Genomic DNA, 123,750 nt, shown 5'->3' with positions numbered 1-123,750 from the left:
TTATGAGACATACAGTATAAGTAGATGTAATACTTATGACAACTATAGCTTAAAATATGGTGGGAGAGGGTTAAGGATCCAATTGGGTGCAAGATTTCTATATTTTTACATAAAGTGGTACAATATTAACTTTACTAAACTGTGAAAAGTAAGGATGTATATTGTGAAACCTAGAGCAACTTCTAAGATATAATGCAAAAAGGTATATCTGAATGTTCAGCAGATACATTAAAATGGAATTCTAGAAAATATTCAAAAAATAAAGAAAGAGGGATAGAGAACAAGAAACATGTGGGCAAAGAAAACAAATAATAAAATGGTAGGCCTAATCTAACCACATCAATAATTACATTAAATATTAATGGGCTGAACACTGCAATTAAAGGAGATTATCAGAGTGAATAAGACAAGACCCAACCATATGCTATTTATAAAAGATATAGTTTAATTATGACACAAGTAGATTGAAAATGAATGGATGGAAAAAAATACCACACAATGGGAGCATAATAAGGTAAGAGTGACTATGTTAATATCAGTAAAATAGACTTCAAGGCCAAAAATATAAAAGAGAGAGACCTTTCATAAAGATAAAAGAATTGACTCATGAGGACGACATGACAGTCTTAAATGTGTATGTGCCCAATAATAGATCCCTTGATCACATAAAGCAAAATATACAGAACTGAAGGGGGAAATAGTTCCACACCACAGCTGGAATATTTCAAGACCCCTTTCTTAGCAGATGATGGGGGAAATATCAGTAAGACAAAGAGGACCTGGGGAATCCCCTGGCAGTCCAGTGGTCAGGACTCAGCACTTTCACAGCAGGGGGCACGAGTTCGATCCCTGTTCTGGGGACTAAGATCCCGCTAGACTCTCGATGCAAGGTGCGGCCAAAAAAAAAAAAAAAAAAAAAGACAGAGGATCTGACCAAGACCCTCGATCACCTTTACCAAATTGCTATATGTAAAACACTACATCCAACAAAGGAAGCAGGGTGGGGTGGGAGGCTGCCTCTGACCCAGGGCTGAACCTCTCAACAGACAGACCTGAGACCCTACTGCTGCTGAGGTGTCAAAACATATGAAGAAGAAATTAGGAAAGAATTTACTAGATCCCAAAGAAAGCATTAATATAACCATTGGGAATGATCGATATTTGATTTTCTTACGTTTAGTTTGTGATGCAGGATTAACCCTTGTACTGTCTTTATCTCTAGTGACATGGGATATGAGGCACCAAAATCTTGGCCCTGTTGCCTCTCTCTCGCTGTCATTCACACATTTGTTCATATAGGTCCCTCCAGGATGACACACGGTCCCCTGCCGGCTCTCATAGCCTCTGATTTTAAGAGGGAGCCTCTCCTTTTAGACTCAAGATCACAGTCAGGAGTGGAAACCCAGGTGGTAGTTTCAACCTTCTGTGTGCTGCAGAACTGAGAACTTCATGCCCGGAAACATCATCCGAGTGGACTGGAGAAAAAGCAGCAGCAGGTGACACTGAAATAGGCGGGAGACCTCAGCTCAACACAATACTCCAATTTCCCTTGAAACTCTGAGCTGGGCCAGACTAGCAAATGGTTATGGGAGAGGAGGCCATGCAGAGCTGTAGATGACCCACGGGGTGACCCAGAGGGGACTCTGCACTCTGGGAAGGCACCTTGGTTCCCTTGAAAGAAAGTGAGGCTGTTTAAAAGCACAGCTCTACATGCTGCCTGCAGGGGCTGGCACTTTCCATTCCCCCTGAAGGATGGGCTGAAAGAATATGAGGTCAAACTACAGTTATTATTTTAAACTGAGATAAAAATCACCATTTAAAAATGTACAATTCGGGCTTCCCTGGTGGCGCAGTGGTTGAGGGTCCGCCTGCCGATGCAGGGAACACGGGTTCGTGCCCCGGTCCAGGAAGATCCCACATGCCGCGGAGCGGCTGGGCCTGTGAGCCATGGCCACAGAGCCTGCGCGTCCAGAGCCTGTGCTCCGCAACGGGAGAGGTCACAGCAGTGAGAGGCCCACGTACCACAAAAAAAAAATAAAAAATAAAAAAATAAAAATGTACAATTCAATGGCATCTAGTCCGTCCGCAGCAACGTGCCACTATCCAGTTTCAGAACATTTTCGTCCCCCACAGAAGGGACCCCGGGACCCACGTGTAGTCACTCCCCGTTCCTCCCTCCCTCCTGCCCTAGGAAATCAATGTGTTCTGTCTCTGTAGATGTGCCCATTCTGGACATTTCAAATAAATGGAATCACACACTATGTGGCCTTTTGTGTGTGGCTGCTTTCACTGAAGAGAATGTTTTCGACATCAAACTGCAGTTTGAGAAACATGAAGTGGCCAAAAAGAAAATTTTTCAAGTAGCAGCCTGGATGCAGAGAAACACCAACACCATTTCTTTGTGTCCTTTGCAAGCCTGAGGCCTGCCTGTCCAAGAATCGGACGGTGGGAATTTAGCAAAATCACAGTAAGTCTCTCTCCTCTGTCCCAATTCTATTTTTAAAAGAGAAGTACATACAGTATTCAGGTGTTAAGAAATATGTCTAAAGTGTAGACTTTAATTGAAAAGGTTAAATTTTCACATCAGAGCCACTGACACAGTGTCAGATTGTTAAATAAGGTGAAATACTAATGACGGGGGAAAGAAGAAAACAGAAGAACGGGCTGCTAATGCCTGGGGCACTTCTCCTGTGCTTGTGACATTCTGTGTGTGCCGCGAAGCGGCCTCTGGTTCCCCTTCCCAGCAGAAAATTAAGACAGATGACAGGCGCTGTTTCTCTGTTTCTGTGGAGACATCTGTGATGTCACAGACTGCTCCCAGGACCCCTTAGGATGTGGAGCTTGGGAAGCTGGTCTTCTCCCGGCCTGTGCTTGGACCTGCACATCCACGACTGGGGCTGTGTTCCCCTCGACACCCTGCTCCAGTCCCGGAGGACAGGTCCAAGTCGTTATTCAGGCGCCCAAGCTTGGCCCTCTGCTCCGTGTTCCCGATGTCACCCATCAGAGCCAGCACGCCCAAGAAGAAAAGTCTGGGGCCCAGCTGGATGGAGAAGGGCCTGATCGTCCTACGGCAAGTGGCCAGCCGGAACGAACAGACCCCAGAAGGGAAACTTCGCCAAAAAGAGCGCTCTCTCAGCAAGTCAGCTCAGGCCAGCAACCGCTACTACGGGAAGACGGTACGGAGACTCGGGAGAAAGGATGGCCTGGCCACATGCAGGTCATCAGGAGATGAGCTGCTTCTCCCACTGGATGAAAGGCCTTGAGGGTGGTGGGCTAAGAGCATCCCGAATCAGCTTGGCTGATGGATTACAGCGGGTGGATTCTGGGAGTGGGTGCAGACTGGGGGAGAAGATGCAGTGTCTGCTCTGAGGCTTCCTTAGGGAAGTCTTGAGAAGGAGGGAATGGGGAGGAGAGGAAATAAGGAAGAGAAAGCGTGGGCGGGAAGGTTCAGGCAGGTACCCCGCGCTGGGAGAGACTCGAGCGCCACCGCGTTCCCCAGGGGCCTCCTAAGTGGACTTGGCTCCGGGCTCAGCCGACCGCAACTTCTAAAGCAAGGTCTCCATGGCCCTCATCGAGCAGCCAGTTTTCCGGGAGGGGCGGCCCACTGTGGCCAGCACACGCCTCCAGGCCCTGGTGCTCCGCCAGCAGATGGGAGAGGGGCTTCCCGGGTCCCTCTCCTCCTGCTGGTCTCACGTTCCTGCTCCTCAGAGAGATTTCAACAAGGACACCAGCCCCCAGGACAGCGGCTTCCTGTCTGAGATGGAGAAGCTTTGGCACCAGTTTCTCACGCGTCCGGGCTGTCCCCAGTTCAGCACCAGGTCCACGTCCATGACCCACCATGGTGAGCATGCCCAGTGGGGCCCCACGTGGGCACCCCCCCCCCACCCAACCCACCCATCGGAATCCGGGACCTGCACGGGGACCTGCGGGGGTGGCCAGAGGGGACGTGTGCAGTGGCCACAGCTGCTGCTTCTGAAATTGGCTCTCAGCTGAGGCCAGAGTAGGAGCGGGGGAGGGAGGGAAGGAAAGGCCTGTATTTTTGGTCTCCCAGCCCTCTTGCTTCTTCTATTGTCTCACTCACCAAGATTCAATAGGGTTGGGACAGGGGAGGAGAAGGCTGAAGATTCTGGAAGCTTCAGGAAAGAGGTCCACAGGGCCAAAGGCAGCTCATGAGGGACCAAGCCCTGAAAGGAGCCTTAGCAAGCCTCTCGTCTAAGCCTACGTTGCTCTGATATGGATAAGAGGCTCCGAGAGGGCAGCTAAGGCGCCCAGCTGGCACCCGAGTGGCACCAGTCAGGCCAGGTGTCGTCCCAGACCTCCAGCTCCAGGACCTAGGCTACTCCCATTTCCCCCCACACGGCATTCTCCCTAGTGGTGGTGACATCGAGGCCGAGTGCCTGCAGCCAGCAACTGGGGTCCTGTCCGTGGATCTCAGGCGGCAGTCAGGCAGAAGTAGGGCCCCGCCCACCCGTCCAGGCTCTAAGCTTCCCTTTCTCAGAGCCAGGGCCTCAGAGAGCAGCCAGCACTCCAGTACTTTGAGGAGGAGCCACTTTTACAGGAGGGAACGGGGCTGCCCTCCAGGGAAGGGAATGCACCAAACTGCAGAGATTAAGTTGCACCTGATCACTTTCAGGTAGGGGACACAGCTACGTTTCGATTCAGTGGCATAGTCCAATCCTGTGCATCCGCTGAGAAAACCACCTTGAACCCTACCCAACATTCAGAAGGAAAAGAAAGAGCAGTCTCTGTCCTGGAGGTCTTGGGAAGACTCGGCCTGAGCCGTCATCTGTTGGCACGTTTACCATCCTGCAGGTTCAGCCATGACTCTCGCTCTGTCCGAGGACACGTGCGTCAGCTCTGAGACCTGGAAGGCGACTGAGGACCTGCTCTCTGGTCAGGAGTGTGGACGGTGAGGGCAGGCCTGCTGGGCATTGGGGCGCGTGTGACCCATGGGGTTCTCTCCTCGGACCCCAGCCCTGAGGTCCTCTGCCTTCACCTGCAGGGACCCCTGCTCCCCGCAGAGCCACCCTATCATGCCCCAAGGAACTCCCTTCCTAGGACTGCCTGCCTGGCCCTATGTACCTTACACAGGCTCCTGGCATGCCTCCCTCCTTGATTAGAGGGACCCACATGCACTGTTTCCTACAGACAAACACTTTTGTTTATCCAGAGGTGAAATCCACCCCCAGACGTCTCCTTTGCCTGAATTCAAGGAAACTCCTCAAAAGTGTCCCCTGTGCACAGGGCAGAGTCAGGATGTCCCCTCTTGCCCTGACCCCCAGGCTCTGGGAATCTTGAAGGGTGCTTTGATGTCTCTCACACACACTGGGCTGGATGTAGGGGATGGACAAGGATGGAGAGGAGCCCAGCTGGGCAGGGAAAGGTTTCAGGGGGAATCTTGAAAGGGGGATGTTACAGAAGATCCGGGGCAACTCAGCTCGGGGAGAGACTCACCGACCCCCCACCCCCCGCCCCGCCTCTCGACCGGCTGCCGGCTTCCCTTTAGTAACAGCGCCTGCGAGTTCAATCACCTTCGGAAGAAGACGGAATCCCAGGTGTTGAGCCCGGCCCCCAGCAACCCGGTCCTAGGGCAGAGCTACCCGAGGCAGTGGGCACCTTGGTACATCTCTGTCATCCACGAGGAGGTACGGCCGAGCGCGGAGCCCGGGCACGGATCCTGGTCCTGGCGCCCTGGCTCCACATCCTGCCCGAGAGGATGTCCGACCCTGGGGGCTCTTGTTCTAGTATCTGGTTGGCTGTGTAAGCAGGTCCCAGACATGGCCTGAACTGACATCCAGACCCCCTCCCGTGGCTACTGCAAATCAGATGTTTTACAAGCCTAGCTCCCGCCCATCTGTATCCCTGTGGGGGGCAGTTTAGGCTGGCCTGCATGTCACCCACTCTTACACAGCTCCCCCCACGAGTCAAGACCTTCAACGTCCATATATTCTTTTTTTTTTTTTTTTGCGGTACACGGACCTCTCACTGTTGGGGCCTCTCCCGTTGCGGAGCACAGGCTCCGGACGCGCAGGCTCAGCGGCCACGGCTCACGGGCCCAGCCGCTCCGCAGCACGTGGGATCCTCCCGGACCAGGGCACGAACCCGTGTCCCCTGCATCGGCAGGCGGACTCCCAACCACTGTGCCACCAGGGAAGCCCTACAGAGTTGGTTTTTAAGATAACAAACTCAGTTCCTTTTAAGATATTCCGACTTCCTTTTCTCTCGTTTCAGTTTCGGTAAGCTATGTTTTCCTAGGAATGTGCCCATTTCATGTAAATTTTCAAATCTGTGAGCCTGACTCCGTGCACAAGAGTCTCTTAGTATTATTCTTCCAAAGTCTGGAGAAGATTCTGCAGAAGATTGCTGGTTTTCTTTTGTTCCTGACATCATTAACTTGTGCCTTCTCTCTTTTTCTCTCCACCAGTCTTATCAGTGTTAAAAGTCTTCTCCTAGAATCAGCTTCAAGGTTTTTTTTTGTTGTTGTTAACGTTTTTGTTTTTGTTTTAAGCTCGTGAAGCTCTAGGGACAATTACGGAAAAATGTCACACAAAATTCTGGGTAGTTGGTGGGCACACGGTGGGGCTCACGGGCCCCGATAGTGTGGGTCCATGAGTATTCATTTTATCTTTCTTCCCGAAACTCTAGTTTTATGATAGATTTCATAATTTGTTTTCTTTAGAGTTCACAATTGAAAAAGCATCGATGCCATTGGAACAAGCAGTTCCACTTCCGGAAAACAGCCTGAGGATACAATTAGATAGAGAGAGGCTCACAGGTGTATGTAAAAGGAGGCTCTTTGCAGTGCTGCTAGGAGAAGGAATTCCAGGGGAAGGGCTGCAGGCTGGGCTGCCACCAGGGGCTCACAGCATGTCCTCAGGGTCCTCTTTCCCTCACCTCTGTGTCGTCTGCCCTGTGGTAGGTATAGCAGCACCTGCAGCAGCGGGAGGTTGTGCTCTTGCAAAGTTAGCAGCCCCAGAGGAAAGGAGCATCGCTTTCCCAGGAAACCACGTCTGGTTTGGACACATGGTGTTTAAATCACCATGGCCTGGGTGAAGAAATGGGACTTCTCCATGACTATTTTAACATAATACTATAAATAATTCCCATATACCCTCCAGATTCCCCGAATGTTAAAATGTTGTCGATTTGCCCCGTCCTCCTCTCCCCGCAACCCATCTTCCCTATATCACCCGTTTTTGCTCTGATTTTTAAAAATTCTTCGAGCTATGTTCTTGAGGTTAAATTTCCAGTTCTTTTTCTCAATTCTTGAGATGGATACTTAGATCATTGATTTTCCATTGTTTCCCCTAATCGATGAATTCGAAGGCTATAAATCTGTCCTTAATCACAGCTTTTTATTCACCCGTCTTGACGTGTCCAAATGTTTGTTATCATTCAGTTTAAAATATTTTCTAGCTTCCTTTGTGACTTCCTCTTGGACTCGTGGGTGCCGTGGAAGCCTATCGCTTAATTCCTAGACATTTGGACGACTCCTAGTTATCTTTTCCTTCCAGAATTCTGTCTCTGACCCCCTCCCTCCTGCCTGGAGAATCGCCTTTAGTATTTCTCTCAGCTGTTCAGCTCTGCTGGCGACGAATTCTTCCAGTTACTGTTTGTCCGAAAACACCTTTATTTTGTCTTCAGTTGTGAACGATTGAGGGCACGGAGATTTTGAGAGTGGATGGCTGAGGTGCAGTGGGCCCAGCCCTGACAAGCCCCTTGGAGGTGGCCCTAGGAGGGGGTGCTGGTTAGGTGTCCTCGGTCACACCTGGGGGCTGACCGGGAGCCAGGCCTGGAGGGGAGGCTGCCAGGAGATCCCCGGGCAACAGTGACCCTTAAGCAGGGGGTGGCCGGGGATGGGGGTGGGTGGAGGGTCGGGGGGTGGTCCAGGGCAGCAGGCCTGCTCTTCCTGGGCCCGGAGCTGCTGCTCTGCTGGGGGCCGGCGGTGCTGGAGCCGCGTCTGAGTGGCCCGACCACGCCCGGGGCTGCCCTGTTTCTGCCCAGGACCGGTGCCTGTTTGCACTGGGGAAGGAAGTCCAGCGCCTCTCTGAGCTGGAGGTGCAGGTCCAGAAGAAAGATGAGGAGACCCTGGCTCTCCAGGAGGAGAGGGAGGCCTTGAGAAAGCAGCTGAAATGCTTCCTGAAGAGCGAAAGCCAGGAGGCCTCGCTGAGCGAGCTCATGGGGCTGAGCTGAGGCAGGCGCTCCGCGGGCGGGCGGCGGTAGCTTGGATTCGCCTGACCTGTTCTAGCTGCGGGGGTTCCATGTCCTTGCCTGTAAGGGTTGGGAGGGGGGGTGCTCTGCGCGGCCCAGGGAACCAGTCGCCGAGTCCGAGAGCTGACTTCTTTCACGTCTGGGGACACAGCCAGTGTTTATGCTGGGTCCTCGCGTGACCTGGGGGCTGGAGGCTTCCGCCCATCCCCGGACCCTCTGGCCGCTGCCAAAAATAGCTACCCAGGCGCCGAAGGTGGGGGACTGGTGGGTGGGGGCAGCAGGAGTCTGGAGAGGCCTGGAAGCGCCGTCCTGTGACCCGCGTTCCCCGGCCTCCTGGGGGCTGTCGGACAGGCATGAGCGGGCAGTGCGGGGCAGTGACCTGCGGGCACGTCTGAGGTCGGCCCCTGCCAAACTGCTCCAGACGAGCGTGCTCGTTACTGCCAGGCCACTCGCCAGGGCTGCTTCCGGGGGGGGGGGGGGCGGAGCCAGAAACCATACGGCCCCCCAGGGCTGCCACCTGCACACTATGGCCCCCTGCCCACCGACAGGGCACCCCTGGCAGGGGGACGGTGGGTCCCCCTTCCAGGAAGACAGGTCTCGGCGGCGCGGCCCCTGGGGGAGCTGAAGGTGCAGATTGAAACCCTGAGGCTCCCTCGGGCCTCTTGCAGGAGCGGCCGTCGGAGTCCGCGCCGAAGCTGCAGGGGAGGCTGAGCGCCCGTAGAACCTTCTTCAGAGCCGAGGAGGAGCCGGAGAACAGGCAGCAGGTGTGGGCCGGCCGGGGCCTCCTCCCCCAGGCTGCCCACGCCGGGCCTCCCTAACCCGGTGGCCCTCGCCCAGGCGAAACCCTCGGCCCGGCCCCTGCCCCCGGGGCTGTCGGCCAGGGGCCCTGAGGGGGTCCCCTTCGCAATGCGCCCTCCGCCCCGGGAATGGTCGAGCCCCTTTCCACGGGGCTGCCCACCGTCCTGCCCTGCATCCCCTTCCCTCCCCCAGCTGCAGGGAGAGCAGGCCGTGACCGCCAGAGGCAAGGACCTGGAAGGGGGCAGCTACGAGGAGGAAGAAGGCCTGGAAAGGGAGGCCGAGCAGGCGGCGGCCGCGGAGGAGGAGGGTGGGATGGAGCTGGAGGAGGAGGAGGAGGCCGCGGGCATGGGGAGGGCCGCCTCCGGGGGGGCCGACACCTTCGAGGAGGAGCTGGTAGCCCAGCTGGAGGGGTGCAAGCAGCTGGTCCAGGAGGTCCGCTTCCAGCTGGCGGTCACGAGGACCAGACACTGCCTGGCGACAGGTGGGAAGTCGGAGGATGAGGGGGCGGGGCCAGCAGCGAGCATGCCCAGCTCTGCCGGCTTTGTCCCGCGTCCCTCTCAGCTGGGACCATGTGGCGGCAGCGCTGGAGCCCCGGGGTGGGAGCCAGCAGCCCTCAGCCTGGAGTCTCAGCCTGGAGCCCTGGGGATGACGCAGTGACCGGCGCCCTCTCCTCCCCTCTCGCTCTCGCCTCACCCAGGAGCCACCACGTCTTTACAACGACAAGTGGAAATCCAAGAATCCCGACTGCAGAGCTTCAATACGGAGAACCAGGTGCTGCAGAAGGAGTTGTGGCAACGGAAGCAACAGCTGCAAGCCATGTCCGACAAGGTGGGGCTGTCCTCCGCCACGCCACAGGCATCCTCCGTCGGGGCTCTGGGGCCGGTGCCGCCCCTCCCACCCGCTGGATGGAGGCGCTTGACTAGGGAGCCGATAGTGGCGGAGCTGGGGTTCACACCCTGCCCCGCCGTGCTCTGCACGGGCCTCTGTCCCCAGCAGTCCTCTCTGCCTCCTGGGCCGCTGGGCTCCTGGCCATTTCTCAAGCACCTCCTGGCCCCTGGGTCCCAGGGCTGAGAGCCCCACGGACCTTAGGGAGATAGCCACTGCAGTGAGCCCAGTGCATTGGCGACCTTAGGGAAGTCGCCAATGCACTGAAGCATTTGTATTTTTATTTTTAAATTTTATTTTATTTTTTGGCCACGCTGAATGGCTTGCAGGATCTTAGTTCCCCGACAGGCATTGAACCCGGGCCCTCGGCAATGAAAGCATGCGTGGAGTCCTAGTCACTGGACCGCCAGGGGATTCCCTGAAGCATTTTTAGCTTGTATTTTTATACAAGTTTTTCATGCACAAAGCTACATAGCTTAAGGCACCAAACAGTTCCACAGGCTTATCATGCGAAACAGGAGTCTGACCCTTCTCTTTCTCATTTGCCCCCCCCCCCAAGACAACCGCTTTCAACTCTTCTAGCTGATTCTTGAAGGCTGGCTCTTCGTATCTCGAGATTGCATGCTTACAATGCCCATGCTAGACGTTTCTCCATCGTGGCATCATCTAACGCTTCCCTCTTTCCTCGCTTGCCTCCCCAGCCCGGGAACTCCTCCCCCTCCCCACACGATTCCATCACAGCGTCGGTGAGTGGACTCTGCATTTACACCACTGAGACAGTTATCAGGTGCACACGCACGTGACTGAAACACACGTTTTGTGAAACAGTATTAAGATCCATAAACCACATTTTAAAGCCGCTGCCATCCACATCTTTTCTCTCTCTTGACCTACTCCCATGTTTTTACTGGAGCACATCCTTCAGTAGTTTTTTGAGAAAGATGAGTGAAGGTAAAATTTGGGGGACATCGTAAGGACATTCTGCAAATGTCCTTCTTCTACACGTTAATAGAATTTGGTTGGAACAGAATTCCGGTATGGCGAGCACTTTCCCTCAGCGGTGCAAAGGCTCCACGTGTCCGAGCTTCTAGGGTTCCTGCTGGGAAGCCCAAACTCATCCTGACTCTTGTGCTTTCTTACAACCTGGTTTTTGGTGGTGCTTGGTTTCTCTCTGGAAAGTTGCAAGATCCTACCTTTGTCCCTTGTGTGCAGAAGCTTCCATAGTTGGGACTTATTAAGGGTCTGTTTTCATTTGTCCTGGGCGCTCAATGGCCAACTGGAAACTTGCGCCCTTCAGTTCTAGAATTTCTCTTTGTTTATATAGTTTTTATGTCGTTCTGTTTCCTCTGAACCCTCCTTCTGGCATCCCCATCAATCGGCCAGTGGGCCGCCCCTTCTGGTCTCTTTTTTCCTTCCTGTCTGTTCCCTCCTCCTACCTTTCATCGCTTTGTCTTTCTGTTCCACTTTTAAGAGATTTCCTTAGCGTTGGCAACAGCCCTCCTCCTGAGCTTTAATTTTGCTCATTTACAGCTCCCGAGATCTTGCTGATCTTGCTTTCGTTCTCTGAATGTTCCTCCCCAGCTTTTTGGGAAGCACACTCTCGTTTTGTTTCTCAGTTGCAGTATGTCTCTGACCTCGCTGAGAGCGTAAGTAAGCGATAATTATGGGGTTTGGCTTCTTGTGCCATTTCTATCTCCTATAAGCTCCTTTTGTAAGTCTGTTTTTGGTTTCTGTTATTCCTGCAAGAATCTTGCTCCAAGGTCAGAGCTGCCTGGAACCTCTGAGCCCTTGAGTGATAATTTTGCGCTTCACGGCAGAGAGCTGGTCTTGGGCGTCTCAGCGGAGAGTTAGTTCAGTGGTCATGTTGTTGGGTCTCTCCTCTTGGTTTGCCCAGATTCTCCTGGCATCTGGGAAACTGGGAAAATTCCTTTCCCGGAAAGTAAAGGCCCAGCTGCCGGGGTTTTAGGACCAAGTCGGGCAGAGGCTGCAGTCTCCACATTCAGCCCCCACAGCCTCTGCACCTGGAGCTGGGGGTCTCCACCAAGTAAGCCTGCCATCTCCCGGGCCAGAGACCCCCTGCGGCCCCCCGGCATCAAGTCTCCTGCCAGGTGCAAAAGGGGCGGGTTCTCGGCAGCTGCCGGTCAGGGACGAGTCTGCGGTTCCTGGTTTCTGAAGCGACGTTCCTCGTCGTGTTGGTTTCCACGTCCAGAACAGCCCAGCACCAACAGTTCCTGAGGTGTCCAGGCACTCTGACAGCTCTCCCCACTGCTGGCCCTGGAGCCAGCTTCCCAAGTGCGTTTGGTGCCGGCCCTCCTCCCCTCCCTGTCCAGCAGAAACCAACCGCGAAGATTTCGTCTTACTGAGTTTCAGGGAGGAGGCTGTCTGGTGTCTCGCACCCCCACCCACCGCCCCTGAGCGAAGCCCCCTCTGCCTTGCAGTTCTCCAACCTCCAGGAAGACAAGAAGCACGAGGAGATGATGGGACTGATCGAGAAGGACAACCTCCTCCTCCGACAGGTGCCCGCGGGGTGGTCAGGGGGCAGCCGCAGGCCCGGATGGTGACGGTGGGGGGAGAGGAAGCTGGCAGACCCCTCACCGCTGGGCAGCACCCCATATTCAGCAAATTCAGAAGCACAAACACCCACAGGGGTCCCCGCCACGGCCGGCCGGGGCCTGGCTGACTTGAAGGGCTCAGGGAGAGGTGGGCATCTTCAGGGGAAGGAGGGGGGGCAGGTGGGCCTACTGGTCCGTCTCTCCGCCCCCCAGCAAGTGTCAGAGCTGCAGAAAGAAGTGGGCAAGCGGGAACAGACCATCTCGGAGCTGGAGGCCAAGGTCAGCCAGCTGCAGGCCCAGGTGAACCAGAGCCAGGGCCAGCTGCAGAGACGGAAGCAGCCGCGGGAGGAGACGCAGAGCAAGAATGAGATGATCCGGCCCGCGGAACAGCAGGCCCGCGTCGCCCTGGAGAGCGCCCAGTCCAGGGTTCGTCCGGCTCCCCGCTCCTGAGGGCCTGCTCCGGGGCCCTCGCCCAGCGCCGCCCACCGCCCGCCCCGGGCACTGTGCACCGGTGCCCTGCAACCCCCCACCCCCGCCTTGTGTCCAGGAATGCTGGTGGAGGAGGGGGCAAGGGCGCAATGGGCGTGGCAGCCTTAGCCATAGGAGCCGGAGGGCGCCAGGTGTCGGGGCTTTGTCTATGGGCGAGCCCCTTGGGTTGTGCTGTGAAAGGGACCCAGGGGTGTGGGTGGCCAGCCAGGAAGGAGAAGGGCTCTGAGGTGGGAGAGAAGCAGTAATAATAATGCCATCCACGTATAACTTAGAGAGCACTTGCTGTGGGTCAGGGGCTGTTCTGAGCATTTATTAAGGCATTCAACCCTTTTAATAAAGCTGGGATGTGGCTTTCATGAGTGTCCTCACCTGATAGATAGGAACCTGCAGCAGAGAGGGTAAATGGTCTGTCTGAGGTCCCAGAGCTGCGTGGACGTGGTGCTAGGCTGTGAAGTGCAGGCTCCGCATTCTGAGCTCCCCATTAGCTGTGAGCAAAGACATGGGGCAGGGGATTTAGGAGGGACCCGTCAGAGAAAAGGTAAAGGCCCTGAGCCCACAGGCTTTTGAAATAACATTTTCCCCACTCACCCACCAGGAGCGCCACCTGTAACCAGGGGTGTTCTCCGTCCTGTTGGGGCCGGCCTCCTGCTGGCCCGCTGACGGCGTCTCTGAGCCCCTCCCCCTTGCCTGTTATCTTTTATAAAACTGTGTTTCCCATCCAGCAGCATTCCCAGCTAAATCGCTAGATGGGTGACTGTGTACAGATGGTTCCATTTCTAGTGGATTCGGTAAAGCCCAGAATGCTGTGTTGAGAAAGATTCTGAGGCTCAGTCTGGGGTCGGCAGGAAGTAGTGCCATGACCGGTGAGTGATGCCGGAGGCAGGCCCAGGTGTGGGGCACCGTGGATGGCTGCCCCAGGTGACTACCACCCCTTACCCAGCAGGAGCCGCCTCTGGTACAGAGGGCGAGCCCCCGTTTCCCTCGTGAGCCCTGTACCTAGCATGGTGCCTGGCACAGAGCTGGCATTAATCCATGTTGGAAAGAAGGAAAGGAAGCCCCCTGCCCCCTCAAGGTCCAGGGGCTTGTGGCATCCCTGTCCCTGAGGCGAAGTGGACCGACTTGCATGGTGTTAGGCAACGCCACATCTCTCCCGCGTGGCTTTCCCTCAGCCTCTCTACATCGGCAGGGCTCCCGGACACTGCGGGTGCGCAGCTGGAGCTGAGCTTGTCACCGTGACTTGGGGGACACTGCCTGAGGGCTTCTGGGGTGCAGATCGGAGGAGTTTATTCTGCAATTAGTGGGAGGCGTGATTCGCTCACCTCTGGGGAAGTGGGTTGGGGCCCTGAGCACCCACAAGGATGCTGATGGCAGAAAAAGACTCGACAGCCTCAGTGGTCCATTCTGCTTAACTCCTGCTTAACGCCTGGTTAACGCCTGGTTAATGCAGATGTGTCCACAGCGTGGACCGCCTCTCAGTCATTTAGAAAAGGAGGAAGGGCGGGAGTACTACGGCCAAAGGGGAGCTAACGGAGTCTGTGCGCCACTGACAGTCTCCTGGGGGTCAGCAGGGGACTGCGGCTGAAGCTCCTTCAGGGAAGCGGGGGAAGGTCTGCGGGTCATTTGGAGCTTCTGTTTTGTTTCGTTTCGACCACATGCAGGTTTTGCTTTTTCAGTTAAAAACAAACAAACAAAAATCACTTGGCGTGGCAGAAAGTCTTTGCGCTTTGGTGTTAAGCTTCCTGGGTCCAGGTGGTGATCTGGCACCTTCTAGCTCTAAGGCGACCACGCTGACCTCTCCCACCCTGATTCCAATTCCTAAAGCCAGGAAAAGCGAGGCCAGGTCTACCTTCCCTAGAAACTCAGGAAGGTGGCAGGGGTGGAGGATGCTGCCTTCCCCTGCTAAAGACGGGCTCGGTTACTTTCCCTGTGCTCACAGCTCGAAAGACTAAGGAACAAGATCATCCAGGCCACCTGCAACACCATGGGATTCGAGTCCTTGACCAACGAGATCTCTGACAATGACATCCTGGAAGCCTTGCAGGTATATCGAGCCTCCTTGTCCCCGGGGCCACGTCTCCATGCCAGAGCTCCAGGGTCTGCAGCTGGGGGCAGAGGGGAGAGACCTGGATGGGAGGCTAGGGACCCCCATTCTTGTCCTGGTGGTGTCACCCTTTTCCTGTGACCCCAGAACAGTCCTTTCTCTGTGCTTAGGCAGAGGGGACTAGGTCTCCCTTACAGGTGGCAACATCCCCGAGCTGCTCTCAGCATTCAGCACCCAGCAGCAGCTGCTGCAAACCCACCCAGTGCGGTAGGGAGGGGACCAAACTGCTGGGTCCTGGGCATTTTCCTGCAGCAGGAGCCCATCCCCAGGCTCTGCTCAGCTCAGCCTCCTCCAAGGATGCTACTTTGCACCTCAGCCTGGCCTCCGCTGGAATCCCTGCTGAGCCAGGAGTCTGGCACAGACCCTCTCCCCAGCCTTAGTCCATGCCAGCTCCTCACTGACAGGCAGAGGCCTCCGAGGGCCAGGGCGGTGTAGGGGAAATAGTGCAGCTTTGGGGCGGCAGGAGTGAGTCACCACCTCCTGGATCTTAGCTTCAAAGCTGTGGGCCGGTCACTTGACTTCGCTGAGCCGTGGAGCTTCCCTCTGTACCCGGGACAGCGTGCCTGCCTTCCAGGCATCACGGGGCCCTCAGCTCTGGGAGGAAAGCACCTGAAAGACAGGTGCCCCGTGCAGGGCCCCAAGCCTCCTTCGACAGCGCAGCCCTAGACCCCAGCAGCTACCCGTGACCTGCAGCCGGCCCACAATTCCCTGGGGCTTGGTTCCTCTCCTCTGTGGGGCGGGCCGGGCCCCTAGTTAACGGTGCTCTTGTGGGTGGCCACAGCCCTCAGGGCAGAGGGGGCCTCCGCATGGGTACCTGGGGACAGGTCGCTGTTGTTTGGGGCCTGGGGCCTGGTTACTGTTGTTTGTGGGAGGCGAAGAGGGAGGAAGGCGAGAGGGGGGAAGGAGAGAGAAGATGGGAGGGATGGGGGGTGGCAGGGAGGGAGGGGGGAGGGGGATAGGAGGAGTCATCACCATCAACCAGTAGCAGGGAAAACCCCCTTCCTTTGCCAATGCCCCACACAAACCAGCAATGGGCCAGACAGAAGGAGGCTGAGGAGGGGCGGGACAGCCTTCCGTGCACCCAGGACAGAAGGGACTTGAGGTTAAGACTTGACAGCCTCTGAGGTCTCCGGGAGTCTCGGCTCCCAGCAATTCCCAGAGGACTAAGAAGGGCGTTTGCGGCAGACTCCAGGGGTGAGCTGACCTGGAGCCGATGGTGGGCATCTCTCCTCAGCTCTGAGTTCTGCGGCTTTCACCCCTGTGGCTGGGTCAGCTGTGGTGGGAGGGCTTTGAGAACAGAAATTGGCAAATGCTACAAACCAGAGCTTTTTCTTTTCCCCTGGAGAACAGGCTGTAAATATTCACCAGCACACAGCACTGAGGCAGCGGGCTCTTCTCGGGGAGGGAGGGGTGGTGTCCCAGGAGCCAGCAGGGACTGGGCACAGGCTGCTGCCTGTCTTTTCTAGAGGATCATCTCAGAGAGGACTGACTACCACAACCAGTTGAAACAGAAGGGGGTCAAAGTGCCCCCCCTGCAGCGGTCGGAGATCTTACCCTCGCCCAGCAAGTCCAAGAAGATAGCCTCCAAGTAGGCCCAACTAGGACCCCAGGCACAGCCAGTCCAGTGGAGGCCAGGACCCAGCCCGGGTGTGCCCTGTGTGCCCCCCGTTCCCCTCCATCAGCCCCCCATGGCCTCACCCTTGTGCCCAGATTCAGAATTACACCTGCTGTTGGCCACCGTCTCACCTCCTCCTTTCATCTTCTCCTTCACTAGGACACACAGGGGAGCTTGGGCTACATGGACACCCCCCATTCCAAAACTCACTCGTTGGGGGTCAGCACAGCAGCCTGCACCCCTGGCTCCTTCCTGGGGAGACCCCACGCTGAGCAGGGTGCCCTCTGGTGGTCCCAGGTGTAGGAGGCCTGAGACTGGGCTCCTGGCCACCGCCTTCGGTTCAGACCCCACAGCGGTCCTTCTCTGCCGCACACACCTGCGGCGGTTCCCCTCGCAGGGGTTCCCCAGCCGGGGCAGTTTTGCTGGTGCGACCCCGTGGAAGAAGATGGGTCGGGCTGCGGCACTTCTGTTCACAACCATCGCTCCTGAGATGAAAGATCTGCGAGGACAGGCACGCTTGTCAGTGTCGTTCACAGAGACCTGTGCCCGGCACACAAACACGTGCTGAACCTACTCAGTCCTCGGCCTCTTCTCTTTGCTCTCCACCCTCACCTGTCCACGTATATCCCTTCATCCTTTCCTTCGCGCAGAGCCCGCTCGCTGAATGCGTCCAGTGCATGGCCGCCCCGCCCAGGCCTCTGGCCGCTCAGAGCGAGCGGAAGGCCGGCTGGCGGCTGGGGAACCCGATGACTGGGCGCCCCCGAGAACAGTCCGGTGTCTCGGTTCTGACCACGCGCGCTCGCCATCCCTCCTCCCCGCACTGAGCCCGCTTCTGCGCTCGAGCCCGGTTCCCGGCGGGAAAACTGCAACAGTGGGGAGGGGTCTAGGCCCTGGAGAGAGGCGCGCTCTGCGGCCCTTGCGGATCCTGCGGCCCCGGAGGCCTTGCTGCCCCTCGCCCCCTGCAGCACGCACCTCCTGGAAGGCCTGGGGACCTCCCTCTTGCTCCGCCCCTGCCACGCCCCGGGGAACGGCCCCGCCCCTCCACCAGGCCCCACCCCCGTTCCCGGAGTCTGGAGGCCGCCCACCCACAGCCCCAGGCCCCGCCCCGTTTGTGCCCCGCCCATCGAGCCCAGGCCGCGCCCCGCCCTACCTGCCCGGCCCCTTCTCCGGGCCCCACCACCCACCGCCTCGCCCCGCCCACCCCAGCCCTGCTCCGCCCCCGCTCAGGTCCCACCACCCATCAGGCCCCTCCCCCTACCAGGCCCCGCCCCCCTCAGGCCCGGGACACGTCTGCGGCGCGCGGAGCGGTCTGGGGCTGTCGAGCCGAGGTGAGACACGGGGTCGGGGTGCGCTTTCCTCGAGTAGAAGAAGGTGGTGGGCTTGGTTTTCGGCAGCCCCCCGCCCCTCTGGGCCGCGGCCTCCGCGAGCAGCCGGCCCGGGAGAGAGGAGTTGCTGGGGTGCGGGCGGGGTTGAGGCTGTCCCGGGCCTACAGACCCCGAGGCTAACTGCCTTCGCTGCTCCTGCTGGCCGCCCGGGACGCCCCAGGGCCCATTTCCCTTCCCTGCCCCTGGCAGCGCCGCTTGCTCTTCACCTTTTCTTTATTCTCTGTCTTTCTTTAAGGCTGGAGGCACCTGAGGCTCCTCACATCCCGAACTGCGGGCTGGGAGGAGGTGAGATCCACTGTCCGGGCTCTGACCATCTTCCTGGATCGCAGAGGCTTCGACCCCCAACGCCAGGACTCTCCCCTTGTAAGCTGTGGGCTCCTTGGAGGCGCATTGGGGGTGAAGGGGTCTAATGTATATGCAGCCCCTGTGTGCCAAGGACTCTGTCCCCACACACTCCCAGGAGGCGGTGGTACCCCTGAGGGTCCCAGGGCTTAGCAGGTGTCCCTGTCAGGCAGCACAAGCCCCAGGGTCCTGTGACACTGTGCCCATCGCGTGTGGGTTGGACAGACGGTTACAAGCAAGTGAATGAAGCCCTCAGAAGCTCAGCTCCAGCACCTCACCAGCTTCTGGTGGCTTTCTCCAACCAGGACTACTTGAGGGCCACTATCCACGTCAGTCAGGAGCTTGTTCTGCTGCAAAGAACAGGAACCCACTGTCCCAGTCTTGAACAGATTGAGCCTGACCCTCCTCAAATCAGGAAGCTCATGGGTGGGCAGTTGGTGTGGATTTGGAGACTCAGCACCATTGGGCTGGTGTGGCAGGATATCCAGATTGCAAAGTGGCTGCTCAGCTCCAGCCATCACTTCAAGGCAGGAAGAAGGAAGTGGTTGTTCTTCTGTTCATGAAAGCAAAAGCCTCCTACCCCCTGCTGCACCCCAGCACCTTGCTCACATCTGGGTGACATGGGAAAGCAGGGGTCAGAGTATTAAGCTTGTCTTAGCCCATGACTGTCACTTTGGGCTGGCACACTGCTGCCTGGAACAAGATGAGGACTCTGGCCACAGGAGGGAGGGGGTGAACATTAGGTAGGTAGCTAACAGAGTTGGCCCTTAGCCCCTTTCCTGGACACACCCTGGGAAAGCAGAACCCACACTCAACAAATGCTTGGCCTTCCCCAGGCCTGAGACCAGGCCTGCATCGCTGCCCCAGAGCACAGGATCCCAAGGAAGGACAGGCTTTGTGGCTTTGAGACAAGCTCCCTTCCTTTGTCCCATGGCCCTGGGATTTGGGAAAGGGCAAACGTGGAAGCATTTCGGGGGTTTAAGAACTGCCTGATTTCCTGAGTTTCTGGGTTGGCTTCTTGCTAAGGGGCTCACTGTGCCTTTAAGCCTCTGTGTCCCAGATTACCTGGACGAAAGGTCAGGTTTTCCCAGGCTGGCGGGAGCTGAGCAAAGTCTCAGCCCCTGGACTCCCAGCAGGGCACAGCAGTGTGTGAGGGAGGGGCTGCAACTCAGGCCAGAGGACACATCACAGCTGCTGCTGCTGCACAGGCCAGGCAGGCCTCCTCCCCCTACTGGACAGGCCGTACCAGCCGCCCCCAGTCTGGCTGCCCCGCTTGCCCCGTCCCCTTCCCAGCCTCCAGGGATGGCTCTGGGCCTTATCTGGCAGGAATGGGAGGAGGGAGGGAAGGCCGTTCGTTATCAGGCTTGGTGACCTGGCCTCAGCCAGGGGCCCTCCAGGGTGGCAGCAGCTGTTCCTGAAGGGCCCCCCCACCCCCACCCCCGAGGGAGCAGGCTGTGTGGAAAAGCAGCCTCTCGCATTCCTGAGGGCAGGGTTTGGCAGACTTTCGGACTCCCGGTTGGAATTCCCTCTTGCCTCCTCCCACGTGACCCTGGACACGTGGCCTAACCCCTCTGCATCCTGGTCACCTCCTAAGCTGGATGAGAGGATGCGGGCAAAGAGCCAGCCCACCTGGCCCGTCACGGCCCCCGGGCAGACCCTCACCCCAAAAGCAGTGCCACACGGAACCCTGCCCCTGGCCTCACCGGCTCCGGAACGGTGCGTCTTGGGAGGCTCAGCCCACCTTCTGCCCCTCCCGCCAGAGCCCCGTGGCCCCCGGGATGCAGCCCCAGGAGAGCAGCATCCAGTACAGTAGGTGGGAGGGCAGCAGCCGAGATGGAGTCAGCGTGGCCAGCGGGCCCGGCGCAGAGGAGGCCTCGGGCTGTAAGAGGTGAGGGGCTGGGGAGAAGGGGCCCCCCTGGCCCTACACAGGCCCCTGCCATCCTTCCTGCCAGCCTCTGCTCTGCGCCCACTGGGCGCCCACCCCAGGCAGTCTCGGCAGACCCGGGCCCCCCACCTTCCCCGGGGTCTCCGCCACTCCCCTCCCTCCCCGGGCTGCCCTCCTCCGCAGCCCACCTGCCTGGGGCCCGCTCCTCCTCCCCCCCCTGCCCCCCTGCCACCCCGCACTGGGGGCCGCCTGGGGGCTCATGTGCCTGCGGTTCTCACTCTAGGGTCTCCCGGAAGCTGTGCTCGGGCAAGCTGGGCATCTCCTTGAAGGTGCTGGGTGGAGTGGCCCTCTTCTGGGTCGTGTTCACCCTGGGCTACATCACTGGCTACTTCGTGCACAAGTGCAAATGAACGCTGCCCAGAGCATGTGCCCAGGGGCATGGGCTCGGAGGGACACCCCGTGTGCAAGAACCCCTCCGTGTACACGGACCCACCAGTCTACACAGCCTCCCCTATACACAGACCCTCCTCTCTATACACAGGCTCCCCTCTGTGTACGCAGCCCCTCACCATGCACACAGGCACTCTCCCCGCCACCAGTGCACAGACTCCAGGGGCACACGGGGCACACATATTGGCCTCAAGCTCACGGGGACACCACTGTGCACAGCTGTCTCAGGCACCCACAGGCGTACAGCCAAACAGGGACACGGGTACACAAGGACACACGCGTGCACGCCTGGCACACACAGCCACCCAGGGGCCCAGGTGGCTGGGAGACTGGGCCCAGCCTGAGCTGGGGCTGCAGGATACACCCAGGCTAGGCCCTCAGTCCAGGGCCCCGAGAGCTCCCCGTCTCCCCCCAGCCCAGGACACAGGCCTGGCAGCCCCAGGGTGGGGTCCTCCCTGGGTGGGCATCGTGCGGAGCTGTGTGGCCCTGGGCAGGGCCCTGCCCTCTCTGGCCCTTCTGACTCCCGTTGTGAAAGGATGGCTCTGAGGGGGTGCATGTGTGTCCGTCTGTCCATCCGCCCTCCCCGGGGGCTGAGTCATTTCCTGGGTAGAGTGGGGAGAGGGGCCTTTGCCCTCGTCCCAGACCCACCACCGCATCTTCCCTCCAGGAGGGTGGACACGTTCCCCGGGGCTGTCCACCCCACAGAGTGGGCCCTGCACGAGCCCGGCCCCTCCGCCGGCACCCTGTAGGAGGTCCAGACCCTGCACACGGAGGTCGTCATTAAAAGTCTGTTGAATGAAAACACGGATGCCGGTGTCTCCCGTGGGTCTCCCCGGCGAGGCGTGACTCACGGCCCCCGATATGGGGCCAGCTGGAGGGCATCTGGACAGTGGCCGGGAGGCCTGGGAAAGGGCCTGTGGGCCTCCCCTGGCTCTGGCCTTGGGCTGTGCCCAACCCTGGCCAGGCCCTCTGCCGGGAGGTGGGAGCACAGGGGCAGGCCTGCGGGCCCGCGTGTGGCTGGACCTGCTCCTGCCTCTCCTGGCCATGGACAGCGCCTTGCCGGCTCTGCTCCCGCTTGCTTGGCCCTCGTCTGCTGTGAACTCACGCCCCAGACCCCCCAGACTCCTTGCCAGAAACACCTTCTTAGGGAATTGGTCCTCACCCCAGAACCGCCCAGGACTGAGGGCAGGAGATGAGGGACAGTCAGGATCCCTATGGGCTCATAGCAAACCTGGTTGTCAGAGGCCGAGCTGGCAGGGAGGGCAGAGACCCCACGGGATGGGCCTAGGGCACAGCGGGCCCACTCCAAGTCTGCCCGGGCCGGGCGGGTGTGAGGTGGGGCTGCACCAGCGGGTGATCCCTGGCTCTGAGCATGCTGCTCACCGCTGCTTCAGCAGGGCCTGCTGCGGGGGGAAGCAGGTTACGGGGCAGTGGTGGAGGGTCTGTCCCAGCCGCCCTGGTCTCTGCGCCTCAGCACCTGTCTCCGGAGAGCCTCTGCCCCCACCTGCGTGGCCACAGTCAGCGAGGGGGCCCCAGCTGGCCCGCACCTGTCTGGCCTCAGCCTAGCGCCCCAGTTGGAGTCCCCTCTTGGCCATCGCAGGACGGGCACTGGGGTGGAGGGTGCGGGGAGGTGGGCAGGGCCCACTGGCCTGGCATGGCTCGGCGGCGTGGCCTCCGGGGGCTCTCAGCGGCCCGCGGTCCTCGCTGGAGGTGCAAGGGCTGGCCCTCCCCGAGGCCCAGAGCAGCCTCGGCCAGGAGTGGGGCGAGGGTGCGGTACGGAGGGAGGGGGGGGTGCCCCCGCTGCCCCCGCCCCCACTCCCTCCGAGGCCTCTTTGGCTCCAGGGCGCATTCGCCGAGTAGCCCCTGGGCAGGGGCAGGTCTGCGCATGCGCAGGTCAGATGCGACTGGCCTGGGGCAATGCAGGGAGGCGGAGCCTGTCCTGCTCGGTCCGGCACCGCTGGGTGGCGCCCAGGGTCCTCGTGAGGCCTGCTCCCCAGGGTCGGGGGGTACCTTACTGGCGGCCGTGGACCGTGGACGGCCACGTGGACGGTGCTGGGGTCTGGCCTGCATCTGGCTGGCCGCTCCCTGTGTGCCCCACGGCCAAGCGGGTCTCAGCATGCAGAGCTGGGTGCACCGGCCCAGAGCCTGGCGGGCGCGCAGCACCCCCTGCCCCCGGCTCTACTGGCACCAGGAGCCTGGCCCATGGAGGTGGGCGGCTACAGGCCGGGGCACGCGGGGCACACGCCTCCACGCGGGCCGCCTCAGAGACGTGCCCTGGGGTCCCAGCTGGACCCGAGTGGCCGGGACGGAGGTGGCGTCCCGACAGCCCTGGGAGGGTTGGGAGAGGACGGGGCAGGACCTTTGGGCTCCCCTCCCACAGGAGGTTCAGGATTGGGGTGGTCTGCTGGAGGCGGGTCCCAGGGACTTGACCCCTTTGGGAAAGCCCCGGGGTGGGCTCCACCTGGTGATGCTGCAGGAGCAGGTTCCCAGGACCCAGGGGTCAAGGGCAGCAGCTTCTCTGGGCCAGGCCCGAGTGACAGGAGATAACTGCCTCTCGCTCTTTGCTGGCAAGAGGGTCCCAGGCCCTCAGTTTCCCCACAGACACTTCCGACACGCACCTCCAGAAACCCCAGGAAGGACTCACGGGGAAGGAGCCGAGACGTTCTTTCTAAATGTTTTTATTAGAGGGTCGGACTGACAAAGAAAAAGAAACGTCAAAGGGGTTTTCTGCTGTAAGTTGAATACGTTTCCAAACCTCACACGGAATCAAACTGCACCAGAGAAGAGCAGCCGGGCCGGCGGCTTACCCAACATCAAGGAGGCCCCAGACCTGGTGCCACGCGGCCGCTGAAGCCACAGCCTGGTGCCAAGAGGGCAGCTCAGCTGCGGCCCCAACCGGAGCTCTGAGCAGGGCTTTGCCGTGACGCCCACGCCAGCCACGGCCTCTGCGGCCTTGACAGCAGGTGGCAACCCAGAGCCGCCGATGCACACGGATGTCAGGTAGGTTTGGGGAACGCCGTCACCGGGTGCCACTTCCGCCCAGTTAAGCACAGCTGCCCCAGGGCCAACAGAGGGCAGTCCTGGCAGTGACCTGGCAGGGGGTCCAGTGTCAAGGTGGCCCCGCCACGTCCTTCGAGGAAGGCTGGCCGGGCTCTGGGGAACCCACATGGCCATATGGCAGGCCCAGCGTGTGGGGTGTGGGCCTCACGCGGGTCTGGTCCTGACCGCTACGCGCCTGGGTCCAGGCGGGGCTCTCGCACACACCTGCCGACTGCCTGTCGTTTTGACAAAACACGTCAACTGTCCTTTGCAGGTCAAAGACCATGGAACGCGCGTCACTCAAGAAAAAGCTGGTGGGTCAGTTTTTCCTGTGCCGGCTGCTCCTGGAGCAGTGAGGTCAGTGAACTGCCGACGCAGAGCTGGAAATACCTAGACTGCCAGGTGCTGAGACCCCCTGTCCAGCACATGCCCCGTGACTCCTGGTGCCTCCTCCAGTCACCGCCACCCCCGTCCTGGAGCAAGCTGACGACGGCTGACCGTCCTGTCTGAGCGTGGAAGCCCGCTGTGCAGTGGGAAACCTGCACACTGACCTCCAGACGCAGGTGTGACACCTCACGGCCCTGGTGCTAGTTTACAGACGACTGACGCCCCCCCCCTCGCCAAGCCCGGCCAGTGCAGCAGGCGGGTTGGGCCGTCGCTCCTGGATGCCCTGCCTCCCTCCCCCAAAGCATCCTACAGCAGCAGTAAGAAAAATGATTTTGCCAATTCTAAGGTCACGTTAAAAAATGTTTTTTATAAAAAGATTAAGGTTTCCAACAACTGGAAACCATGACATCCCACATTTCTAAGCTGCAGTGCTGGAACTGTAGGACTTCAAAAGATATTGTATCGTAGAAAAATAACTGTGCAGCTCAGTAAAATGCATGTTGTTCAGCTTCCCAACTTAGAACTAAATATTCGCACCAATTACAATGTCCTTTCCCCCTGTGGATACAGTGATTTGCTGTGTGGCTACATGATTGCAGAACCCTTTGAGCAGTTAGTTCCAATACTCAAGTGATTTCATTAAAAGCACCGGCAGAGTCAAATCGGTGCTGTAAAGGTGAAATGACTTCAGCGTGTGTCAACGTGGCAACCCCTATGGCAGAATCGACTGGAAAACTGGAAAAAGAATGCATATATCTTAAAAACTACCGAGGCGAAGGAATAATTTAGTATCACCACACGAAAGCCCTGCGGAGCCGGCGCGGCTGACAGCGCTTCCCTGGGAGCCTGGGGCAGCGGCCCGGCCGTCAGCGGAGCACGGTCACGTGGGCGGCAGCGAGGTCCAGGTCCGTCTTGGACGGATACACCACCTTCAGGTGCCCCTCCTCATCCACCACCCGGACCTGCTCCACCACCAGCGGGGCGCTCCCGGCCTGGCCAGCACCAGGACTCGCCCTGGGATCCGAGACGTGTCCAGGAATGGCATCGACTTCGTGGTCGGAGAGGGAACCTTCGTCTTTATTCTCCAAAGTGTACTTGTTGATTTCTGCCATTTTCTGCAAATGAAAAATGTCTTTTTAACCGAGAGAGTAGAGGCAACCCAGGGAAGACAGGCTGCCGTCACGCAGCTGGCAAAGGGCAGCGGGCGCGCCGTCTGTCCGGCAGGGCCAGAGTGTGCTCACCAGGATGAGGGCGTCCATAATGTCCTTGCAAATCTGCAGGCTGGAGGCGCTTGTCACTTCCAGAAACAGGTCACTAGTGGTTTTCTTAATCTTAAACAGAAATTAGAAAGATTTCAGGGAAGAATCAAGTTATCACAAGCAGACACCAGCAACTGCAAGGTCTAATCTGCAGAAGATCCCGTTAAGACGGCGTCACACAAATCCAGAGGGGAGACAGACGCCGGGGTGGGGCATGCGCGGCGAGTCACGGGCGGCAGCGAGCGCACACAGCCGCGCGCGGGAACGCGGCACGTGACGCGGACTCAAAGGTGCCAGGCGCTGGCAGACACCGCCCACCTTCGTCTTCTCGCTGTTCGTTATGGGCGGGAAAGAAATCACGTCGCCGTTTGCATCCACGAGGCACGGGTAACGCTCCTTCCCGTCCAGCAGGTGAAGGTACCTGGGTGGGAAGAAATGCCGGTAACAGGCACAGCTGTGGAAACACACCTAAAGGTGAGTGGACGAATCGCAGTTCTCTGGACACAGCAGGTGTCGGGTCAAGGGCACGTGACACAGCCAACGCCGAGGAGACGTTCGCAGGGCCTCCTCAGTGCCCGAGCCAGCCAAGCCCGACCGGGACCAAGCGCAGCAGGCCTGGCTGCCCCCCCGCCACGGCGCGCTCTCCCTGCGCACCCGGTGGACGTGCTGAGGGCCCCCGCTGAGACAACACAAGGCCTGCGCTCCTGGCACCTGCTTCTCTGAAGCCACACAACACGGGGCTACGGTGGGTCCCCCCCGCCCCCCGCATGGAGTCCGAGAGGAGGGCGAGCAGAAGCGGGGTCCCGTGAGCTCGGGCAGCTTCGGGAGCGCCCTCGCTGCCACGGGCCGATGTGGGGGGGGGCCCACCTGTGCAGGCCCGACACGCTCTGCCTCTTCCTCTGCTTCCTGTGCTCCTCGGCCTCCAGCTGCAGCTGCCGCACCAGGTCCTGGGCCTTGACTTCCCGGCGCCCCAAGGGGACAATCTACAGGGTGGACACCGCATGTTGGCCTGTCGCTGGGGGTCCCAGCGGGAGGCTTCTGAGAGCTGACAGTCCTCCAGGCGGACGTCCTGCGGGCTGAGGATAGAGGCTGCGCCCACGTCACAGGCAGATATACTGCGCCTTCAGAGGTCACCCCGGGGGCTGAATCTGAAACCCGCCTACTGCACAGCCGCGGTCCCACACCTGTGGCTCTGAGGAGGCCGAGGGAAAAGATGGGGCCAGGGCCGGAGCCAGTCCCCTGGGAACCCTCCCCCGCCGGGGGCCCGAGGTGCCTCACGCGGAACCCGAGAGACCAGGAACGGGGCCTCGACAGAACACGCACCGCGGTCAACCCCAGATCAGGGGGTTTGCAACTGGGATATAAACCACAGTTTCTGGTTAAAAGTTAGTGAGCAGGTGAAGGAAACCACTTCCAAATCACCACCTCCTCTGATGAGTTCACTTTTGAAAGTAACTGTCAACACAACCTGTTTTATTTTATGTTCCTGCTGGGAGCAGCAAAGGGTCAGATTCTACCCCAAATGCTCTGACTCAACCACCTGCACGTGTATTTTTTGGAAAACACACAAGGAACACTCGAACTGCAAACACCGGGATGCGTGGCCTCACCCTGAGGTCTTGCGGGGGTCGGGCGGCATACAGCAGTGGCCCCCGGATGGCTCTGAGGTCGTGGGTTGCGATAGTGGCCGCAGTCCTCTTCTCACAAAGGTCCTCGTGCAGCTTTGTCTGCAATACAAGTTCAAGGGCAGGCAGAGCTCAGTGTGCCAAGGCCGGAGGGCAACCCCCCGCCACCCCAGGGCTCCCCCCTCCCGGGGGGGCAGTCTTCCCAGCCAAGTATTTATTTCGTGGAACCTCTGCTGGAAAGCTGGTATCTGCTTATCAGCAGAATTTCTTCTCGCCCTAACTCTACCGTGCAATGCTTGAGACTTCAAAGAACCCATCTCGAGCTAAAATTTATGACTGAATAAACAGAAGTGTGACTTAAAAAGAAAAACAACCCCAGCAAGCTTTTCCTCCAAAACACTGATCTTCGAGTTCTGAGCTCCTGGCTCGGCTTCCTCCCCGAACGTACAGCCTCAGCCCCCGCAGGCCACGCTCTTGCTCACGTGCAAGGATGTGCCTTTTGCTTTAAAAGCTGGGCAGACCTCACAGAACAACGAACTCTAAGTCTGCCTAGCCGAAACTTCACAAAAACTAAACGAGTCACCTGAGACCACGCTGGCAAGAGCTGACGATTTTAACCCTCTCTCGTGAAGCTGAACCTGTCACCTACTGCGGAAGTCAGAAACGCACTCGCACAGCAGAGCCTCAGGGACGCTGACTGCGCCGGGTCCCCTCCCCACCCCGCCCTGGCCGGGGCCGGAGCGGTGGTCGCCCCGCCCACGGCCCGTCCTCCCCGCCCCCGTCGCGGCCGCGGGCACCCACCTGGGAGGAGAGGAACCGCTTGAGCGCGTTCCCGGGCTGCAGGTCCATGCCCCGCACCACGGCGCCCACGATGAAGGGCCGCACGTCGCCGACCGCGGGGCTCACCCTGACCGTCAGCGGGGCCGGGCTCTCGGCCACGTGCAGGACGCGCAGCAGCAGCCGGCTGGCCTCGTCCACCCCAGCCTCCTCGGCCGCGCCGCACTCCCTCTTCCTCCGCTCCCGCCGCTTCCTCCGCGCCTCCTCCCGGTCGGGGCCCTCGGCCTTGCCCCGGCCCCGGCCGCCCCCGCGGCCCCCGGCGCGCAGGTACTCCAGGATGGACCTGGTCTGGCAGCCGCTGACCATCTTCTCCAGGCGCTTGTCCCGCAGCCTGTTCCCCCGGAAGTTGATGTCCTTGAGCTTGGGGCAGTCGGCCAGCTCTGCTGGGACCTCACTCAGCTGGTTGTTGGACAGGTCCAGCGTCTGCGAGGGAGCCGGCAACGCCTCAGAGCCCCGGGACCCGCCTCCTGCCCCGCCTCAGCCCCACGCGTCTGCCCCGGGCCAGCACGGATGCAGTGACCGGGCCCCTGGGGGGGGGGGGGAGGAGGCGTGAGCGCACCGCCCGCCGCCTCTGCGAAGTACTGGTCTTGCTTGTGCTGCTTGACCACCGTGTCCCGCAGTAACAACCGGGGCAGAACTTCCGACCGATGGTTAGCTTAGGGGGAACAAAAGACAACGAGGGCTGGGGGGGTGGTGGAGGGAGGCTCAAGAGGGAGGGGATATGGGGATATATGTATGCATATGGCTGATCCACTTTGTTGTACAGCAGAAACTTACACAGAATTGTGAAGCAATTATACTCCAATAAAGATCTATTAAAAAAAAGACGAGGAACGCGGGGAATGTCTGGTTATAAACAAATAAGGACTTTACATGAGAAACAGGTTCGCCACAAAGTAGCGCTGAGATGCCTTTAATTAAATGAGAAAAAAAGCAGGAACACAGCAAGAGGAGCACAGCGCCATGCTCTCCTGCTCTCCTGTCTCCTGTGTGCGACAGACAGCGAATCGGCGTCAGTGCTGGGTCGGCCCCGGGCCCTTGGCTGGAACGCGGGAGCGGGGAGCTGCTTCTGCGCCATGAGGAGGCTGGTGGAGCCCTGCGGCCCGTGACAAGGAACCTTCTATGTAGTATGACTACTACTGAGGCTGCCATCCGTGTCGCTGACGTGGGGTAAACGGGCCAAGTGACCACCTCACGTGGTGGGCAGGGGGCGGGGTCCTGTGCCGGGGGAGGGACTCGGCTGGTGGTAAGGAGGACAGGGCCTCTCCCAGGAGGCCCAGGCGGCACGCAGCCCTGCAAGTGAATGGCTTCTTCCTCGTTCTCCTCCAGGGCCCGTGGGAAGCTCTGGACAGCCCCGCTCGGCTTCGCGTGGACCTGACACAGGGCCTGGGGAGAAACCCTATAATCTGGTTTGGTGGGAGTAAGCACAGGGGACTGGCATTTGGACAGCGAGGCAGTGACGGGTGGCAGGGGCCTCCCAAGGGGCTGCAGATCCGGGAGTGCTCAGGCAGGCCCCTCCTCGCACTCAGGGAGCAGCGCCCACAGCAGCGTGGCCAGCGAGGAGTCCTGGTCCTGATGGGGACACCACGGCCCCGAATGACCACAGCTGGGCCACAGCGGGTGGTGGATTTGTCACCAACTGGGAAGGGGGGCAGGGGCCCTGACTGTCCACAAGATGCTTGCTGTCTGCTGTGGCTGGCACAGAGGGTGTTTTTTTTTTTTTTTTTTTTTTTTTTTTTTTGTGGTACACGGGCCTCTCACTGTTGTGGCCTCTCCCTTTGCGGAGCGCAGGCTCCGGGTGCACAGGCTCAGTGGCCATGGCTCACGGGCCCAGCCGCTCCGCGGTATGTGGGATTTTCCCAGACCGGGGCACGAACCCGTGTCCCCTGCATCGGCAGGCGGATTCTCAACCACTGCGCCACCAGGGAAGCCCCTACAGAGGGTGGTTTTAAGGGAGCTTCACAAACCCTGGCTATGAAGGAAACTGGCTCAGAACCAGGGTGGAGGAGGGGTGTGGCAGGTGGGTGCCCGACAGAAGGTGACAGAGGAGCCTCCGCACGGCAGGACCAGGACCGGAGGCTCGGGAGGGAGGGAGCAACTGCAGAGCAGACTTTGATCCTGCAGTCGGTCGACCCAGAAATGGAGCAGGAGAAGGTGAGCCTGACACGGTCTCCAGTCGCCAATGGGGACCAAGCGCTCAGTGGTCACGCGGGCTGTGGGTTAGCCGGACGGCACACACCTGTCACCGTTTGGTGCCTCTCCAGGCCTCTCCCCGCTCTCAGGCGAGACTGGACAGGTGGGTGGATGGGCTAAAGCGTGGCCCTTCCAGGCTTCTGTGTGCCCCCTGCGCCCCAGCCTGGGGTCCGCCGGCCTCCGCACTCACTGCTAACCGGCAGCCCCATCAACAGCCAGTGCTGAGCCCAGGGCCGCGGAGCTGCTCCCCAGGACACGCCCAGGTGTCAGAACGCACCTCGCCGGGAGGACGAGCCGCGGCCACCCAGGCCAGGTAACCCTGTGCGCGCACAGCCGGGCCTGGGCCAGAAGAGCCGGGTCCCCGCCCACTGGCAGGCTCTGAGCAGCAGACAAAGGCGTATTTCAAGGTCAGGTTTGGACCTGCACACCCAGCTCGGAGTCTCAAAAGCTTGAACTCCACTGGCAACTCTCACTGCAGCGTGAAAACACAGGCGCCGCGGGTGGAAGGTCTGTGCCTCCACGAGGAAGAGACCCACAAACAGCAGCAGAGGAAGGGCCGGCAAGAGTGGGGGAGGGTGGCCCCCAGCCCCGACCAGAGCAGTGCCAGGCCAGCAGCCTGCTGAGGTGGTCTCCTCGGAGGACAGGGGCAGGGGTACTGGGGCGGGGGTCTGTCAGGGGCAACAATCGCCAAACACTGGGCATTTCGGAGCAGAGGGCAGTGGCAGCAGCCAGTGCCACAGACAGCAGCCCAGGACGTGCCCCGGGGCCCTGCGGGAGACAAACAGGGAGCAGAGCAGGCAGCCGACAGGGCTCTGGGGGTGCCATGTCCGGCAGAGGCGGGGAGACCACCGATGAGGTCAAAGCGGCCCCCCACAGCAGGACACGCCACCCGACGCCAGGCACGCAGAGCCGCAGGTTCGATGGGGAGCGGAGTCCACGGGTTTCACGGTTGGAGCGTGAGTGCCGGAGGGAGAGCCTGCAGCTGAAGTGATGCCTGGATGGCGTAAAACTGCGCAGGGCAGGGGGTGGGGACGGGAAACCCACAATCGCGGAAGGGAGAATGAAGTGAACTGAGTGCATGTGGAGGGGCCTCCAGGCACCTGCCCAGAAGACACGCAGGCACTCCCTCCCTGTAGGTAACACAATAGTGACACCGGCCAGGCAGGGCCAGCCTCTGACCCTGGACTGTGACTCGACTGCTGGGCCGAGCTGCGGGCAAGGGACCCTAAATCCCTGGTTGTGAGACCCTACAGACACACACTCTGCCCCCGGGGGTGTGGAAGGACCCCTCTGTTCCAGTTGATGGAGGCCGAGGGGGCCTGAACCCACCATCTCCAACAGCAACTGAGAAAATGAAAAGTTGGAAGGGTTTTTTTTTAACTTCAGTTTTTGGTCACTGGACAAAGGTTTCAAGGTCAAAGTTCCACTTCTCCGTGAACTGTGATTACGGGAGGAGTCCCATAAATGAGCGACACCGAACGACACGAGTGGGCACGACCCCTGGCAGGACTGGGAGAAACCCCGAGTGCCGTGTGGCCCTTCAGCCGATGAACGTGCTGTCCCGCAACCGTTCATAAATCTGGGGGCACATCTGGCCTGCCCGGCCCTCCAGCGGTCTCCTCCAGTGGCAGTGCCATGGGCCTGGCTAACGGTCACTTACAATGAGGGCATCCCGGGAGCACCACAGCCCCGCGGCTGAGCCCGATGGGTGACAGAAGCCCAGCGGGGAGAAGCCCAGCTGAGTGGGTCCGAGGTCAGGACAGGGATGAAGCCGGCTCTCCAGGCAGAGTTAACTGGGGAGGGAAAGGACAGCTCTCCCTTCAGCTTCCCTGTCCCCGGCAGCTGCAGTGGGGAAAAGGGTCCGACCTTCACGGCTCCCGGGGGAGCCACGGCTCCGAGGAGCTCTCATTTGCTGTCTCCCGACTGGGAGGTGAGTGGGACAAGCCGGGGCCTGTGTGCCGTCACGCTGGTGGCCCCGGCAGAACCACGCCTCCAGGTATTCTCCTCCTTGTGTGGCAGCTCCCGCAACTCTGGACTGAGCTCTGCTTACTGAATCAGCAGGATGCAGTGGATGCGGCGGGCTGCTAGGTCCAGGTCTGTGCCTCAGGACGGCCTGGCAGCTCCTGCCCTTGTGCTCTAAGGAGCCCTGAGCCGCCATGTGAGAGGTCAGACTGCCCGGCGGGGACGGGAGGCGTCCCAAGATGACGTGGAGAGAGGAGTCGGCCACGCCAGCTGAGCCTGGCCCCGAGCCCACGGCAGCTGACCGCAGCCACACGAGTGATCAACGGCAAGGCAGCGGCTGTCCAGCTGGGCTGGCCCACAGCGGAGGGCCGTGCACAAATAAAACGACCGCTGTGTTAAGCCACAGCCTTGGCGCGGTGATGCGGCCACGGAGGACCCGCACCACTGCCATCACTGCGCTTCCTTCATGGCACCGTGGTCGTCCTCAGAGGGGACGAGATAGGCAGGAGCCCAGGGCGCCGCTACAAGACACTGAGCTGAGCTGAACCCACGCTTTCTGGTTCCGAGCGCAGCTGTCCGACTCCCGCTGTCCCCCCACCTCACGGGAAGGACAGAGAACACCTCGGAGAACACGTCTGTCCTCGGAGCGCCAGGGTGTGGAGCGATGCTGCTTCACCCAGTTCTAGCAGCCGCTCCTCGTGAAGGCAGCATTTTAGAAAAGGCCCCCGAAGGACATCTAAGTCCAAAAGGGATTCCAAGTAGCTCTTACATGACACCCTCCAAGAAACAGGCCTCTTCATGTGAAAGAGGTCGATGGAAGTCTAAACATGGGGAACAGGACGGACCGGGCGAGGGGGGACTGAGCAAGCAGGACGTTCTCTTTCACCGGAATGAGGGCGTTCTGGACACAATAAAGGCTACTTTACTGGGCGGGCACCCAGAGAACATTAACAAAAGAACAGAACATTAACAAAAGAAAACCCAAACTTGAAGACTGCTAAGACATTACAGATTTGAAGAAAAATAAAAAAACTGTGCACTCACATGACGCTATGTTAAGCTACACATTTGGTACATCTACCTTCTGGGAAACCAAGAGACGTATGAGATGGGTGATGGAGTAGAAAGGGCTTATCTCATGTGTCACACCACAGCCCTGAAGGGAAGCTACAGCCCTGGGACCAGCATCCCAGGAGTCGTCCCCCACAGCTTCTTCCTGGAAATGCCAGTTAGCACGTGTCACTCTGCAGGGTGGTCTCCCTGTTTCTCTTAACTATAAACACACACACATACACACGCACACAGATACATCCTGACATAAAGACATTTGTAAAATGAGTTGGCAATTACTCTTAAGAGTAATTCCTGCTGCAAAGAGGTCAGTTGCTAAACTGCGCACACGTTTTATTGTTTTAAAAAAGTCTGCACTGGGAACCTACCTCAACATCATAAAGGCCATATATGACAAACCCACAGCAAACATCATTCTCAATGGTGAAAAACTGAAAGTACTTCCTCTAAGATCAGGAACAAGACAAGGATGTCCACTCTCGCCACTATTATTCCACATAGCTTTGGAAGTCCTAGCTACGGCAATCAGAGAAGAAAGAGAAAAAAGGAATACAAATTGGAAAAGAAGAAGTAAAACTGTCACTGTTGCAGAAGACATACTATACATAGATAATCCTTAAGATGCCACCAAAAAACTACTAGAGCTCATCAGTGAATTTGGTAAAGCTGCAGGATACAAAATTAATGCACAGAAATCTCCTGCACTCCTATACACTAACAGTGAAAAACCAGAAAGAGAAATTAAGGAAACAATCCCATTCACCATTCCATCAAAAAGAATAATACACCCAGGAATAAACCTAGCTAAGGAGGTAAAACACCTGTACTCAGAAAACTATAAGACACTGATGAAAGAAATCAAAGAAGACACAAACAAATGGAGAGATATACCATGTTCTTGGATTGGAAGAAGCAATATTGTGAAAATGACTATACTACCCAAAGCAATCTACAGATTCAATGCAATCCCTATCAAACTACCAATGGCATTTTTTTTTTTTTTTTTTTTTTTTTTTTTTTTTACAGAACTAGAACAAAAAATCTTAAAATTTGTATGGAGACATAAAAGACCCAGAATAGCCAAAGGAATCTTGAGGGAAAAAAACAGAGCTGGAGGGATCAGGCTCCCTGACTTCAGACTATACTACAAAGCTACAGTAATCAAGACAGCATGGTACTGGCACAAAAACAGAAATACAGATCAATGGAACAGGACAGAAAGCCCAGAGATAAACCCACGCACCTATGGTCAACTAATCTATGCCAAAGGAGGCAAGACTGTAGAATGGGGAAAAGACAGTCTCTTCAGTAAGTGGTGCTGGGAAAACTGTACAGCGACATGTAAAAGAATGAAATTAGAACACTCCCTAACACCACACACAAAAATAAACTCAAAATGGATTTGAGACCTAAATTTAAGACCGGATACTATAAAACTCTTAGAGGAAAACAGGCAGAACACTCTTTGACACAAATCACAGCGAGATCTTTTATGATCTCCCAGAGTAATGGAAATAAAAACAAAAATAAACAAATGGGACCTAATGAAACTTAAAATCTTTTGCAAAGCAAAGGATACTACAAACAAGACGAAAAGGCAACCCTCAGAATGGGAAAAAATATTTGCAAACGAATCAACGGACAAAGGACTAATCTCCAAAATATATAAACAGCTCATGCAGCTCAATATTAAAAAAACAAACAACCCAATCAAAAAATGGGCAGAAGCCCTAAACAGACATTTCTCCAAAGAGGACATACAGATAACCAAGAAGTACATGAAAAGCTGTTCAATATCACTAATTATTAGAGAAATGCAAATCAAAACTACAATGAGGTATCACCTCACACCAGTTAGAATGGGCATCATCAGAAAATCTACAAACAACAAATGCTGGAGAGGGTGTGGAGAAAAGGGAAGCCTCTTGCACTGTTGGTGGGAATGTAAATTGGTACAGCCACTATGGAGAACAGTATGGAGGATCCTTAAAAAACGGAAACTAGAACTACCACATGACCCAGCAATCCCACTACTGGGCATGTACCCTGAGAAAACCATAATTCAAATAGACACACATACCCCAATGTTCACTGCAGCACTGTTTACAATAGCCAGGTCATAGAAGCAACCCAAATGCCCATCGACAAAGGAATGGATAAAGAAGATGTGGTACATATATACAATGGAATATTACTCAGCCATAAAAAGGAACGAAATTGGGTCATTTGTAGAGACGTGGATGGACCTAGAGACTGTCATACAGAGTGAAGTAAGTCAGAAAGAGAAAAACTAATATCGTATGTTAACGCATATATGTAGAAACTAGAAAAATGGTACAGATGAACCGATATGCAAGGCAGAAATAGACACAGATGCAGAGAACAAACGTATGGACACCAAGGGGGGAAAGCTAGGGGGAGCTGGGATGAACTGGGATATTGAGGATTGACATATATACACTAATATGTATGAAACAGATAATAAGAACCTGCTAAATTTAAAAAAAAAGTCTGCATAAAAGGATGGCAATGAGCAGGAAGAAACAGAGGCCTGCCTCTTTAAGGACAGGAGCCTCTAGACTGGATTTAGGCCACGGTCACGGCATCTCCTGCCCTCTGGCCTCTTCCTCAACAGGCTTACTGGGCCCTTGTTCCGAGTCGAGCATTCTGCTGGGACCTGGGGTCCCCGGATGAATAAAATAAACAAACAGTCCCTAATCAACAGAGCCTAGACGAAACCCCAACCTATTTGCTGTGTACTTGGGGCAACCCCTTCCGGCCTTATGTAAGACAGGAATAACCACCCCTGCCTTAGAAAGCCGTCGTTGGGGTCAAGTGAACTATCACATGTGAAATCACACGCGTGGCCTTAGGCAAATTCCAGTCATTTCACATCTCCACGCCCTGCCTGGGTGGCCCCCCACACAGGGCTCACCCAGTCCTTTCACAAACATTTGCAGATGCAGAAATTTGGACACCCGTCCCTGCTGTTGACCTGCTTCCGACCTGAGCGGGAAGCCCAGTTAGTCCACGATCACGAAACAGTGTGTTGCATGTTAAGGCCCAGCTGCGAGCAGAGTGTGGGGGGCGAGCCGAGAGGACCACCCGAGGACGGAGGCCAGGCTAGTGCGAGGGGACCCGGGGTTGGGCCGGCTTCCCAGAGATACCGACGCTGTGGTGGCCCTTCCCGGCCGACTTGGGACGGCTCGGCACCGGCAGGAGACCCCCGTCCGTGCGTACCACAGGGCCCGCCCCGCCCGCCCCGCTGACCGCTGACCTTGAGCGAGGCCAGGTGGGCGATTTCGGGGCTGAGCTCCCGGAGGCAGTTGTCGGCGGCCGCCAGTTCGCTGAGCAGCGGCAGCGCGCCGGGGCGGAAGAGTGCGGCGGGGAAGGCGTCCAGGCGGTTGCCGGTGAGGTTGAGGGTCTGCAGGCGCGGCGCGCAGCGCGCCAGGTCGGCGGGCAGCTCGCGCAGCCGGTTGCCACTGAGGTTGAGGCTCTGCAGCTGCGGGAGGCCCGGCGGCTCGGCGGGGCCTAGGCCCTGGCCCGGCGGCAGCGCTTCCAGCGCGTTGCCTGACAGGTCGAGCACGCGCAGCGCGGGCAGCGGGCCGAGCTCAGGGCTCAGGCCAGGCCCCAGTGCGTTGCGCCGCAGCACGAGGCTGTGCAGCTGAGGGAGGCCCTGAGCCAGGCCCGGGCCCGGCTCGCGCAGGCTGCCGCAGCCGCTCACCTCCAGGTAGTGCAGCAGCGGCAGCGTGAAGAGCCGCGGCGGCAGCCGCCCGCCCGCAGCGCGCACCCGCTGCTCCAGCCCGGGCCCGGTCAGCAGCAGCTCTCGCCGCCGCTCCCGCTCCGCCAGCTCCAGCTCCGGCCAGGCCTCCGACACCGCCGCAGCCGCCATCGCGCCACCACCCCCGCAGCCCCTGCCGGGGTGCTTCCGGGGCACGCGGCGCCACTTCCGGTCTGGGCCGGAAGGAGTCGTAGAGAGCTGCGCGGACGCTAGAGCGCCGCAGCGAGGGCCGTAGAGGAGCCCGGTGGGGCGTGGCTCGAGGCTGTCGCCGGCGGGGTCCGGCTCCTCACCGTGGGCATGTGGGTGGGCTCCCGGAGCGCCCAGGCCCGCGTAGGGCCGTGAGTGCTGGGCCTCCGGCCGAGTCTTCCTACCCGCGAGGATGTCGGGGAGCAGCGGGGACGGCCCCGCACGCCGTGCTCTGTGGGCTCGGCTGGGCCCCTAAGACAAGGCCGGAGAGCGAGTCTGCGGACGCGTCCGCCTCACGGACCTGAGGGAGACGCCCGGGAACGCGGTGACTCCCAGGTGGCCTAGAATTCAGGCTAAACGCCGTCTGAAGGGGAATGGGGAGGAGATGAGTGGTTCTTAGGGGAGATGAACGGTCCCTAAGAGGACAGACGGGCGGAAGGACCGTGTGACAACGGCTGTGTTATCACTTCTAGTCCCTCCGGGGATGAGCCCGTCTTCCCTGGACGGTGCGCTCCCGGGAGGGAGGGGGTCTCTGACGACTGAGTTCCTTTGGGAGGATGTGTTTAGGCAGAAGGGGAGTTCAGACAAACCTCTCCCTGCGTTTACTGATTTCCAAGAGCACACAGCTCAGAATAGTCAGTTTACCGAGGTGGTACATTTCGGGGTGGTATGATCTGAACTCCTAGTCATATTTCGGGGTGGCATCGTCTGCTGCCCTTCAAAAACCTAACCAAGTTCCTCTTCGTAATTTCCCATCCGCTGGCTCCCTCTCCCTGCCCTGTGGCTCTAACCCCCCAGCCGCCCTGTATTCAGAGTTGAGTTCACTGTCCCCTGCTGCAATCTTGCATTAAGTCTTCCTTGCTGGTTTTTAACAAGCATGCAGTGCACTTTTTTCTTTCTTTCTTTCTTTTAGAGGTTAGTGATTTGTGTATTGGAATCACCAGGAAGTTACAAGTGACTGATGCCCCAGTCCCTGGTCCAGAGACTCTGGCCCAACAGTCTGGGCTGCAGCACGGGCATGGGGGTTTTACAAGCTCCCCGGGTGTTCTGCGGGGTACGCACGGTTGAGAGGCTGCTAGGGATCAGATCGTTTCCGTGTGTTAGGACCCACTCATCAGGGCTGCTTGGAGGAGGAGGGTGGGAGGAATAGCGCTGAGGTCGGCTGTCCTGTTCTCTGCCCCTGTTTTTAACTCCTCACCCCAGCAGGATTTTCAGTTTTATTTTGTTCTGAAATTCCTGAACATTGTATTGAAGGGTGATGTACACCCAGAAAAGTGTGCACATAGCATGTGAGTTTTGTCCAGACCGAACACATCCGTGTAGCCATCATGCAGAACAAGAAACCAGTGATCACCAGTCCCCCCAGACCCCCCTTGTGCCCCGATATTGTAGTTTTGCCAGTTTTTGCACTTCGTGTATAGCGTGCAGGGCCGGCTCTTGGTGCCTGGCCTCTTTCGCCCCATGTCACGCCTCTGGGAGTCATCGTGTGTGGGAGGTACTTGTGGGTTGTATGTTGTGTGGCATTATAAGTGCGTTGTGACTGTACCATGTTTATTTCTAGCAGGGCCTTTGTGCTGCCCTGACTTCTCGCCTGTCGGCCCCAATGACCCCGCACAGGAAGGACAGATTTTTGTCTCGGTTGCTGTTGTGACCAATTCCATCCGTGAAGGGCAGGCAGTGACCGTCCCCAGGCAAGGCCGGGAGAGGTGAGAATGGGCCCCTAGGACCCCTTCCACCTGTGCCTTCAGAGCCGGCTTCCGCTGCCCTCTGCGCGCTGCTGTGTCTCCTCAGTGATTTCTTGTTAGGTTGTACACACACGCATGGTATCAGTGGCTTTCGGCTCCTGGGACCTGGGTGTTGTCTCGCTTGCTTCGTTTCTCCGGGCAGGTTTCTGGGCCGCCGTCCCGCAGCTCGTGCTGACACACATCCTCTTGACGGGCTGTGAGAGTAGTTATAGTTTTATAGAGCCAACACTGGAAACGAGCAATGGCCATCACCAGGAGAATGGACAAATAAATTGTGAGACGTCTCTTCAAGTGGACGGCCACACGGAGCGCGTGTCTGAGCTGCACACACAGCAGCACGGATGACGGGCGGTCGGGGTCCTGACGGGGAGGGAGGAAAGCACATCACACAGGGATACACACGGGATGATTCCACGTGCACAGCTTGAAGATATGTCAAACTCAAGATTCTTTAGTCTAGGGGTACGTGCCGCCGGTGTGGTGTCTGTGAAGGCAGCCACGGTTGATACTGCAGACGGTGCGGCCAGAGTCCAGTGCCACGCCGTCTCTTCTCCAGCTGCGCCCGAGCTGCTTGGTCGGCCTGCAGGGTGCAGCCGGTCCATGCAGACCCCCTCTCCACCCCCTTCCGTCGCCGTCCCCGCCCTGGTCCCCGACCGTGTCTCCACCCCGGCTGAGGCTGGGAGCTGGAGGCCCGGACACCTGGCAGTGCTTGCCCTCCTGCCGCTGTCCCAGCCTCCGGGGTAATTTGATTCAGGATCCCTGAATTTGGGAAACAGCATTCCCAAGCGTTGTCTCCTTACCCCGTGGGGGGAGAGGGATCTCCATCTAGAACCCTAGCAGCGGTTCCAGCAATGCCTCCCACCTTCAGCAGGACACTGCTCCCCTCCCTTGCCAGGACTGGGCCGGGACACCGGGAGGCACCAAGAAGGGGTGGCCAGGTGACCGGTGTGGAGGCGGCGCTAGGACACTCCTGGGGAGTCCTCAACCCTCAGGACGAGGGCCATGAAAGGGGGCGTTAGGGATGAGCTAGGCCCCGGGACGCCTGCCCACAAGGGCTCCCCCCTGCTGCTGAGTCTGACCTCACCCTCTTCCCCGCTTTCCCTGCTGGGACATCTCATGATGGGGAGGGGGCTGCACGCCTCCCCTGCACTTGAGAGCTCAGAGACTGGGGGTGGGGAGGGGGGTGGTGGTGGCCTTCCTCCTGAGGCTGGCTCCCCTCCCCCCCACCACTGGGAGGCACCCCTGGGGACCTCAGAGGCCAGAAGGAAGCTCGGGGAGATTTTGAGGCCAGCCAGGCAAGTGGCGGCGCCACACCTTCGTCTCCCCCGACCCCTGCAGGCTCATCACCTTCCCCGCCTGAGATGAAGGGGTGGAGGCTGCCTGGCGGAACTGCTCTGTGCTTGGGCGCAGGCGCGCAGAGGGCGTGTTCTGGGAACCAGGCTCAGCACCTCCCCCTCAGCTCCATTCCGGGGTGTGGGGGGGAAACCGAGGCAGAGACAAGCGGATCTTGCCTCCAGTACCCCGAACCTGCTCCCGGCAACCTTCAGCGCAGGGTGGACAGAGGCGCAGAGCACGGCGTTCACATCTGGGCACCTGCCTTCTGGTGGTGAGGGCTTGGGCTCTGAGCCAGTTTCCCTGCCCGCAGTGGAGGGTAGGACCAGCTGCCCTGCAGGTCCTCTGACCCTTCCAGAACACGCACGTGGGGGCGTGGGGCGCTCCACTGAATTGCTCCCGTCCGCCCTGCGGCAGCGGCTCCGGGGGTCACCGCCCGGCTCCGCCCCCGCTCAGGGCTTTCCTGCCCATGGTGGCAGCAGGCTGGGCGGAGACCCCAGCGCTCCGAGAATTCGGGGCACACGCTGCTCCAGCAGGCTCTTGTTTTTTAGCACTGAGCTAGTCTTTAAGAGCAAACAAGCAATGGCACGAACGAACACCTAGTTGAAAGCAGCACACTGAAATCTCTCCGGGTGTCTGACACTAGCAGGTGGAATCACACTCTTCCCTTTGGACAGCGAGCTCTTTCCTCCCACGTTCTCCAGAGCACACACTCACGCACGCACCCCACCTACCGAAGTAAGATACGTAATTTTGCTGTTTCAACTGTAATGCTAAGTTTTAAGTTTATATATGTGTGTATGTATACATATATAAAGGAAAAAACTATAACTTCAAAATGGAAACTTACAAAACCATCAAAGGTAATAAAAGCTTAAAACCACTCTACAAGTCAACAGAGAAAATACTGTATTTTTACTTACTTGAAAAGCAAAATAGCTTTGTTGGCTGGTAAAAATGCCCTCTTTCAAAAGGGATAAAAAACACAGGAAGAGACTATAAAGTATAAACCTCTGATGGGCACAAGTGGAGCAATTATAAAATATTCTCATTTTATTCCATGGGATAAAATTGGTAAAGAAGTTTCTCTAATTCATATGTAGCGTAAAGTCGCTTAGCTTCTTCAGGAGTAAACCCACAAACAACTTATTTTAGGAACCACACTCTCTCCTGGCAACTTAATACCCACTGCCCTTTTCTAAGAAAATCTCAGCAATTCCCTGGCATTTCAGGGCTGAGCTACACCTGCATGTTTACGAAAGGAAATGTAACTTACCGATTGCTTTTTAATTATAATTTTAAAATAAAAGTGACAAAACATTTAGTAATCTTTTTATTATATTCATATACTCAGGGTGAATTAACGCCTAAGCCCTCAAACAACAACAAAAATATATTACTTAGATATTTTATAATTTTGGTACCTGAAATAAAGACAAATAGAAAACTATGTCAAAACATTCAAAAGTTGCAAATTTTCATTAAAAGTATTTACACTTGTACTCTAATGCCAAATTTATAGATACAATGCTTTTAAATTAGAATACTTTCAAATATGAAAATAATAGAAATAAATATTGTTAAGTATCCCACAACACATTCATGAGTGAAATTTCAGTTAATTACGGTTCCAAGTTTAGATATTTATGAATGGCCAAGGGAACTTACAGTTCCTTTTAGTTTTTATCCTTTATTCTTAGTTCCTTAGTAGAGGATATAACTCTGTAACGATTTTAATAGCCACTGACCACTGCCAGGAATCTTCTGAACAGAAACACATGATTCTTCTGTAACCAGCAAGACTGATCTGCTTTAAATGCACTCAATTTTGTTTGTCAATCACTAAAAATTAAGTAATTTTACAAATATCTTCTTTATGTTACAATACATAGAAAACATTAACTGTATATGGAGAGAAAAGAATAATTTCTTGGTTAACTTTTCTCATTGTTCTGTTTAAAGAAGTGTTTTAGCTGTACTTCACTCTCCTGGGTGAGAGACCATGGCAACACCTTTTTGAAACCAGGAAGGATCATTGTATAATTATCTTGGCATCTGTACTCTGCTCTCTCTAATAAAGTTTTCTGTTATTTCTCCCCCCATGCTTTTACATGTTTTTATAGAGTATATTTTTGAAGGTAATTCTCTTGGTCATTCTTATTCCGGCTCAGTATTTTCAGTCAACCGTATGAGAAAGCATTAGCCTACCAGAAATGGAAATTGATCGACTCGTACAACAAATTCATGGTCACTAACATACCCAGGGAGCACATTGCTCAAATGGCGATTAGTTTTTAAATATATATTTTGTTGTTTTACATGGTTGGGAATGAATATTCTTACACTAACGGTGTAGCACACGTCTTCAATCCCGCGCATTTGTAGCCGTCATCCTGGAAGCCTGCGTGTATCGTGCTCAGGAGGAAAGCACACCCTGGGCACGGGGCCGGGGGGGGCGGGCAGGGACATCTTCTTTCGGTCTCTAGTGGGCTGGGCACCTGGGGACCACAGGCGCGGATGAGAAGGCGGCCTTTCCAAGCACATTCGGGACGGACGCTGGCTCCCCCACAGCTACCTGGCTCTGAAGCCAGGTGAGCCACTGCCATGGGCCGGGAGGGTTGGTTGGCGGCTGGTCAGGAGACTGGATTCTGAGGTTTGGTTTCATCATCTTAAGTGGTTTTGGGTGTTGAAAGTTATCATACAAAGTGTTTGAGAAAAGTGAACATACAGTTGTAATTCCCACGCGGATCCAAGCGGGACAGGATGACGGGCTGAGCAGAGGCTCAGAGGCTCCTCTGAATGTTACACAGAGTGGGGGTCGCTCTGCCGGCCCCAGGGAAACCCCTGGAAAGGGCTGTTTCGACGGACACACTGCTCAGGTGAGCGCAGGATCATCGGGGAACGTCGTGTCATATTTTTCTAGGGCTTCATGCGTGTAAAGAACTTGAAGCCCCCCGAGGAAGGGGGCCTGACGTGGAGCCGCCAGCATTAACCTCCACTCCGCCTGGTGTGGACGCCGATGGGGGGGGTCAGGTGGGCCACGCTCCGAGCGTCTGGCAGGTGAGAGCCAAAGGGGCCGGGCCGGGACCTTAACTTCTTGACCTTGACCTTACTTCTTGCTGCTGTGGACGTGCAGGCTTTGCAGGCCGACGGCCCCCCTACCCGGGGGAGGAGGGGCACAGGGTGACTGGCCCCCCGATCCCGCGGCCTGGTGAGCCCTGAAGACCTTCCACCACGGCTGAGAGAGACCCACATGCAAGGGGTTTAGAGCAAGGGCTTTATGGGAATCACTCCAAGCAGCTGCGGAGAGGGGGCTGTGCCCAGCCAGTCCCTCCGCACTGGCTGCCCGGTGCCGCTCTCCCAACAGAACCATCTCCCATGGACTCCGGGCCCTGGAGGGTGGAGACCTGCGAGCCGGAGCCACGGGGAGATCAGGGCCTCGCTCCGGACGCAGGGGCCACGGTCAGGACGGGCGCAGCAGGAGCCTGGGGGCAGCAGGGGTGGAGCGGGGGTTGCCACGTCTAGAGATGCTTTGAGGTGACACGTCCATGGCTGGGGAAGCTGCTCGGTCCCTTTGGAGACGAGGGACCAGATGGTGTGTTGTCACCGCTTTGTGTACGTCCTGCCCGAGCTTTTACTCAGGCCCCCCTTGGGGGTGGGGATCTTGCTTCCGAACTTGGATCCCGAGGTCCCTGGCTTGGTTGCGGCTGGGCCTTTACCTGCAGTGGACACACAGACACACAGAGCGTCGGAGACAAACGTGAGCCAGGGTGCAAAGCTGCGGTGACAGTACGAGTGGCCCGGGGTCGCCAGACACGGGGAGGGTCCGAGCACGAGGGGCTGGGACGCTCCCGGTCACCCAGCCCGCAGGTGGCCGCGCGGGGCCGGCAGATGTGAGGGGGGCTGGGCAGGCCACCCTCGAGGATGCACATGCGATGGCAGGACAGGAAGAAGAAGAGGAGAGCACTGAGCCGCTTACCTAATTTTTAGTTTCACACAGTTAGCTCCCCAAATGAAAGACCAGCAGCCATGTGATCAGGGCCGGTTACCTGGCTAGGAGGCGGGGCGGCTCCCCCAGCACGTCTGGTCCTCGCACACGTGCCTGCCCGTGTGCGTGCGTGTGTGCGAGCGCGTGCGCGCGCGCGTGTGTGTGTGTGAGGGGCGCAGCCCCTGCCCGTGCCTGGTGCTGAATGAGCACGAGAAACATTTCCTCATGTTCTTGTTGATCACAGGGCCCCCAAATAAAGTCGCGTATCCAAGGTCAAGAATAATTTTCTAATGAAGAAGAACACTTTTCTGTAAGGCATTCTAAATCCTACAGCAAGTAGCCAAAACTGTGATTCAGAAGTCAGGTCGTGGCGCCATCTATGGGTCTCCCACTGAACCTCCTGTTTCTGGACACCGGCATCCACGGCATCCACGGCGCGGAGGGACACCGAGACCCCGGGTGCGCCTGCGAACACCCGCGGTTCGGTTTGTCAACTCTGTGAGTGCCACCGCGGAGCCCGGGGAAGCAGGGCCACGAGGAGGGGCTCGGCCAGAGCTGGCGCTGACGACATGATCGCCCTAATGTTTGGGACGCAGGGACAGGGCCGAGGCCGGGGCGGATGCTTACCTGGCGGCAGCGCGGGCGCCTTGCGCAGCAGGTGCGTCCGGCGCAGGTTCACTGTGCAGCCTGCGGGGCCCATGAGGTGGGCCTTCCACGCCTGAAACGAGAGGCACGTGGAGTGGGAACCAGGCCACCAGAGGGGCCACTGAGACGACCGAGCCAGAGGTGGCGACGCGCTGCGGCTGCGGCAGCGGGTCCTGAGTGCTTGTGTCCCGCCTCGGAACCCCCTGTGCCGAGCGCAGCGCCGGGGCGCCCACGTATCTCGAGATGCTGCCCGCACTTCACACCCCTCCCAGTTCTCATCACTGCTGGGCGAACACGCCAAGACCGCTGTCACGCAGGGTGCGCAAACGTGCGACGGTCCGGGGCACAGGGTGCAGGGGCTGAGGGTGGCCCTGCTGGACAGCCAGCAAGGAAGCAGGGCCCTCGGTCCTACAATGACGAAGGAAAGAATTCTGCCAGCACCTGTGATGGGCCAGGAAGTGGCTCCTTTCCCTGCCGAGCCACAGATGAGAGCGCAGCCCTGGGAGACGGCAAGCAGAGGACCCGGCCAGGTCGTGCCTGGACGTCCGACCCACAGAAGCTGTGACAGAATAAGGGGTGTTGAAGCTGCTTGGCGGGCGGTGACTCGGTAAGAAGGCACGGAGAAAGCAGAGGAAAAGCAGCACAAGCCTGCCAACGCCTCTCTGCAGTTGACCGAGAGTCAGGTGCCACCCCCTCAAGGCACACGCTGGGGGGCTTGGGGGCGGGGCAGGAAGGGAAGGAGGCCACTGCCAACGTGGGCGCTGCCCAGAGCAGGGAGGCGACTGGCCTCCAGGAGGAGGGGCTGGTCACGGACGACAGCCAATAGTGTAAAGGTGACAACGACAACAAAAGCTCAAAGGCTCCTACATTCTAAAAATACACAGGGAGAGAGAGAAAGTGTGGGCATTTGAGAGCAGTTCATATTGAAGACTAAAATGGATAAACCATGAAAAGCCCCTTGTTCTGTAAGAGGAGGGATGGTGGGCAGGGCAGCAGCTTCTGTCGGCTCTTCCCTGAGTAAGTCTCATCTGACAGACTTTGGAACCATCTCACGTAATTGTAGAGCCTGATTTTGAAAACCCCTAGGACTTGAACACAGACTGCAACAATGAGGCTGAACTGTTAACAACTGGTGACACCAGCACGTGGCCAGAGCCATGTGGCGCAGAGACGCTTTTGCCCCACGTCTCCAGAGGGAGGCACGGGGGGGACACGAAGGGCTGGGACGGCGCAACGACCGGCAGCATCTCCCTGCCCGCGGCGCCCCCCCCACGGGGAACGTGGGTCCGAGCAGCGCACCCTCTGTGACGGTCCGACGGGCATCTCCGGGGGCTGTGGGCACTGATTCTTGGGAGGGAAGGAAGGACACACAGACGTGCGACGCAAGAGGTGCGAAACCCTCACAGCTCAGACTCCGAATCAGGAACGTCACCATGAACTTCTGATGGATTTATCTCAACGCTTTCCCCGGCCCTGTCCGCAAAGAGGCCCAGAATGGTACCAAACCAGGAGCGAGGAGCACCCGAGGCACCCAGGGGTCCTGGAACGTCATTTCCACTGCAGGGAACCAGGAACGGAAGGCTCAGTGGGGCACCTTGCGGCGACGGCCAGGAGGCTCTGAGCCCCCTGGGCCCCCGGCAGCGCCAGGAGCCCGTCTGCAGAGGCTCTGCTGGCCAGAGATCGGCTCGTCCGCGCACCACGAAGCACAGCGACGCCAACAGCTGAACACGGCAGACGGTTTGAGGCCGTGAGTTCCTGGTGGCGCTAAGATCCAACAAGCAAGTAAGCCACCACTGGGAGATGCTGGGGACCCAACCTGCCGTTCTGAAAAGCAGTCAGCGATGCAGGAGACCTAACCTTCCCCGTGCCTTCCCCACACACAGCCCGTGAGCGGGCACGCGGTTCCCGTGCTTGTCTTTGCTACGTGTGTGACGTTTTCTGAGAGGGAGAGAGGGTGAGCCCTGGACGGCCGCATGGCCGGGGCGCTGAGGCAGCAGCCGGGCCGCCGGGCCCACCGCCCGGCACGGTGGGGCGTCGCTGGGTCTGAGCCATCCTGTCGGCACCACAGCCCCAGGGCTGGGACAAGGGACCCCGCAGTGGACACAGGGGTGGACCGCGGGTGTCCGCGGCTGCGGGGCTCAGGGCAGGAGAGGCTGGGCCTGCTGGGCCCCGCGGCAGCTCAGCACGCAGGGCGGCGCCGGAGCGAGCGGGCCGGCACCACAGGACGGGGTGCGTGGAGGAGGGGGTGGGAGACCCTGGCGCCCCCCAACTAGGCCGCTGTGTCACCCGCGTGGCTCACGCTGGGGGCGGGCGGAGCGCTGGGCACCGGACACGAGGTAGGATTTCCAACCTGGACGGGGCTCGGCTTTATTCATCACAAGGGACCAGAGCGTTACAGAATCCGGCCCGGAGGCCAGTCTAGGTCCCAAAGTGGAGATGAAAGCCAAGCCTGGAAAAAGTGAAACCACTTCACGCTTCCGTCCCAAGGAGCCGAGACGCTCCCCCTTCCCGGGAGACGCCCCAGGCGTGCCGGGCAGGGAGCGCAGGAACCGAGACAGAGCCTCACCCCACCCCAGGGGCCAGCCTCCGCCCGACACCCCCCGTCTCCGCGGCTGGTCCCGCGGCGACACAGCCGCGTCGTTGTCCCTCCATGCGGCCAGGTCAGCCCCTCACCTCTTCTCCGGGGGTGAAATTCTCGTGGCACAGAGGACACCGGTTCGCCGGCTTCTCCGTGTTGGCAGCTGAAACGGTTTCAACGAGACAAGATCTAGGTGCTCCTGTGGGGCGTGAATGGGGGCGCACGGGCACCGCCAGACGCGGGATCTGCCCCCCGGCCCCCCAGCCGGGCCTCCCGGGGACGGCACGAGGGTCTCGGGGGGCCGCAGGGGCACTCACGGTTGCAGTCTCTCGTTTTTATGTGTCTGGGCAGCTCTTCCTTTAAAATGGCCTCGCTGCAGCGGTAACACTCCCCAAAGCCGTCCTTTTTGTCACACTCCGTCAGCAGGTGCTCCGTCAGGCTGGAAATCTCCACCACCTGGAAGCCACGACGGGACACGTCACATGGCTGAGCGCCCCGAGGCGCGTGTGGCCCCGGCCCCTGCACGAGCGCGCGCCTCCTGTCCCGCCAGCGCCACTCGGGAAGGGAGGCGCACACCTGTTACCTCCGCAGGCACGTACACGTGGCTGGAGACCGCCCATCCTGCCTGCCACGCTACCTCAGGAGCATCCAGAGGCCATGGCTAAGCGCGGAGGGGCAGCGACAGGTCACCCAGAACACTAACCCTGACCTGTACTCCGAAGAGCTCAGGGGTCTACGTGGCCTTGGGTTCGATCCCGGCTCCCGGCCATTTCTAAGAACATGCCCGGAAACGGGTCACAAGAAGAGACCCTTTCACCGCTGTGACCTCTTTGCCAGGAGGGGCTTGTACACACCCTAGAGCTTCACGCCGTGGACCCGCGCTTGCTGCCAGAGGAGCCAGGCCACGCCGTGTGGAGGCGTCCGCACCGCCAGCCGGGGGGGAGCTGCTCAGAGGGTGGGGCCTGCCCACCCCGCCCCTGCAGGCCTGAGAACCCCCAGGACAGGAGAGAAGGTCACTCCGCTTCTGGTTCCCCGCCTGTGTCTAAAGGAGGGCTGGCTGCATAGAGCAAAGATGAACAACTGGGGTGCGCGAGGACCCCTTCAGCAGGATGCCCAAGCATTAACCCTAGAACGGATCGGTGGGGTGGACAACTTTAAAATGGAAAGCTCCTGCTCGTCAGTGAACGGGCCGGACACGGAGTGGACAGCACACATGCGGGTGGCGAAGGACGCACATCCGGCTGTGTCAGCAATAGTGGGACTGGCGGCCAATTCAGAAGACGGGCAAGAACCAGGAAGTGCTTCTCGCAAAAGAGGGCGGCGAGAGGCCGGCGTCATCAGGAGAGCGTGACGGGTGTGTGGCAGGTGGCAACCGCGCGGCCGGTGAGGACGGGGAGTGGCTCCCACCTGGACGCTAGGAGCGCTGCTCACGCTGGCCCTGCAGCCGGACGCGGGCCCACCCAGCCATCCTGCGGCGAGGTGTGCACCCAAAAAAGTGCGTCCGCTCGCGTGGAAGGTTTCACAAGGGTGTCTGTAGCAACGCTATTCCTCACAGTCTCAGCCCAAACCCAGACGCAGGAGAAAGGACTGGTAAATTGCGGTTCGTTCAAACAATGGAAATACTGTAAAGCAAACCCCAAACGTGCGTATGATTCCACTTCGGTAAAACCCACAAAGCACGAAACAGAAATGAGGACGGTGGTGACCCTGGAGAGGAGGGTGGGGTGCCTTGGGGTACGTGGCCTGGTGGCGGTTACGTGGATTTGTTCACCTTGCGATAATTCAGGAGCTGTAACACCTATGACTTGTATACGTTTATATATATGTTACACTTTAATAATAAAGTAAGAAAAATCAACCCCGACAAAACTTTCCCCATAACTTTTCCTCTGAAAATGCTAAGATTTGGGGCGTTTTTGTGACTGGGCCTTCGGGAACTGCGTGTCCAGCCCGCCTGCCTGGGTCTGGCCGCCCGTGCCCAGCACCTGACCTGTCTGCAGTGGTCACATCTCGTCAGCATGAGACAGTGCTTCCAGTAATGGAGATCCAGGCCTTCTTCTGTGAAGGAGTCGCTCCTCTCCCCACAAAAAATGCATGAGCTGAAACAAAACAGAAAAAGGTAAGAAACGAAGCGCAGGCCCATCTTAGCCGTCCCCGTTCTGCTGGCTCCCCGGGAGCTCCGTGGCGCCCCCCGTGCCCAGCCGGCGGCCACCGTCCTGCACCCACTGAGTGCGCTTCAGCTTGACCTGGAGGCACGGCTACCCCTCACCGAGGGGCCTCAGGAGCGGCTGGGTAGCTCCTCTATCAAAGGGCGTAAAAAAGAGTCTTTACCACGTAGGGGTTTGAGATAAAGTAGCTTAAGATCCCTTAGAAGTCTAACTCTGTCAGCGTCACCAAGCAGAAAGGATATTTTAAATCACAAGAAAAGATTAGACCAAGACATTTCCCTTAACTTCCTTGCAGATTTGTCTCAGCCACGGCACAGGAGAAAGCATTCTGATGCTATAAAATTTGAGCCGGACCATATTCAATATCCTGTGATAAACCACAGTGGAAAAGAATATGAAAAAGAACATATATATGTATAACCGAGTCACTTTGCTGTACAGAAGAAACTAACACACTGTAAATCAACTATGCTTTCATAAAACATTAAAAAAAATTGTGGGCCTGTAACAGGACTTTTGACAAACAGCCTGCTCATTTCTGTCGGGGAAGAGAGGAAAGGTTATCTTGACTCACAGCTGATGCTGCCTGGTTTAGACGGCAATTTCCTAGCTTTCAAAATCACTGAAAAGAGCCAATTAGTTCACGTAATCCTAATGAACCAGGGAGAATATATGTATCTGACAGCATTTTTATGCGGTTAGTCCTCTACTTGTTCTACAGTGGGTTAGAGACAACTTTACTCACTTATCTAAATAGTGATTATCTGGAATTTCTGGAGCATTAGGTGGGGCCGCTTTCCTTCCTTGAGTGTCTAAAGAAATTAAAAAGAAAGCTATTTAAATAACTTTCCATAGAAAACTATTTTCAAAGTTTCAGTAACCAGTTTGATGGGAAATACAGTTTAAAAGCTACAAGTTAGTAAAGGTAGTATTTTGTATTCAGCCCTGAAGCGTTGGAGATGCAGACATTCACCGCGTGGATAGAAGTGGTTTCTACGCAGAGCTTTCACGATGTGCGTTCTACGTACCCTGATTCCTGGCCTTCGCAGCTTCACTCTCTTTTTCCTGAAACAGAAGAACAGAAAGATCAGGGACAAGTGGCTGCAGTGCGCGTGAGAGTCTACCCAGGGTCTATTGTGATCCTGGAGGCATGACCTTAGGCTGTGTGGTGGACTCTCCATCCGCAAACAACACACTTGCTCGAAAGAGTCGCCCTCTCAATCGTGGGCGGCAGTCTCCTCCGTCCTGCCCTCCACAGCCCCTCCCCCCCGTCTCCGTGGAAACCACTCTTCATCAAGGCCACCTGCACCCGCTGGGGGTCGCCTGCCCATCACAAGTGTCTGCCCGCCCGAAGGACACGCTATGGGCTGCCGGCGGCACGTGACTCTCCTCACCTGTCTCCGCCAGGCCCTTCTTAGTCGGGCTCCCAGGGCACCCCCCGCGCCCCCTCCAGGACTCAGCCCGCCCCCCGTTTGTCCATACAGACCCTGGCGGTGCTTCCGCCCAGGTCCCAGGCCGCACACCCATCTCTGTGCTCATGACCCAAACGTCTGTGCCATCACCTGGGCCTCTCTGCTACCCAGCATGTACTTGGGTCTTAACGTCACTTCAATGTGACTTAACCAGACCAACCCCCCCCCCGTCCCCCGCCCACAGGCTCCCCCTCACGTGCACCCCTCGCAGCCTCTGGCGCAGCGCCGAGAGCCGCCGGTCTTCCAGGTATTCAGGCCACGGAGCCTGGAGACCCCAGCGGCTCCCACCCCTCCCTCCCGTTCCAGGTGCGGCCTGTCCCCGACCCATCAGTGAGCCCCGCAGGCTCCGCTTCAGCGCCCCAGGAGCCTGCCCTTCCCACCACCTGCAAGCACAGTGGCCAGGGTGGCCCGTTACTGCCCCTGTAAAGGGACCCCCGGAGGCTCTACAGGCCACGGCACCGCTGCCCCGGGGCCCCGCCACGCAGTGTCACGCGGTGTCAGGCGGCGTCAGCCGGCCGCCTCCGTCCTCTGGCTTCCTCTTCCCCTGAGCGGGTACCACACCCCCACGCACCGCGTATCTGCCTCGCGGGTCTCGGCCGCTGGGCGCCCCCACTGCGGGAGGTGACAGCCGGGGGGCGCACACTGCTGACCGGAGGAAGGACGGGGAGGGGGGCCCTGGGTGTCCCCGGCGGGAAGCTGCCCCCTCCACCGCTCTCCTCCTCCTGCTCAGGGGCCTCCCGGGGGCTCCTCCCGCCACCAAGCTTTCCTCCCTGCACTGGCCTGTCTGTCCCACCTGAGCCTGCCAGACCCCCGTGGCCCGGGCCGCTGGCCACCGGTGGGGGAGGGGCGCCTGGGACTTGCAGTTTCACGGGAGGACGGGGACGAGACGGTCCCCTGCCCACGGCGTTAAGTGACGCATTACGCAGACACTGTCTACTGTGATTGTAGAAAATCACAGCTTACACGATAGGAGCTTCTCTCCGACCCAAGCTCTGAATACAAAACCACACGAGAATACAATTTTAGGACGGGGGGAAGCACCTGACAGACTGATATTAAACTTGCCAATAGGGTTCACGTGATTTATACACCTACCGACTAAAGAAAGCCAACTTACACAAATGGATTCTGGGCATCAGAAACAATTCTTAATGAGAGACGGGTCTGTGTATCTTGCAGGGAAACAAATGAACAATGCCAAAAGTTAAACTTTAGTTGTAAAATCTACCTTAATCTGTGCTTTGAACCGATTAGACAACTGACCGGTAATGTAAAAATCTTTTCCTCAAACTCATGAGCAATCAGGTGATTTAAAAACATTCTGCCATTCTCAAAAACGTTTTGGAGCGGGACGGTGGTGGTGGCTACACAACGATGTGAATGTCCTCAACGGCACAGAACCATACACCCAAAAATGGTTAAAATGGTAAATCTCATGTTATGTATATTTTACAATAATAAAAATTCTGTCATCCTCCTGCGAGATGGCTTCAGTGACCATCTCAGGACAAGGACAGCAGGCTGGCACCCACCCCCCCGTGCCATGTGGTCTCTCCTCCTGGAGCAACGGCCCTCGTTCCCGCCGCATCTCTGGAGCCCAGGGCAGGTGCTCAACAAACACGGAAGGGATGGAGAGGAGCCGGAGGACAGGCCTCCACGCCCCGCACCACAGACGCTGCGGGGACGCACAGCCTGGTGACCTCGGCGGCCCCCAGGCCGGGCGCTGCTCCTGCGCTGCCCCGCCGGTCCCCCACCTCCTCTCTTCTGTTCCTCGGTGCCCGCTTTCCCACTCTTCTCACAGGCGTTCTGACACGCCAGCGTCCAGCGGAAACGTCACTGCCACTTTCTGTCACAGGCACTTCGACATACATTCGGTCGTATTTTCTTTCTTTTTTGCCATTTTTAGTCACTTACTCTTTTTCTAAAAAGCGGTGGTCAGAGTACTTCCCAGGAGCCCCACCCTCATGAGCACAGCCGGCCTTATGTGCCCACGCCCTCTCCCTTTTACTCTTAACTTAAGGAACTTAATCACAAAAACCAGAGTGATGGCACAGATTTAAATCACAGAGGCAGAAGGGATTAAAGGGATTAAATCCCTTCAGAAGGGACACGTCTCATACAACCAAACACCATCTGATGCCCCCTGCGCGCTACGACTCAGTGCTTCTTGATGGGCAGCATTTGCCCCCAACCCTCCTTTTTCAATGCAAGGAAATCAGATCTCCATATTCAAGCTTCTTTTCCTCCTCTGCCTCTGAAGGAGGCGAGAAGCTGCGGAGAGGACTTCTGTCCCTCTACTCTCCTCCCCGCCCCGCCAGCTCCTGCAGCCCCGAGTGTCCTCTCTACAGACGGCTGGGCCAGCAGCGCACGTCATCCCCGGGGAGAATGAAGAGCATGCAAATGATTCCGAGGAGGATCCCTTTTATTTACCCCTAAACTAATTTAAAAAACAACAAAGAATAAAGAGACCCATTTGGAGAATCCCACGAAAAGCAAACCAAGCATGCTGTGCATCTACGTAAGGAAATAAACGGTCGCAGGATTTCGACCGAGAGCATGACGGGGAAAGACAGTGAACCGTGCCAACCTGGACGTCAGCCTGCATCTCCTTTAGTGCCGCCAACTGCCCTTGTAAAGCTTTGATTTCTTCTTTCTTGCGTTTTGCTGCTTCTTCTGTAGCCGCTCTTTTCTGTGCCTGGTATGAAATGATTTTCCATTAGAATTGGTTTTTAGGGTAGCACGGGAAATTGACGGATAAGTTACAGCATATAAATTATGTTTCTTATGTATTATAATCATCACTAAGACTAATATTATAGCTAGGATTAAAAGAAAATCCACCAGATTCATCTAATAAATGTTTACTGGTTTTTTTTTTGAACTAAACATTTTATATGGGGGTATAGTTGATTAACAGTGTTGTGTTAAATGTTTCGCGTTGATAAAAACCGCAGGTGCCCTCCCGGCCGCCACCATCCCTACACAGACACGATGGAAGAGCCAGGATGCGGGCTCAGGGGCCAATGTCCTCCGTGCGCTGTTTCCCGTCCCCAGAGCCCCTTGAACGATGTGTCGGTTTACTCACCGACCAAGTCACTTCTTAAACCTGGGACTAGGTCGTAACTGCAGGGAAGTTAACCTACCCTAATTTCAGCACGTGTCGGTCTGCCGTCTATGGTAGCAAATCCCTCGAAGAGTGTCTTATAGAGGACGCTCCTGCGGGCGGCGCTCTCCTCGGGAGGCAGGCACTCAAGGACCGGGGCCCGGTGCTGCGCGTACAGGTCCAGGACCATCCCCACTGCCGCCTCCCGCACCTTGTGCTCCCTGTGCTCCAGCGCCCGCACTGCGAACTAAGAACAGGGTCGCGACGCGCTCTTGTTACTGGGTCTCGAAATAGCCACGTTTACTTCTTCTGGCATAAAAGAAACATAGGGACATCACGGACATTCGAAAAACAGAGAAGACAATGCCCACAGAACACCAGCTATTAAGATACAGTTTTCCTCACTTCCTTTACTTCACATGTGCAGTTGAACTCACGTCGTATGTACAATTATTAGTGTTTTGCTTTTTCCTACTTCAGGTATTAAATAGCACTTTTAAAGTTACATCACCCCAGAAACTTCATATTAAGTATTAGAAAATATTTCAATCATAAAGAGGAAATATAACAAACTTCATGCATCCACCATCTAGATTAACCAATGATTATCATTTTTGCCACGTTCGCTTCAACTCTTTCTAAGCAACCGAACCCTAGGACTACGGTGCAAGTCCCCTTGAAGCCTCCCTGTGGCCCCCTGGCCCCCTGGCCCCTCCCACCCTCCTCCCCCCTCAGAGGCATCAGTGTCCTGAAGCTGGAGGGCACGCACCCCCCAGACGTCTTCACTTGCTGCACTGTGTACGTGCCGTGTGCGTGTGTGTGTGTGTGTACATGTAGGATTTTTGTTTGACATTATAAATGACGCACTGTGCTTATCATCCTGACGCTCTATTTCTTCTTATTCAATGTTCCTTTTTCAGGATCTGTGCGTGACCTTGAAGTAGGCAAACGATCCACCCCATCCATTTTAAGCACTTCAGTGTCATCCGAACACATCACAATACCCCGACGTTCCCACGCACAGTCCCACATCCCCTCCTGGTCCTTTGGGCTCCGGCCCCTCACTGGCTGGGTTTCCTCACTTCCCGTACCTCCGCCTGCCACACACTGAGGTCTTACCCCAGACCTTGTCCTTCCCAACCCCTGCACCAGCTCCAGCGGTTCTGACTGTGAGGACCCCCCGGGATGATCACTTCCTGCCTCTCCAGCTCACCTGTCTGCACCCCCTCCCGTCTGCCACCTCCCACGAGGCTTTCCCGCCCCGCGTGTCCATCACCAAGTTACCCCGGCATCCCTGCAGGCCCTCAAATCTGGGCCCCTCCTCCTCTGTGTTCCCAGGTGAAGCGGAAGGTGCCGCGGGGTCGGGAATTGTGCCAGCTGGTTTCCTGCTGGACTTCGGGCCATGGAGATCCTGGGGCCCTTGGCATCACGCAGTAAACTGACCCGTGACGTTTCCTGGTCGGTTTCCCTGCTCAGAGGTCAAGGGCAGCATCTCATACTTCCTGCTCGCCTCTCAAACCTCCCCATCCACTCTTGGCTTTGAGCCGACGCCCTCCTGTTGAGAGGCTGGCTGGCCGCTGCCCCCGCCTCTGAGCTGAGCCGTCCGAGCGTGCACTGTGGCCCCATTCTGTCGGCTGCTCGGGGGCTTTGCTCCTTCAATTAAAGCCTCACCCCCACCGCCAACTTTTACTCATTTCTCCTCCTTCTTAAACTCTCCGTCTGGATCAAGCCCACCGCGTGTAGACGGACCAGCACAGGGTGACGTGCTCACCAAGCCAGTTTCCCCACTTCCTTGGGGCACAGGTGTACACGCCTCCCGGGCCCTGCAGTGAGGATGGGGCCACCTCAGCGGATGGAAATGTCTGAGAGTGGCTCAGCCCGTGGACACCTCCGCTCACAGCCTCTAGTCACCCTCCTCCGTTCAGTGACCTTGGAGGTCACGTGTGAAGCCGTGGCATCACACCAGGAGGAGACGGAGCCCCCGAGTGCCCACAGAGCAGAGCGGCCTCTGTCCCCGCAGATGGCACCGGCCACAAGGGACAGCAGTGAGCCTCTGCTGTGTCACTGCCCTGAAGAGTGCGCATCTGTGACGGCGGCACAGCTTATTGGACCAAAGCTGACGCTGGGATCCTGAAGTGGGTGTGGCCCTAACAAGGAAGTAAGCACGTGGGGCCGGCTTCCGGTCTGTGCTGGGGAACAAGGAAACTGACGTGGAGGCAGGACGGACAGTGGCCACGTGACGCAGGGCAGGACAGGGGACACTGACCCACACTCAGGAGGCAGTCCAGGGGCTACAAGTGAACGGACACAATCAGTGTTCACTTCTGGGGCTCACGGGGCTGTCCAAAGCACGAAACATGCACCTCCTTCCACAGACCTGCCACCCGCTACGATGCAGCATCACTGCTTGCAGAGCTTGCTTCCCCGGGGACACGGCTCTGCACGGCTCCCGCCCCGACGCCACGGCGCGACCAGCAGCGCGACTCCAGCACCCTCATGTCAGAGGAAGCAGCAACGTTCTGGAATCGCCCTCCACCTCCGCACGCAGCCCACACCGGCCAGACGCCTGCCGCGCTCCGGCCACCAGCTCGGGGCCCAGGCTGCGGCAGCCACCCTGGGGCGCTTACCCGCATCACGCTGTCCACGGTGAAGCCCATGCCCTCCGTGCCCAGGTCCCGCAGCAGCCGGGCCAGCAGCGCCATCTGGCTCATGGCCAGGTGAGCCGAGGAGCCGGCTTTTAATGGCTGGACCAGGTAAGATGGGATGAGCTGGAGAGACTTCACCTCCTTAAACAAGGCCATTTCCTATAAAAACCAACATCACTTGTTAAGTGTTACTGGAACACGCTAAGGGCAACTTAGTGCCGCCCACAAAGTAAACATTGAAGGAAAAAACAGGAAACAAAAAACGACAGTGACAAATGGCAGTACAGTCACTGATCTATAAGCTCATGTTTCTATGTAAGATGTAATAACAATTAAAAACAAAAACCAAAAGCATCAGAAAAAAAAACGCTCACTTGGAGATTACTGGAAGCCTCACAGCAAATGTGATCGGTAACTTAAGGTTTCTCTTAGGATTTCACAACCTCAAGAAAAAGGCTTTCTAATTTCTAAAATTCTGAAAGAAATTAGTCCAGCTGCAAGAACCACCATTTCGGTATTTATTAAGCGTCAGCCAAGCATGTAACCACGCACAATACTCCAGGTGAACAGACCCCTGATGGGTTTAGATGAAGGAGGGTAAGTACCCCCCCACAGTCCAACGTCTCCAAGTGAGCAAGTCTGCCCATAACTAAGATTTCATCATTTAATTAGCCAGACGCAGAAAACGAAAAAAACGGTAGAATATTAAAGAAAACGATCGAAGAAATGATAAAATATTGATAAAATATGATGTAATATAGAAAGACGTCTGTTTTTAACAGGTCTGCAGGACACACTACCCAAAACACCCTCTCATTCTGACAGTGCAGTTAACTCTCTCTCTGGGCCCGTGAGTAGCTCTGAACCAAAGGAAAGAAGAAAGAGGAGGGGCAGCCCCTCAGAGCAGCATCAACAGTGAACTCGCACGTGACACACAGATGCTGAGGACACGGGGATGCAGGGCCGGTTGCCCAGATGCTGGTGCAGAACGAGAACAGCTCCCAAGCAGGGGACACTCAGCACCACCACTGTCTCAGAGGTGAATGTGGCTTGAAAATAATTAGCTGCATATTCAATGCATCCTTTGAAAGATTTCCCCCCAATAGTTACCACTTACTTGTCTTCTCTGAAAATTTAAGTTCATTAAACAAAACAAGATCAGTGATTCTTCCTGTTGCGGAAACTATGGCAGCTTCGGGTTCCTTCCCTGGAAAGCCGTGCACACTCACAGCACTGTGTGTCACATTCGAAGGAGCTTGCAGACTCTCTGAATCTTAATTTGAGATCTCCTAGACCAGACGGAGTCACTAATTTAAAGAGAGCAAAGCATATTCTCACACTGCTCGTCTAAGCATGTGCCCCAAACTCTGTTTCTTAAACTTGTTATTGGAGTAAAGCTGATTTACAATGTTGCCTTATTTTCTGCTGTACAGCAAAGTGAATCAGTTATATATAAATACATATCCACTCTTTTTTAGATTGTTTTCCCTAGAGGTCATTACAGAATACTGAGAAGAGTTCCCTGTGCTATACAGTAGGTCCTTATTAGTTATCTATTTTATATATAGTAGTGTGTATATGTCAATCCCAATCTCCCAATTTATCCCTTCCCCCGTGCTTTCCTGTTTTCTATGTCTGTGACTCTCTGTTTTGTAAATAAGTTCATTTGTATGCTTTAAAAAAAATTTCACATATAAGTAATATCATATGATATTTGTCTGTCTGACTTACTTCACTTAGTATGATAATCTCTAGGCCCATCCATGTTGCTGCAAATGGCATTATTTTGTTCTTTTTAACGGCTGAGTAATATTCCACTGTATATATGTACCATATCTTCTTTATCCATTCCTCTGTTGATGGACACGTAGGTTGCTTCCATGTCCTGGCTATTGTAAATAGTGCTGCAGTGAACATTGGGGTGCACGTATTGTTTTGAAATATGGTTTTCTCAGGGTATATGCCCAGTAGTGGGATTGCTGGGTCATGTGGTAGTTCTAGTTTCAGTTTTTTAAGGATCCTCCATACTGTTCTCCATAGTGGCTGTACCAATTTACATTCCCACCAACAGTGCAAGAGGGTTCCCTTTTCTCCACACCCTCTCCAGCATTTGTTGTTTGTAGATTTTCTGATGATGCCCATTCTAACTGGTGTGAGGTGATACCTCATTGTAGTTTCGATTTGCATTTCTCTAATAATTAGCTATGTTGATGTTGAGCAACTTTTCACGAGCTGTTTGGCCACCTGTATGTCTTCTTTGGAGAAATGTCTGTTTAGATCTCTTGCCCATTGTTTGATTGGGTTTTTTAAATTTTATTTTTATATACTGAGCTGCATGAGCTGTTTGTATACTTTGCAGATTAATCCCTTGTCAGCTGCTTTGTTTGCAAATGTGTATTCCCATTCTGTGGGTTATCTTTTTGTTTTGCTTATGGTTTCCTTTGCTGTGCAAAAGCTTTTAAGTTTAATTAGGTCCCATTTGTTTACTTTTGGTTTTATTTTCATTACTCTAGGAGGTGGATTGAAAAAGATCTTACTGTGATTTATGTCAAAGAGTGTTCTGCCTATGTTTTCCTCTAAGAGTTTTATAGCATCTAGCCTTACATTTAGGTCTTTAATCCATCTTAAGTTTATTTTTGTGTGTGGCATTAGGGAATGTTGCAATTTCATTCTTTTACATGCAGCTGCTCAGTTTCCCCAGCACCACTTATTGAAGACACTGTCTTTTCCCCATTGTATAGTCCTGCCTCCTTTGTCATAGATTAGGTGACCATAGGTTGGGTGGGTTTATCTCTGGACTGTCCATCCTGTCCCATTGATCTGTATTTCTGATTCCTCCGGCTCCATTTTCCTTTCTCAAGATTGCTTTGGCTATTCAGGGTCTTCTGTATTTCCATACAAATTGTAAAAATTTTTGGTCTAGTTCTGTGAAAAATGCCATTGGTAATTTGATAGGGATAGCACTGAATCCATAGATTGCTTTGGGTAGTATACTCATTTTGACAAAGTTGATTCTTCCAATCTGAGAACATGGTATATCTACCTGTTTGTGTCTTCTTTGATTTCTTTCATCAGTGTCTTAAGAGTTTTCTGCATATAGGTCTTTTGTCTGCTTAGGTAGGTTTATTCCTAGGTATTTTATTCTTTTTGTTGCAATGGTAAATGGGAGTGTTTCCTTAATTTCTCTTTCAGATTTTTCATCATTAGTGTATAGGAATGCAAGAGATTTCTGTGCATTAATTTTGTATCCAGATTCATTGATTAGCTCTAGTAGTTTTCTGATGGCATCTTGAGGATTCTCTATGTATAGTATCATGTCATCTGCAAACAGTGATAGTTTTACTTCTTTTCCAATTTGGATTCCTTTTATTTCTTTTTCTTCTCTGAATGGCATGGCTAGGACTTCCAGAACTGTGTTGAATAAAACTGGTGAGAGAGGACACCCTTGTCTTGTTCCTGATCTTAGAGGAAATGCTTTCAGTTTTTCACCTTGAGAATGATGTTTGCCATGGGTTTGTCGTATATGGCCCTTATTATGTTGAGGTAGGTTCCCTCTATGCCCACTTTCTGGAGTTTTTATAATAGGTGTTGACTTTTGTCAAAAGCTTTCTCTGCATCTACTGAGATGGTCATATGGTTTTTATTCTTCAGATTGTTAATATGGTGTATAACATTGATTGATTTGATATGTTGAAGAAACCCTGCACCCCTAGGATAAATCCCACTTGATCATGGTGTATGATCCTCTTAATGTGTTGTTGGATTTGGTTTGCTAGCATTTTGTTGAGGACTACGTCTATGTTCATCAGTGATATTGGCCTGTAATTTTCTTTTCTTTCCTTGTAGGATCTTTGTCTGGTTTGGTATCAGGGTGATGATGGCCTCATACAATGAGCCTGGGAGTGTTCCTTCTGCAATTCTTTGGAAGAGTTTCAGCAGGATAGGTGTTAACTCTTCTCTAAATGTTTGATAGTGTTAGCTTATGAAGCCATCTCATCCTGGACTTTTGTTTGTTTTTGCTCATGTTGCACAGCATGTGGGATCTTACTTCCCCAACCAGGGATGGAACCTGTGCCCCCTGCAGTGGAAGCACAGACTCCTAACCACTGGACTGCCAGGGAATTCCCTGTTAGAAGTTTTTAAATCACAGTTTCAATTTCAGTACTTGTGATTGGTCTGCTCATATTTTCTATTTCTTCCTGGTTCAGTCTTGGAAGGCTGTACCTTTCTAAAAAGTTGTCCATTTCTTCTAGGTTGTCCATTTTATTGGCGTATAGTAGCTTGTAGTAGTCTTTTATGATCCTTTGTATTTCTGTGGTGTCTGTTGTAACTTCTCCCTTTTTATTTCTAATTTTATTGATTTGAGTCCTCTCCCTTTTTTTCTTGGAGTCTGGCTAAAGGTTTATCAATTTTGTTTATCTTCTCAAAGAACCAGCTTTTAGTTTCACTGATCTTTGCTATCTTTTTCTTTGTCTCTATTTCATTCATTTCTGCTCTGGTCTTTATGATTTCTTTCCTACTACTAACTTTGGGTTTTGTCCTTCTTTCTCTAGTTGCTTTAGGTGTCAGGTTAGGTTATTTGATATTTTTTCTTGTTTCCTGAGATAAGACTGTATTGCTGTAAACTTCCCTCTTAGAACTGCTTTTGCTGTGTCCCACAGGTTTTGGATTGTTGTGTTTTCGTTGTCATTTGTCTCTATAGATATTTTTTGATTTCCTCTTTGATTTCCCCAGTGATCTCTTGGTTATTTAGTAGTGTATTGTTTAGCCTCCATTTGGTTGTATTTTTTTAGTTTCTTTCCTGTAACTGATATCTAGTCTCACAGCATTGTGGTCAGAAAAGATACTTGATACAACTTCAATTTTCTTAAATTTACCAAGGCTTGATTTGTGACCCAAAATATGGTCTATCCTGGAGAATGTTCCGTGAGCACTTGAGAAGTGTGTTCTGTTGTTTTTGGATGGACTGTCCTATAAATATCAACTAAGTCCATCTAGTTTAATGTGCTATTTAAAGCTTGTGTTTCCTTATTTATTTTCATTTTGGATGATCTGTCCATTGGTGAAAGTGGGGTTTTAAAGTCCACTACTATTATTGTGTTACTGTCGCTTTCCCCTTTTATGGCTGTTAGCATTTGCCTGATGTATTGAGGTGCTCCTATGTTGGGTGCATAAATATTTACAACTGTTATATCTTCTTCATGGATCAATCCCTTGATCATTATGTAGTGTCCTTCCTTGTCTCTTGTAACAGTCTTTATTTTAAAGTCTATTTTGTCTGATATGAGTATTGCTACTCCAGCTTTCTTTTGATTTCCATGTGCGTGGAATATCTTTTTATGTCCTCTCACTTTCAGTCTGTATGTGTCCCTAGGTCTGAAGTGGGTCTCTTGTAGACAGTGTATATATGGGTCCTGTTTTTGTATCCATCCAGCCAGTCTGTGTCTTTTGGTTGGAGCATTTAATCCATTTATACTTAAAGTAATTATCAATATGTGTGTTCCTATTGCCATTTTCTTAATTGTTTTGGGTTTGTTTTTGTAGATCTTTTTTCTTCCCTTCTTCTTTTGTTCTCTTCTTTTGTGGTTTGATGACCATCTTTAGTGTTGTATTTAGGTTGCGTTTTCTTTTTGTGTGTGTATCTATTGTAGCTTTTTTGGTTTGCATTTCCCATGAGGTTTTTTCTTAAATATTTATTTATTTATTTATTTATTTTTTGGCTGTGTCGGGTCTTCGTTTCTGTGCGTGGGCTTTCTCTAGTTGCGGCGAGCGGAGGCCACTCTTCATCGCGGTGTGCAGGACTCTCACTGTCGCAGCCTTGCTTGTTGCAGAGCACGAGCTCCAGCCGCGCAGGCTCAGTTGTTGTGGCTCACGGGCCTAGTTGCTCGTGGCATGTGGGATCTTCCCAGACCAGGGCTCGAACCCGTGTCCCCTGCATTGACAGGCAGATTCTCAACCACTGCGCCACCAGGGGAGCCCTCCCATGAGGGTTTGATATAGCAGTCTATATATAAGCAAGGTTGTTTTAAGTTGCTGGTCTCTTACTTTCCAATGCAATTCTCATTTCCTGCATTTGTGCTCTCCTCTTCTCACGATCGCTGGTTTTGATATCATATTTGTGTGTGGACGATTTGCTCCTTTTAGTGTATGTTTGCCTTTACTAGTGAGCTTTCCCATTTCTTAGTTTTCTTGTTTATAGAAACAAGAATCCCCCCACCCCCGCCACCTAGAGAAGCTCCTTTAGCATTTGTTGTAAAGCTGGTTTGGTGGTGCTGAATTCTCTTTAGCTTTTGCTTGTCTGAAAAGCTTTTGATTTCTCCATCAAATCTGAATGACAGCCTTGCTGGGTAAAGTATTCTTGGTTGTACGTTTTTCCCTTTCATCACTTTAAATATATCCTGCTATTCCCTTTTGGCCTGTGGAATTTTTGCTGAAAAATCAGCTGATAACCTTCTGGGGATTCCGTTGTATGTCACTTGTTGCTTTTAGTATTTTTTCTTTGTATTTAATTTTTGTTAGTTTGATTAATATGTGTCTTGGCATGTTTCTCCTTGGCTTTATCCTGTATGGGACTCTGCGCTTCCTGGACTTGGGTGACTATTTCCTTTCCCATGTTAGGGAAGGTTTCAACTATAATCTCTTTGAATCTTTTCAGTCCCCTCTTTTTCTCCTGGGACCCCTATAATTCGAATGTTGGTGTGTTCAATGTTGTCTCAGAGGTCTCTGAGAGTGTCCTCAATTCTTTTCATTCTTCTTCCTTTATTCTGCTCCTTGGTAGGATAAAGGTTATTTCCACCATTTTATCTTCCAGCTCACTTATCCGTTCTTCTGCCTCAGTTATTCTGCTATTGATTCCTTCTAGTGTATTTTCCATTTCAATTATTGTGTTGTTCATCACTGCTTGTTTGTTCTTTAGTTCTTCTAGGTCCTTGTTAAACATTTCTTGTATCTTCTCCATCCGCGCCTCCATTCTTTTTCTGAGATGCTGGATCATGTTTATTACCATCACTCTGAATTCTCTGTCAGGTAGACTGCCTATGTTCTCTTCATTTCGTTGTTCTTGTAGGTTTGTACCTTGCTCCTTTGTCTGCAGCGTATTTCTCTGTCTTCTCTTCTTTCTAATTGACTGTATTTGGGGTCTCCTTTCACAGGCTACAGGGTGGTAGTTCCTCTTGCTCCTGGTGTCTGCCCCCTGGTGGGTGGAGCTGGGTCTGGTCCCTCTGGTGAGCAGGGTTGTGTCAAGGGGTGTGTTTTGGGGTGTCTTTGAGCTTAGTATGACTTTAGGCAGCCTGTCTGCTAATGGGTAGGGCTGTGTTCCTTTCTTGCTGGTTGTTTGGCCTGAGGTGTTCCAGCACTGGAGCCTGCAGGCTGTTGGGTGAAGCTGGGTCTCGGTGCCAAGACAGGGACCTCCGGGAGATCTCACGCTGATTAATATTCCCTGGGGCTGGGAATTCCCTGGCGGTCCAGTGGCCAGGACTTGGCACTCCCACCATGGTGGCTCGGGTTCGACCCCTGGTTGGGGAACCAAGATCCCGCAAGCCGCACAGTGTGGTGTGCCCCAGACTCTTAAACGCTCAGTTCTATCTTTGCTTCCCCCAGAGCCCAGGCTAGAGGAGGCGTATTTGCTGAAAGAATAAAAATACTTAGATCAAGACCATTATACATCTTTTTTTTACCCCATTTTTCTATTCTGATTTAATTCTCCATATATTTTTATTTATTTAAAAAATTAATAGTGTATGTTGAATAACAAAAACACTAGAAAAAGCAAACTGTACATTTCAATCACGTTTAAGGCAACATTTACCTGGTTTAGAACACAAGGAAAACATGATGGTGAATCACTAAGGATAATCTATGATGCTCTTGGGCAGACAGGATCTTGTAAGGTATTAAGAAAGTCAAGTATCTGCAGTTATATGTTTATGCTTTATGGTTTCAGATTGTGTGGTGAAGTTCATACCTGAATAAAGTTGGAAGCTACGACGCGGAGGCGAGCAGAGGAGTCCCCAGTCCTCGTGAGCAGAGCAGGCATGGTCCTCTCTACACAGTGAGCTGTTTCAAGCTTACCCAGTCTATGTTTAGGAATATACTGTGTGATTAACATTTTCAACAATTTCAAAGATGCCTGAAAGACCTAAGAAAAAAGTGATAAAAACAGATGAGCCACTCTAACTGAATTCCACCAAAAGAAAACATGAAATTTACTGTTAGTTATAAACATGAACGTTACGCTGAAAACTACACGCTGTCTGAAGGACTGGAAATGGCCAACTGAAAACTGCTCCGTGAGCAAAGTTTCCTGCACACGGAAGGCACAGGCTCTTATCTCCCACATGTCATAAAGTCCCCATCTCTCCATGAGCCAAATATCTGACATTACTGCTGAACTGCATGAGCTCCTGTGTGAATGCAGACAACAGTGTAATTGTGGGATGTTCATTCTTAAGCCCCTTTCAGGGTCAGGAGAACTCAGTGGTAACTCCCAAGCTCCTCAGGTGCCGTGAAGAACAAAAGTATAAAGGGGCATGTATCAGTCGTGGTGGCCAGGCCTCTGTGCACATGGGAGCAGAGGGCACGGCCCAAGGGGACAGACCTCAGACTCCTAAGTGGCCACATTCCTTCCTCGAGAGCTTCATTCCTAGTGACACCACGTGCTAGGTGACAACAGTACCAGGGACCAGGCTGCCTCTCGGGCTACCCTGACCTCCTGGGGACATCCCGGCCGCTCTCTGGCAGACACGGGGGCCCCTGAGGGGCGGGCGGGGACTCACTGGGGTCACGATGTCTCGGATGGCTCTCCTGACGAGGAATACGGCCGCCCGCAGCGTGCTCTTCAGGTCTTCCTTTGGGGTGGCCACCGGTGCCTCCATCAGCTGTGTATACAGGGCGAGCAGCGCGTCCTCCCGGTGCGACCATGTTTTGGAATAGGCCCTGGCCACCTGGGAGGGCGGGAGCCGGCCCCTCAGAGTGGGCACTTGGCCACGTCCCCTCCCCGGCAGCCCCGGCAGCCTGCACCCTGCACCCCCGGCCTTGGTTTGTTTTAAACCAAGACACAGCTTTTCTAATAACAGGGCCTCCACCCACTAGGTATGTGTATTTGGAGAAATACTCCTCCTAACGTGGAAACTTTAAGTTTATGTTAAAACATGGAACGTATTAAAAGTTCCAGCAGGAGACTCTTTTGAGGCCGGTGACACGCTCATGTTGTCTGCTCTGCTGTCCTCTTCCCTGGAGCTGGTGGCGCTCTCAGGCGGGAGCTGGCGTTGGACCCCAGCCCTGTCAACACCACAAAGAGGGCCCAGGCTTAAATGGAACCTTGTCAGGAAGTCTGAAATTCTAGCTTATGCTTGTGCTGCTTCACATAAGGAGAAACTATCAGAAGACTTTTCCCTTGGACCGTGAGGACAAAGGGCGGTTGCAGCAGGAGGACCAGCCAGCCTGGGAGCCCTGTGGGGCCGCCCGCCCCTGCCCGTTGTTTGCAGGCTGTTTATGCACTTCTGCTCTTACCAAGGCCTCTCCCAGCACATCCACGGCGGAGCTGGCTTCGCGCAAGGCCTTCTCTGTCAGAGGCTCAGGCTCGCCCACGGTGCCCGCTCTGGGAGGCTCGCCGCCGTCCGTGTCCCTCCTCTCTGGCTCCATGGCCACTGCCCCGGGCTGCCTGCGGGTCGCGGGAAGGGGCCGCTCATCGTAGGGCAGGGACTCGAGCTGCGGGAGGACAGGGCGGCTGCCAGGCTCGGGGCAGGATCCTCCCCGTGTATTGACCCCCCCCCCGCCTACACCCATGGGCTGACTGCTTGGGACTTACCTGGTCAGAATGATGGTATTTTGCTAAATATCAGTCTCATCAAGTTAGAATAATTTATACAATAGGGTGTAATTGAAAAAAAAATTAGATCGGGGTTTTATTCCCTTCTAAACTTATCACAGACCTAATAAACAAGCAATGTAGATTCTGCCACGATTACTATTTACAACTAGTGATTTCAGTTCAGCTGACAGTAGGTCACTACAGTAAAAGTCATTACAGTTTTTTTCTGGCAAGACCTTTGGCATTTTCTCCGTTTATTTCTGAGAAATAACTATCAAGCCTCATTTTAAACGCATCCAGCATCCAGCAGCCTTGAACTAACACAGGCAGCCAAAGCTCCAGATCCTTAAGCCACCTTTGTCTGCATCCTTCAGCAGACATTTCCCAGGCTCTGTTCTTGGTGACCCACGTAGAGCAATGGGAAGACAGACTCCCCGCCCTCGACGGGCCTCGTTCTCAGGGGGAGACAGATATACATTAAACAAGTAAACACGTCACAGACTTCCAGGTAACTGAGGGCAGAAAGAGAGATTCCAGAGTCACTTTCTGAGGCAGGCATCACGGTGACACTAAACAGACAAGGAGGACCGTTTATTCATACTTAATACTTCCTGAGGTCTTAACTGGGTGTACAACACATGTGAGATTCAGTTTCTCATCTTTTAAAATGTACTCACACTTGTAAAAATAAAACACATTAAGGTACTAAAAAAGGAGAAATGAGAGTACTTTTAAATTGAAGTGTGAAACATAACAATGAAGTTACAGACAAGATGTCACTGGAGGGAGAGGGAGGGTGGCAACGCTCACAGACACGCCCTGGGAGAGCCAGCGGCACGAGGCCGTGGAGGCCGTGTGGCAGCTGTGGGCCTCTCCAGCTTCCCTGGGCCTCTGGCTGCTGTTGGCACTTGCCTGTGCCCGCCTGGCATCCTTCCTTCCTCCCCAGGGTCTACTGGCCACATGGCCTGCACGGCAGGGGCCTCAGGGAGGCCCTAACAGGCCAGTCGGCACCTTTGCCCCTCTGGTCCTCGTCACTGCTCCTGAGGTGGCAGGTGACTGAGGCTGATCTAAGCAGGGTTAACCTGGGGACTCTGCTTAGAATGGGACGCACGCTCCTCCCAGATGGCACAGTGTACAGACCTGAGGCTGAGGCCACGTGATGAGCCCAGCCTTCCGAGAGGGCGTCTCAGAACCACAGAAAACAGATTCGCAAGACAGAAATCAAACCAACCCTGGAACCCACGTGATCCCTTAAAATTCCCAGTTGTAAACGCCAATAACCCCCAGTTTGAACCAGGTTTTCCGTCCCCTGCCACACAGGAGGTTCTAACAGGTACGGTAACTGTTTACAACTTGTACCGAGGCTCTACTAAGGTCACGCCAGAGTAGCAACCTGACGAATACTGTCTCCTTTATTTCTGGAAACCACCCTTTAAGAAGACATCTGTCCATCTCTGCAAAGAGAAAAGCAGAGGCTCAGAGGATGAAGTGTGTCTCAGCCATTGGCCGATGTTCCGGCCGCAGCTTTTTTGCCCCTCTCCTTGACGCAGCGTGGGTAAGGCTGTCACTGTTTAGTACCCTGATACACCCCTTGCCCCGGGAAAGCACCCGGCGTGATGCGGGTCTCCGCTACACACATGCGGAATAAACTGCCCAAAGAGTGAACATGAGTTACCTACATGGGCCTTGGGAGGAGGGTCTGTGGCGGGGGGTGACCGGTCCGCCGTGCAATGCTGAGGGGGAATGTCCAGGGGATGCGATGAAGGCTTCTCCTGAACGAAAGGGTCTGCAAACCAGCTCTCTGTCCCCGCTTCTTCTGGCTGTGGCAGTGGGAGCGCGGGCTGCTGGTGGCGAGGGCCGCGGGAAGGGACCGGGGGCTGGCGGGGCGAGTCCAGAGGCCTCTGTACCTGGGGAGACACGGCCGTTCAATCCCCAGTGTCCCGGCCTCACCGGACGCCCCCCTCGCCCCCCCAGGGAGCGCTCATTGGGGAAGGCAGAGGGGGACCCACACTGACGAGGTCCCATAGCCATGTCACTGCCCTCGACTGTCTCGGGATGGTTACTGTGTGGACCACCCAAGTGACACCTGTACCAAAACACCAGTGTGGTCGTGAGCGCCTGTGCATGGGGTGCTGTGGTGGGGAGGCCACAGGTGGGCAGGAAGCACCCGGGCTGCATCCGAGAGGCCTGTGCTGGTCACTCCGTGTCTGCAAAGCAGGCTACTTCGTGTCACCTCAACGAGTGCAACGGACTCAGCGGTGGTCACGTGCTGGGCCAGGAGCAAGCGCTCCAGGCAGACGACCGCATCTGAGGCTCCCTGTTCTCACCCCTGTGGATGGGATGGGGAAACTGAGGCACAAAGAGGCCAAGGAATGCGTCCGAGACCACACAGCTGGACGGAGGAACGGAGCCCGGGGTCTGGCAGCGAGTGCCAGAGGCGGCACTCCCTGCACTGCCCTCTGGGGGCCGGGCCCGTGTCCCAGCCTGGAACGTGGGCTCTGGACATGAGCGCCGCCCCCACCCAGCCCGAGCTGTCAGGGTGGTGCTCTCTCCCTGCACTCCCGGGGGCTGCGTGGGCAGGGCTGCCAACAGGAGAGATGCAGTGGCCCACCGGGAAGCCTTCCCACCCGACCTGCCCTGTCTCCTCTGCCTCTGCAAATCCTCCTGCAAGAGTGCGTCAAGGCCAGGCCTACGACGCGGGCCCACGGGCTGCAGCTAGCCGTCACCGCTGTCGCCTGAGCCTGAGAAAGCCTCCCGTTTCGCAACACAGGCAACCACCCTCGTGGGCCCCACGACGGCTCTGCCGGGCCCCGTCCCCCCCGCGGGCCCGGCACCCACCAGCTCGCGCAGCTGCAGCCGCTCGTACACCTGGCTGCGGTGGCGCTCCCCCTGGGCCAGGCCACGGTCCTCCTTCTCCATGGCACAGCGCTTCTCCACCTCGTACCTGCCCAGCCGCTCCCCGACCTGAAGCACACAGCGCTCGCTTTTGCTTCGCATACGGACCGACTCACGCGAGGGGCAAAGACGGTTTTAAAGTGACGCTTCGAGGACAGTGTGGGCGACCAACTCCGTGTCGGGGGGAGAGGGGAACGGCACGGGGGATGGAGGGAACGGGCCACCGCCACCTGCGAGCTCACGGCAGTTGAAACACCTTACGTTTCCTGCAGCCGCGGGCCGGCACGCAGCCCCGAGGAGGGCTCTGCGGGCGTGTGTGCTCTTGCTGTCCTTCATGTGCTGACGCCCCTGAACCCACGCTAACCCCGCAGCCTCCAGAGGCCTGCCGTTGGCTGAGCAGGAACCGGGGCAGTTAAGACACGGAGCCGCCGCCTTCCCCCCGGGCAGTACCTTCTGCAGGTCAGCGATGGCCTGCTTGAGCGTCTTGGCGTCGTCGTAGCGCTCCCTCTGGGCCGCCTCGCGCTTCCTCTCATCTAACCTGCGGATAATCTGTGCCACTTCCGGATCCTGGTACATGTCAAAGGCCAAGTCATCTAGTGGGGAAATATAGTCAGACTGCCTAAAGGAAAGGAAAGGGTACTTTAGAGCCAGTTTCAATCTATGTGACGCTGCAGGGGGAGAGTGGGCCCCGTGCTCAGTGCTGAAGGCACACAGACAGTCTGGAAATGTCCCACCCATGCCCGTTCCGAAGCATTTCCTGCTGAGAAAGCAGAGGCTCAGAGAAGTCAGTAATGGGCTTCAGGTCACACAGCAAGTGCAGCAGGTCTTGCTGACCCCACAGCTTATGCTCTTGACCATGAATTATATGCACACGGGGCATCTGAGCCTTCAGTGCGTTCATCCACTCGTTCGGCAGATATCCCGAGTGCAGACCGTGCAGGGCTCTGCTCTGGGCGCAGGGACAGGACAGAACATGTGAATCATTTGTAGACGTGGGAAAACCAAAGCCAAAGTCAGCCATGAGCAGGCCCAGCCCTGCAGAGGCTGGCTTGGTGGCCCAGGCCGAGTCCAGGGTTGCATTTCACGCCATAGTAATGGTGACGAGCATTAAAGATGGAGAACTGCTACCACTGGGCTTGTACCTCAAAGTGTCTGATCGTATGACATCACCATCCAGTCCTGCAGGAGATCAGAGAAATCCTTCCCAGAATAAATGACCTAAACGTGATCTGAATAACCTGTTTCGGATTACACACAGCCTTCCTCTTTCCTCCCAATTCTGTAACCGGCCAGCAGCTTTCTTCTGGGCCTGACGTTTAGAACCAGGACACGGTTCTAACCACTCGACAGAAGCGTTAGGGGACATGGTTCAGAGCCTCCCAATCTGCTGCATCAGAGGCAGGAAGACGCGGGCTGTTAGCTTCGCCTTTGCGCACAGGGAGTCTCATTAAAGAGATTATTTGTCATAAAAGTTTGGCTGATTAACAATATATTCCAACAGGACAGGGGACCACGTCATCTTTCAAAAGCAGCCAGGATGCCCTTTCCCCACGCCTTGACTCAGGCGGCTGCGGGCACAGGGCACAGCAGCGGGCGCAGGGCCACGGCGGCTGTGAGCATCTCCGTTCATCTCAGTGATGGCTGAACAAGAGCATGTTTCTGTGCTTCCAACAAGACCCGTTGGCTGTTTTTACCTAAATACACACTGCACTCTCAAGTCGAACTCACTCTGCCTTGGAGTTCCAGAGGTGAAACCAAGACTTCATTACAGTGTAACAACCCTACGAAGGACGAAATGATGTCGCAACGCCCGGGCCTCAGCAGTGCCCACTTTCCACGAGGCCCTAGTGGTGCCTGTGGACTCAGCCTTGGGCGCTGCCCACAACCTTTCAAGACCTCCCTCTACCTTCAGGAAAACCCTGGCAGGGGGGTGGGGGGTGGGTGAGGCCGGACAAGAAACTGCAGTTTACCACCCCCCATGGCTAACTTGATAAAGAACGGATTTAAGTAGAAACCCCAATTCCCCAGAGGGCTCTTCTTGGAGACACGAAACCCGGTAAGGGAGCTTAGTCGTCCCTGCTCACCAAGGGCAAAGCCGGGGGCAGCACCTCCACGATGCTGAAGGAAGCACCTGCCGTCAATGCTCCCCCGTGCTTCTCACCCCCACCTGGCAAGGTGAGGACTCCAGCAGGCAGGAAGGATCCGGGCTGGGGACTGAGGCGGAGCGTGTGTAGGCGGGAGGATGGGTCGCCCTGCACCGTGACTTTTTATACACTAAACTGTGAGCACGGCCTCCACTCCAGTGTGCCATACTCGGCACCACCCGGTGGCTCTGGGCTACGGCACAGAGAACTGACCCCACGCTTGATGCAAAGGGAAGAGCCAGCAGTTCTGGCCATGTGCGTGTGAGCGTGGAAATACACCACGGGTCATGGGCAAATGTCAACCGTCTATTAACATCTAAGCATCTTATCTCTTCGCTATTGGGAAGTTGCCACCAGAGAAGGGGACCTGGGTATTGTTTTGAATCCCTTTCTCTTTAGGCCGGGCGCCTGTGGAAGGGGTCCCCCTGCTTTAATAAACAGCAGGCACATGACAAGGGTGCTGAAGGACTCTGTCCCAGAGGGGCACCTAGGGACAGAGGGTGTAAAGTGCCGTGCCCTCAGCCTTGCCCTCCATGCCTGACTTGTTAAAGAGTCAGCAAGATAGCGAAGTCTGTATAACTGTCCACGTGAGGAGCGTGCAGAGGAACTTACAGCAACTGATGTGACGTGCAGTTCTCACCCCCTTAAGGAATGAGGTTTTAAAGCAGATATAAGATGAACTCTGGGGTAACTGGTAACCTGGGTCAATTAATACTTCGATTCTTACCTATGAATTTGCCTGTGCCACCAAAATATCAAAGGATGGCTGAAAGATCTTTTATCTGAATGCATTTGAAGAACTGTCTAGTAATACCAGAACATACAAGAAACGAAGTCATCTCTGAAGGGCAGTGAATGAAGATGTGCTAAATAAAACGGCGACCTTAATCTGCAGTGAATTTAAGGCAATCCCATCAGGGGCTTATTCGGCTCCAGACTGAATGTAGAGGCCCCGAGGTCCAGGATCCTTTCTTTGGAGCTGACTTGCACTTTCATGATTCCAAGGAAAGTTACAGAAATTTGTTGCCTCGGGTGGGCGGGGCTCTTACCCAGAACAAGTTCCTTCGAGAGCTGGGTCCTCTGTGTCGTGCCCTAGATAACGATCAATCAGCTTCTCTCTAGAGGTCTTTGGGGGAAAAAGTTATGCTTAGTATCTCAGAGAGAAAAGGAACAACATAAAACAGAGATGATTTGACATAAAGATGTCAGTCAGGGAGCTTCAATGATCCTAGTGTCCTGGAGGGACAACTAAAATTCTCGAGGAAAGTTTAATACAACAGCTGCTGAAAATTATCTGCTAGCTGTTCACTGGATAATTTTGTGAGGATCTTTAGGATGATACTTTTGTGACAAAAATAAACGATCCCCTCTTGTTAGAAATAAATGTCCCTCTTTAGGAACGAAACTTCCCAAACTTACAATATTGCTTTCATCACTGAAATCTGCAGGGTCTCCAATGATATTTATTGCAACCAAAGCAACCTAAGAAAGAGTTAATCAACAGAAATTAAGTATAAAATGTTTGACATGACTTAACCCCTTTATAACAAACTCTGAGCCATACTGTCATAAAACGGGATGATGTACAGCAAAATGCTTTAATTGTAAAATCTCACGCTAATATAAAATTATTAATGACTTGCATAAATTACATAAGTTAATATTCTAATGCTGAACCAAGAGGGTACTTTAATGTTTAAAGGATGTTAAAACAATATAGCTAAAAAACCTCCAAAGTTTTAACCCAGGTTTATATTGAACCATCCACTCAAGGTTAAGGATGGGGTCACATCTACATGATCGTGGTAAATTAGACAATGAAATGAAAACCTACGTTATCATAGCTTGGTTTGTCCAAGGCACTGATTCTCACTTGACGGGGAGGAGCCGCCTTCCCGTAACCCCTTCCTTGAGAATCACGGTTGCTGAACCGAAAACTGAGGAATTACTGGTGAATACAGAGACGGGGTGGAGGAGGGAAAAGGCTCAGAATTCTGCTGTCAAATACGGACCAGGCAGCACGTCTCTGTCTCAGCACTCTCCTGCAGCTCACTTGCTCAGCATAGAGCTCTGACTTGTTGGAATGCTTGCATTCCTCTTGGAGGGGGCAGGGAGTGCTGTAAATATTTGTGCTAATTAGCAAGACTGCTTTGGACACAGTTGATTTCCACTACATTCTTTATGCCAAAAAAATAAAAAGAAAGGGAGGGAGGGAGCTAGAGAGATTCTGGACTGCATGCATCATTAAACCGCATTCTCAATTTCCACCAGGGGATTTATCTCGTGAAAGTTCAGTGGGTTTATGTAGAACAGTGTTGTCCAACAAAAATAATAGGCTGGCCAAAAAGATCGTTTGGATTTTTTTCCATGAGATGTTACGGAAAACCCGAACAAACTTTTTGGCCAAGCCAATATAATGCGAGCCACATATGTAATTTTAAGTTTTCTAGTCGACACGGTAAAAGAAACATTTAAAATCGATTTTTTGCTTTTAACAATATATTTAAAGCTAATGTATCCAAAACATCCTCCTCTCCTTGTGTAACTGAGCCTGGGTCACACATGCAGCCCATGCACTTGGACCAGCCACGCTCCCAGCGTGCACAGCCGCCCGTGGCCGGTGGCTCCGAATCGGAGCGCGCAGCTCCTGGCAGCTTAGCACTCTCCCACAGACACCACCTCAAAGGAGGAGTCTCAGATGCCACAAAGCAGGGGGCGGGGTAGGGGTGTCACCAAGGGGAGGGCCCGTGTGTCTCACCTGATTATATACGTTGTACTTGTTGATATGGTTTTGGTGAAAAATCAGCTTAAGAAACTGTCCTACTGCATCCACATAAACTGATTTTAGTTCCCGGGCTTTGCAACCTGTCTTTTCATTGTCACAGAGAGAGACGTAGCTGAAAGAAAGAACACAACTCTGGAATCACATTGATGGGAACACCGCTCGGTAAGCACACTCGGCACCAGGCAGGAGTTCAGAAGGGGGGCGATGTCCACCTGCGCACAAGTACGTCAGACAGCGCCAAGGGCGAGGGCGATTCCTTAGTTTTTAATTGCTTTGAGGTAGAATTAGGCTAAAAGTCCCCACCATACTTGTTACATTTCATTCTTACCCAAGCCTTCGAAACCGCTCTGCTTGATATGGTGCGAAATATTCAGGCAGGCTCTCACTAACGTAGAACTCGACTTTACTGGAAATCATATACTGATGTGCAAGCAACTGTAGTTTCCTTATCCGACATCTCTCCACCATTTGAAGAACAATTTCTTGTGGAAACTGGCAAAACCTGAAAGCAAACACATTTTTGTTTTATCTGCAGGCTCTCCGTAGAGGGTTGAGGGATGTTCGCAGCCACGCTTCCACGTATGTGTCAGGTCTGTGGGTTCTGACGCTGCAGGGTCCCCGGCGCCGGCCCCACCCTCTGGCCTTCCGGTCGCAGCTCGAGCTCGGAGTGAAGGTTTGATGGGGTCTGCCAGCACCCCAGCGTGAATCATACTTGGAGCAGTTAGTTACAGTGGTTTGAAATGAAACCCAAAGTTTACCACAAGATAAAAACATCAATCTGAAGACGCTGTACTAGTGAGCCAAAGGATTTTCCACCAGAACCTGAACACTGCAGGAAACCCCTTGCTTTACAGAATCCCGAGTGGAGTGAGCGACGGCCAATAACTACTTCAAGAGTGCCTCTCACGCTCGCTCAGCGGCCTGGAGAAGCCTCTACCACTGTCCACGCTGGAGCCTCTAATTCTGCCCAGAAGGGACACAGCGCATTAGAACGCCACACTGCAGTATACGATCACGACTGGGGGGGCGCAGCACGACGCTTCAGCGGCGGGCAGCGTGTGCGCCAAGCTGGCGAACACCGGGTGCGCATGACAGTGGGCACCGAGGGCATCCAGAGCCGGGGAAGCGCCGAGGACGCGACAGTGGGAAAGGCCCCTCCAGCACGCATCACGATCCTCCTCGAGTGCAGCTGTGACCTGGCCACTGGCCGGCCTGGCCCCTCTCCCGCCTTTCCTCCCAGCAGCCGCAGCTGAACCGCACCAGAGCCAGCCTGCCCCTTCTCCTGACCCGATCACCCCGTCACCACACACGCACACTCTCACACACACCCTCACACACATACACTCACGCTCACACACACAGTCACTCACACAGTAACATACACACGGACAGACTCTCACACACACACTGACACGCACACACATACATTCACACCCACTCACACACATACACACCCTCACCCCCCCCCCCACGGACACACACCTCAAACCCACACAACACCCCCCAAATACACACTCAACGCTCACACTCACACCCATACACACTCTCGCACACCCTCACACTCACAACACACAGACTCAAACACACTCACACACACACACACACACACACACACACACACACACACTCCAGAAAAGCCTGAGGAGCCTCCCATGACCCTGCCTCCGTCTCCAGCTCCCACCCCGTTTCTCAGCTGCCCCCTTGGCCAAGGTCACAGGCCACCACTGACCTCCACGAGGCTGAGTGCAACGTACACCTCACGGTCCTGACCTCCTGGGCCCCTTCCTGCCTCGGGCCGCCTTCCCGTCCGGCCCTCACTGTGCCCTGGGCTGGGCTCCAGGTTCCCTTCTCTATCTAGACTCACTGTGAGGCATCCCACCTGCCCCATGGCTTTGAAAACCTCCTATCAGGGAGGAACCCCAAGTAAATACCATCCTGTGTCGGAACTTGCACATCTCGTTGGTGACTTGACGTGGAGTGCAGGCGTCCTCAAAGCACCAGATGTGACACAGACAAGCGCACGCCTGACCCAGCCCCCCGAGCTGCCCCAGACACAGCCTCCTCCCCCAGCTTTCCAGCGTCGGCACCGCACCCATCCTTGGCCCGTGCCCGTCCTGATGCTCCGAGCTGGAGGGTCACCACCAGCGGACAGGACAGAACGGAAGCACACGGGAAGGGTCCTCAGGCCGAATGGATGGGACTCGGAAACTTCTGTGTTTCACGGAGGGACGTAAAAGCTGAAGGTGAAGGGTGAATGGGGAGGGCGCTGCTGAGAAAGCGGGGCCAGTGACTACGGATTCGTATTCTGCGGGGGTGATCCCTGGGGTTTCCTAAACGCCAAGGTTGTGGAGAGATGCATGTGGGGCAGGAGGGAGCCAGGAAACTGGGAACCTAGCAATTCGAGCCTTGAATACCCTTCAGTCAAGCACTGCTTTAGACATTTAAGATATTTACTTTTTTAAATGCAGGGTATAGACATTATAATTGGTGGTGAGATCATTCTAGACATAATGACACAGTAATCTCATGTGGAAAAAAATCCTTTATTATTAAAAAAAAAAACCCAAACCTCCAAAACTGTTTAAGGAAAACTAAGATGACTGACAAAAGTTTGAAGCTGTACATTTTAAAACCCTTCAAAAAAATGGCTATGGGAATTCCCTGGCGGTCCAGTGGTTAGGACTCGGCGCTTTCACTGCTGAGGGCCTGGGTTCGATCCCTGGTCAGGGAACTATGATTTAGCTATATTCAAAGGTAGCTTATTTAGAGTTTATAGATGAGTCAAAAATACTCCTCAAACTGATGAAAAGAAGGGACAATACACTGTGCAAATCAGTGAAGAGAAACTCATCTAAAATGGAGCCGGAGGCCCTGTAGGGAGGGTCTCAGGCATGGACTTCCTTCATCTGGGCAGGAAGCAGCAGAAGGGAGACTTTCTCCTGGTCCAGCAGCAGCCCAGCCAATGAGACACTGTGACCACCTCAAACTTCCCTCCAATGAACTTAGGTTCAAAGCAGCCCCTCCCAACTGCCCTTTTCTCTATAAAATAAGGTTTCTCTCTCTCCTTTGGCCTCAGACTCACCTATGCTTTCACCAGTTTGCATGTCCCGAATGTCCCGAACTGCAATTCCTCTGCCATTCTGGAATAAGCTCATTTTGCTGGCAAAAACAACTGGCTATTTTATTTTTAAGGTTGACATCGCATGGTGTCCAGAAGTGGGTTCTGGGGGAGACGGACCCTGGACCCACGTGTGACAGCTGCCCGTGCCCTGTGCCCTGCCCCCACCCCCACCCCCGCCCAGCAGTGAGAGCCTCCTCCTTCTGGGCCAGGAAGCCTCCTCTCCGATCGAGCTCCCTTCCTTTTGGTTGAGTGCTCTGACTTTATCTGGGATCTGCTTTCTTTCTTTTTGGGAAGGCTTTGTCCTTTTGGTGAGTACTTGCTCATTTGTTCCCTCTATTGGAAGTGTGCTAGAATTTTGGTAAAATTCCACTGGAATCAGGCTATTTAGGGATTTTTCTTTTGCTCTTGAGAAAAGCTCTAAGAAATGGAACCTCAGTCACCTAAATGCTCTAAGGGCACCCTCCTTCGGGGACCCTGGCTGGTTTTATGTTTAAAAACTATGGTCCTTCCTCATGCACATTTTAAACTAAATAGACTGACTTAACCCCAAGTACTTCAGAATACCAAGGGCCATTATGGGGAACTTTCAACCTCTCCAAACTTGTTTCTCTCAGAACCAAATTAGAAAAGCCACGGCTCTAAAACTAAACAGACTGAATGGGATGCTTATTTTATTTTTTAATTTATTATTATTATTATTATTATTTTGCGGTACGCGGGCCTCTCACTGTTGTGGCCTCTCCCGTTGTGGAGCACAGGCTCTGGACGCTCAGGCTCAGCGGCCACAGCTCACGGGCCCAGCCGCTCCGTGGCACGTGGGATCTTCCCGGACCGGGGCACGAACCCGCGTCCCCCTCATCGACAGGCGGACTCTCAACCACTGTGCCACCAGGGAAGCCTGGGATGCTCATTTTAATTGGTACCTTGGAGCTTCCAAACACATCCAGGACTCTAAAACTGCCTCTTTACAAAATACCATTCCTAGACTAACAGAGGCGAACAAACTAAAAGAAGACAAAACGGCTTCTGAGGTCTCCCCCCGCCCTTGTGCCCCTGCACTGCCTTCCCTCCCCTTCGGCCCATCCCCACCTCCTCTGGGCCCTCCACCCCCTCCTAACCCTCTTGCTGAACTCCCCTTTTTCTCCAAGCCTCTCCCTGTTTCCCCCTCCCCTGAACTGATTAAGTCGCGCCCTTCTAGGGGTCTAGATGCTAAATCCCTAGTTACTTATGTTGCCTGGACTAAAGCTGAACTTCTAGCTATAGCCAAAGATTTTCCCAAAGTAACTGAGACCCCCACAGATTTGCTGAAGAGCTTATCCACTTATAAACTTATCAACCTGGCTTCTCAGATTTATATCAATTAGTCCACATGCTTGCTGGTGAAGGTCAGGCCCAACATTGGATGAAACTTGCCTGATGGGAAAATCCTGAAAGGGATTTGGAAAAACAAACCCTGACTGTTAGCAAGAAATCCAAGAACTTGCTAGAAATTTTCACTGAAGAGTTTCAAAAGGTTTTCCTAAGCATGATGACTGGAACAAAATTCAGGCTCTGCGTGCGAAAACCTATCAAACCTGTTCACCACCATTGTAGCTGTCCTCAGACTGTCTTTAAAGAAAACTCTGGTCTTCTTTTGGATGTTGAATCTGCTTGGGTTGCCTTTAACTCTGTGTTCATTGACGGGCTGAATGGGGACTCTCTTTCAGTTAAAAGGACCAGGATGGGGGCTTCCCTGGTGGCGCAGTGGTTAATAATCCACCTGCTGATGCACGGGACACGGGTTCGAGCCCGGGTCCGGGAAGATCCCACCTGCCGCGGAGCAACTAAGCCCGTGTGCCACAACTACCGAGCCTGTGCTCTAAAGCCTGCGAGCCACAACTACTGAAGCCTGCGTGCCTAGAGCCCCTGCTCCGCAGCAAAAGAAGCCACCGCAATGAGAAGCCCGCGCACCGCAACGAAGAGTAGTCCCCACTCGCCGCAACTAGAGAAAGCCCGCGCGTAGCAGTGAAGACCCAGCGCAGCCAAAAATAAATAAAAAAAAAAAAAAAAAAAAAAGGGACCAGGATGGAATGGGAAACCCTGTCCACTCCAGGTTTGGTTAATTTGGTAAATCGGCTCGTTTGCACGCTAGACAATTCAACAAATGGAGGCCCCACCCTACCCGCCAAACAAAACCAAAACCATCTCGGTCTCTGCTATTACCGCAAAAGCCAGGACATTGGAAAAAAAAGACAATTAAAGCCTAAGCACTGCAGGCACCTTCAGCCCTCTAAGCAACCTTTCCAATGTCCTCCTAACCCCAACGTCCAGGCTCTGAGGAACTACAGGGGGTTCTTCCAACCCTCCCTTTTAATCGGCTTGGAGAAACGACACTCTGGATGGGGAATGAATGCCTGTGTCCTTACTGACACCACAGCTACGCTCTCGGTGCTCAAGCCCACTGCTATAAAGCAGCCCTGCCTCGGAGTGCTAAACAGTTCAAATGGTGGGGGTTTCTAACGAACCCCCAAAGAGCCCCATCTCAGAACCCGTTCCCTTTTGTTTAGGCCCTCTGAGAGACACACACTGTTTTCTCCTTAGGCTCCTTCATCCTTATTCAATCACTGGGCAGAGATTTCTTAGGAAAATACCATGTTGGAATTTCTTTCTCCTGAAAGGGGGAAACAGTTCTAGAATTTGACAGTAGCCATCAAAATAGCCAAGCAAGGAAGTGAATGACCTTCGATATCTTTTACTTGCTCTGTCTCAGATGCATCAGAGGTGATTTCAAGGACACTCACTAGTCACTTGTCACCAATGGATCAGCTACCACTTTCCTTATGGGCAAAATCTCCAACTGAAATACACAGAATCCAGTGCTCCTCCTATTAAGATTCAAACATATCCCTCAAAACTTCTCCCCAGAATTAATCAACACCTTATAATTAAATAAAGAGGTCCTTCAAGGCATCAAGCCCATAACAAGATTTCAAAGCCGCAGCCTCATTATCCCTCATACTAGTCCCTGTAACACCCTGCTTTCCCCGTGAGAAAACCCAGCGGCTGAGGATGGAGGTTCTTCCAGAAACCGGAATAAGTGACACTGTTATCCCTGGCACCCTGTTGTTCCTAACCCCCACATGCGACTAGCATCCATTCCTACTAAAAGCAGAATCTCATTGTAATTGATCCATGCACTGCATTCTCTAGCATTCCCGTTGATAAAGCTATTCTGTATCTTTTTGCTTTCACTTGGGAAAGAACAGTACAGCTGGACAGAAATGCTTAAGAGGTTTACTGAAAGTCCTTCTTCTTTTTTTTTTTTTTTAATTTATTAAAAAAAAAATTTTTTTGGCGGTGCTGCACAGCACGTGGGATCTTAGTTCCCTGACCAGGAATTGAACCGCGCCCCCTACGGTGGAAGCATGGAGGAGTCTTAACCTCTGGACCACCAGGGAAGTCCCTGAAAGTCCTTCTTACTTTTCAAACCTTAAAGGCTGATCTGGACAATACAGTTTTCTGCAGGCTCTACTTTATATATGGATGGTTTGCTTCTCTACTCTCCTCTAAGACTTCACAGGAGGACAGCATTCACCTTTTAAAACCTTTTAGCCTTAAAGGGACATAAAGTCTCCAAGGAAAAACTGCAGTTTGCTCAAACTCAGGTTCAATATTTAGGGCACCTGATCTTAGAATGAGGCTACCTTTAGATACAGGTAGGCTTCATGGTACCCTCAACTTCCCCAAATCTAAAACTCTGCCCAATTACGAGGTGTTTTGGGCTAGCTGGCTGCTGTCAAAACTAGATTCCCAATTTCTCTCTTATGGCCCAGCCCCTGCATGTTTTATAAAAAGCAACAAACTGGACCCTATTATTTGGGGTGATCAGGATGACATACCCTTTGGAGCCTTAAAGAAGAGCTTAATGAGGGCCCCTGCCCTTAGACATCCTAATTGTCGGCTTCCTTTCTTTCCCTTTGTATGTGAGAAGGAGGGGAATGCCCTCGGAGGACGCATCCCAAACACAGGGACCATCATTGACCCATCGGCTAGTAGAGCCCACAGCTGGACCCCGTGCCATAGGGACAGCCCCCTGGTCTGAGAGCCACTCCTGCCACTGCCCTTTTGGTTAAGGCCACCAAAAAAAACAATCACGGGATTCCCTCTAACCGTCTTTGTGCCCCATGCAGTAGAAGCTCTCCTGAATTTGCATCCCACTCCTGTGAGACCCTCTTGCTAACTGTCCCTCACAGAACTCTTTCTTGGTGTAATAACCTCAACCCTACTGTTCCTCTCCCCACTGCTCTGACAAAACTCTTCCAGACTGCTTAACACTGACAGATCACCTTCTGACTCCCTGCAACAGTTTACAGGAAATCCCTCTAACCAATGTAGACTTTTCGTGGTTTGCTAATAGTTCCTACCTAAAAGATGAAAAAGGTAAACGCCGTGTGGGGTTGCTGCCGCAACTCCTCTTGAAGTCACCAAGGCAGTATACGCTTGGCTACTTCAGCCCCAAAGGTGGAATTACATGCTCTCACTAGGGCTTGTACTTTAGCCAAGGGCAAGACCACCACCGTTTATACCCACAGCCGGTATGCCTGTGGGGTAGCCCATGACCCGGGACGTTATCAAAACAGCAAGGTTTACTTACCTCTGATGGGAATAAAATTTAAAATGGCTCTCATGTCTAAAATTTATACTTTTGCCAGTTGCTCTGGCTACTAGCAAGGTCCCTGGGCATTCCAGACTCGAGTCCCTGTAAGCTAAAGGAAACCATCTTGCTGACATTTCTGCCAAAAAACGCTGCTCTCAAAGGAACCAATGGCTGACCCTCTGTCATGGTCCACAGGGATATCCCCCACATCCCCCAGATGATAATTTGGAAACACTGACTAGAAATGCCCAATAATTGGCCCCAGAAAAGGAAAAACAATATTGGAAATTGAATAATTGTTGGCTTGATAAAAAGACAGAACTCTTGGTTTGGGCCAAACAACAATCTGGTCCTACCAGAAATTCTAAAGTCCCCACTACTGACCACTGCATATGCCTTAAACCACTGGTCTACCGGCAAAATGACAGAGTTCATGAACCCATATTGGTGAAGAAACACGAAGAAAGCCGTGAAAGGCGCCCACCGAGCTTGTCCCATCGTCCAAAACACAACCCAGGAAAAGCTGTCTGCTCTGCCTTAAACTGCTCATGGGCCATTCAAGACCTGGCAAAGGGATTTTATTCAGCTGCTCCCATCTCAGGAATATAAATATGTCTTCGTCATGAGTTGCATGTTTTCTCAGTGGACTGAAGCTTTCCCTTGAAGACAGGCTACTGCCTCTTCTGTGGCTAAGATCCTGTTAGAAAAGATCGTCTCTGCCTGGGGAGCCCCCACCCCCACCCCACCACCGCACCTCAGTGGCCGGGCACTGTGACAGGCCTGTGCTGTCTGGCTGGTTTTACACTTTCACTGTCTTGCCATCGTCCTCAATCCTCAGGGCTACTCTAGTGCATTAATGACATCATTAAGACCCAACGAGCAAAATTTGTAGAGACCCTCCAAATACCTTGGCCCAAAGCATCACTGTCAGCCCTTCTAAATCTCAGATCCACCTGTGTGGGAACTCACAAACGCTCACCCTCTGAGACAGTCACAGGAAGCCCAATGCGCCTGCTTCCCGCCTCCTCTGATCCACAGCTGATAAACGGAGATATACTTCAATATTGTAAGGGCCTTACTGCTTCCATTGAAAGTAATCACACTTTAGTAATGTTTTCACAGCGTGCTCCCGGGAGGTGAAGACCTTAAGTATCACACCATGCAACCTGGAGACTTCACGTACTGGAAAGGACACCTCCAGAAGGACTCCCTTCGACCTCACTGGAAAGGCCCCTATCAGGTACTGCAAACCAACCCTTGTGCTGCTAAGCTCCAAGGAATGGACTCCTGGATTCACTTCACCTCTAAAGAAAGCACCAAGCCCTGAGTGGACCTGCACACCAACTGGCAACTTGAAAGTAAAGATTTCCAGGAACTGAAGCACACAGCGTCTGATGAGACAGCTTTCCCAAGATGGACCAGGCCCATATACTCTTTTCTCACTATTGCTTCTTACCTTATTTTTCTCCCTCTCTACCTTGGACAGACATTGCTTTTATGCACATTTCCTGATTTACTGCAAAAGAGGGAAACCTCTCTGATTGTTGGATTTGTCACCAGAAACCTTGATCTGTCCATGACAGCGGTGACCCCTACTCACACTATAAGTAACTTCTCTGGAATCCCAAGTGCCACTCTGTACCTAAACTGTTCCGCAGGTCCTTTGTATAAGGTGAGACTGCTAAATCCACATGCTCTTGTTCCCTGGCTTAATTTAAGCTCTCTTGAATATACATACAGAAGACAATGGAGCAGTCAATTTGCGTCTGACCGTTTGTAAGCTGGCTGTCATACGCATATATTTAGCAAGACTTTTAGTATGTGATAACATCATACTTGAGTCTTGGTTGAATGACGCCAAGTCCTTGATACCGACAAATGAGTCCATAAACACTACTACTGATGAGGGGGTCCTATGTGCTCCTCCTGGTTACTCTTCTATATGTGGAAGCCTTGGTAATGGCCCCCGTGCTTGGGCAACTCATCATCTTGACAGCTGGAGGGTAAAAGAACAGTGCGCTTTTGCTGTATTCACTGCTCTACTTTCTCTTCATAACAGATCAGAAACCTCCCATTGGCCTATTGCATTAACCTCCCTAGCTGCCTTACATGGGAACTTCCAGCAGGCGTATATGACCCCAGGTTTGCCTCTGTAGGGAGAGCCGCCCTTCTCCCCCAATGAACACATGATTGATTAGAAATCTCTTCCTAACATTGGAAGAGCCGATTCCACAGCTGAAGGAGTAGCAGCCCAACATCGCTCACTTATTAGCTAAAGTAGTTCTAGGTAAGTGCATAGCCCCCAATTACCTATGTGCTGAGCAAGCAGGTGTTGGAACAATAGCAAATACCATCTACTGCACATGGATAAGTGTCTCGGGAGAGGCAGAAATCCAGTTACACAAAATCAGGGAGCAAGTGCACTGGTTGCAAAAAATTTTCACCTGATATTCCATGGTCCTTGGATTTGTTCAGCTGGCTACCTTCAGGCCTAGGGTCATAGGTCAGAACTATCATAAAATTTGGAACTGTCATGTTACTTTAAATTTTGTTTTGCATAATTATTTCTAACCTTTGTACCTGTTACATGTTAAACCTTTGTAGAAATGATGTACGCAATAACGTGATGTTGGCTCAATGCTTTGAGATCTCCAGCATGCACAACCTTAACAAGATGTATACTTTAGATAGGAATGCTTGAGAGTCTTCCCTTCTAACCTTCCCTGTTACTCAAACACGGCCTTAAATGGTTTCCTACTGCTATGTACTTTCCCTCCAACTTTGGATGTGACAAATAGGAAAGGTCCTTCCTGACACTGAAGGACAAAAACCACTAAATGCGGAAAACTTGACTCTTGATCAGTGATACTTCTGGAGAAAGTTCTTGTTCAAAAGGGGGAAATACGACAATTAATAAAAGAAAACCTCAATTAAAATGGAGAAGGGGAGCCCTGAAGGGGGAGCACTCAGGCACGTATCTTCCTTCATTCCTGGGCAAGAAGAAGCTGACATTACTGCCCCAGCAGGAGAAGGAAGATTTTCTCCTTGTCCAGCAACAGCCCAGCCAATGAGACACTGTCACCACCCTGAACCCTTGCTTTCCTCCAATGGACTTTCACTCAAAGCAGCTCCTCCCAACTTCCTCCTTTTCTCTATAAAGCAAGGTAAAGTAAGGTTTTTCTCTCCCCTTTGTTCCCCAGACTTGCCTATGGTTTCACCATAGTTTGCAAGTCCCGAATTGCAATTCCTCTGCCATTCTGGAATAAGCTCATTTTGCAGGTAAAAGAACTGGATATTTTATTTTTAAGATTGATTATTACCTAAAAAGGTATGTATCTCTTCAAGATAAACTGACAGCTCTAAATTTCTTTCTTTTTTAGGCCATGCTGTGTATTTTGCAAGATCTTAGTTCCCCGACCAGAGATCGAACTCGGGCCGTAGCAGTGAGAGCACTGAGTGCTAACCACTAGACCACCAGGGAATTCCCTAGATTTCTTTTTTTTTTTTTGTGGTACGCGGGCTCCGGCGCGCAGGCTCAGCGGCCATGGCTCACGGGCCCAGCCACTCCGCGGCATGTGGGATCTTCCCAGACCAGGGCACGAACCCGTGTCCCCTGCATTGGCAGGCGGATTCTCAACCACTGCGCCACCAGGGAAGCCCCTAGATTTCTTTTCAAATGAAAATTATTTGACAATAAAAAATTCATGCCCAGAGGCTCTGATCACTGGTGTAAACTTTGTGTTCTCTTGGAGAAGTGTGTCTCATGCCCTGAAGATTTCAGGCTCTATGAGTTCCTAGGTCATAGAAGGCACTGGAGAAACTTCCCTTGAACACTTGTAAAGACCCCCAGGACCACCTCCCACTGGAGCTATATCTATCAGTGCCTGAGCACTCCCCCTTTGACCTGGGCTAACAGAGCACCCTGTCCTCTCTTTGGGAGACTTGGTGTGAGGTTACTTTCCTTTGCCTTCCTATGATGTGCTTGACCTCAGAGAACACTGTTGAAGTCAGGAGATCCCTGAGCCAAACCCAGCATGAGTGTGAATAGAGATCAAGGCAAATATACCCTTTCCTTTGAAGCAGTCTCAAAGTTTACTACTATAACAAGTATAGGTCACGCCTTAGAAGAAATACCATGCCAAGACGTGAAAGAATCATATTAGTATTACTTTTATAAATATTACAAAAAAGCTGCCCTGTCTGTATATTTAAGTACCTTTAATTCATGCATAAATGCTGAATAGGTGCATTTAGGAGAAGGGACCTCTCCTGAAGGGAAATGCAGGTGTGTGTGGGGGAATGGAAGTGTATTTGCATAAAACTGTGGCCCCAGCTCACTCCAGGCCCCTGGGCTTGGGGAGAGGAAGGACCGGATGGATTAGTGAGTCTCGGGGGGAGCGTGGATGTGACTGAGGCTGCCGGATGGAGGTGTTCCTCCAGCCCCGTTGGACCTGGTGAGGCTGCCCTGGCTGGCCCAGGCCTGGGATGCTTACTTGCCCCCAGATAAAGCCCTCGTTCAATATCAGCTTCGTCAGTATGAAAGAGGCTGTTTGTCCCCATCTGCTCTGCTCCTTTGTTTCATTTCTCAGTTCATTGAGAATGGAGCCTTGTTTGTTGGGTTCCCTCAGAAACTCCAAAAGGAAAATATGTGTGAATTTGAAATGGAATTTACATTCAACTTTTTAGCAAGATAGCATCTGAATGAATGTACGTCACAGTGTATGACTGAACGCACACGTCATACAGATTTACCTGTTCACGAACAGCAGCAGGCAGTAAGCCTTCCACTCACACTTGGAAAACAAGCCATGAGGAGTGCGACTCCCCAGGAGGGGATGGGACCAGGCGAGTGGCCTCAAGCGGCCGACTCTGATTTGCCGGGGAAGCCGGATCAGGCCCTGGGGCAGCTCAACAACTAACTCCGTCCCACCTTCGGGGAAGGAAGAAGGCTTCTCAGGAACAGACTTAAATGTTTCAGAAAAATACTCTCTGGTATTACATCACTCAAGTAATGAAGACTTTCAAAGGCGTACAAATATTCCAGATGAATCTGAAAGAGACTTTCTTGGTGAAAGTCCCGTGTGACAAGAACGCAGTGAGATGCAAAGTCTTTAGCACCCAGCACAGAGAATGCGGGACTGGCCCTCAAGCAGGGAACTGGGGGAGGGGCGGTTCTCCTTCCTCTCTTCCGTATTTGCACGCTTCTTAAGTGAATGTGGGTTAACGTTATAGGGAAAAAGGTTCAACAAATTTTCTTTAAGAACAGAAGGAAAAGAGTCCAGCGCGTAACCAGACGGGTGAGTCTGCAGCACAACCCGACCCTCGTGCGGTTCTGCCATCTGAGTCGTAATAAGACCAGCAGCTGAGACGGAGAGAGCCCATGCGCCCTGGAGGACCCCCCGCCCTCGGCCCCTCGTCCGGCCCACCTCGGTGACCTCCACCCGCTGACAGTCGGTGCGTGGATCATTAGTTCCCGGGCACTGAAGCCGTCTTCATGTCCAGATGAGCTGACAACCACGAATCCAATCTTGTGGGGCATTCTGCGCACCGGGGCTGCGTATGAGAGCAGGAAAGACTGCTTTAAGGGACTTAGTCGTACATTGCAACTTTGCAAGTGTTATTTCCTGCCTTGTTAACACACAACGTCATTCCCGACCTCGTCAGGACTGTCCCATCACTTCGAAAGCGTCCAGCTCTTAGTACACAAGTTTTAAGATGCCTCTAATACCACATAAGGTGTCATTCAGGTTACCTTGACTTTTCCCAGATATATGCCAAAAAGTCTGACCAGCGTTGTGGGTTGAACTGTGTCCCCCCAAAGCCATGCTGAGTCCTAACTCCTGGTGCCAGTGACGTGACCTCGTCTGGAAACAGTGGGGACGTAAGCAAGTTAAGAAGAGGTCATGTTGGAGTAGGATGGGCCCTGCTCCAACATGACTTGTGTCCTTATCGGAAAAGAGACAGGGACACACACTCAGACAGGGAGAAGCCAAGAGACAATGGCCAAGCAGCCGGAGCAATGCATCTACAAGCCAAGGAAGGCGGGGCAGTGTCTGGAGCCAACAGAAGCTGGAAGAGGCCAGGAAGGAGCCTTTAGAGGGGCGTGGCCCTGCACAAGTGCACCTTGATTTTGGACTTCTAGCTTCCGGGATAAAGTTTTGTGGTTTTAAGTCATCCAGTTCGTGTTACTTTGTTATGGCAAAAACGAGGTCTTTTGCTAAGATATGAATATAAAGATTTTCACGTTATTCAGGAACTAATAAGCCAGTGTGTTAAGGAGTTATACAAAACTAAGGGGAGAGGGGGCAGTTTAATCAACATCATAATCACTGCTCAATGAAAATGCGCATCATCAGAGGGCGAGCAGGACCACGGACAGACCCTCAAGCACACAGGGGTTCTCCCCGAGCCTGGCAGAGCGGCTGACTGGGGAGATGCGTAAATATCGGCTGAATGATCTTTCTGTCGTGATGTTTTAGCAAACCTGGCTTGGCTCATAAGTTACCTACCATCGTTTTGAGGGTGGCTGTAGTGACTCCCAGTTTTGCCCACTCCTTTGAAAACAGCACCTCAATCCCAATTTCCCTCGGTGGTTCTGTCCTCCCCACACCCGGAACTGGGGCTGACGCCCATCCTGCCCCCCACAGATCCCCGGCTGAGGGGGCACGTTTCCCAGGCTTGGGTGGTCCATGAGTTCCACATCACTCCTCAGGAACGGGCTCAGGGATGGAGACATGAGAACAAGACCCCAACTGGACCAAAGCCACCCAATCCCAGGACCCTGCGGAGGCTGTGGCCACAGTATAGTGTCTGCCCAGGGGTTGGGGGGGGGCTGCTGAAGGCCACCAGCGGGGGGATCCAGGCAGGGCGTGGAGCTGACACGGGGAAGCAGTGCTGAGAGAGGCAGAGGCACCCTGTGAGCCTCAGGACTCAAAGCCCGAGCAACTCACGGACTTCCAGTTACTCTCCAGTGCCTAAGCCTGTCGATGCTCTTCAGTCGGCCAAGTTGAGTGAAGTATATGCAGCCAAGAGTCCCCTCTCACTAACACAGAGGGTGAAGACTCCTCCAGAAAGTTCTCTGGGGTAGGACATGCTATTAGTGGAGGTTTTCAGGAGGGGGTGACACACAAGCATATCCCACATGATACGTGTTCGTTTTAACATGCTTGACACATGATCTAGATCTTCCTTTGACTTTTACTGAGAACCTGCAGAGGACCACGTCAATAAATTAATTATTGGCCGGCACTCGGTAATGTTTCTTGGAATATACGAACAAAAGCATTTAAAATAGAAAGAGAAACCACTATTAAAGATCCCAGTTATTTTGTATACAAGGCTCACTGCAGGATATCACAGGAGAGAAAACCAAACTCACCCAGAAAGTAATAAAATGCAGGCACAAAAAATGGACACGTGTGATTTAACCCATGGCAACCGCACAGCCTGGCCTGTGTGCCAGCTCCCATGCCAGGCATGGACTGGCCTCGCCCAGCCTGTGGCTCCTCCCATGTGCCCGGGCTCGCAGCCTGGACTGACGCTCCCCTTGGCCTCCGTACCTCCCCCTCCCCCGTCCCCTCTCCCTCAGTGCCGAGTCTCACCGTCCCGCCTCTGGAACAGTGACTGAATTCGTCACCTCTTCTGGATCCCGCTGTGTTCTCTAGAAAACAACGGCCAGGTTTCCCCACGTGGAGTACTGCCCGAACCCTCCCCAAGCCCAAACTGCTGTTCTAACCCCCACTTTCTGCCATGGATTCTAAAGTCCCTCCAAACTTAACAAAGCTCAGAGTTAGATCTCTGTGCTGGGGATTCCCTGTGCCCTTCCACCATCTTTAAGAGCAGGGCCTGTTACCGTCTATCCCACCTTGAAAACAGGGGGTACCTATGAAATATTTTCAACTGAGTGTAATCATGTATCCTGAAATTCCAGAGATCTGAAATACTGTTTATTCATCTCGCTGACCTGTGTAGTGACCTACTCCCTTACGCCATACTTTTGTGTGCCGGTACATACTGTTTATACCTTCATCACAACTCTGACACCCCAGCTGTAGAGACGAGGAAACCGAGGCACAGAGAGGCCTGGCCCAGCGTCATCCGGCTATGAAGCCACACAGGCCGGCTTTGTTCTAAAGCTGGTCAGGTTCCAGAGCCTGGTCTTGACCAACACCCTCGGTTACGGCCCGAAGAGTGAGAAACGGGGCCCTTTAAATCCGAATAAAGGACGTGTCCACTATCCTACGCTGCCTCAATAAATCCAAAACACAGTCCTGGCATTTAGGAACCAGACAGGAGAAGTGCCTGGGAACCGCAGAGGCAACGCTATTACCTCGGTTTGGGAATTCGAACAGGATTCCTTTTTGGCCACGTCCTTCCGCCTTGTACCCTAGGGTCCCCTTTGCGTAAACCTTCAAGACATCCATAGGATACTTGGGGTGTCACTAAGGACACTAGTATTGGGCTCTATAAAAATCACACTAACATTTTGGGGAGAACCAAAGCTCTGTTGAGTGCGGGGCCCCGGTGCACAGAGGTCCTCGCATCAAAACGACCGCCGGTGGCATCTTCCCCAGCAGCGATCACTCTCCCCCGCGCCGCGGGACGAGCTGGGACCGTGGGGAGAAGGTAACTCGGCGGTTCCTCCTACGAAGTCTGCTTTTCACTATGCATCGGGGTACTGAATCTCTACGTTAAATCGAAACACTTTACCAACTTCCGAACATCTTGCTACAAGACTAGGAGACAGACTTGTATCCAGTTTCCTTCTTAGGAAAACCTAAATGTTACACACTGAAATGGCTTTTTGGTCAAGCAATCTCAAGACGCGAAAGTGCCCCTGAGAATCCCCGAAACAGACGAGGTTGAAGAGCCAGCTCAGCACAGAGTCGGGGTCGCTGAGCCCGTACGGCCGCCAAACGCGGGGACCAAGCGCAGGCGCCGCCGGCCGCCCGGGGCGGTGACGCAGCGCGCCGGCCTCGCCCACGGAGGCCCAGACGCCCTCGGACCGCTCGTGTACCTGTCAGGGCGTCCGCACGACCCGGGCTCTCCGCCGGCCCTCGGCAGCGCTGCGCCTCGGCGGAGCTCAGGAGGCGCCTCCTCCGCCGACCCAGGCCGGCCGGCACCCCCAAGCCGCAGCGGTGGTGGCAGCCGAGGAGCAGCCCCGGCCGCCAACGCCTCTCGCCCGGGCCGCGGCCGCCGCTCTCATGACAACCAGGCCGGCGGCCCGGACCTCCGCGCGTGCGCGACCCCGCCCCGCCGCGCCTGCGCACAAGGCGGGTTCGCACCGCCTCTTTCTGGGCCTTCTGGGTAATGTAGTTTTCAGGGAAAAGCGCCTGCGCACAAGGCAGGGTCATGCCGCCGCTTCCCGGGCCTTCTGGGTAGTGTAGTTTTGGGGGGGGGCGGCGCGGGGCCTTGATTCCCCTCCGTGGAACCCCCCAGGCGCGGACCCACGGCGCGGCCCGCCGAGTAGGCGCCGCCCGCGGGGCCGGAGGCTCTGAGGATGTCTGCGGTGCTGCAGAAGCTCAAGAGGTTCAAGCTGCGGGCCCTGCACAACCAGAAGAAATTTGGGGTGGCGGGCAGGAGCTGCGAAGAAGTGCTGCGGAAGGGGTGCCTCCACTTGCAGGTGCCCCGGCGTCAGGGGGGCGGGGGGGCCTCCGCTTGCAGGTGCTCCCCGGACCGAGGAGCTGGGGGCCGATGGGCTGGGGGCCTCTGCTTACGGGCGCCCCGGGCCGCGTGGCGGTGGGGGTGGGGTGGGGGGCGGTGAGGCGAGTGTGACTGATCGAGCCTGCCCAGAGCACTCTTTTTGAGCTGGGACGATGTTGCCCCGTCGTCCTGCACTGTCAGGACTGGCCGAGCTCAGGCTGCACCGAGCCGCAGTGCGTCCCCGAGTCCTGACAGTCGCTGGGAGGGGGCACTGTCCATATCCCCAGGGCGGAAAGCCTGAGCCTGACCACTGCCGACGGCCATGTGCCCGACCCCGGGCTCCATCCTGGCTCCTTACGTGAGCTGTCGCCCTATGAATCGGGCGCTAACACCCCCATTTCAAAGATGAGGAAATGGAAGCACCGAGCGACTAAGCACCGTGCCATAGCCACTGAGGAACGGCCGGTGTTTAAACCCGGTCGGTCTAGCTACGCCGGAAGCCTCAGCCCAGCCTCTGCGGGTGCGGGGGCTGCAGGCGTGGGGCGGGGGAATTGGGGTCCTTCCCGGCTTCTGGGTCCTGGTGCCTGGTGCCGCATCTCAGCAGATGGCCTGAGTGAAGCCTCTGCCCCAGCGCTCAGGAGCCCACCCGCTTGGGAGAAATTTGGGGAGAATAGGAGGTGCTGCTTTTGTGCCTCAAAACCAGGGGGTGTGGGAGACATCTGGGCCCCAGGGAATTCCCATTTCCTGTGCTGCGGAGAAGCCCCCAACCTCCTCCTCTGGCTCCTCGGCCGCGTCAGAGCAGGGGGACTTTGTAGAGAGGCCTGGAAAACTTCCCCCTTCTGACTGTGAGGTTCGGCTTGAGACCCAGGAACCTGGTTCCAGTGCTGGTAGGCTCAAGTGCTCCAGGGCACAGTCCGTTCCCTGCCTGGTTTCCTCTGGTGTAAAATGAGGGGTTGGGCTCAGAGGCCTCTAAAAGCCCTTTGGCACGCCTATTCTAGGTATTTCAGCCATTGTTCTTACCCTTATTGAATTAATTTCCTCCACTGGGCTTAGACCGGTGCTGGGGTTGTGTGTGCCTGTGTGGGGTGGGGGGGAGGGGAGGAGTTGCTAATAAAAATTCATAAAACTGATTGGTGTCGAGCAACAGAGGACTAAACCTCAGCAAGTTAAGAGTCCCGTGTGCTGATCACACTTCCGTGGACAGAGGCGGTGGGGCCTGCTCAGTAAAGATGTTCTCCTTAACTGATTGGTGCCCAGGGAGAAACTCAAGCGGTAGGCGATGTGTCCTGACACCTGTCAGACAATGAGCCTCATGGACGGGGATGTGTTTACAGGCTTAATGCAAGCAGTCAAGGGTCATTTTTGGAAACAGGCTTGGATTTTAAAGTGCCCCGGAGGAGCTCGGTTGGAAGGGTCCGAGTGGTGAATCCTGCAAAGCGGTTTCACCGTGTATGTATTTCTATGACTTTCCCCGTCTTAGAGCGACCTACAGTAGGTGCCCTTGTTTGGACGTGCTCTGTACGTGCAGACTGCATCTCGAGCGGGATTCTTTACAGCGTAGTACTTCCTTCTGGTTCTCTGTGAGGGCTGCAGATCCAGGAAGTAAGCATCCCCCCCTGCTCTCCCCTCCCCTCCTTCTCCCCAGCTCCCCGTTCCTGGCTCCACCCTGTGTCTCTACGAGGATGGCACGGAGCTGACTGGAGATTACTTCCGGAGTGTCCCCGATGACTCGGAGCTCGTGCTTCTCACTGCGGGGCAGACCTGGCAGGGTTGTAAGTGGCGGGGACCTTGGAGATTGGTGGGGAAGCTGGTGCGGCTTTGGAGGTGCAGAGGGCCTGCCTGGGGTGCCAGCCCCGGGAGGGAGGGGTCCCCCGTAGTCTGGACTCTGAAGGAGGAAGCCCCCGGAGGCAGAATCAGATGGCAGTGCTATCCACCCGGTTGTTCTATGTGTCTTTTTAAGAAATTCCTTTAGTTTTATTTACATTCATTTGACGTGTCCTAGTAACCCCTAAGGGCAGAAGGGAGGGCTTTGGGGGTGGGGGCCTGCCCAGTTTTGCGGGTAAGGCAGAGCCAGAGAGGCTGTCCTGTTCTGCTGGGCTTTGTTGAGGAAAATAATCAATAACCAATCAATGCATTTCTCCGAGGTTTCAAAAGAACCAGACCAGCAGGTACGCAGCGAGTCAGCATGGGCTTGGCACCTGGGAGGGAGCCTTATGATCGAAGGAGTTACCAGCATTGGTGTCCCAGGAAGAGGGGCATTTAATTTTTATTTTTAACGTGGATGTTCTTTACTTCTGGTCAATGCGCCCTTTTCTTTAATAATTAAAGCAGATGTGCGGTGTATGTTTGATCAGCCACAAAAATGCTGTTTTAGTTAGCATCAGATTCAAGTTAACTCATGTAGAAGCCAGAACAACGTCCCTGTATCTCAATATGTAAACACTTCTTTTATCACCTTTCTAAGGGATGGGCTGGTGGCTGATGCTGTGCTCAGTGTCTGGTCTCTGTCGGGTTTGCGGACACACCGTCCTTAGGCTCCTGTCGGGGCTGCCTTATTGGAGCAGGTGCTTTTGGAGTTGGTTCTTTAGGGGGGTCTGTGCCGGATGACAAGTGCTACTCTGGAGCCATAGGCCGGTGGCCAGGTGTGTGCCCTTCCCCTGGGAGGGTCGTCTGGCCCTTGTGCAGAGGGGCTTCCATTTCAGGAGATGTTTCTGGTACCTGGGGAGGGAAGTGGAGCTCTGAGGACCGAGGTCGTCCTATCTCCTCTGCCAAAAGGGCAGAGAGAGAAGCCCGAGAGCAGTGCAGGTGTGGCCTCGCCCCTCAGTTGGGACTCTGCTGTCAGCAGTGGTGACACATCTGCTGTGCGTTCCTAGTGGCAGGCATCCTTCCTCCTTGTACTTCTAGAGAATGAAGTCTCGATAAAGTTGTTTAAAAAGAAAAGAAAAGAAAAGGAACTGCGTGCTGCTTTCCAGAGCTGCGGTCCCATCTTATCTCCACAGCAGGGACGAGAACGGCCTCTCCAGCTCTTGGCATTGTCGCTCTTTTAATTTTAGCCATTCTGGTGGGTGTGCGATGGTGTCTGGACTTGCATTTCCCTCCCAACGGATGGTGTTGACTATCTTCTCCTGGGCTGATTTACCATCTGTAAACCTTCTCGTGAAATGTCTTTTGTCCGTTGTCTAATGGGATGTTTTTTACGGTTGAGTCTTGTGAGTTTTTTCCTAATACATTCCCGATGAGTCTTTGTCAGATGTGTGGTTAACACTGATATTTTCTCCCAGTCTGCAGCTTGTCTTTTTTTTTTTTTATAAATATGTTATTATGACTATTATGCATTTCTTTCTTTTTTTTTTTTTAACATCTTTATTGGAGTATAATTGTTTTACAATAGTGTGTTAGTTTTTCCTTTACAACAAACTGAATCAGTTATACATATACATATGTTCCCATATCTCTTCCCTCTTGCATCACCCTCTCTCCCACCCTCCCTATCCCACCCCTCTAGGTGGTCACAAAGCACAGAGGTGATCTCCCTGTGCTATGCAGCAGCTTCCCACTAGCTATCTATTTTACATTTGATAGTGTGTATATGTCCCTGCCACTCTGTGAGAAAGATTCCTAGGAGTAGAATTGCTGAGCCAAAGAGTATATGTGATTTAAAAAAAATAAATTTATTTATTTAATTTATTTTTTTTGGCTGCGTTGGGTCTTCGTTGCTGCACGCGGGCTTTCTCTAGTTGTGACGAGCGGGGGCTACTCTTCGTTGCAGTGCGCGGGCTTCTCCTTGCGGTGGCTTCTCGTTGAGGAGCACGGGCTTCAGTAGTTGCGGCACTGGGGCTCAGTAGTTGTGGCTGGCGGGCTCTAGAGCGCGGGCTCTGTAGTTGTGGTGCACGGGCCCAACCGCTCCGCGGCATGTGGGATCTTCCCGGACCGGGGCTCGAACCCCTGTCCCCTGCATCGGCAGGCGGACTCTCAACCCCTGCGCCACCAAGGAAGCCCCTGCAGCCCCTGCAGCTTGTCTTTTCGTTCTCTTAACCGCGTCTTTCATGGAGTAAAATTTTTAATTTTGATGAAATCCGACTTGTCCCTTTTTCTCTTTCTACGCGTATGGCTCTGGTGTTCAGTCTGAGACCGTTTCACGAAGCTCTAGGTCTGGAAGGTTTTCTCTGTCTTTCTGCGCCAGCTGCTGTGATCGTGTGACTTTTCTTGGTTAGCCTGTTGACGGTGCATCACACTCATTGATGTTTGGACCCCGAGTGGCCCCATATCCCTGGAATGACCCTCGGGACCGTGGGGCCTGTTCCTCGCATGCGTCTGGACTTCTGTCTGTAGGACGCTGGGAAGCCCTCGCTCCCGAGTGCCTGCTCGGAGGGCTTGCTGCTTTTGGGCGTGAGCGGAAAGGCCCCGGGAGCCGGCAGGACAGTGAAGGGACGAAGCTGGAGTGTGAGAGGTCTCGAGGGAGGTCCCAAGACGAGGTGATTGCACTTGGAGGAAGGAAGGCTGAGGGGAAGGGCGGCAACTCGCTTGGGTGGCTTTCGTTTTCCAAACCGCGTCCCGTGTCCTCCCTGTCTGTCCTCACACCAGCCGGACGCGGGCAGCCAGGCCCAAGGCCCGGAACCCTGGGCTGGTGACTGTCGGGGCCGGGGTCTGGCCGGTCCCGGGGGAGGAGGTGGTCTCCCCGAGGCAGTGCTCCAAGGCCCGGCGGCCCCTCTGTTCCCTTCGCTGGCAGACGCGAGTGACATCCGCCGCTTGCTGAGCGTGTTCCAGGAGCCGCACGCGGAGCTCATCCAGGCCGCCCGGCAGCTGCTCTCGGACGAGCGGGCCCCGCTGCGGCAGAAGCTCCTGGCCGACCTGCTGGGCACCGTCAGCGAGAACATCGCGGCCGAGACCAGGGCCGAGGACGCGCCGTGGTTCGAAGGTGCCTCATGGATTCGGGCCTGGAGGGAGCGGGCGGGGAGGGCTTCCTCCGGGCCAGCTTGCTGGGACGTGGGGTCTGTGTCAGTTCCCAGGCCCAGGGGCTCCCCAAGCGCGGGGCCGGGGGCCAGGCAGCCCTGGGACTGGCCGTTGTATTTTTATTTAATTTTCAATTGTGGTCGAGTAGGCATGAGATAAAACGGACCGTCTTTACCGTTTTCAGGCACGTAGTTCGCTGGCGTTAACTATATTCCCGTTGTACAGCATCCCCGCCATCTGTTCTCAGACGTTTTTATCTTCCCAAACTGAAGCTCTGCCCCCACTGAACGTCACTCCCCGCCCCTGCCCAGCCCCGGCCCCAGCCTCCTTCCTGCCCCTGTGATTCTGACTCCTCCAGGCGCCTCGCACGAGTCGGGTCAGGCGTCTGGCTGACTTCGCTCAGCGTCTGATGTCTTCGTGGTTCGTCCCTGTGGAAGCAGGTGTCAGGATTCCCTTCCTCTTTGAGGCTGCGTGATATCCCATCACCTGGGAGGACCACATCTTCTTCATCCATTCACCTGGGCTGCTCCCACCTTTTCGACTGGCCTCTCAAGCCAGGTGAAGGGAGCCCCGAGCGACTGCAGCCCTCTTGGGAAAGGGGTTTGGAGGTGCCACCGGGCAGAAGCCCCTCGGTGGCCTTTGAGACGCTCCGTGCTGGTGGCCAGACTTCTCCACAAATGCACAAAATCCAGGGATAGCGTGCAGGTGCCCATTAGAACGTTTCTAGATGGAGCCGAGCAAAATGGCCCTCGCCTTCCGCCCCTCCTGGGAGAGCACGGGCCCTGGGCTCCAGGCGTCTTGTCTCTCCTTCCGGCAGGTTTGGAGTCCCGGTTTAGGAACAAGTCTGGCTACCTGAGATACAGCTGTGAGAGCCGGATCCGGAGCTACCTGAGAGAGGTAGGTCCACACTGATGCCGGGTGTGCCCGGCGGGTTTAGGAAGCGGGCTCTGCCGGTGGGACTCTGCTCCAGGGCCAGCATGGATGTTGGAGGAGCGCACAGGCTGGCGTGGGTGCAGGTTCAGGGCCAGGTGCTACTGTGGATGCCAGTCTGGGAGCAGGTGGACGTGAGCCAGCAATGGATGGGCCGCTTGCCCGGGGAGCCCCCCGCACGGCCGACACCTGGCTTCCACTTGTCAGAGCTCAAGCTGGGTCCGGGGTTGCAGACTTTGCCTCCCTGCACTCTGCGTGAACTCTCCCTACAGGCTGTGAGTAGAACCCACCTTTGAACGCCTTCATTTGTTGGGCGGTTCAGTTTTGACATGAACTCATCCCAAGTAGCCGTCTCCGTCCACCGTTAGCTTGGATGGACTCCCACCCGGTGGGTGGGGAGGGGCAGCCGCTCTTCTGTCCCCAGCGCTGCCATTGAATTGCCCGTCTGTGCGAGGCGCAGCTGTCTGACCTCCGAGATGCAGCAGGAGGGGCTCCGAGTCATGGTGGGTCCAGGCCCTGACTCTGGGCTCCCCTACGGGAGGCCTGAGAAGCAGCCTGATACAGGTTGAGAGCTGAAACGCTCCTGATGGAGACGCACTTCACCTCCGAGGAGAAACGGGTGCTCGGGCCCAGTGCGCTGTGTCCCGCTCCCTTTCAGCAGGGAGGGGACCCAGCTGACAGATGACCTGCAGCAGGGCAGGCCGCGGAGGGGGTTGGTGCCTGTGGTGCTGCGGGGGTGCGTTGCCCCCTCTGTGGAGGATAACCTGGCTGCTTGACTGGCCCCTGAGGCTGGGTTCTGGGCGGCTCTTTTCCACCCTTCATGGGAGGACAGGCGGCAGGGGGTGGGTCTGGGGGCAGCGGCAGGCAGGGGTCCTCAGGCTCGGCCCTCTGTGCCAGCTCCTCAGAGAACCAGCGCTGGAGCCCGGGGGTGGGCTGGGCGCTCCCCGCAGAGGCCCGCGGGCGCCGTTGCCCCTGTGCTGCGTGGCTGGACGTCAGCCGTGGGGCGTCTTGTTCGTCCTTTGCAGACACATCCCCCGCACCCCTCACCTGCACCTGGCCGCACGTCGGTGCTGCAGAGCTGCCCACACGCGCTCCGTTGAGATCCCGTTACACAGAAGGAAAGCTCAGGACTGGGGCGTCTGAGGTCCTGGGGCCTCTGGTCCAGCTCCCCTCTCTCCCCGTCCCCAACTCTGCCTGAAAGTGGCCGCCCTCGGGCTCCTCCTGTTGCCGAGGACGCGCTCCCCGCGCTGGCTGGCGGGCATCTCCAGGGCATTGTTCCCAGCCCCTGCTGGGTGCAGCCCCCGTCCGGTGATGACCCGTCTGCCGCCCTGCTGTCACTCCCAGCGGGCCAGGCGGTCTCCTCGCTTCTGCCCAGTGCTCAGTGTGGGCCCAGCTGTGCCCATGGGTGCGGCTCTCCCCCTGCGACCCAGTGGGCGGCAGTGCGCTGGTCACTCCTCACCTGCACGCTTCCTCTCGGGTTTCTTGCTGCAAAGCAGTGGACGGTGCTTGGGAGACAGGGTGGCCAGGATGCCTGGAGCTTGAGTTCTTATCTGATTGTGACCAAAGCTCCATCTCATGGGCCCAGAGAAATTCGCCAGGGTCAGACAGGCACAGTCGGTGTGAGCTCAGACCCCCAGACCTCAGGGCCGTGCTGGGACCCCAGGGGGCGGGGGCCGGATCCCCGACATCGGGGCCATGCTGGGACCCCAGGGGGCGGCGGCTCTGAGGGCTGTGGTGTTGGTGGACCGGGACCCCGGCGGTGGTGGGTTTTCGGGCGCATGGCCAGCGTTCCCCGATGCCCCTGCCTCTTCTAGGTGACGTCTGGCGCCTCCCTGGTTGTGACGGAGGCTCGGGAGGAGTACCTGCGGGTCGTGGGTGCCATGTGCCAGAAGCTCCAGGCCGCCCGGTACAACAGCAGCTACTTCGACAGGGGGGCGAAGGCCAGCCGCCGGCTCTGCACACCCGAAGGCTGGTTCTCCTGCCAGGTGAGCCACGAGCGTGTGCCCTGGGCCACCCCGGCCAAGGCCTGGTGAGCTGGGGCAGCACTCGCGTGTCAGCTCACTCGGGGTGAGGGAGGGTCTCCGCCAGTGGCTCCCAGACGTCAGTGGTGTCAGAACCCCCTGGAGGGCTTGGGAGCCCCCTGGGCCCCTCCCGGGGCTTCTGTTCCAGCAGCTCTGGTGAGGCCTGAGAGCCTGCATTTCTGACACGTTCCCCAGTGATGCTGGTTCAGGGCCCTCACTCGAGAACCGCTTTGGCGGGCGCGGGCGGCAGGACACAACTGCTCGTGCGCCGAGACCCCACCCTGCTGTGAGAGGAGGGTTGGCATTCGTTTGGGTGGCTGAAGCGTGTTTTGCTCCCCTGGGAAAGCCTGGATGAGAGAGCATCCGGATTTCAGGGTGGTGGCTGGACGTGACATTTCGGGCTCTGGCTGAGCTTGGCACCGCGGTGGGTGGCATCAGCTGGAAGCAGCATTCTGAGCTGCAGAGCCAGCTAAGGGCACATCTTGCTCTTTGCAAGCTGTACGTTGCACTTCCAGTAAAATCCCCTCCTGCCGCTGGCGCTGGGCCCAGAGTGGGCAGGGGTGGGTGTGGCCTCCCTCCCACAGGCCCCCATAAGCCTCTGCCCCCACCAGGCAGCCCCTCCCAAGCGTGACGGGCCCCGAGCATCCAAACGCTGCTCCTTCCCAACCGGCTTCACGTCACACCTCGCACGCATCTGACTTCTCCCTCCGGGCCGGTGTGACTGGAGCCTGGCAGTGTGTGTGGTGGGGACAGAGACCAGACCCTTCCCCCCGGCCTGGGCGGGCTCTGGGTCGAAGGCCTCTAAGCGAGTCGGGCGGTAGGCATCCCGCGGGGCGGCTGTGAGGGCCCTCGGGGGCCGGAGTGGGGCTGGGGGCTTCAGGGAGGAGGAGGTGTTTTCGCATGTCTCCGAGGCCCGGGCTGTGCAGGGTCTCGGGGAAATGCCGGGAAGCCGTGGAGGAGACAGGAGCGGGGCAGTCGTGTGATGGGAGCAGCGTGGGGAAGCTGGCGTCCCAGACGGCCAACAGGCACACTTGTCCCCTTCGCAGACGCAGAGCATCACCCCCGGGTCATGAGGGGACAGGGTGCCGTTCCAGGGCAGGATGCTCTACCTCCTGAACAGAGACTGTTTGTAGGGGCCTGACCCCCGCCGGGTGAGATGCTCCTTGGCTTCGTGGCCTTTACCGTCTCTCTTTCGGCCCAGGGTCCCTTTGACACGGACGGCTGTGCTTCCAGACACTCCATCAACCCCTACAGTAACAGAGAGAGCCGCGTCCTCTTCAGCACCTGGAACCTGGACCACGTGTGAGTGCGTGGGGTGAAGGCCACGACCACAGACCCGGAGCGCACCTGCGACCTGGCCCCGCCCGGCCTCCGTGGCTGGCGGGCCGCCGTGCCCCGCCCCCAGCGCACGTGTCACAGCCCCGCGGACGTCGTGGGCGTGTGGCGTGGGAGGGGCTGCCGGGAGCGTGCGGTGCTGCCGCTCCTGAGCCGCGTGGCGGGCGGCGCTCAGTGCGGCGGGCTCGGATCCCCGTCCGCCCCTGTGCGACCCCGCGCGTCCCCTCGCACCGCCAGCGCCCACCCGTGGGCGGAGTCAGTGGTCGGCAGCCGCGGGCCCAGTCGGCGTGGCACAGGGGCAGCTGTGTGGGGTCCCTGCCTCGCCCGGGGAGCGGGAGCTCTGCGTTGTGACGTGTAGGGCGTGTCCTGCTTCAACCGGGGTGAGCAAGTCTTGGCCGGCAGGATCGTTTTATGTGTGTATTAGCTCGTTCAAAAAAAAAAAGGGCAGAAATGGAAAACTTCATTATTTTAACTGAGATGCTTTTCTTGTTGACCCCTGAGCAACGTGGGGTTTGAACTGCATGGGTCCACTTACACGTGGAGTTTTCAGTAGGAAATACTACAGTACTGCTCCATCCACGTTGGTCGACTCTGTGGATACCGAGCCGCGGGTATGAAGCAACCCTGCACGCAGAGGGCCTCCTGTAAAGTTACACGTGGATTTCTGCCCGCGTGGGGTGCTGGCTCCTAACGTCCCCCGTCTCCCGTCCTGCGTGTTGCCGGGTAGCTCTCCAGGGTGGCCCCACCGACACCCTCCCCGGCTGTGAGCCCACACGCCCCAGGCTTCACCACCTCTTGGTATCAGCACTCTTTGCGTTCCCCCAGACTGATGGGTGAGAAACAGATTCTCCTGTTGCAGTTCATTTGCCTGATCACTAGGAAGGTTGGATGTCCGGGTGTTTGTTGGCCGTTTGCGTGCTGTGAGGTGGCTCTTGCTTCCTCTGCTCAGTTTTTACTGGGCTTTGGATTTGTAATTAATTTGTAGGAATTCTTTACACGTCCTGGTTACTGATTCTTTGGTGGCTTTTTGTGTTACAGGTATGTTTTTACAGTTTGGGCTTGTCTTTCACTTCCGGGATGTCTTTGATCGTGACGGGTTTAAATTCCAGTGTACTGAGATGTATCTCTTCTTTTTTTGTGTGAAATCCTTCCCTTCCTGTATCGCGAAGATACCCTAGTTTTTCTCTACTGGTTGGCTGAGCTGTTTCTGACCTGGCTGGAGCACCCCAAGATGATCTCGGGGCTGCAGGCCATCTGTCTGCTCCCGTCTTTTCACGGCCCACTAGGGGCCACCACCGGCATCTGAGGAGGGAAACAGGCCGGCCTAGAAGAGAACACGGATAAGGCAGCAGCGTGCACGCCAGACCCCGAGTCACGTCTCCTGAAACGTGCCAGTCACATCGCTGCCCTTCTTCTAAACACACACACGTCCACATAGACGCACGCACTGGCTTTTAATTTAAAATGCAGTTTTCACAGCCGGCAGCGGGGGTTTGAAAACACTGGTCTGATTGTTTCCCTGAGACGTGGCCACAGGCCCACCCCGACTCTGGTGGGGCTGAAGCCACAAGCCACGTGTTTAAATAGTTAAACACTAAGGAGTAACAAACTCTCAATACAGCACGTGCTGTCCTCCCCGCTGGACCGTGTCGCCGCAGCCCAGGCCAGGTTCCTGGTCCCGGTCGGAGGACTTCTCAGGGCTCCGGGACGTGGTTGCAGTGGCCTGCAGTCCGCAGCCTGCCCTCTTCTCTCACCCCTCGGGCCCCCTCACGCCACAAGGGCTGCACCACGCATATGCAGGCTTAGGGGTGCATATACGGGGGTGCAACCTGTCCTGGGAGGACATTCGTGCCTGAGTTCCAGGCGTGTGGGCTGGGTGGCGGGCAGGGGTCCTGTTCCCCGAGGGCTGAGGGCGCCTCCTCCAACACGTGGTGTTGTGAGAAGTCTTCCTGTCTGGGACCAGCGCTTCCCTCTCTGCCTTCAAAACTGTCCTTGGCCTTTTCCTTAACTTCATTCATTTGGCTTTTATTTTTTATCCCTTCTTCCTACTTTTTGGAGTTTCTTCTTGCTTATTAGTTAATTTGCAGTCTCTCTGTTTTCTAACATGTACGTTTCAGGCTATCAGTTTCAGCTTTAGCTACCACCTGTGAGTTCGGTAATTTTATTGTGACTCAGGTGTAAGGACTCTGTCATTTCCATCGTGATGGAAATGAACTGGTTGGAAGTGGGCATTTGTTTTCAGTTGCTGCCGGATTCCTAGCTGCCTCTCCTGGTGCCCGCTCTGTGCTGTGCTCGTTCACGCCTCCTCTGAGCCTCAGTGACGGGGGCGTGAGTGCGAGTGGCCCCAGACCCACGTGGCCTCAGATCTGCGTGGCTGGATTTAAGCTGCTCTGCCTGCTTTCCGCCCCTTTCTTGTCGACTTTACGTGTCTCCAGGTTTGGGTGAGTGTCCCACTACCCGTGCTATTGCTCTCCTTCCCATGGGGTCCGAGATGGTCCCATCAGAGCTGACGGCTGCCGTCCTCTGCCTGTGTGGTGACGGCCGGGCTCCCCGTCAGCCTCGGGCTCTGCCAGGCCAGTGGTGTTGGCACGTCCCCAGCGTCTTCCTGCTGCCGGGACAGCGTCTGGCCACTGTGGCCGTTCACCTAGTGCTGGGTGAATAAATAGGAAATGTGTTTGGACTTCTTTAGCCCTCTCTTCTGGGTTCCCAGTCACCGTTCCAGTCCTTCCCTTTTGGGTCTCCTCTGTGCTTTCTGCGGGTTTAACTGAGTTTTCCCTGCCCATCACCCCACCCTTCGGTGGTTTGGGAAATAGATGTCTGCTTGTGTGCCCTTAGTGGGGCCCCTGAGTGAAGCACACTGGAAGCAGAACCGCGTGCCCCTCGCCCCCAGGCCCCGTGGAGTCACCTTGGTGTCAGCCCCGCTGCCCACCGTGAGCCCTGCACAAAGCGTGGGCGTGTCCCCGGGGTCGGTCCTCGCTTACGCTCACCCACAGATCACACGGCACTCAGGCTCACTCCCTGTCCACGATGAGGGTCGGGGGTCGTAGAAAGGCCCTGAGCGCCTGTTGAGCTGACGTGACTCCAGGCCGGCGGCCACTCGGCCCGCAGTGCTTTGGAGACACGACGCCTCATCTTCTGGCGTCTGTCCACAAGGCTGCCATCAGTCTCCTCTGCCTTTTCTGTGGCAGCTTTAGACTTTCCCTTTCTCTTTGAAAATGATGTGTATCTAGTACAGATCTCTATTTTACATTCTGACCGGGACTTGTGTTCTCTGCTCTGAAGACGTGTCTGTCTTTAATTTTGGGAAGCTCTTCGGCGTTGACTCTCTGACTCCCCCTCCTGTATCTGGACCAGCTCCTTCTGTCGTCCTGTGCCGCGTCTGCTCTCACGTATTCCCGTTCCCGGGGACTTCCTGCCACGGACTGAACTGTGTCCCCCCAAACTCATGTGCTGAAGCCTTAACCCCAGGGTGACTGTGTCTGGGGATAGGCTCTTCAGGAGGTGATTAAGGGTAAATGAGGTTGGAAGGGAGGATCTGATAGGGCTGATCTGATAGGACCGTGGTCTCATAAGAAGAGGGGGCTTGCTCTCCACCATGTGAGGACGCAGCGAGGGGGCAGCATCTGCGAGCCAGGAAGACACTTCTCACCGGAACCCAACCATGCTGGCCCTCTGATCTCAGAATCCCAGCCTCCAGAACGCTGAGAAAACTGATTTCTGTTGTTTGAGCCGCCCGGTCTCTGGTATTTTGTTACGGCGGTCCAAGCTGACTGATACACTTCCTATGCATTCCGTTCACGCACTCTCTCTTCCGCTCTGATGCGTCCAGTCTGCATATTCAGCATTGAGTACGTATTTCCTTTCTACAAGTGCTTTGGGGTTATTTTTTAAAAACAAGCCTCTTCATGCCAGTCTGCTTTCATTTTTATTTCGTTTTTATTTTAAATACACTTCTTTTATGGTTGTGTGCAAAGAGAGGTCTGGCCTTTGCCCCTGACCCCTGGGAGGTCACCTCTGAGCCCTCGGAGTGTCCTGCCTGCTAGTGTCTCTGTTTCCCTGGGGCCGGGGGTCACTGGACAGCCTAACAGTGCGACTGAGGTGCGGGGTTTGGGTCACGTGGTTTCAGCTTGCCCTCTGGGGGTGCTGGGGATGAGGTCAGCCTGTGGGTGGTCAGCTGTGCCCACATGGCGGAGCCCCAGTAAAGACTCTGGACGCCGAGGCTCAGGGAGCGACCCTGTCCGCTGATTCTCCATTTGTGTTGTCACCACTGCTGGGAGCACTGTCCATGACTCCCTGGGGAGAGGACGGCCGGAGCTGCCCTGGACTCGCCGCCCTGTGTGTCCCTATCCTTGGGTGATTTTATGCATGCTTTCGTGGTTGTAAACCGTAACTGTAAGTGTGAAGGCTCTCAGGGCCTTCCGAGTCCTTTCAGCGAACTGTGGACCCCGAGGGTGGTCTCGGGGCCCTGAGCTCCGCAGGTGGTGGCAGAGGGGGAGTGGTCTGTGTAAGATCCCTGGGGGTTGTGGGGGCGCCGCCTTGGGCTGCATCCTCCTGTGCACTGCAGTGCGTTCCTTGTGCTTTGTGTGTGTCTGGGCCGTGAGCTCGTCCTCGGTGGGAGGTGTCTGCAGACGGCCCGCGTGTCCCCACCCAGCGGTTCTGCGTGTCTCCACCAGGTGCCCGGGGCTTTCGGTGGGCCTCCCTTGCTCGGGGGTTCCCTGCCCCGTGCAGCGTGAAGTTGGACGTGTGAGAGGTGGGCTGAGGGGCCTGGTTTTCCGTGTGACTGGAGGACGGCCACACTAGTGGTGCCCTGTGACCAGCACCTGCCGGGTGTCCCTCCCCCGTCCCCCCACTGCATCAAGCACACGGGAACCCGGGGGTGCCTGGCAAGGGCTCGCACGTTCACCACGCCGGGGAGCCTGACTTGGCCTCCTGGAGGATGAAAGACCCCGCGGGGAGAAGGGCCAGCCCCTGGCCAACCCCCCAGCAACGTGCAGCCCCGTGACTGGGCCAGGCCAACCCGCAGAACCGCTAGGTTTTGGGGGGCTGGTTACGCAGCAGCTGGTAATTGATGCAGACGCTTTTCCTTCCCCTCCCAAAGCCCTGGACCCCCGGCAGCCCCTGTTCCTCCCCTAATGGCTGGCGTGGGAATCTCGGCCCACCCCTCCTGGCTCTTGAGGGCCCCTGGGGCCTCCTCCATCAGGACCGGAACCCTGTTGAGCTGTGGAGTGTAGCTCAGTCCTGTGGCCCAGCATTGGTTTCTGTGTCTGCAGAGGGGAGCCGCCTTCTTTCTTTTACCCTCAGATACTTATTTATTGTTACTCACCTTTTCTGTGTCACGGGGGACAGGATTCTTTCTATGTGCCGGTTTAGTTGCCACCAGCCCCCCGAGCTGTGCTGTTTCCAATTCCATCTTTGTCAAGTTTACAAGCTTCTAGGCTGGTTACCTAGTGAGGTCTTTTGAACTGTTGTTTATAAGTGAAAGCAGTTTACACAAAGATTACATCACGGTTGTTTTAAGTGGACACACATATGCATAGCAAGGTAGAGGATGAAATTTGGAAAGACAAATGTCAGACCCTTAATAGTGATCGCCTCTGGGAAGGGAAGGCGGGAAATGAGAGCGAAGGCTGTAGTTGGAGTTGACTTGAGCTTTATTTGTAAGATTCTATTTGAAAACGTTCGTACAGGGCTTCCCTGGTGGCGCAGTGGTTGAGAGTCCGCCTGCCGATGCAGGGGACGCGGGTTCGTGCCCCGGTCCGGGAGGATCCCACGTGCCGCGGAACGGCTGGGCCCCTGAGCCATGGCCGCTGAGCCTGCGCGTCCGGAGCCTGTGCTCCGCAACGGGAGAGGCCGCAACAGTGAGAGTCCCGCGTACCGCAAAAAAAATAAAAATAAAAATAAAAAAATAAATAAAATAGAAACGTTCGTACAGTATCATGTAATTTTTTTGTAAGTCTGCACATAGCTAAAGTGTGAACCAAGGAAGCCAAGTTGTTGGTGAGTGAGTGTGATGGGACTACGGCTGGCTCTCATTTTTCTCTGTGTACTTTTCAGTATTTAAAAAAATAGGCACTACCTACTTTTATTTACTTATTTTTTTAATTTGGCTGTGCCGCGGTCTGTGGGATCTTAGTTCCCCGACCAGGGATTGAACTCGCACCCTCAGCAGTGAAAGCGCTGAGTCCTAACCACTGGACCGCCAGGGAAGTCCCCCATCCACTTGCAAAATGGGAGAAGCCCGGGTGGCGGGCATCAGGCTCTGCCAGGCAGGCTGGCTGGCCCGGCGGGCGTGGCCGCGTGCGGCGATGGCACCCCGCCAGCCTGTGGAGGGATGTCCCCAGTGCTCGTTCGGTGGCCACAGGGTGAGCCCCTTTCAGCGCCCGCCCTGCGCTGTCTGGGATGGCCTGAGTGCGGTTCCTCTGCCGAGTTTAACCGTCTCCACCTGCCTCTCCTGGAAGCAGCCAAACCTTGATGGCTGTCTCAGCCGAGGAGACACCACATTCAGCCATCTCTGTGGTTTAACAGAAAACGAGGCCTGGCAGGTGCCTGGGGGATCGTGCCCAGTTGTGACAGCAGAGACGACGTCTCTAACGTTGCTTTGCAGGATAGAGAAGAAGCGCACGGTCGTCCCCACGCTGGCCGCGGCCGTGCACGACGCCGAGGGGAGAGAAGTGGACTGGGAGTACTTCTACCGCCTGCTCTTCACCTCGGAGAACCTCAAGTTAGTCCACGTTGCCTGCCACAAGAAGACCACCCACAAACTCCACTGCGACCCCAGCAGGATCTACCGAGCCCGGGCGGTGCCCCGGAGGAAGCGGCCTGCTCGCCAGCGCCCGTGACGCAGCCTGGACAGCACGTGCGTCCTTCCAACAGGTGCTACTTTTTTTTTTTTTTTTCTGCCACTCCAATATTCCCGGAAAACACTTGAAAAAAATCTTCCTACAGATTCTGCTTTGAGCACATTTCTGAAGCTGTTTTCTGACCTCTGCAAGCCCAGCTGCCAGAGGACAATTCTGGTGGCTCCCGGGACGCCCAGGGTCAGGAGTGGCCTCCCTCCGGCTTCACCCACGTGTGCGTGCAGTGTCCCCAGCCAGGCGGCTCCCCTCTCGCCTGGCCACTCGGGCTTCAGGGAACTTGTGTGAGCCCTCAGCTCCACTGGGCCTCCACGCCCCAGGCAAACGCAGTGCTCGATCCTCTGGTCTCTTTTAAATGCTCGAAAGAGTCGTGACCCTTTTGGGGTAAAATACAAGGATATTCACTGTGTATTATTTCTTACTGCAGACAGTGGGAAACCCTCCAAATGTCCATAGGGCTGCTTGTGGCATTATGCTGAACCATAGGAAATTGCGGTTTTTATGGGTCCAGAATGGTCAGATAGATAGCATTAATTTCATGACTCGCCCTGACACATCTACGTAATGCACCACTCTGTAACAGTTTCAGGCATTTATGTGGGAAGTGGGAAGCTGGCTGTTAAGTGCACGAGGCAGGCAGGTGGCTCGGCCATGGCCAGTGTGACATGGGTGTGTATCACACGTCTGTGCCGGTCATGCAGAGTCCGTCAGTGCATGTGAAGAGCAGGAAACCTGGGGGGTGGGGTGGGGTGATTGGATCACAAAGGACTAATTTTCTAAATCATGCATTTTATAATACTTGAAGTTTTTGAAATGAGCATTTATTTCATAATTTTTTAAAATTTACTTTTTAAAGTCATATTTTGTAATACTTGAATTTTTACATGTACTGTATAATCACAAAAGCAATAAAGATTTTTAAAAAATAGACACGTCAAAAAAGTTTGCCCTCATTGAGAATGACGAAGATGAGGAAAAAAATGAGTCAGTGACTTTTAAGAAGGTGACCCCAACCATTCTGTCTCCGTCACTGAAATATACACACATTTTAGAAGGTGCCAGTTCAGTGTGGGATTTGAAAAGTGCTGTTTCAGTTCACGGCACTGATCTAGTCTGATGGGAAGTGGGGACGTGGGCGAGGCTGGACGCCCCAGAGCGTGGTGGGTCCCGTCTGTGCAGTAAGGAGGCCGGACCAGGCCCAGTGGCCCCCACCCGGTCCCTCCAGCTCCGCGGCTGCCGGCCCAGGGCAGGGCTGCCCGCTCTCTGCTGCGGGAGTGCGCCTGCTACCACCTCTTCGTGACACGTTTCTGGAGGGCAACTCCGCAGTTGTCAGGAGGACCCCTTCCTTCCCCCGCCTCCGGCCTCTGGTTGTGCAGGGCTGCCCGGGCACCAGGCCTCCCCGACCGCCGACTGGTCAGGGCTTCTGCTGCCCACATCGTGCCGCCTCGGTGCGGCTGCCGGGAGAGGCGTCCGGAAGCTTGTGCTGCTCCCTCCTGGACTTGGCCCTGTGCACCTTTTCGCTCCGCTAATTTTAATCGGGGTGACCAAGAGTGCGACAGCTTTCCCGAGTCCTGTGAGCCCTGAGAACTGTGGTGCCTGAGGCCGGTCCTAGGCCCCCCACCCAGACGTGTGCAAGGAAGCGGGATGAGCGGTTGATGGCCGTCGACAGAGTCGCAGGAATGCTCGCAGGACGCACCCCACACCCCTACTGCTCTGGCACCGGTGGGTCATTTTGTGAAGATTCACGTAGAAAGTGTTTCTAAAAATCTGCGTGTGTCACGTGGCCTGGCCCGCGGGTCGGGTGTTCATTTTAAATGCTGGCAGGACACATCCTCGGAGTACTCCCAATTACAGCAATCTTAGCACACGTTTTAATACGCTCTTTGAAACTTTATTTCATCCCCCGGGCCTGATCGGCATTCCATCGTCTTGCTCATGTCACCCTGGGCTGTGGCCTCACGAAGTGTGTTCTCTGCGCTGTCCTCGCACGTGTGAGCACAGCGCAGGTTCCCCAGATGCGCCGCCCTGGTCCCAGCTGCCTCTTCATGGGGACACCTGGTATTTTCTTTTGATAACGTCTCACTCTCGGGAGTAACCATCAGGGACACGGACTTGCCCACCCCGGCCACCTTCAACACCCAGCAGGTTCCCCCGGGGCGTCCCCTGCACTCAGTGTGATCCTCCAGTTGCCACTGGAAACCGCGGAGCTGCAACTTTAGTGGAGCCAGCTGGCGCCGGGGAGGCGGGTGGGCGGGACGACGGCCCACCACGCTGTCCGTCATCAGTTAGAGAAAGGCCTGGAACATGTGGGGAGCCTCCTGCGGTTCAGCTCAGCAACGTGGGCGGCTGGGGAGGAACGTCTCCGGGTTCCATGCGGACCGCAAGCCAGTGGGGTTCAGGCATCCAGGGGTGAGGCTTACATTTCGCATCTTGGTGGGAACGTGCGGGGCATCTGTCCTGCAGGTGGGCTGTGATTCAGGTGGACGCTCCTCCCGGGAGCCAGCGTAGGGGAAAGACAAAATCCCCTGAAATCTGATGCAGCTCGACCCCCACTCATCTGGGCGCCGTGGTTAACAGTCATTCCTGCAGAATCTCAGGTTGTAAATTCCTCTCCCCGGATGCTGCCAAAAGGCCTCAGAAGCAACACGGTCGCAGTATCAAAGCAGTTTGCCGACCAGTAAAGCACAGGATGATTCCAAGCAGGGGAGGGGCGCGGCTGCTGCTGCGACAATGGGCACACACCGAAGCAGAGAGCGACTTGGGGACGGGCGCCTCCAGGCGGCGCTCTGGGTCCATCAAGGACAGTGGGAAACCTGACAGGGCACTTCAACTATATTTTGCCCCCAAACTTCTGTGGTTCACAGGACATTCTAGGGGGAGGGAAGTCTAACGGCTGCTGTAACTAAACCAGAAGTGTCTGCTAGCTCAGCAACAGGGGGACCGCTGCTCACTCGTGAAAATCCAGCACAGCCCTCCGGGAGCTGCAGGCAGCTCTCCTCCTGTGCCTGTCACCCGGGGACTGGGCTCCCTCTTGGACGCTCTCCTAGTCCCCGGCCTTGGTGTCCTCTGCCAGCAGCTGGTGAGAGGAAGGGGCGGCAGACAAGCAGGCCCACATTCCTCTGCGGAGCCCACTGGCAAGCATGTGTCACCAGGCGCTCCCTGAGACGGGGCGTGGCAGTGTAGCTCCGGCAGCTGCACCAGGTAACACTGCACCACGGAGGAGAGCACGGCTTCGCTGGGTGGTCGGTCCCCAAACCACACAGGGCGAGGAATGTGCCGAACACCTACCATCTCAGAAATCCCACAGCCTCACAAGAGGAGGGGCCGTGTCCCTTCCAGCTCACAGCCCTGTGCTCTCAGCTCTTGGCGCTGGTTAGTGGGTGCAAAGCTGAGCCAGCCTCGCACGTGTTAAAGACAGGACAGGACCTGTTTTCTCCAGTTGGCTGTCCAGCATCTTAGAAAGGAATACAGCTCTAGGGACATAAGCCTTCTTTAAAAATATTTTCAAAATATATTTTATTTCTTTTCCATATGGATTTTGCTGAATGTCCAAGGTAAACATGAGCTTCATATACAGAACTAAAGGAGAGTTCTTTAAGGACTGGGATTGAATCAGTCACAAGAATGATCAAAGTCTGATTATGGAAAATAAACTCGCACATTATCAAAGCTAAGCTTAAGAGTTTGCTTTATAGAGATATCTCTCGTTTACGAGAGAAGTTAGCTGGAACCACCACCACGTGGGTACAGATGGGAGAAAATGCATCAATGCGGAAACAGTACCTTTGCACGCAGAGGTCTTTTAGTTCACGTGTGCCAGTCTCCCCGCAGGTGCGTGGCTCCCTACGCTGCTGACCTTGGCGGGTCAGTTCTGAATTCTGATTAGAAGCGGGGGCTCTTGGAGACAGGTGTGGTGTGAATCTCTAACGTGCTGAACTGGGAAGCGGTCGACGGTACCGAGCGTGCAGAAGAGCAGTGTGTGCGTCTCACCCTCTATGTTTCTGCACCGTCGGCATCGTCGTCGTCGTCGTCTTTGGCTCTGAAATGCATTTTCCTGAATTCACGCCTGCTCATCGAGGGGCAGGATGGCGATGCCGGCGGGAGGTCCTTGCAGGGAAGAGAGCAGCCGCTTCAGGCGCGGGTAGCCCAGCGCGAGCGCCGCCTCTGGGCTCTGGTCCCCCGCAAGGCAGCGTGCTCCCCACCGGCGCGACGGAGGGAGAGAGGAAAGACTCTGGGTTTAAAGCAAAAGCAAGCCCGGCAAATGCGGGGGAACTGCCCGGAGAGCCACAAACCACGGTCACGACTGCACACCCGGCAGCAGGGTCCGGACTCGCGTCGGCCGGCCCGCCCGCCCGCACCCGCGCTCGCTATGGCAACGGCTCTCGGCTCCGTGCGGGGGGGGGGGGGGGGTGCCCCTCATCAGCAGCCGTTTCGTTGTCTCCGCCCGGGTTAGAGCTCTTACTGCGTTTGATCTGCACCGGGCGGTACTCGCACGTGCGAACTGGGGCCGTGACCAGGCGTGCGGTCTGCTGGGGGCTGTCTGCCCAGGGGAGAGGCCCCGGGCCTTACCTGCATGAGCTCGACGTTCCCGAAGAAGCGGCTCACTGGCATCGGCTGGTTGCTGTCGTCGTCGAGGAGGACGCTGTTGTCCATCTGCAGTGGAGGCGTGTGGCTCTGCTCCAGGTCCGCCGCCGCCCCGTCCCTCTCGGGGCAGCCACCGTCGCACTCTCCTCCCGCAGGGGCCCCGCATCTCGGCGGGGGCGGCCTGTCCTCAGTCTCCGCTGGGCAGGCGTCTCTCATGGCTCCACAGTGCCCCCGGGGGAGTCCTGCGGTCCCCCGAGGAGCGGAGCCGCTGGCCTCCTTTCCCGGAAGCCCAGCGCTGTCCTCGGCCGATGCCAGGGGCTCGCGTTCACCCGGGCTCTCGGGGGGCGCTGTGGGTGCGGCAGTGCTGACACTCTGGGGGATGGGTTTCTGGAGTTCTGACTTCACAAGGTGACCTTTGTCGTACTTGAACTTCTTGGACGTTCGCCTGTCGGTGGCTTTGTGTGATGAGGAAGGCTGTCAGGAGAGAGAATGCAAGGGGAGACCAGACACACTGAAGGTCACGAAGCAGACGGCAAATAATTCACAAGCCTCGACCCCAGGGGCAGGCAGTCCTGCTCACAGCGAACCACGTATAGGACAGGGTCCCTTCATTGTCTGCCGCCAAAGGGGCGGAGTCCAGACTGCCGCCGCCCCCGAGGGCTGCCCTGACACGTAAAGTGATGACCCCCAACCCAGCTTCCATTCGTTTCTGCTGGGCTGTGAGCTCTGACGAGGCAGGATTCCCTGTTCCATTGCAGGAGCGGGCGCTCAACAGGGCCCTGAACTTGACTCAGCGCAGCTCTAACAAGCGGCGCCCCAGGTGGGAAACCAGGCCAGTTGCTGCTGTGAAACCAAGTCTAGCCAGACGGCCGGGCTGCCGCTCGAGGGAGCAGCTCCGGAAACTGGGACCACTGGGCCACCGTGGCTGCAGACCACAGGGGGTCCCCTGCCTCCCCACCTGCCCTTCGGGGTGAGTAGCATGGCCTGTGCCAGCCATCACTCAGGCTGCCCAGCAGAGGCCGCCGAGCCCACAGCTCTCGGGGGCTGGGAGCACGTGCACTGAGGGCGGGTCCTCCTCTGACGGTGACAGCACCGTGACCTCGCCTCTGGTCTGTTCGCCACACTCAAGGCTTCCTAACGTGACATGTTTCGTGGAAAGGTGGACACTCAGTCCAGTCCTGTCTCCGAGGGGCTGAGGCTCACCTGACATGCCGTCCGGGCAGACGTGGCGACGCGGGCTTCCTGGGCCGAGGCCGGTGTGGCCAAGCAGCTCCGGGCTCGGAGGCGCGCCGAGGACCGCACTCCACCTGCCAGCTGGGCCAGACCAGAGGCTGGTCAGAGACCCCGAAGATGGCCCCTCCCACCCCCATGTTTTTATCAACCATGGAAAGACAGACACCGTGGCCTCTTTTTTTTTTTTTTTTTTTCCGGCTGTGCCGTGTGGCTTGTGGGATCTTAGTTCCCCAACCAGGGGTTGAACCCAGGCCCTCACAGTGACAGCGCCAAGTCCTAAGCAGTGAAGCACCAGGGACTCACTCCCCTGACACCGTGGCCTGAACGTGCGCGCATCTGCACGAGGCTGGGTGGAAGGTGCTGACCCCTATTTCCATGATCCGGGAAGCTTGCATACTCTGTCCCTACCTCCCATGTGTTTAGAACCTCCATTTGTGAGTGAATAGGTGTTCAGTTGACTTCAGCTGTTTAGAATAAGCAGCCTGTATCCTTGCTCAGAAGGTTCTTGATAAAAGGTGAAAAAGCAAAAGCCCCCCCCCGCCGCCCAAACCCTCTCTTTGAAATCACAGGGGAGCCAGGCCTAATCCCATCAGCTTAGAGGAGCTCTAGCTGCTGTCGGACAGGCCAGGCCGCAACACTAACAAACCGCCTGCCGCCATCTCACTTGGAATGCAAAGGAAAGTCTTCTAGTGACAAGAAAGGAATTAATTAAAACAATGAAACTTACAATCATTTTATTTAGGAATAATTTTAGGTTTTCAGAAAAGCAGCAGAGATGGGAAGGGAGTTCCTGCCTGTGCCTCCCTCAGCTTCCTGGCAGCCAACAACCTGGTACATCTGTCAAAACTAAGCTCAGCATTGACGCGACAATTCACGAAACTGGGGCTTCGTTTGCATTTCACCTGCCTCTCCACTGACTGCTCTCTCTGTTCCAGAATGGGGACCACAGACGCTTAGAAAGTAATACATTAAAGCGCAAGTGAGAACTTGAAAGTAAGAGAGGCGGGGGATGGGGAGGAGGGCGTAGCGGAGGGCCAGCTTGACAGCCGTTGTCACAGTGGCCGAGACCTGGGGGATGAGGACGGGGCTGGATGGGGGGCAGCACGGCCAAAAGTGGAGGCAAGAGATCAGAAAGCACACAGGCTAGTTTAGAAATCTTTACAGCAGCATCTCATCCAGAGGCCCCCGGAGGAGGCGCAGGTCAGCAAGGCTCCGAGGCACGTGACAGCTTGCGGAGGGCACTTAAAGGGAAGGGGAAGGCAGCTTCCACAGCGAGAACAAGGCACTCCAAGCCAGGCAGGACGCACGGATGTGGATGCCCCGGGGCTGGGCTTTGCTCCAAGAGCCCAGGCAGCAGTGTGGCCGGTCATACCCAAGGAACTAAGCCTAAGAGGTCACAGAATATCTCCTGTGGGGACGGCACCGCACCACCCACTCTCCCCGGAGCTCTAGTGCTGCCATAGTCGGGAACAGACATTCTTAGCCCCAGAAAGCCACTGACTATCCTCTCCTTCCCGTTACAGTCCGACTCCAAACGTTTCGATGCCGGGCCGTGCCAGGCTCCCTCGGTGGGTGGTGGGGGGCTGGCGCTCGTGACAACGGCCACCATCCCTGAGTGTCAACACACAGGCGCCGTGCCCGTGCCGAGCGTCTTCAAAAGGAGCAGCACCCCATGCAGATGGGGCGACTCGGGAGAGGACCCTGCCGAGGTCACACAAAGTGGTGTCTGGCTTCAGAGCCCCTCCACCTGCTCTGTCACCAGAGCCACCCGCATGAAAGCCTCGGCTGCTTGCAGAGGGACTGAGCAGAGAACCTGCCGTCCGGCTCTGGGGCTGTGTGCCGTGCAGGCCCTCTGCCGGCAGCAGGGCGCTTCTAGATGCTTTGTACTGTAGTGCTTAAAATCTCGGGGTGCAACAGCTCCTCGGGTGGGCTTGTCACCCCTCAGCTTTCTGGGCCCCTCTGCAGAGGTTAAGTCTGTGAGGGTCTGGCTGAGGTCCAGGAGCTGTGGTTACAGGCACCTGAGCAGGCCACCTGCCATCCTCATTAGATTTGCAAGAGTCAACTCCAGTGGCATTTTGGCTTCAGTTTAATCGTGGGTAAAACTACCTCTAAGGCCCTTGCTCCAAAATGTCAAGAATCAATTACAGTTTTTCCTAACTTGGAAAACCGTTGCTCTTCAGTCAGGCAAACTGGTGGCTTCCACGTAAACCATCCCTAAATGAAAAAGTCCCCATCATTGAGGACTTCCTCCTTCCAAGAAGACTAGTTAAAGACTAAAAGGGCTGGAAGAGATCAACAAAACAGCAAGAGGTGCTCCACTAACCCTCCCCCAGTGAAACTGGTGAAGAGTATTAAAAACAACCATTTAAAACCTTTGCAAATGGTCCTATAAGCAAAGAGCAAAATGAAGAAACAGTTACTCTGGTGTCCCAACTCCAAGCGGCCAAGGCCAGCACACAGGACACCCTCCCCCTGCTCCCAAGCAGAGGGCTTTCTTCCCAGGGGAGCAGGATGGCAGCATTTCTCATTCTGCCCTCACCCCACCTGTTGTGAGGCTAAGTCTCCAGCAAGCACGGTTGAGAGGAGGGGCTCCCTCCTCTGCCGAGGCCCCACTCATGGAACAGAGGTTCCTGCCTGGGCAGGGCACTAAGGAGACTGGGGCCCCATCACCCTCGCCCCTCCTAGTGAGGCAGTGGTTCCAAGGCTAGGAGAGGCAAGTCCAGGGGAATCTCAGGCTGCTGCCCTCCTTCCCTCCCCTGAGCACTCAGCTCTGAGAGTAGGGGTGTCACACAGAGAAGCCTGTCACTGTCCCCAGCTGGGGAGCCCTGGCTCAGATTCTGCCTGGAGAAGAGGCAGGCATCAAAACAAAGGGCTCTTAATCTCTTCCAACTTCATTTACAACAGAGTGTGGAGAAGTTCATGCCTAAGGGGTCCTCAAGAACAGTGGAAGCTGTGATAAAAGGCAGATGGGAGAAAAATCAAGATAAAGTGTAGGCGTACAGTCTTCAGGAGACAGCCAGGGAAAAACACAGCAGGACGGAGACAGCCAGGGAAAAACACAGCAGGACGATCCCTCCTGGGGTCAGAACAAACATCAAACACTGATCTTAGAAACTATTCCTTCAAAGAAGCCAGAATGTGATTGGATTCCTTTGTAGAAAATTTATGCTCCTGGTCATCACTGAAAACGACTAGCGGAGTTTAAGAGCTGGGTGTGTGGACTTCCCTGGTGGCGCAGTGGTTAAGAGTCCACCTGCCAATGCAGGGGACATGGGTTCGAGTCCGGGAATATCCCACGTGCCGCAGAGCAACTAAACCCGTGTGCCACAGGTACTGAGCCTGCGCTCTAGAGCCTGCGAGCCACAACTCCTGATCCCGCGAGCCACAACTACTGAAGCCCACGTACCTAGAGCCCGTGCTCCGCAACAAGAGAAGCCACCGCAATGAGAAGCCTGTGCACTGCAAAGAAGAGTAGCCCCCACTCGCTGCAACCAGAGAAAGCCTGCGCACAGAAACGAAGACCCAATGCAGCCAAAAAAAACCACAAAAGAGCTGGGTGTGGTCAGAGAAAGAGAGCCCCCCTGAAACCAGTGAGACCCAGGTGACTGTGGGCACACCCAACAATGCCCCTGAGGAGCATCATCACAGCTTCAGCTGTGGGAAGGGAAACAGACTCCACTAGAATCCACTCCATCACTAAACAAATAAAAAGAACAGTAAAAAGCCTCAGGGTGGGGGTGGGAGACCAGTACCCAGAGCTGCTACAATATATTATGCAACATGTCCAGTTTTCAACAAAAAATTATGAAACATGCAAAGAAACAGGAAAGCAGACCCAAACACTAGAATAAAAGCAGGCAACGGAAACTGCCTGTGAGAGTGATCAGATGTTGGATTTATCAGAAAAGGACTTCAAAATAGCCATTATAAACGTGTTCAAGAACTAAGAGAGACCACGATCAAAGAAAGATTTGATGACATCACATCAAATAGAGATTATCAATAAAAAGATAGAAATTATAAAAAAGAACCAAATGGGAATTCAGGAGTTGAAAATTACAATAGCTGAAGTAAAAAATTCACTGGCAGGGGTGGGGGTGTGCTCAAGAGTAGATATGAACTGGCAGAAGAAAGAGTAAGTGAACTTGAAGACAGATTGCTAGATTACACAAGCTGAAGAACAGAGAGAAATAAGAATGGAGAAGAATGAAGAGCGCCCCAGAGACATGGTGGAGACTATTAAGTGCAGCAACATATGTGTAATGGGAGTACCAGAAAGGAGAGAGGGGCAGTAAAAATATATGAAGAAATAATGAAAGAAAACTTCCCAAATTTATTGAAAAACAACAATGTACAAAACAGCAATCTCTGTTTCTCTTTCTTTTTTTTCTTTTTGGCTGTGCCGTGTGGCATGCGGGATTAGTTCCCCAACCAGGGATTGAACCCATGCCCCCTATAGTGGAAGCATGGAACCCTAACCACTGGACTGCCAAGGAATTCCCCAAACCCAGCAATCTCAAAGAACTGAACTTCAAGTAGGATAACTGCAAAGAGATCTATAAGCAGATGCAACACTGTTTAAGTGCTGAAAGTCAAAGACAAGGGGAAAGTCTTGGAAGCAGCAAGAGAAAAATGACTCATTAGGACAAGGGAGCCCAACAAATAAACTGCTGATTTAGCAGAAACAATGGGCGCCAGACCACAGTGGGTATATTCAAACAGATTCAAAGTTCTCAAACAAAAAAACTGTCAACCAAGAATACTATATCCAGGGCTTCCCTGGTGGTGCAATGGTTGAGAGTCCGCCTGCCGATGCAGGGGACACGGGTTCGCGTCCCCGTCTGGGAAGATCCCACATGCCACGGAGCTGCTAGCCCCGGAAGCCATGGCCGTTGAGCCTGCACGTCTGGAGCCAGTGCTCCGTAATGGGAGAGGCCACAAAAGTGAGAGGACCACATACCGCAAAAAAAAAAAAAAAAAAAAAAAAAGAAAAAGAATACTATATCCAGCAAAACTATCCTTCAAAAGTGAAGGCAAAATAGACACTTCCAGATAAGCAAAAACTGAGAGCACTTGTTGCTGCAGACTCCTCTTACAAGAAATACTAGAGGAAGTTCTTTGGGTTGGAAGCAGGTGACTCAAGACGATAATTCATATCCACAGAAAAAAGGGCACCAGTAAAGGTAATTACGTCCTCACGGAGACAGTTTACGTGCATATTATTTCCTTCCCTTAGGTGATTTAAAAGACAGTTGCATACAGTAACACGTATGCAGTGTAGGCAGGAATGCCCGTAACAGCACAAAGGAGGTGCGTGGCAGCAAGGCTGTACTGCGCTAAGGAAATGACCACGGCTGGTAAAGTAATCATGACAGTGTACTATCGGGTTTGTAACATTAAATATTTACCACCACCAGAAAAGTGCGTTAAGGGAACAGAACTACATAGGGGTAACGTTTGTGTGTCTCTCTGGAACTAAGCTAGTTCAATCTGAAACGGATTCTGCTAAGTTACACTGTCCACGGTTAGACCTAGAGCAACCCCTGGGGGAAAAAACTAAAGGTTGAAAAAAAATCAACAAATTAAAACCCTACATTAGAACCAAACAGAAGTGTGAGGAAAACAAAAAGTAAAATGACACGTGAACCCAACTAAGTCAGTGACGCGCTAAACAATCCCTCAAAAGGCAGAGACGTCAGACTGGGAAAGCGCAACAACGTGGGTTTTCAGGAGACACACTTTCGGGTCAAAGGTACCCCAGGCGCCGCTCCCACCCCCCGGAGGGCCCCCTCCCCAGGCAGGGGCGCATCCTGTCCCGGGCCCTCGCCCTGGTTCACACCGCCCGCCGGCTACCAGTGCCAGGAACTGGCGCCCCTCCATCCTCTCCACCCTCCGGGGTGGACCCCTCGTCATGTGCCCGCACTTGGGCTGGCTGACCCCGGGCTCGGGTGCCGGCAGCAGAGGCACGCGAACCCCAGGCTGGGCAGCGTCAGGGCACCAGAGGTCCAGACCAGCTCCCGAGAGTGAGCCCGCCCATCCCAGGACCTGATCTGGGAGTCCCCTTCCCAAGGGCGTGGCCTCGGAGCTCCCCTAGCCCGGGGGCGTGGTATGGGGGGGGGGTGCCCTTCCAAAGGCGTGGCCTGGGAGACCACCTTCCCGCGGACGTGGTCGGAAAGGGGGGGTCCGCTTCCAAAGCCGTGACCTGGGCGCTCCCTTCAGGGGACAGAGGGCCAGGCAGAGATTCCCCCACCTCCGCCCGAGGCGTCCCGTGGCTCCCCCTCAGCTCCCAGAAAATTGGCGGCGGCACCCCCCGCCGCGCCCGGCGCAGCTCCCGCCCAGCCTCCGGCCCCTCACCTTCCGGCTCCTCATGAGTGTGAGCGGCGCGTTGCCGCTCCCAGCCCGGTCGCCAAGCCCCAGCACCGGGCCTAATGCTCTCCAGCAGAGAAGCTACCCGGACGCCCTCGGCTCGCGCCGCGGCCTCTGACGTCATCAGAATGCTGGCCAATCACAGCCCGGCGTCGCTAGGCATGTGACCCAACAAAGTCGGCGTTTTACGTAACTGGCGGGTCGGACGGCAGTATTGTGAGGAAAATCTCTCTGAGGGCTTTCCGGCCGCCATGTTTGAGCGGGGCGGAGGCCATATTTATGAGGGTCGCCTCCCTTGGTGTCTCTGCGGCCGCCATGTTTAAGAGGGTCGGTGGCCATATTTAAGAGGGGCTCCTCCCTTGATGGCTCTGCGGCCGCCACGTTTAAGCGGGGCGGCTGCCATGTTCGTGAGGGGCCTCCGTTGTAGTCCCCGGCCACTCGCGTGGGGGCTGGCTGGGAGGGCCTGCGCGGCGGTCTCTTCCACCCCAGTCAGGCAGGCGATTTTCCCGGGCACCGGCCTTGGCTTCTGGGCCCCGGGGACGGTGCTGGAGTCCCTGGAGGTGGGCGCGCGAGGCCGTTCCCCGCCCTGGCCGCACTGCCCACCGATGAAGTGCTGGGTGGGCCGGGCCCGGGGCTGCATGGCGAACCCGGCCCGCGTGGGAAGGGACGGCGGCGTCTCCCGCCGCGAGCCCCAGGGGCGGCCGCCCTCGGGTGGATCCCCCGCGCTGGCCCGCACCTCGTCTCAGGCACGTGCGTCGGCGCCTCGGGACCGAGGTCCACGGACGGGGCTAAAGCCCTCCCGGTGCTTGGGGCTCCGGGCCCGGGGCCGCAGGACCCTTTCGGGCCGGGGGACACCAGCCTCCGTGCCCGCGGTGGCCCTCCTCTCGGAACCACCCACTTTCTCATCAGGGACGCAGGGACCACGCGCTCTTCACAAATAAACGACAGTGCTGTTTCCTTTTGTTATTACTGTTTTTTTTTTTTTTTTTTTAACAGATGAGAACATTTAAATCAGGCAGTTTTGTCAATTACGTTTTAAAATTAAAGTATAAAGGTTGAAATGTGTACCGCTGGAGGGTCCCTCCGCGCGTGGTTCCCTGGCAGAGGCGTGATTCACCGTCTCTTCCAAAGGCTTCATGGTCTCTGCTCTGACGGAATGACTCCCTTGAAGCCTGGAAATACAGTCGCTGCCTCTTTTCAGTGCATAAGAAATGTGGGTCCTTCAGGATCCCGCCAGAGCGCTATGCAGACTCTCCTCTCTAGACATGCGTCCTTAGGTAATTAGGGCTGCACGTGGGGTTTTGCTTTTGGCAGTGCGTGAAGACACGTGCAGTCCTAGGGTACACACGCACGCACGGGCACACACACGCACTGCACACAATTGCACACACCCGTGCACGTGCATACGTGTTCATGCACAGGCAAACACCAGCACAAGCTCACCTACCTGGCTATCCTATCCATCTTCCTTCCCAGTCCCATGCTTTTCACCGGTTGTTCCCCATGGTACACACCTAAGGGAAAAGACAAATGTGGGCTGGCAGGAGATCCTTTTGAAGGGGAAACTAACATAATCACCGTCAGCTGTTAAGAAAAAAAGCAAAGTGATATGGGTGTTAAATACCTAACCTGTCCCATTGTCACTGAAGTCGGTTTCATAATAAGCTGGGTTCAGTGATTTTATTTTGGACTTCTTAAGAGCTCTGAGTTCTCATTAACTAGGGGCTGATCGCCACAAGCCAGTTTTGGGCTCCATGGTGGTTTATGGTTAATGTCAACTGAGATACACACTGCACTGCTTGAGCGTGTCCTACTGTGGCCGGATCGTCTCAGTGTCATCCTGAGTTTAACGTCCCAAAGGAGCTCTTGATCTCTTGTCACAGATATGCCCTGCTCCCCCCTCACTGCTCCCCCACCTCCAGTTGACATAAGCGGTATTTCCAGCTGCCCAGCTGCTCAGGCCTGGCCCCCAGGGCCATCCTTGACAGCCAGGGGGCGCTCACTGCCCATGCCCCATCACAGACCATCCCTGGTCCCCCTTCCCCTCTGGCCAGCGCTGCCCTTGGCAGTCAGGGTGGTCGTTGATCAGTGGTCACCCACCCCACTGCTAACGCTCTTCAGCGCTTCCTCACCGCTTCTAGGATGGGGAGCAACAGTCCTAATACGACCTGCACAGCCCAGCGCAGTGCCTGGCACAGCGGCTACTCAATGAATGATGGTCGAATGAATGCTCAGAAAGCCCTGTGAGGTTGCCCACCGCTGCCCCTCGTCCGGACTCATCTGGCCCTGCCACCCCCTCCCCTCCCCCTCTGCTGTGCTCCCCGCTCCCCTCTCAGCCCCCACCCTGCATGCACTATTCCCTCTGCCTGGAAAACCTGCCCCCCAGCCCCTCACCCATTTTGCCTGGCAAGTTCATTCTACAAACCTCAATGCAGCTTCAATTTCATGTCCTGGTTGTCGGGGGGCATTACCAGATGTTCCCCGCCAAAACCCAAATTCAGCCTGTCAATGGTTTTTTAGCATCCTGTACTCTTCTCCCAGGGCGTGGAGCCAGCTGGCTGTCCTATCCCCTCTCTCCTGGAGCACCGCAAGGCATCCCTTCTCTCGCTCACTCCACATGTCTGCTGAGCTGGGCCTGGGGTCCCAGTGGTGGTGAGTTCCTGCCAGTCCTGCCTTTTCAGTGCTTTAGCCCCACAGGGGGATGGGCGTTGCTGGAATAATCCCATGTCTGCATCGGTGGTAAGAGCCACAGGGGAAAAGCCGTAGCACCCGTGGTGTCAGACCCACTCAGGGGAATCAGATAAGGCTCCTTGGACAGTGGAAGTGATCAGGAGTCACCTCTTCTCTCCAGGACCAAAGCCCCTTTCAGGCTCCCCAGGAGAAAGCAGGCAAGAGACCCTGCCTGGGCAGAAGTTCGCCCCTCCTGATGCAGCGGGAGGTCCTGCCCTGGTGGAGCAGCGGTGCTTGGATTCTAAGCTCTGCACACCTCCCAAGCCACCGTGTCAGGACGCGATCCGTCCTGGAGGGCACGCAGAGGACATGGAACCAAAATCACGCCTCTGCACATCCCTCTGGGTTCCTCGGCGCCCTTTGTCTCTCTTTTTCTTCCTGAACGGCTGTACTCCCTGCCCTTCCGGGGTTAGGGGCCCAGAGAGGGGCGTCCCCATGATGGCAGGACGTTGGTTCTCATTGGCAGTTGGTCCCCCACGTGGATTGAAAGCTCCCTGAAGGTGGGGACTGTGTTCTGCTCAGAACCCCATCCAAGAACCCAGCCAAGTGTCTGGGACATGCAGGCGGGGGCTCGGGAAGCACTGATTGAAAGAAGGATGGTGATGATGACACATAGGAAGAAACTGAAGATGGAAGATTCTGAGGAAACTTTGTATTCCTCTGAATGCAAAGGTTTCCTTTGTAGCTCACCTCTCCTGCCTGACTCGGCTGGGTGGTCACAATCCTGTAGCCGTGCAGCCGTCGAATTCCTCTCATGAGTCAATCCCACGCAAATTTGCAAAGGTCGTAGCAGGAGCCAGGCGTCTTCAGGACCCAGAGGTCGACAAGGACGTGCAGGCTCAGAGCCTTGTAGGGCACACGAGAGGCGCACAGAGCTCCTGCGACCCAGAGAAAGTGCAAAGAAGTTCCAAAGGGCCACTGGTGTTGAGCAGGAAACAGCCTCTGTGGAGGGAGGTTGGTCAGGGAAGGCTTTCTGGAGGA

The 123,750-nt window shown here is 55.1% G+C and overlaps 6 protein-coding genes across 18 annotated transcripts; 3 read left to right on the top strand and 3 right to left on the bottom strand.

Moving 5' to 3' along the window:
* The first annotated feature begins 2,990 nt into the window (after nucleotides 1-2,990).
* CCDC27 (coiled-coil domain containing 27) lies at nucleotides 2,991-16,628 on the top strand. Its single transcript, XM_059055871.1, has 12 exons — nucleotides 2,991-3,176; nucleotides 3,709-3,841; nucleotides 4,813-4,909; nucleotides 5,447-5,645; nucleotides 8,005-8,179; nucleotides 8,875-8,975; nucleotides 9,202-9,490; nucleotides 9,707-9,837; nucleotides 12,333-12,410; nucleotides 12,660-12,872; nucleotides 14,872-14,976; nucleotides 16,503-16,628. The coding sequence occupies exons 1-12, from the start codon at nucleotides 2,991-2,993 to the stop codon at nucleotides 16,626-16,628; spliced, it is 1,833 nt and encodes a 610-aa protein (XP_058911854.1).
* A 1,288-nt stretch (nucleotides 16,629-17,916) lies between these two features.
* On the top strand, nucleotides 17,917-21,515 carry SMIM1 (small integral membrane protein 1 (Vel blood group)). The gene is made up of 4 exons (XM_059055972.2): nucleotides 17,917-17,979; nucleotides 18,272-18,399; nucleotides 20,139-20,266; nucleotides 20,547-21,515. Exons 3-4 carry the CDS (start codon nucleotides 20,157-20,159, stop codon nucleotides 20,671-20,673), a joined length of 237 nt encoding a protein of 78 aa, XP_058911955.1. The 5' UTR covers nucleotides 17,917-17,979; nucleotides 18,272-18,399; nucleotides 20,139-20,156; the 3' UTR covers nucleotides 20,674-21,515.
* Nucleotides 21,516-23,375: 1,860 nt separating this feature from the next.
* On the bottom strand, nucleotides 23,376-37,013 carry LRRC47 (leucine rich repeat containing 47). Its single transcript, XM_059055839.2, has 7 exons — nucleotides 36,364-37,013; nucleotides 27,825-28,283; nucleotides 27,009-27,125; nucleotides 26,266-26,381; nucleotides 25,717-25,819; nucleotides 25,381-25,470; nucleotides 23,376-25,254 (listed from the first exon to the last, which is right to left on the bottom strand). Exons 1-7 carry the CDS (start codon nucleotides 36,976-36,978, stop codon nucleotides 25,006-25,008), a joined length of 1,749 nt encoding a protein of 582 aa, XP_058911822.1. The 5' UTR covers nucleotides 36,979-37,013; the 3' UTR covers nucleotides 23,376-25,005.
* Nucleotides 37,014-40,894: 3,881 nt separating this feature from the next.
* CEP104 (centrosomal protein 104) lies at nucleotides 40,895-91,384 on the bottom strand. Of its 9 annotated transcripts, XM_067018770.1 has the most exons (24): nucleotides 91,138-91,349; nucleotides 87,548-87,674; nucleotides 74,693-74,866; nucleotides 74,338-74,476; nucleotides 73,633-73,696; nucleotides 73,414-73,527; nucleotides 72,999-73,061; nucleotides 72,629-72,705; nucleotides 69,886-70,054; nucleotides 69,379-69,504; nucleotides 68,220-68,447; nucleotides 66,240-66,437; nucleotides 65,504-65,671; nucleotides 64,693-64,866; nucleotides 56,712-56,888; nucleotides 54,125-54,331; nucleotides 53,569-53,676; nucleotides 50,538-50,574; nucleotides 50,255-50,321; nucleotides 49,332-49,440; nucleotides 47,659-47,797; nucleotides 47,437-47,504; nucleotides 44,746-44,836; nucleotides 40,895-43,849 (listed from the first exon to the last, which is right to left on the bottom strand). In XM_067018770.1, exons 9-24 carry the CDS (start codon nucleotides 70,009-70,011, stop codon nucleotides 43,734-43,736), a joined length of 2,139 nt encoding a protein of 712 aa, XP_066874871.1. In that variant the 5' UTR covers nucleotides 70,012-70,054; nucleotides 72,629-72,705; nucleotides 72,999-73,061; nucleotides 73,414-73,527; nucleotides 73,633-73,696; nucleotides 74,338-74,476; nucleotides 74,693-74,866; nucleotides 87,548-87,674; nucleotides 91,138-91,349; the 3' UTR covers nucleotides 40,895-43,733. The 9 variants fall into 9 exon arrangements, with proteins under 9 accessions (XP_066874871.1, XP_058911790.1, XP_066874881.1 ...); XM_059055807.2 differs by lacking the exons at nucleotides 73,414-73,527; nucleotides 73,633-73,696 and having other exon boundaries at nucleotides 91,138-91,384; XM_067018780.1 differs by lacking the exon at nucleotides 87,548-87,674 and having other exon boundaries at nucleotides 73,414-73,696; nucleotides 91,138-91,358.
* Nucleotides 91,385-91,445: 61 nt separating this feature from the next.
* Nucleotides 91,446-108,791, top strand: DFFB (DNA fragmentation factor subunit beta). 5 transcript variants are annotated; one of them, XM_067018800.1, is made up of 8 exons: nucleotides 91,446-91,743; nucleotides 93,409-93,535; nucleotides 96,493-96,681; nucleotides 97,534-97,613; nucleotides 99,461-99,631; nucleotides 100,869-100,969; nucleotides 107,607-107,875; nucleotides 107,948-108,776. In XM_067018800.1, exons 1-7 carry the CDS (start codon nucleotides 91,621-91,623, stop codon nucleotides 107,839-107,841), a joined length of 1,026 nt encoding a protein of 341 aa, XP_066874901.1. In that variant the 5' UTR covers nucleotides 91,446-91,620; the 3' UTR covers nucleotides 107,842-107,875; nucleotides 107,948-108,776. The 5 variants fall into 5 exon arrangements, with proteins under 5 accessions (XP_066874901.1, XP_066874906.1, XP_058911867.1 ...); XM_067018805.1 differs by having other exon boundaries at nucleotides 91,482-91,743; nucleotides 107,607-107,858; XM_059055884.2 differs by having other exon boundaries at nucleotides 91,482-91,743; nucleotides 107,607-108,791.
* A 2,736-nt stretch (nucleotides 108,792-111,527) lies between these two features.
* C1H1orf174 (chromosome 1 C1orf174 homolog) lies at nucleotides 111,528-120,163 on the bottom strand. Its single transcript, XM_059055946.2, has 4 exons — nucleotides 120,028-120,163; nucleotides 113,644-113,754; nucleotides 112,426-112,914; nucleotides 111,528-111,963 (listed from the first exon to the last, which is right to left on the bottom strand). Exons 1-4 carry the CDS (start codon nucleotides 120,040-120,042, stop codon nucleotides 111,850-111,852), a joined length of 729 nt encoding a protein of 242 aa, XP_058911929.1. The 5' UTR covers nucleotides 120,043-120,163; the 3' UTR covers nucleotides 111,528-111,849.
* Nucleotides 120,164-123,750: the final 3,587 nt, after the last annotated feature.

Source organism: Kogia breviceps, chromosome 1, assembly GCF_026419965.1.
Source record: "Kogia breviceps isolate mKogBre1 chromosome 1, mKogBre1 haplotype 1, whole genome shotgun sequence".
NCBI classification, from domain to species: domain Eukaryota; kingdom Metazoa; phylum Chordata; class Mammalia; order Artiodactyla; family Physeteridae; genus Kogia; species Kogia breviceps.
This window is presented reverse-complemented; position numbering and strand designations above follow the sequence as displayed.

Bases quoted from the DNA above. Each gene is read 5' to 3' on its own strand.
- CCDC27 (XM_059055871.1), top strand. From the start codon at position 2,991: ATGTCACCCATCAGAGCCAGCACGCCCAAGAAGAAAAGTCTGGGGCCC. The intron at 3,842-4,812 runs GTGAGCATGCCC...ACCATCCTGCAG, and splicing joins CACGTCCATGACCCACCATG to GTTCAGCCATGACTCTCGCT. The intron at 14,977-16,502 runs GTATATCGAGCC...TGTCTTTTCTAG, and splicing joins ACATCCTGGAAGCCTTGCAG to AGGATCATCTCAGAGAGGAC.
- SMIM1 (XM_059055972.2), top strand. From the start codon at position 20,157: ATGCAGCCCCAGGAGAGCAGCATCCAGTACAGTAGGTGGGAGGGCAGC. The intron at 20,267-20,546 runs GTGAGGGGCTGG...TTCTCACTCTAG, and splicing joins GAGGCCTCGGGCTGTAAGAG to GGTCTCCCGGAAGCTGTGCT.
- LRRC47 (XM_059055839.2), bottom strand. From the start codon at position 36,978: ATGGCGGCTGCGGCGGTGTCGGAGGCCTGGCCGGAGCTGGAGCTGGCG. The intron at 25,471-25,716 runs GTGGGCGGTGTC...TTTCTGTTTAAG, and splicing joins CGAACAGCGAGAAGACGAAG to ATTAAGAAAACCACTAGTGA. The intron at 25,255-25,380 runs GTGAGCACACTC...TTTCATTTGCAG, and splicing joins TTATGGACGCCCTCATCCTG to AAAATGGCAGAAATCAACAA.
- DFFB (XM_067018822.1), top strand. From the start codon at position 91,621: ATGTCTGCGGTGCTGCAGAAGCTCAAGAGGTTCAAGCTGCGGGCCCTG. The intron at 93,562-96,446 runs GTGGGGAAGCTG...GGTCTCCCCGAG, and splicing joins GGCGGGGACCTTGGAGATTG to GCAGTGCTCCAAGGCCCGGC. The intron at 100,970-107,606 runs GTGAGTGCGTGG...GTTGCTTTGCAG, and splicing joins ACCTGGAACCTGGACCACGT to GATAGAGAAGAAGCGCACGG.
- CEP104 (XM_067018732.1), bottom strand. From the start codon at position 87,660: ATGCCCCACAAGATTGGATTCGTGGTTGTCAGCTCATCTGGACATGAA. The intron at 74,867-87,547 runs GTGGGCCGGACG...GTTTGCTTTCAG, and splicing joins AGCGGGTGGAGGTCACCGAG to GTTTTGCCAGTTTCCACAAG. The intron at 54,332-56,711 runs GTAAGCGCCCCA...CCCTGTTCTTAG, and splicing joins CCGTGGACAGCGTGATGCGG to TTCGCAGTGCGGGCGCTGGA.
- C1H1orf174 (XM_059055946.2), bottom strand. The intron at 112,915-113,643 runs GTGAGCCTCAGC...CTCTCCTGACAG, and splicing joins CTGCCCGGACGGCATGTCAG to CCTTCCTCATCACACAAAGC. The intron at 111,964-112,425 runs GTAAGGCCCGGG...CTTCCCTGCAAG, and splicing joins GGAACGTCGAGCTCATGCAG to GACCTCCCGCCGGCATCGCC.